Source organism: Barbatula barbatula (genome assembly GCF_947034865.1).
Source record: "Barbatula barbatula genome assembly, chromosome: 1".
NCBI lineage: Eukaryota > Metazoa > Chordata > Actinopteri > Cypriniformes > Nemacheilidae > Barbatula > Barbatula barbatula.
In genome coordinates this window covers 4297011-4434930 of record NC_136766.1, presented here as the reverse complement: position 1 = coordinate 4434930, position 137920 = coordinate 4297011, and the positions used below count along the sequence as shown (strand labels likewise).

Genomic DNA, 137920 nt, shown 5'->3' with positions numbered 1-137920 from the left:
TTTATTCCTTTTAGCAATTTGTATGTATTTGCTTATTAAATGTTTTTTGTATATTCTGTTTATATCACACATGTCTATGGTTTATAGTGTCTATGTGTTAAATGTAGATGTTAGATACAGTTCAAAGGGATTTCACAAATCTCTCTAAACGATACTTTATTACATCTTTTCCCAGGCTCTCAATCTATCTTATGCAATGGCTTGCGATTTGTGTTGGTAAGCATACAGTGAGAGAATATCAGCTCCCTAACTTCTTTTCACAAAGCTAAATCTGTATTTTGTCTCATTTGACCGTCCCACAGGGTCCTCACCCCTCTCATCGGTTATCCACACATCATCTAAAGTGGGTCACCAGGCTATCCTGCCATGTACCATGACATCACAGCTGGAGCGCACTCAAACACCCCACATCCAATGGCAAACCGTCCAGGACTTAGTGTTTGAGAGGATGGGAGAGGAGCTGTTTCAAGGAGAGGCTTTTAGGGAGCGTGCCGATGTCCCTGAGGCGATGCTCTTAAGGGGAAACTGCTCGCTCTTCCTGCAGGACGTCCGATTCAGTGACGAAGGGATTTATGAGAGTTATCTGGTGGTCGGTGAATCGAGTATACAGAATCGAGTATATATTCAGAGCGTCCATCTCAAAGTTATTGGTAAGACATTAAATACGCAAACACAACAAATCCAATCATAACGGCTGCTACTGTCATTTGTTTTCGTGTGTTTTTATCAAGCCCAGAAAACATGACTTACATATGCAAAGTACAAAAACTGTGGAGAGGCGCCTAGCTCCCAATCAGCATCGCCATGGAAACGGGCACAATCAGCGCACAATCCTGCCGGTTGTCAGCATCTGCACCGCGTTACCAAACGGGATAAAAGCACAAAGCAGAGCTGGGTGAGCTACGACTCCGATTGAGATGTGTATACCGGCTCTGTCAGCTACCAGGGATATGGGAGATAGAGTGGCGATCCTGACACGTTCCTGTGTGGGGACGTCCGGAGGGTACCTCTCGACCAGTAGACAGACCAGTTAGGTGACACCGGTACAGCTGTTTGCCAGAGGCGGTGGAGGAAACGCGGCTACTGGTAGTCCCAAAGACCAAGACCTCCACTGTTTTGGAGCTGGCCCACTCCCATGAACTAGCCGGACATCTGAGTGTGGCGAACACGATCCAGCGCATTCCGGACCGAATTCACTGGGCTGGGTTGGATGGGGACGTCAAACAATTTTGCCAGAGCTGTCCGAGGTGCCAGAAGATATCAGCAAACTGCCCTCCCCCAGCCCTCTCATTCCTTTAGCCATCATAGAGGTACCGTTCGAGAGGATTGGGATGGACCTGATAGGGCCGCTTCCAAAGTCCACCTGTGGCCACGAACACATCATGGTCATAATGGACTATGCCATGAGGTATCCAAAAAGCTCTGCCCCTACGAAAGGCAATGCCGAATGCAATTGCAAAATAACTTCCTGTTCTTCAGTCGGGTGGTCATCCATTGCAGATCCTGACGGACCAGTGTACCCAGTTTATGTCTTGGCTGAAGGCTGACCTATGCCACCTCCTCAAAGTCAAACAACTGAGGGTGGCAGAGGATGGACGCGACTGGGATCTGATGCTGCCCTACATGCTCTTTGGGGATCGTGAAGTGCACCAGGCCTCTATCAGTTTTACCCCGTTCAAGCTATTCTTCAGGCGGGAACCCAGGGGGCTACTGGATGTTTCCCGGGCAGCCTGGGAGCACCAGCCAGCACCCCATTGCAGCGTCATCGAGCATGTGCAGCAGATGAGGCATCGATCGGGTAATGCCCCTGGTGAGGGAGCACCCGGCCAAGGCCCAGCTCGCCCAACAAAGCTTATATGACCGGGGCGCCCAGCCCAGAGAGTTTCAGCCTTGAGCCAAACTTCTCTTCCAGCCCCCTGACCGACCTGACCAGAAGGGGGCAGCCGGAGAGAACAATGTGGAACCCGGGAAAGCTGAGGTGGCGTTTCAGAAGTTAAAGGAGGATTTGTTATCATACCCTGTACTACACGCCCCCGACTTCGGTTGCCCCTTTTTTCCTACAGATGGATTCTTCCAAGGAGGGAGAGCTTGCGTTATAATCTCCTGGGACGGAGCTTCACTCTGGTTACTGACCATGCACCGCTTCAGTGGATGTCCCGGGCCAAGGAGAACAATGCACGAATCACCCGATGGTTCCTCGCACTCCAGGACTTCCACTTTCAGGTAGGACATCGGGCTGGGGCCTTCCATGGTAATGCGGACAGTCTGTCTAGGTTATCGTCAGTTGGACAACGCGGTCAAGGACACAACTCAGCCCCCACCCCTGACGTATGCCCAACGGTTGGATGCAGATTGGCCCTTGTCCCGGGACGACGTTTGGGGGGGATGTCGCCATGGAAACTGGCATAACCAGAGCACACACCTGCCGGTCGTCAGCACTGCATTACCAAACGGGATAAAAGCACACTACAGAGAAAGATGCGTGAGCTACGACTTCGTTTGAGATGTGTATACTGACTCCTGACGACCGGTATACAGGACTTCACAGCCGCCACAAATCCTCACCAGCCTCACCGTGCACTTGGAAGGACACCTCACAAGACCAAATCTACCAGATTGTGAGTGAATGTTCTGGGGGTAATTCTTTGAATAAATCACCTTCCGGGTTGTTTTGCACTGCAACCGGGTTCGTCTCGTGTCTGCTTTGCCACAAAACGCAAACGCTTATAGCTATACAAGCTCGGTTTTGTGCGTCGTGGTGTTCTGAAATATCCTCAGATGTCAGGTGCAAATAAAAACGCAAATACAGATACAAACATTTAAAGGTTTGCAGTCTTCAGAACTGTGGTTTGTTCCACACACGTCACATCTAAATGAAGACTGCATTAGATTAGATTAGATTAGATTAGATTAGATTAGATTAGATTAGATTAGATTAGATTAGATTAGATTAGATTAGATTAGATTAGATTAGATTAGATTAGATTAGAATCGACTTTATTGTCATTACACAAATACAAGTACAGTGTAACGAAAATGCATGCAAATCATATTTATATCATGGTGTCTTCTCTCTTCACGCTTTAGATCACAAGAGCATCAAGTCCATAGAGGTTGGAAGAGACCTGATCCTGGACCTGTACACACATCAAGCACAGCTGGTGATTTTTCAGAACAGTAGGCCCGAAGGCACACCATGGACAGTCGTGTGGAATAGACACGGAGGCAAAAACAACACGGGTCATCTATATGACAACAGGCTGATTTTCAGGAACGTTACGGCCCGCAGCGCCGGCATGTATAAGGTGTTGGACTCACAGGGATTGGCACTCAGTACAGTCAAGGTCTCAGTCACAGGTAGGCATCGGTGGTTGAACAGAGTAGCCCCTACAAATGTCATTTAAAGAAGCATTAAACTGGATGGCAAAGACGAATCATACAAAATATTGTTGATTTAAATAACAAACGATACAGATACAACTATACATTTAATGTATATATTGTAAGAATCAATTATAAACAAAAGTTCTCATCTGTTTGGGACATGACTGAATTCTTTGCAAGTGGCTTTGGATAAAAGCGTCTTCTAAATGACTAAATGTAAATGACTTCAAACGTCCAACTATATACACGTTTACCACAAACCAGTACTGTATATATGACTAAATGTATCATTTTCTCAATTATAGAACGTGTGATACCCAGAGAATCAATAGTTTTGGAAAGTAAAGCAGCATTTGGTAAGGTGTATACACAAATAAAGCTCTCAATAATATTATTATAAATAATAATAAAAAACTGAGTAGAATCTATTGTTCTATAAAGCACCTTTTGACTGTTTTCTCTCTTTCTCTCTCTCCCACTAGGTAAAGGTATAATGAGTATTCCTCTTCCATCGATCATTATTCTTTCCCTTGCTTTTCATCTTGTCCTGCCACTGAATTGAGCGGTTTTTCTTTTGTGGTTTATCTATGCAATCATTGTCTGTATCTATTTATCCCACAACTTAAAAAAGTAATTGTGAATTTGTATGGTTTAAACAAGGCTGTCTGTTTAGATTTATAACGTTTCATTCAACTCTGAGTGGCTGTATTTAAGAATGTATTAAAGACGTGTATGTGTATCTTACTTGCTCATATTTTATGATTACACAATTTCTTACTGTACTTTTTTTTTTCAACAAACTAAGCACTTGCACTTCTCTAACATCATTTACTAATCGATGATATCAAGTCAAAAATAAACTCCATCAAGATAAATCTAGTTTTGCACGCTCAAATTTACAGAGAAGTAACGGTTTTGTTACTTCTTACATTTGTAATGTTTTATTTCATATTTAAATGTTTCATTGTAAAGCAATAGTTCACCTTTAAAATGATAATCTGCCTCCTGTCATTTCAAACCTGTATGACTTGATAGTTTGAAAAATGTTGGTATCAGATGATCGAAGGTGAACTATTCCTTTAAATCTGATGTGGTTTTATGCTCTTTTATGCTCGCAGCATATTTCTTTATTTGTTGTAAATATGAATAATTTAGTCCAGTTGATTTGTGCTGTTGACAGAATATTGTATCAATCTCAGAGTTTTCAGGGTTCTCCACAGAGGTCATGTCAGGCTCTGTAGCCAAATCTAAAAAAGTGAAATCTGGCTATGTTTATGGGTGTTTCTTTGAACCTTACACTTTGTACAGAATATGGATCGGGGCATCTTAATCTTTTTTGTGGCAGTACACATACATTATTGATGACAATACATTACTCCTTGAATTGTTAAAATATATTTTACACATAAGCACAAAATATATGTTACGTCTTTAAATTGAGATTATCCGCAACAAGCAGGGTTTGCAAATACCTTATACATGCGGACAAACGAATGATTTAGAGGCGCTATCTTGAGGCCACAGTATTAATAACTTTGTGTTCAATTATTGTTTATATTGCCAGTCAGAATTGGGTATAATAGTTTGTTTTTGTGTTGCTAAATGAACAATATAAATTTTTGGCAAACAGTTGTCTTGTTATTAATCCTTTAATTTGAAACGTTAAGTGGGTGGGATTTGGGTTGGGCGAGGGTACGTTCAGTCTTCCTTTTTTGTCCTTGGCTGATCACACGCCTTGAGTGAGCCTATTTATGTTATTTCCAGTTCACTGTAATATCTTGTTTTTATCAGAAAATCCCATATTTGCAAAATGTGAATGTAAATAGATGTGTCAGTACAAATTTTAAGAACCTACCCAACAAAAATAAATGCGTATTAGTTTATTAGAAATGTAAAAAAGACACAAGCCAATGGCTTATACAGTGCAGAAGGCACTTTTCTGATGACAAGATCATTTATGCAATTTTACATGAGTAAAGCGGAGATGTTAACGAAACATTTGGTGAAGAATAACACATTATTTCTTACTACAAAACACAGTGTATAAGCAGACACAGATTTACTCGCAAGACTGTATTTATTTAAACACATATTTTTTACATTGAGAGCATCTCTAAATTGGGCTGACAGCTCGTGGATCGTCCGGGTTTGACTCCGTTCACATCCGTGCGTCCTGTGCGTGGGTAAAATGGACCTACCAGCCAATTGAGCGGCGTATTGTTGATCAGATAGTCCATGACGTTATCCATTGAGTCTTGTATTCTGTTCATCTGAGATCTAGTGCTGGTGAGAACTGTATCAGACAGATCTCCCATGACGGCAGCTTTATTAAAACTGGTGTAGATATCCATGGCCGATTGACTGACGGAGAGGGCATGGACCTGGACGTGTTGAGGAAGACCTTTCAGATTGGACACCAGGACCAGACATGTGCTCTGAAGCTGCTGGCTGAGATTGTGGGCGATGGCCAAGGTGCGAGATTCAATTTGCTGGTTGAGAGATATGCAGAAGACACAATAAGGTCAATATACTATAATTATGTCGTTGAATTTCATGACAGATTTTGCAGTTGTCTTTTAAAGGAGATTCTTTATTATTATTCGAAACATGCAAGACGGAGACGTCATTGTGTTACCTCTGCTTCATTGACTGTGATCTTGTCGTTCTCTTCTTGACTCATATTATTCCATCCCATCAGTGAACGCATTTTCTCATTCACCTTCTGGTTAGCACCATTGATGTTCTTTCTGGTATATTCGATCTAACAATAAAGAAAAAAAACATTAGGAATCAAACACAGCAATTTATGTGCAAGCCTCATGTTTATCATCCTTATTGTACAATTATTATAAAAAAGTAAATGTAAGTAACTCAAATATTTCTATTAGAATTTTACCAAAGATATTAAGTGTATATTAAAAATATAATTTGTTAATGAAATACTTATTTTTTTATTCAATAAACTTAAAACAATATGTCAATTTCAGAGAAAGTAACTGTTGGACTTCTTTACTAAGGCCCACTGAAAAATGTGTTAAATTATTTTAAAAGATTTTATTATGTTAAGATAACTGTTTATTTTTGTGATACTTTTTTATTTTGTGATTTGCTAAGCCACATGAATAATTGTTTAGAGTGAAGATCTTTTGGTTGGTGAAGTGTTTTTGTGTCCATACAATGTAAGTCATTGACCCTAATCTTCAAAATATCTTCTTGTGTGTCTAGTATGTGTCATGCTAGTTTGGAATGACATGGGGCTGAATAAATGGTGACAGAATTTTCATTTTTGGGTGAACTATCACTATAACAGTGACAGCATTCATGCAAACCAAACCCGCATACACGATTCTAATCGATCCCTAAAGTTGATCATATGTCAACCTACCAGATCCATGTTGTGGTTCAGCTTGGATATGGACTCTTGGCTGTGCTGCACGGCATTACGAGCCTTGGCCACAGCTCTCTGGTAAGCCCTTTCTCTTACTTTGGTGGAGAGAGACCCCAGACGCACATAGTAACTGGGTGCATCGCTGTCGTTCTCAAATCCTATATTGTTTTTCTCTCCAGACGCTGAGAAAAAACGACAATCAGGAGGACAAAGAAGCAGTTGTTAGATTTTGGCATTTTCACAGGCGTAATCCAAGTACAAATTAGTTTGACTCTAGAACCAAGAATGAGATTGAGAATGAAAGGTCTCTTTGACATTTTCGTATGCATCTGGCGCCGCACATGAATCGTATTATTTTACAGGAAAACAGAATAATTCCCAGGATATTCCCACGAGTCTCGGTTGCGATTTTGTAAATATTACGCACATATAACAGAATATAGTATGCGGTGTTGTTTCAATGCAAGCATTTTAAAAACCACGAGACCATCACAAGATATATGGAGTCTTAAATATGCAGGCCTATACATTTCACTGACTTTTATAAATGATGAATCACACATAACATTACACTATTTTTACATCTTACAGTCACATCTCATCAAAGTCTCACCTTTCTCCTCCTCAGTTTCAGGTAGGTATTGCTCTAGCAGGGTCTCAGATGTACTCAGTGCCGTGTCCACTCCGCTGCTCACCATCTTGAGCACCTTGCTCTCCATCACTGTATGGACTCCACCACTGACCACCGTCTTGGTTTTTTCCACGCTGTCCTGCACAGCCTCACGGGTTCTGTCCATCACTCCACTCATAGTCCCAGTGACGGTTTCCTTGGCTCCCGTCACTGCCTCTCTAGCATTTGCAACAATCTGAAAAAAGAAGAGGTAATATTATAACAATAAAGATCGTTCTCTTCAAAGAAAGATCAAATAAAGAAATGTATACATCTTTGAGGCACCATCTAGGTTAAAGTCACTATATTATTAATGTTGAATACCTCATTTGAGGGTTTGTGTAGGATCGGCAAGGTCTGTTCTATCTTGTCCAGTCCTTTGCATGCCAGCGTGTTAGCCAAAGAAACTACACAGGGAAACAACCGCTTTGAAACCCTTGTTCACATTGCAATCTGCATTTCAACGCAAAGATTTGATCTCAGGATTAAAATCACACAAAACGTACTCTGTGGCTCGAGTCTTCCAATGTAAGGCAAAGCGGTGTTCAAAGCGGCCGAGGTTAAAGTCTTCACACTGTTCTCAGCTGCTTCGCACACAGACTTCAGATACGGATGATTGTCTTTGGCGTGGCCGTACACGTTCGACACAATATCGTATGTGGAAACGATCAAGGGAAGGTTAGCCACTCGGGCAACTACATTCTAGGAATAAACAGCAGAAAGATCATTAACACACAATTCAGCAATCGTCTTATGATCAATCATCAACACTTTTCATTTTCTTAAAACCTATAGGCTACCTGGTTTGTCATCACATCTACAGAAGCCATGTCACTGTGATGGAAAGAAGAATATAATACACAGTTAACAGTATCGGACACGCAGAAGTTCATTATTTTTAAACAGTACAGACAGCTCAAAATAAAAGAAGAAATCACTTTACCTGTTGCGGTGTTCTGACTGGGTGTGATTTACACCGAAATACTTTGCTGGGAAACGAGCTGTTCCTGCTTTTATAGCGACACTGTGAGCGATGACGTCACGCGGTGTGATGTAATGCAAAGGTCACGCGCGCGCTGACGGGGCTTCATCAGGACACTACAGTGGCTCAAGAATAACACACAAACTAATAAAGACACACTGCCGTGGATTTACAAATACGCATTTTAATATCTCGAAACTCGTTACTGGAGAAAGACTGACCAAAACCGAAACCTGGTGTGACTCGAATGTTCCTTTTTTGCTGACCTAATAAACGCGGTATTTGGGTGAAAGTTCACAGACAGACGTCAACATCCGTAACGCAGATATTGAGACATGCTGGACGGACTATGAGCGGAATATACACAGATTATTGCTTTGTTTATCACTTTATAAAGAAATGATGAGATGTAGACCAAAGTACACGGTATGTGACATGATGTCATCCTAAACGTGTGTTGGTCAATATTCAAATTAATTCACAACATTAACCAAATCCATTGCATGAATTTAATCAAATTTGTCAATATCTTTATAATTGTACTCAAATAAAAATATCTGAGGGACCCCCTAAGTCTATTTTTACTTGTTATGGGGGTTCCTAATGCCTAACGGGGAGTCCCGGATCCCCCCAGGCCCCCTTCAATTCGAGCACTGCCGGACACTGTACCTGAACTCACCTTATGTCGGACTGGAATACCCCTGATCTTGTCTGAGGGGATTTAAAGGGGTGTGGTCTCATTTGAATTTGTCATAAGTATGTTATAATATGTAAATGTTTGCTTTTTGGTGTAATGATAAGAGTCCATGCTTAAATAGCAAAGTATGTTTCAAGGACCTCGCGTATATCCCACAACGCTTAAATATAACATTCCCTAAATAGAAGGAAATTCTGTGGGGAACAATGCTAAGGAAACAGCGGTGATGCCTGGTCACATCCATGCACAATAAAAACTACAAAGATATCTAAATAAGTCCGCCCATCAAGGTGATAGAAACGTATTTTTCAACCAAAGAGAGTTTCTCTCATAGTATATGTGTATGAGACCGTATGGTGGAAGAACGCATCTATGCTTTTAGAAATTAATTTTATTTAAAAACGGTACAAAAGGTCCAAGATGCAAACATAAGGACAGATATAGTTTACATGTGGCCTTTTATCCTGACTGGTACCCTTGACTAACAAAAGAAAGCAAAGTTTTATACACATTCTTTTAACATGCCGTTTTAGACACCGAACTAAATCTGTTAACAAAAAATATAAACCTCACGCAAAACTAAAAAACAAAATACAGTTGATCTCTATTTCTGAAAGATCAGCAAAACTAATCAAGGTATAATAAAAATAGCAGTGAATAAGCCAAACATCTTAGCAATGTACAAAGCAAATTATTAATTAAATAACAGGTCTGATAAACAGACAGTTTTGCAAACAATTCATTTGTAAAAGTAATTTACTTTAAAGAGTTAATTGTTATCAAAGCGGATGTGCTTGCTTGCTTCCTTGGCCCGAGCGATGATAATTTTCTCCGCTTTGGAAATGAGCTATTAAAAGCAATGAGAGAATTATTATTTGATGTAGATCACACAAAACAAAACAATACTTTAGCTTCATTAAATCTCATTTCAAACAGTGAATGTCTTTATTCTGGTAAAAGGGAACAGTTAACTGACCTTTTCTGTCCCACGCTTCTTTTCTCTGGGTCTGTTCAGCTTTGCTTGTCGGTCGACCAAAATCTTCTGCCAGTACCTCTGCTCATGGTCACCTTTATATATTATAAAAACAGCTCGGTTATTTATCAATACTGCAATGCCGATCTAACTAACACTTTACAGAGCTATAAGAAAGAAAAGGTGTAAAAATAACCTGAGAGAAGATCAAGACTCCAGTTGTATTTTTTCTGCAGTTCTGATCGTGCCGTGATGATCGCCTGTGCATCTTCAGGGCACGTGAAGCGTACGTGACCCTCTGCATCTCCATCAAGAATATCCACATAGACCACAGCTGATACCTCAGACAATGAATCCTAATATTAAAACATAAAAACAAGATTCTATTAAAGCACATTGTGTTATCAATTTGACTGATGTTTTCCTAAGCTTATTGTTTCCACACTGTACCTTGATGTACTTCTTGCTTGGCAGAGGTTGATGACTGCTAATCTTGACAATGACTCCGCTCACAAATTCAGGGCCAGAAAGGGGCTCTTTCTTAACCATCTCTTTACAAGCTTTAGGGAAAAATCAAATAAACAGGAAAATAAATAAAATAAAGAATTCCCCCCCCAAAAAAGTTATCTTACAAGTCTACTTACAATCTTTCTTGTCATTCTCTTTAGTCTTCATGCTGTCACACACAATTGGCGTCTGATTGATCTGAGCAACAGATTTCTTTAGATGAGCCATGCAGCGCTTCTGCAGCATCAGATATTCCGTCTTTAGGTTTAACCACTCTTTCCTGACAGAACAATGGAAACAACTCATGATTCATGAAATAATTGATTCACAAATATATATTTTTATAATTATGATGAGGCTTGTTCTAAAATGAGAATGTTTTTACTTTGAGAGGACTCGTAGCGGGATCAACTCCTCGTCTATTTTCAATCTCTCTTTGTGCTTCTTCTTTCTCTTCCTCTTGGCCTTCAGAACAGAATCATCTTTCGCTTCAGAGCTCAACTGTTCATCGTTCTTGCCCTCTGATGATAAATATATAGAAGAATATGAACAAACGCAACTGAATTGACATCTATTAGTGTGAATTGATTTTCTTTATGCGTTAAGCCTTCTCCTTTTACTGTAGGTGTGACCAGACTTATATCTACCTTTCATCTCACTCGCCTCCATGTTGTCCTCCTCTTCTACCTTCCTCATTTTGGATGGCATCTCATCCCGACCTTCTCCAGCCGAAGCCTCAGCACTGTGGGATCGTCTTCTTTTCTTCTCTGCTTTCTTGGCTCTGCTTGTCTCACTTACTGGTTTTGATTCATCTGCTGATTGTTTCTTTGGCTCTTTGGTGACCTCCGCTTCTGTGGCTCCATCTTTGTCCTTCACCTTATCTTCCACCATGTCTTCGACAGCGTTGGTTTTAAGCTCGCTTCGAGTTCTTTTTTTCTTCTTCTTTTTCTTACTCTCGTCTTCCTCATCTAAAAGTAGAAGATACAGGAGAATTCTGAGAGGTAGCATGGCACAGACAAGTTGAGACCTCTTCTCTCTTATTTTTATTGGAAATGTTTTCAAAATAATTAAAATCACCTTGTGTATCCTGGACAGCATCGAAGGGGATTGTCTTCTTCTTACAGGTCTTCGGGAAGATGCCCGGCTTCCTTGAAGCGTCTTCTGGAGGATTGTTCAGCATCTATCATTTCAAGAGAAAAACAATTGGGTAAACATTTCTTCGCAGCACTCAGGGCACTTATATAAATTGGGGTATGCACTTTTTACTACAACACAAAATGGTCAATAGGCACTTTGATTTATGATTTATTAATCTCTAATATGCTTATTTTATTCAGTTTGCATTATTATATATTAATGCAATAAAATGGATAAATGTTTTTCACTATTTTCTGTAGTTGATATTCCAAATACAATTAGTTACCTCTATAGCTTTCTGTGCCTGTTCTTCCGTTTCAAACTCTACGAATCCAAAACCTTTGTGATGTCCTGTGGTCTTGTACCTGGGGATACTAACATATACCACATTTCCACACTTGCTGAATATTCGCTCTATCCACATATGTGTGACCGTCTTCGGCAAGAGCTCCTGAAAAGCAACAATGTCAATACATTATGATGGAGGATATTCACAACACACAAAAAACACACATAGAAAAGATGCAATCAGGTGAGACTCTTTTTCAATCAATTACCACATAAACTGTGCGGCTGTCCACATCTTTCGGACTCTCACCGAGCGGATACTTTCGCCTCACACGCGTTCCCTGTAGATTTACCTAAGGATACAAATGTCATCAGAAATCCTTGCCTATAAACTAGAAGAAAATCCCCTAGACACAACAAGGTTAAAAAAGGAAAATTAAGCAAATCACACCTCAATTAATGCAGAGCCCTTTAGAGCCCTTGCGATTAATTTGATATCTGTGGTCAACTTCTTCATTCGGTTGAATGATGTCAACACTGACATGTCAATATCTGCAAAGAACAACAAAAACGGTGTACAAATTATTCTAGAAATATGAGTATTAAACTGTGTAAGCAGCATACAGGTGAATCAGGCCAGGTAAGAGCACATACATCCGTCTCTAGACTGTTCAATGAGATTCTTCATGAATCTGTCCTTGTGAAGATTTACGTCACCGAACCAGAATTCCACCTGCTTCTTTATATCAGCCAGCAGATGTTTTACTCGAGATCTCTTCTTCTTCTTCTCATTCTCATTCTCTCGCTTCTTCTCAGACAGATTTGAAGATGCGGCATCCCCTCCTGTAGGAATCTTCTCCGTGTCAATCATATTCCGAGGCCTGTTAGAATTACAAGAAGCTGGAATTTTGTATTTAGTTATTTAAGTTACTCATGCAGCATACATGTAGAAAAACGTGGTTACATTACCAAAGGGAATACAGCACACCGAGTCGGGTGACTAAATCACCGCAAAACGTTTTCACTTACCGTCGACTTGTCACTGAAAGATGGATTTAGCTTCTTACATGACAATTAAACAAACACGTGGCGCTTAGAAAACAGCTAAAGGCGCCAATACTGCGTTAAAATACTCGCTTTACATTACCATGGAAACACTATCTGGCATTTACCTTTTCGTTATTACGATGAGCTTCTACGCTTTCAACGCAGATGAATACGTATAAACCTACATTGATGTTAGTCAAGCACGCACCTGACGTATAAAGTGTTTTTTGTGATTATTCACAGCAAATTCGTAAACACCGATAGCAACAAAGTTCCACAATAGTGGGTCGCACAATGATGACGTCAACGCGGCCGCCGGGAAATTTAAAGAGGGCGTACTTTTATATATACACCATGATTAGAAAACATTACCAGTTGTAATCTCTAGTTTGACTACAAATGCCATAATTAAACTGTACAACCATGGTTTTATTTTTGGTAGTTGATGGAGTGAATTAATTGCAAATGCAATATTTTGTTGCTATATGTTATGACGTTTCATTCATTCAAACTTCATGGATCCATTACTTAAAAATGCTACGGTAGAAATGTCAACATGTCTTTAAATGGGCATGTAACTAGCCAAGAGCACCATATGTAATCAATCACTAGTATATTGGTATATTATGTCATATGTTTATATAATATGATATGAATCAGATTTATTTGCCAACTGTGCAGAACGATAGGCTTGTTTGAGATGAGCAAAATCTGCGCAGAACCGATCACCGGTGATCACCGCGAGCTGCATGTCGGTTAGAAAAGTTTTTTTTTTTTTTTTTTTTTATAATGCTTTATTGAACCTTTTGCTATAACAAAACAATGTTACAACAGAAACTTAACAAAGAAACACTTAGATTAATGAAAAGACAGGAAAAAACATTTCCATGGCTCGAAACAGACAAGACAAAAATAAAGAATAACAATAAAACAGATCAAAAACAAATACATGAGAGGGAGTACACAAATAATATAAATTAAAAATTAAATAGGTTGAAAAGCTTATAATTAGTGCAAATTTTACAAGTCCCTTGTGCTTTCATATTGGAAGAAAACATAATTGTTTTTAAATACAGTTTTATCTCTTGTAGAAAAACTATAAAAATAGGTTCGCTATTAGAAAATGTACATTTATGTATATAAAATTTACACAGAGAAAGAAATAGGTTGATTATAAAACAAGCATTTTGGTCACCTTCAAAAAATCCCAAAATAACAGTTTTGGGGTTCATAACAAAGCCCTTCAAAATAGTATTTGAAATAAACAAACCAACATGTTTCCAAAGTAGTTGAGTACAGTTGCACGACCAAAACAAGTGAAGAAGAGATTCAGCTTCATTCTGACAGAAGATGCATTTGGTGTCAAAGTCAGATCTAAATTTTTTCTTTAGAAAAGTTTTGGAAGGGTAAATGTTATGGAGTATTTTAAAGGATATTTCTTTGACTTTACATTTACATTTAGTCATTTAGCAGACGCTTTTATCCAAAGCGACTTACAGATGAGGAAACATTGGAAGCAATTATAACAACATAGACAAACAAAATACATAAGTGCATCAAACTAGTCCATTAAAGCCTAGCACAGTATAAAAAGCTAAGAATAGTGAGGTTAGTAATTTTTTTTTATTTTATTTATTATTATTATTATTTATTTATTTTTTTTATAAAGAAGGAAAGGGAAAAGAATTAGGAAAAAGAATTAGGAAAACTTTGACTTTATTAGAAAGAAGATATTTTCATGCTGACGTGTGCCAAAAAACTCTCGCGACGGCGAGGCGGCTGTGTCGGATTGAGCAGTCGAGCGCAGTTGCTCTCCTCCGACTGCGCTATTCAAAAGCATGATGGGAAACGACTGACCGACGACACAGCTTCATGCTCATTGGCTGATAATGTCAACTGATACATTTTCTCTTTATTCTAAGAATTAAATTACCCATCTGTTTATTTATATTTACATGCAAACTAAACAAAACACGCCCAGTGAAGTTAATAATTAGGACATGCGTTTATTTTATATTTCTCTTCATTAGAATTCTTCCTTGTTGTAATTTTCACTTTAATCTATTGTATGTTTGTGTGAATTAATAAATGAATCCATTAAAATATACATGCACACATACATATCTAAATGGACTGTTTGGCCATATGCCTCATCTTTGTGTGGTTTCATCTGAGAAGTTTCAGGGTCCGGCTTAAAACATGGGAAGAAATTCTGAAGAAGGTTTGCTACAAAACAGCTTTTTGACTTGCTAGTATGGAAAAATACTATGGACTTTAAATGGTGGCAGAAACCTGCTTGTTTGCAAACATTCTTCAAATTTCCTCCTTTGTGTTCAGCAGAACAATTTATGCACATGATGACAAAACTTTCATCTTTGGGTGACCTACATCCATTAATAGGCTAACATTGGCTATCATTAGTTAAAGTAAGCCATTTCCAATTCTGAACTGTTTAATTAGGGATAACAGTGTCCATTTAGTGCATCATCTGTGTGCTCATTTACCATTTGCTAAAACAATCCTTGAAAATTTCACATGTTGTTGTGTAAGCTGTTTATTTGGACATTATTTGATTATTTTGTCTTTTTTGACCCCTCCCCTTACTGCTGCCACATACTCTCACCTGCATTACAGGCACATCTCAAACAAGCCTAATATCATAGGTAGTTTAGATCAGTGATTCTCAACCGGTGGGCCGCTGCCTTTTGGTGGGCTTGGGAGCGCCATCTTGTAGGCCGTATATGCAGTGGTAGACTACCTCCAAATTAATTTGTATTTGTTTTTAATTTGACACATTTTGTTGTTTTGTAATGATTTCATAAGTCTTATGAACTGACATGTTAAAGAAACACTAAACTCGAGTCAAGATGCATTAACTTAATGTGAATTTATATTTGAACGTCGCAACACCAAACACGTCACAACGTCAGATTGAAGTAACACGTTACGACATTCAAATATAAATTACGTTACAGTAAATGATGTTATTGTAAAAGGTCTCGTTTTCTGAAAAGAGAATCAGGTGTCGTAGACAGTCCTGTGCAAGCAAAAGCGTTGAAGTTTGCGGTGAGAATTAAGGCTGTGCCGGCTATGGTGGTAAAGTCCCATGACGGTGTTGAGCTTCCGCCGGCGGTAGTCCACGTCACTGTGACAAATATAAGTGTAATGAAAATTATAGTAGCGATCAGGATTGCTATGTGTAGGCTTTCAATTGTAGATTGTTTCATTTAAATATTTTACATTAACACAGAAATGATTGGCGTTTGTTTCCGTTGTCAACATGTAAGTTTTCCACCATCGAGTAGGAAAAAGTAACGTTTTTATGGCAATCTGACTAGGAAAGCCAAGGTTGGTTTAAACAGTTTCAAATGGAATTGTTAAGGACTGTAATAAAGTGTTCACACCAAATACGCGACTGACTGAAGTTGTCACTGCAACGAGAGCTTTTTTATTTAATATTTAACTTTAATAATTTAAGTATTTAAGTTCTCATTATTTACTGATGTTTAGTTAAATGTTTTATATGCCGTAGTGTGCGGTTTCACTGATGGATTTGCGCATTATATGGACTGATGTTTCATCCTCATTTATTTTATTTCAATTTCAAGTATTTAAATAGGGTCCATATAAGTCTCCCACTCGTCATGTGGTTGCTACACGCAAATATAATAATATAAATATTATTTGGAATTAATATATATTTCACAAACCACCGCGGGTGGAAGGTGGTCCGCAGAAATTTATTAAACAGTCCTTGGTGGGCCATGAGATGCACAGGGCTCTTGATGAAGTGTAGGAGGGTGTGAAAGTATGCCGGTGCAGATCCAGTGATAGTCCTGAAGGTGAGCATTAGCGGCTTGAATCTTATGACGGCTTCAACCGGTAGCCAGTGGAGAGAGATGAAAAGGGGTGTCACATGAGCCCTTCTGGGGCGCGGCGCTAGTGGAACGGCACCGTGGGGTGTGATGGAAATATGAGTTTTTGGACACAGCAGTACTGGCAGAAAAGGAAACAGGAAGTACCATATGGCTTTGCCAATACGTTGACCTCCCACACCTGTCTAATGAGTTAAAATGATTTCTACATGATTTTAAGAGGTGAAAAGTTGGTTACATTCTGTAACAGAGCGGGTTGTGTTTAATGTCCACTGCTTTTCCAATGGCAGTCCACCACTTGTAATATACACACCCAGACAGACTAGATAATGTCAACCGCTTCTTCCAGCAACCGCAGCTTTCCGAAACGAGACACATCTTATGTGTCCTCTGAATTCTCGTGAATGTAGGTCGCATTAGAAGGTTGCATGCGGTGTGTCCTACCTGCTTTTATGAAATGTGACAGCCTCGATGACGTAGCAGGCTTCAAATGAGACCTCAAATGAAACAGCGTATAAGAAGCTGTGTATTAAAAGCTGGATTCAGCCTCGTAAAAAAGAGTGAGCACATTTACATACCGTCACAAACCTTATTTTGTTCTTGTGTTAAATAAATGACTTATATTAATATATAGGCCACACATACACATATAGAGGTTTTTCGGACAGGGACTAGATCAAGGACTAGGTTTTAGGGCATTCAAGTAGTTTTTAAAACAGGCCCCACAAAATAAATCTTAAAACCATGAACTGTGCTGTTACATTTTAAGATTTAAGAAAGAACATTTAAGACACCTCAAACATGCTTTTTAGTCTGGGACTAGGTTCAAGCCGTGTCTGGGAAACATCTACACATATATTTTTTGTAAAGCAACGTCTACCATAACCACATTGGTTACTGCACTGTTATAATAATAAAACCACTGCACGTTTTTCTGAGGGACGACCGCCTTTAGAAAGTTTGTCAAATGAGGCAAATGATGAAGCGATTGTGTCAAAGTTTGCAGCAGTTTATACACTATGGGTTCTAAACATTTCATAAACATTATGCACAGGGATTTATTTATCAAAACCATTCGCAACGAAAATAATTTAGTAGCGCTTTGGTCCAATGTTTATTTGGATGACAGAAAATGACTGAACATTCAGCCCTTTTACAATGTGAATTACATTAAAGATGCATGACTAGATGTATGGAATGCATTCCACTTTATTCATTTAAAGACGATCTATTATTAACAATGAGAACCAGAGCATTAGATATGAACACTGCTGCATGCATTGATTCTTTTACAGTATAATAGAAACAAACCTAATGTTCATAAAAAACTACATCTGGATGGTTGTCATTTACAGAAGAAAATTGCACTTACAGAAATTAATAAATACTAAATGAAGACAGCTCATCACTGTTTTAAAATAAAATAAAATGTAAAGCATAAAACCTCCAAAAAGCATACAATCATATTTTCAAGACCTATTTTTATATTTGCTTAAATACATAAGTACTTGCAGGGGTTGTGTTGAATAAGCGACAGCACTTAATCATGTCCAAGCGTTTCCCATTGTTTTTCTTATTTTGGTTTTAAAAATGATAAAATGGTAGCTTTTGGGAAAAATTCATTTAAGAAAGTATATACAAAACCATGCACATCTGACAGTGGTTAAAGCTTCATTGACATGTTCCCAAAGACAGAAACCAATGGTCTGAGAATGTAAATCAAGCCTAATTTTGACCATGGACCTGGAAAATGTCAAGTGCAAAACTTTTTCCATTTTTCTCTCCAGTGAAATCGAATGACTACAGGGCAATGTGACAAATTTGCAACAAATATAAAACACAAGTATACACGTAACAGAAGACAAAACCACTTGGCACGTCTTTGGAGGGTTCCTTAAGATGCTGTCATGTCTATAATTATAAAACCTCACTTTAATCTCAGGAACTGTGTCTGTAAGCATTGATGGGATCATCTGCACAGAATATCTTCTTGAGCTCATTGTTATTGTTTGAAAGGAGTCATATTATGCTACTAATGTGGGCTTGGCGCATTCGGCAAATTTTGATTTGTACGGCTAAGGAACACTATGGATTTAAAGAGACAGGTCACCATATTTCATCATTAACTCACCCTCATGTCATTCCAAACCTGTAGGACTTGCTTTCTTCTGCAGAACACAGAAGAAGATATTTCAAAGAACGATGCTAAACCAAACAACACTGGGCCCAATTGACTTCCACTGTAATTTCTCAAAATATCTTTATATCCGCCTAGTGGTGTGGTTGAAGCATTTAAAATGCACAAAACTCCAGTTTCTAATCCATGATCTGACAGTGTCTTGGAGGGAATCTTCATCATCCAGTGAATACTAACACAACTCACATATCCGCAGACTATAAGAAATAGCCAACGTGTAACAAAAACAAACAACAACTTGTAGTTCAAAGCCTTCACTGAAGTCAAAATAAGGTAAAAGTCTGTTATTAACATCAAATATTTGTGCTCCGATGTGTCTTCTTTACAGGATGGCTTATCGGAGCTGATCTCTGAAATTCCCCAATCCCAGTGACCCTAACCAAGCACAAACCCCGTCCTCAAGGGCTCGTGTTGGGTTACTTGGAAGAACGCTCAGGTGATCTCGTCGTATTCTTAAAAGCTCTCGAGTACATTGAGATCTCAAGTGTCTCGGCATGATTGACAGCAGCGTGATTTAAACTGGGGCAGAGGGCAAAGCTCAAGCTGTCGAACCTTCTCACAGTACCTAGTGCTGTCCCGACATTCACCTATTCTCACAAAAACAAAAAGAAGAATCTCACAACTCATACAATATTCATACGATCATTTTCGTTACTTGCCTTTCTTCTTTTTGGCACTCACCTCTTCCACAGGACACGATGTTGCATCGCTGCCAGCTGGGCGGTCGGGGTTTCCAAGCGCAGTGGAACTCGCGAGCCGGCTTCCCGCTCCGCCGGTGAACGCAAGTGACGTGACGCGACTGGAATCCGTGACGACCACAAGTGGCGGTGCATTGAGTCCAGAGTCCGACCCGCCAGTGAAGAGCACACGCCTCCGTCGTGCAGTTACGCTGTGATGCAGGCCTGAGGAGGACAGATGTTATAAGAACCAAAACCCAGACCGATCTCTCTTGTACACCCATATTTTTCATTTCTTACAAAACTATTGCAATCTGGGGTCAAAAAGTGATTACCTTAGCTGACCGCTGCACATCTGATGTGCCAGTCTCGTGCTGTTCTGGTCTTGACAGAACACGAGTCTATATTGGAGGGCTTGACGTGATCCAACACAGTGACCTTGGCACTGATGCAAAAATACAAATCAGTAATTATTGATAAAAAGTCTCATTTGGAAACGGACATAAAACTGCAAAAACAAAAATCAGTTATTGAGCAAGCACACAAAAAAGTCTCCTTACTTTACTCCGATTCACGAAGGTAAACATATAATAATAATTGATCATTTGAGCTGCCCGGTATGACTTTGTGGGAAACATCCGTTGCTTTCAACACCACAGTCAATATAGTTTTGAGTTTAGTGTTATTAATATTTTAAATTAGCTTTTAGATTTATAGATCTTTAGTTTTTATGTTTATTTTAGTCAAAGTTTTAGCAATTTTGGTATATGCTTTTGTCATGGTTAATGTGTTTTGTTTATTTTATGTTTCTATTTCCATGTTTAATTTATATTTTAGTTTTATTAGTTCATTTTTATTACATTTTAGTCTTTTAAAAAGGAAACAAAAACAACTTTAGTTTTATTTTAGTTTTTGTTTATTATTATAATTATATAATTATTATAAAAGCAACATTTCAAGTTTTTCCCATAATATATAGGTCAATATTTGATTAGATTTTTAATGAACAGAGACGTTTTCAAAGTTTTCATTTGAGTAAACTAAAATAACCCCAAAATTCTGTCATGATTTATTTACCCTCAGATACTTCCAAACATGTATACAATTATTTGTTCTGCTAAACACAAAGGAAGATATTTGAAAGAATGTCAGTAACTAAACAGATCTCATCCCCCATTTACTGGGAAAAATAAATAGAATGGGAGTCAATGGGGGATGAGAATGAATGGTGATAAGGAAGGACAGATGTGGGTGTTCTGATACATACAGGTCCCCATGGAGTGGTTGTCCAGCCAACACAGGGTTGAAGGTTACAGTGTCTTTTTACTGCCGGCTTCTTCCCTGTACAAGCCACCGGCCACTCGGGAGCTCTGTGACAGGTCACAGTGCGACTCTGAATCCCACCTCCACAACTTACAGAGCACGATGACCAGGTGGACACCTGCCAACTGTGAAGAAAAAAGATAAAACACAGAAAAGAACGTTTTTTAAAGATTTCTAAGAAAGTGTTGAGCTCATTCCTATGAGAAACTCTATATGGGATTTCCCAAACACAACACAATGGTGATGATTTAAATCAGGTTATTTGTTTAGTGTCAGAGGAAGGTAACAATTCAAATAACTAGACAAGAAGTGCGTCATTGATCTGAGAGGCCATATATGTTGTGATCTGTTTCATTGTGCTTTTGTGCAAGAAACTAGACTTGAATTTTATTAGAAACGTTTTAGGAATAAGTGTGCATATGCTTATGTGAATGCTTATTCTATAGAAGAGCCCAGTGCTGGATTATAGAGGAAATCACTGTCTGCAGTAACACACTTGTACCTGTCGGGGCACTGTTGTCCATGGCAAAAGTTGTGAAGATTGGTCTTGTTGGAACATGCAGAACGGTTCAACCCTTCACTAGCATCGCTCACACAGATACTGCCTATGAGACAAATGAATCAAAACATCAGTTTAAAGAAAGATGTTTACACTGCTGTTCAAGACCATGGAATAACACACATTAGGTTTTGACAAAAGAAATTACAATTAAAAGCAAAACAAAATTCACTCTTGGTGTAGCGTTTGCAGAAATGTTCACTTGTCATTTGATCCAGCAGCTTCTTGAGATTATCAGCTGATTTTTCTTCATTATTCAGTCCAAGTCATCCATTTCCAAAACATTGCATGCAATTTTTGTTTAGAAATGAAAATATGTTTGCACTATTATATTTGAATCCTGTAAGACTTTCTTCTGCAAAACACAAAATAAAATATTTTGAAGAATGCTGCTAACCAAGAATTGCTGGTCCCATTGACTTCTTTTGTATGGGCACAAAACAAAATCAATGTCAATGGGTCCCAACGGTTTTCTCTTATCAACTTTCTTCAAAATATCTTCTGTTTTCTGTAGAACAACAAAAATCATACACGTTTTAAATGACAAGAGGATTGAGTAAATGATGACAGAATTTTCATTTTTGGGTGAAACATCCCTTTACAGAAATAATCTGCCGCATAATAAAACAATATGTCATTATTTAGTCCTTATTTACACACCCTCGATCTGAATTGACCCAGAAAACAATCATTTTTGCATCATACTCAATTCTCAGAGGTCCCCGATACTGATACTACTGTTAGTAAACATACAAGTGAGGTCTAGTTGTCTTTATAAGCCCTCTTCATGTGTTGTAATGTAAAACCAACCACCACAGACTTGAACAAAAAGCAGTCCGTACCTGTAGTTTGCAGGCGAGATGACAAAGAGGCGGAACCCAGACTGTTAGTAGCGGTGCATGTGTAGAGTCCAGCGTCTGTCTCACCGGGAGCTTGAATTAGCACGGATCCGTTTGGCATTAGTCCTACCCTGTCATGACACAGACAACAACACCACTGATACTCCTGTTGAAAAAGGTAGGGTTCTGAAGCACGGTAGCTGGTTTGTGCTGGTTTAAGATGGTCATGCGCCAGCTCCCATGCTTCAAAACCTACCTAACCAGCATATCACTTCAAACACCCTCAAAGATTCCCAAACCAAAGATCTGGCTTACCTGGTGTTGTTTCTTAGCACCTTTCTACCCTTCGACCACGAGATCACAGGTTCAGGGTTACCCTGCGCTTGGCATTTGATTTCCACTTTCCTAGTCTGTCCGGCTACCAAAATAAGACCTCCAACGTGCTCCACGATTTCATTCGGGTTCCTAATGTGGTCTCTGGAAGACTTCCGCAAAATAACCGGGCTTTGGAGTTGTCCTCTCCATTGCCTGCTGGTGTTGGAAGACTGTCTGTGTTTGTTTTTCTGGGGATGCGCCGGACTTTCGCGTGGATGCAGAGTGGACTCATTATTCTCGTGGTGGCTTCTGGTAAGTTCGTCGAGCAGCTGAGCGATCAGCTCATTTTTTTGTAATCCCTGGACGGCTCCAGAAAGATTATGCCTGATCTCATCAAACCTCAACACATCTGTGACTAACAACCGAGGACTTGAAGAATCCAAAACCGCATCTTCCTCCAGGTTAGAGCTGTTTTTTTCAACAAAATCCAGTAATTCCTTGGAAGTCACATCCTTCAGCGACAGTTCCTTTACGTTAAGTAAATTCTGCACGATATCATCGTAACGGTCAAAAGACGACAGCTCTTTAGCTTTGACCTCTAATGCAGATGAGGTTTGTTTAACTTTTGGTGAGGTTTTTAATCCATCTGGGGTCCATACGTCTGTTTCTGGCATGGAGAGCTTCTGCTTGCTGCCAATAAGCTTCAAGACAAAGTTCTCCTGAGCTCGGCCGGCGGCGCATGTGTATGTCCCCGCATCGGAAGCATGGAGCTGTTGAATCTTGACATAACCCATATGAGATACCAACAGTTGAGGCGTGACTTCCAAAGGCTTACCATCTTTTAGCCAGCGGACGTGACTCTTGGGGAAATGCTGGGTGGGGCAGCGAAGCACCACAGACGTCCAAGGCAATAAGTAGGCAAAACCGCCAACTACGAAGTGTAGCTTCTTGCCTTTTCTCCACTGTATGTACACCTTGCGTTGAGCCAAGATGGTGGGATCTGGTTTCACAGCTACTGGCTTGAAAATCTCTGAAATAAACAACATCATATGGTACATGAAGGACTGAAATCCCAAACGTGCTACCAAAGAGAGGTGAGGAACCATGCTGGACGAGTTTCAAGCTTCTTCAAGCAAAACCCATTTGGCACGGTCTTCATACAGTCTATCGCTCTTTATACTGTCCTCAGATTACTTCAGTATTCAATCCCACAACACTTTGTATGTGTCTCTTCCCATTTCATGTCATGTACTCCCTCACTCTTAAAACCAAATGAACTGTGCAAGTATGTGCCTTGCGGAGTGTTTCTTGGCTTGTAACGTGTACGTCAAATGAATGATTTCGGACATACAAATCCGTTTAAAGGCATAGTTCACGCAAAAATGTAAATTATTTTATCATGTACTTCGCCCTCAAGTCAAACCTGTATGACTTTCTTTTTCTGCAGAACACAAAAGATATTGTAAAGAATCAAACAACCATTGAATTTCATTGTATGGCCACAAAACCATATCTCCAAAAAATCGTCTTTAGTGTTTCACGGATCAAATAGTCAAATAGCAACATGTACTGTATGGCTCAAAAACTCATAGTTGGGCTACAATATCCAAGTGTTGATTTTCTCGATTTTAAAATAGTTACAAACAGAGTCGTGTTTTGGTGTTTTTCTTTGCTTGTCTCTGTTCTTTTCTTGCTATCATATTTTCTCAGGTCCTGTGATTTGGCAGCCGTCACGTCCATCATCATCATCAACTCAGCTTTAGCATTGTTCACTTGTGTTCGGTTTGTACTTTTACTGGTAGTTGTATTTGTTAAACGGCTAACAAATGTCTAAACACCACTTGCCTAAAAATACACAAATTAGTGAAATTTCCGTCTGTTTCATGGTAGCACCTATTCACATTTACTAAAGAGGCTGGGCTTTTGGTAACAACAACTTTATTTTATCTTCCCGTCCCTAGACACCTCAAATGGAATGCAACAAAAATATATTTTTGGAATCAAGGCTATTGTGTCTTACTTTCACATGGTTGGAGGAAGCATGATCGGACCGTTGGTGGTTTGGGAACAGCGACACAGGCATCAGGAACCATCGGTTGGTACTGTCCTCTTTCTCCAAGCACTTTACACACCACCAACAACCTCTGGGTACCTTCTCCACAAGTAGCAGAACACTAGAAAGAACACGCATACGTGTTTTAAGCTTTTATTGCACAGATGTTGCTCTTTTAGGTCTTAGAAGATTTGATGGAGTTCTCTGTTGTGTTTTATTAATGCAATATCGCTCTCATAGTCGTGGGATAGTGCCGTTATATCAGCATGGCTGTGATGAGGCCAGAGGCAATCACATCCGCTGATATAAGGGCACTATCACATGACCACGAGAGTGATATTGCATTTATACAACAGCTCGACAGCAGAAGTTTACAGATATATCATACACTATTGTGATACTAGAGGAATATCGCATGGCTCTCAGCCAATCAGATTCAAGAAACCCGAAAGATTTGATGTATAATTAAGTATATCAATTTAGTCTCAGATTGTTGAGACAATTGTTCAAATCCACGAAGAGTATGGAGGTGTAAAATGAATCTCGATTGTAGATTTGGGTACATTTAATGAGAAATGTTTGAGTTCATATGGAGATCTTCAATAAAATTGACTTTTGAACGCAGACTTGACAAATCTCAGCTCAGTTTTGAGATCTCTTCTGAAACTCTAATACGAACTCATCTCAAAAGAGGCAGCAGGGAGGTAGCGTGCCTCCATGTCAACACACAAGATGAGAAAAACACCACAGGTGCTGTTGAGATACAGTGTAATGCTCCTCAGTAATGTTGTGCTGTCAGTAAAGGGCGATAGAAAACCGTGGGAGAGAAAAATATGACATGTTTAGACAGGCGAAAGCTTTTTATTGATGTTACTTAACCTCACTTGTAAGGTCAGCCTGAAGCCAGAACGAATTTTTCAACTACAGCCTTGTGGAGAGATTTAAGTGTGACAGAGTACACTAACAAACAATAAAACGCTGGATTTCTGTAGCTGCAGACAGTCAAAAATGAGCTGTAATCACAGAAAGATTGTTGAGATATACACAGGAGAGAAACCCTGTTTATAAGTGAGAACACGTGTCTGACCTGAGTCCAGTTTGCGGAGATCCATTGAGCGGGGCAGTCCACTGTGCCGCAGGGCTGAACGGAGGGTAAACTCGGTGTGGGGCAAAACGTTTCGGGTAATTCAAGAAGACTTCCATCCGCCATGCGCTGCTTACAGATGATCTCTCTCTTCTGAACACCACCGCCGCAGCTACGAGAGCACTGCAGGCAGACATTTAAAAGAAAGAAAAATCACAAATGAGATCTCTTTAATATCTCATTTGTCTCTCGTGACATCAATGAGATTTAAAAGTGAGAAAACGTAAACCTTTCACCCGAAAATGAAAATACATTTTGGGCAGATACAGCATCTTATACAACAATGTAACAATCCACAAAAATGAATTTCTATCTTCATTTACTCAACCTCGAGTTATATTTCTTTGTTGTGATGAACACAGAGAAAGATCCTTGGAAGAATGCTTGTAACCAAAAAGTTCTTGGCCAACATTGTCTATCATTGTTGAAAAAATACTTTATAAATGTCTTTGTTCTGTTGAACACAAAAAACATGTCAATGTAGGAAAGCAAACCGTTCTGAGGCACTTTTGACTAACGTTGTAATTGTTCCTACTATGATAGTCAATGGTGGCCAAGAACTGTTCTTCCCAATATCTTTCTCTGTGTTCATCAACAACTTTAGGGTGAGTAAATAATGACAGAATATTTATTTTTGGGTAAACTGTCTCTTTAAGCTTCACATATTTGACCTCTGAAAGAAACAAAACAGAAATATCACAAATGTGTCCATTAGAGTTACAGTAGAGATCTTAACACATGATCTTAGATTTGTCAGGTCTGCAATCAAAAGCAGATATCATTGAAGATCTCAATATTTCTTTCACATCAGATTGACCCATATCCAGATTATATGCAAGCATTAAACTAAACTTTTATTAATGGGATAAGCGAGTTCAGGGAACATGAACTGATTCCCACCTGCTGACAAACTTTATTCAGTGTTTTATTCTTACAGAAAGATGGATAGCGTCTCACCTGACTCCATTCCTGCACATCCCATGTGGGCGGACAGTCGAAGCGATTGCATGCTTGGAATGAGCTGGGTTTGGGCTGTCGACAGTTCTCGTCTTTAACTTTCTCTGTGTGGTTACCGTGTGATCCGGTTCTCAACACGCAGGTCACGGCACGTGTCTGGAGGCCGACTCCACATGTGGCCGAGCAGAAACTCCAAGCCTCCGTTTCCCACCTGGAGAAATAGAGATAAAAAACAGACATTAGAAAAATGTCAAATGGGTTCATTCAGAGGCTCGGGTTATCTCTGAAAGTAACAGATTTTATGTCTAAGTAATTCGCTTTTGAAGAAAAAAGCGCCCCAAATTTCAAATAACTATATTAAAAATTATATTTGAAAACAGGTCAAAATAACAGAAAAGATGGTCTGTATTTTTTCAGACTTCCAAAGCTGCAAAGAAAACATGTTCATATTCACTTTTAAGCAATACAACAGTAATATTTCTACATGTGAAATTCAACAGACACTAGACTAGATTTGCCTCAACACATCTAGAAATGCTGATTAAATGACAATTTGGAATGGTCTCTAATAATACACAATTTGTAAATCTTTGTAAAAAATTAAATAAATAAATCATATAAAATAAATCTTATAATAAATAAAGATAATTGTTGGTGCATTCTGCCACATTTTAAACCCTGAGCTGGGACCACCGGCTCAGTTAAAGCTCAGCTGGAAGACCCCACCGCTTGGCAGTCAGTCTGGGTCTCCCCCAGTGAAATGACACTTCAGACACGAAGGAAAAACTACAGATTCTCCTTCTAAGGGAAAAGAACCAAAAATAGGACGGGATATTACATCCCAGCAGAGTGCCGATGGCGGCCAAGGGAAACAGGGCAGCACAAAGTTTGTTGTGCTTGAAAATAAACGAAACGCTTGAAAAAACAGGCAGTGGAAAGACAGAACTCCGCTGCGTTTTTACGCCTGTGACGCGATGGGAAGGTGCAAATTTTCCAACGCCGGACAACCGCAATTATTACTTCACATTTTGCAAATGGTTTGGATATTTTAACACCAGGACCTTCGATGCCTCGTAAATCTTTCGGCAGGAAAACGGCGAAATCTATGCGACGTTATTTCAACTCCTGAAAAATGATATCCCATCCAATGGTATTCGGCTGTTAGCAAACACTGTTCGACTGTTATCTTTATATTCACAGAAGGCCCCTTCGACATCGTGAACGTTCCCATGAATCACTGCAGATGGTTATTTAGAATCGCAGAGTGAGCGGTGGATCCAGCGAACGTGTTTGACAGGTGAGTTTCCGAATCAGCTCCATGCGGAGTGAGTATTTCTTTGGAGAATGAATAGGTTTGACATCCCAGCAGGCTTTTTAATGCAGTGGGGATGACATCCAAATCTAGAAGCATCTGACCTTTATTTCCTGACCTTGGGATCTTCATTTATTTCCACAAACTAAATGTAATATGGGTCTTTTTGACATCACATTTCTCACTGGTGATGCTGCAGATGTGTGAAAGACAGCTTTCAGGTTTTCTTCTGTTATGTTGGCAAAAATGCCAAAGAACAGAGAAATACAGTGGCCTCAGCAGTGTTTGAGCCTTTTTAGACACACTTAACATGATATAAAAAAGAAAACATTACAAGGCTAGTAACCACGATTAGTTTTTAGCGGATGTATGAAGTCAGTTCCTCTCCAGTTGCTCTTCACACAGGCGTGTCCTAGCAGAATAAACACACATGTAGTTCATCATATTAACTATATACATGTTCCACTATGTTTGACAGGCAGAACATGTCAGATTCAAACTATGACTTAAAATTTAACAATACTTTGTATGTTAAGTTGAATCAAACTAGAAACTTCATTTCGTGGACATTAAAGGGACAGTTCACCCGAAAATGATTTTATTATTTATTTACCCTCATGTCATTTCAAACCTGAAGGACTTACTTTCTTCTGCAGAACACAAAAGAGGGATTTTGAAGAACATTGGGAACCAAACAACTCTGTCCCCCATTGACTTCCGTTGAATGGACACATTATGTATATGACAAAGAGTCACATACAACATTTGACCAACATGAGGGTAAATTTAACTTTCAGTAAAAACATAAACCACATTAGGCCCGATTCACATTTCGTGTGTCTAAATCCGCACGGAAAATGTGAGCTGGGACGAGTCTCGGCCGCCTCGCCCCCTATCTGCACGCACCTGCCGCGCGTCTACATTTAAAATAAAGAATATGCGCGCGGAAAAGACGCGAAACGTGAATCGGGCCTTAGACAAGCGAAATAAATAACAGTGAAAAATGAAGACACTTCAATTCCAAAACGTTGACGTAACGTTGAGTAAGTGACGTGAGTCACCTGGGAGGACAGGGTTCGGTGTTACAGCTCTGCAGGAGCTGCGGGGGTCTGCGTGTGCTAACACACATCTTCTCATCCACTGCCTCTCTGGTCTGTTTATTGAGACAAATCACAACGGCCTCCTGCATTCCTGAAAGGAAAGCCAAGAAAATATGAATTAGTGTGGATCAGGGATTTCAGCTCTTGAAAGTACAATCCACTGCACCGCATAAGACAAAGCTTTCTTAAAGGAACACTTCACCCAAAAGTGAAAATTCTGTCTTCATTTACTCACCCCTCATGTTGTTCCAAATCTGTATACATTTAAATTTGGGCATTTGGCAGACGCTTTTATCCAAAGCGACTTACATTGCATTATCCTATACATTTTATATAGGTATCTGCAATCCCCTGGGATCAAAGCCACAACATTGCGTTGTTAACCCAATGCTCCTACCACTGCTTGCATATAATGTTTTTGTACTGAAGAACACAAAGAAAGATATTTGGAAGAATGTTGGAAAGCAAACCTTTCTGGGGCACTTTTGACTCCCAATATTATTTGTCGTACTATGGTGGTCAATGGTGACCACGAACTGTTTGGTTACAAACATTCTTCCAAATCTTTCTCTGTGTTCATCAACAAAGAAATGTATACAGATGTGGAACAACTCCAGGGCGACAAAATGGTGACAGATTGTAATTCTTTGACAATGACTGCCTAAAGGGACAGTTCACCAACTTGTGCGGACATGTGCATTCTTATGTCCGAAATCGCCTACTTCCATACTATAAAATAGGCAAAAAAAAGAGTCGTACATCAGTACGTACTGTCATATGCGTTTTTGAACGCAGTGCATGTGTCCTTTGTATTAGCAGACAGTAACCATACAGATCCGGTGAGTTTACACTCAAAATGTCAAGAACACAGACGTCACACATTTCTGGTTCCCGTTGATCATTCGGCCACATTTTGTGACCAGATGACTGGCTTCAATACAAACGACGTGATGTCGACTTTCGAGATTTACCACTGAATAAACATCATTGTTATGATATGAAACTATTCAGAAGTGCAGATGATAGCTACACCTGAAACAGATTTACCCCCGACCACGTCGCAGGCCATCCAAAACACAGAATCTGTGTGACTGGATAATCATTTAAGGATTTAAAAACAGGGCGGGAGCACATAATGTGTGTAACGGTTAACCAAAACACAAATATAGAGGGGTCTCTTAATAAGCGTAGGACAGCGCGTGAGGGCTAATGATGAAACGACTCGGTCATAACATCAATTTGTAGGTCAACCCCGAAGGCTAATGCTCAACGTGAGTTTCAAATGGGATTTTAGAATTGCAGTTTTTGATTTATGAGTCAAATAAGACCTGCGGTTAACAAAACTAGAAGATATTTTCACGTTTTGCTCTTCTAAGTAATAAGTATTACAAAACTAATCAAATACAAAACATTTTATGAGCATGTGTGTTACTTGGACATCAACCCCGTGACCTTTGTGTGTAACACAATGATCTTCCAATTAAGCTTCAAAAAGTCACATTCGAGGTACGACTACGTGTAATTTATGCTGCAGAACAATACGTCAAAGTCTATTCGAGTGATGTTAAACATAAACCTTCGGATCACTGTTTTAAAACGGAACCCACAGCGTGAAAATCTCAATTCTCTTCTGGGTTGTAGGACTTTGTGCCAAACAGCTCTATTGAACCGAATTTAAATGACTTGAAAAAGGATTGTGCAATAAATTCATATTCGATAACTGGGATGTGTAAGAAAGATGGAAACAAGAAAAGTTTGACGTTTACAAGGCTCACGCAAGCAGAAATATATCTCCCCGTGTCAGGCGGAGAGGCTGAATATGGCAGCCATTGTCTTTTTTCAGCTTGAAGGACTGCAGATGTTTGTACGAGTGTGTGCTATAGTTTATGTCGAGCGCGCACACACACGTACACACCTGACGGAATGCAAACGCACGCGCACACGTCTCTAATGATTAAACCCACATTAAGCGATCACGGTTGGTCCAAACACACTGATTACATCCAATTAACATCAAGGATATTCCTGAGGAAATAAGTCTCTAAAAACTTCCTGGCCATCGTGACAGCGCTGGTTCTTCTGGCTTTCACCATGCACTAAATTCAGAAACGAGGCAGAAAACTGGTGCCCCCCTTCAAAGAGTTTGCTAGCGTGATGTTTATAATGTGTGACATTCAGAGGATGAGGGGTCATTGCCAACCATGAGAAACAAGCCACAAAAGAGACACAAACCATTGTTCCGCAAAGCCAAAAGTGCAGATTTCATGATTTTGACTTAGAAATTTGGATCTTAAAATCTTTTTGATTTCAAGGCATATGCTTAAAAGAATGGTTCACACAAAACAGAAATTCTGTCCATATTTATTTAACCTCGTGTCATTCAAAACCTCTATATGACTCTAGCTTCTGTGGAACACAGATTTTGAGAAATGTCTCAAGGGTTTTGCGGTCATACGATGGAAGTCAATGGGGTTCAATATTGTTTGGCTACCAACGTTCTATAAAATATCTTCTTTTGTGTTCTGTAGAAGAAAGAAAGTCATATAGGTTTCGAATGACATGAGGCTCAGTAAATGAGGAAAGAATTTACATTTTTGAGTGAACTGAAATCCTTTACATTAGTTTTCTAGGATCGTGCTATATATTTTATTAGAAGATTGCAGCATAAATGAAAGCCCCTTAAATACGATTTTAAAATCTCTGTTCGATCAAATCAAAATAAAAGGTAGTGGCTACATTGAAGAAACTAAAATGTAGATTTTTACAGAATTATAAATAAATGAATGAAGAGTGAGCAAGTGACCCTTAACTTTTCAACGGAAGTGTGCATATTTTACCGTCTCTTTTACAAAAAATACCATGGAATTTATCTATAGTAAAGGCATTCTGTCTCTTACCACCAGCACAAGTTGCTGAACATTCAGTGAAGCCCTCGTATTCCCAGTCATGCAGTTCTTCTCTCTCTGAAGTGGGGGTTATTTCTATCTCCTCCGCTCGACCTCCAGGGCACGGCGTCCGGTAACAGGGCTGACTCTCGGGGGGCTTCTGCCCCTCGCACTCGTCGTCCGGCAGGTCCTCGATGGTCTGCGAGAAGGACAGCAGCATCTGACACTTCATGGTTCTCCTCTGAGTGCCAGCACCACACGATCTGCTGCACGGACCCCACGCTCCTCTGATAAACCTGACACAAAACACATCAGAGAAAAGATTAACAAAGAGCATCTTTTTTGTGCAAATTCAGAATTTTGGTTATCCTGGAAAATGTTATTTCTTCTTTTGGAGAATGTCGCTGTTCGGTGGAAACCTTGCTAAAGTGCAACTTTTCAGGAAATGGAAATACTTTTTATTGATTTAATATTTGCAAATCCCAGTGAAATGTTTGCAGGGTGACTAATATTAATGATTTATGAAAAAATTAAAACCATGAAATATGGACATACAAGGTTTATGCCTGATAAAAAGGTCATCAGAAACTGTGCTCATATTTTGCCATGATACAGCAATCTAAAAAATAGGTTTATACTTTCTATAAAAAAATATATAAAACTTTAAATAAAATTATAGATTAATAGATTATATCCTTAGGTTAATGCAGAAATTCTGAAACAATACTTCATTTAGCTCTTCTTTCAACACAATGGTGCGTGCATGTGGCCATGTTTGTTTGCACACAAATCCTTGGAAATCAATGGAATGTCTCCATTTCGATTAATATATTTTGTTTTTATACATGGCAAGTTATAAGCCAAATACTGACGAGAAATTTGATGCATCTTCACAAAAGAGGACATCCCCAAAATCATTTTTTATTCCCTTCTGTGTGGAAATTTGTCCCCAGAAGACCCAAACATACACACAGAACTCATTCATAGATCACAAGAAGACTCATAATACACCGACCGCCTCTCTGAAAAAGTGATTCTGGCATTTGCTCCGTCCTCACACATTTAACTCATTTGCTGCTAAGTTCATAAACTGCACAAGTATTTCTGAAATCCGGCCGATCCCGGAGCTCGCTCAACAGCTGTGAGACATTAGAGCCCGCGACTCTTGAATAAATTGCTTTGATGCATCCATCCCCCTAGTTAAGATTGAAGCGAGAAAGGGAAAATTCTCAGAGATCAGTGGTTTCTACAGGTTATTTTCACGAGGACGGCTTTCCTACGGCCTGAAATAAAGAGGTGTGAAGAAGATTCACTTCATTATTAGGGAAAGATGGACACACTTAGTTTTCCACGTCTTTAGAAATGCTATCATGTGTGAAAGAAAATTACAAAGTTCATCCAGAATCGAACCATTTACAGAGCCACATCTGTGACGGAGGGTTCGGTTTCTGTCAGTCGTTCAATTTTTCCTTTCCTTTAGAAAACAACAACTGGCCAATGGTAAAACCACGTTTACTGGTTGGTAGTCATCTAGTCCATCTAAAAACGTTAAAAGACCACAACAGACCACCTAGTGGGCATAAAAAAATCAACCTTTGTGGAAAACCTCATAGACCGGGAGCTATCCGAGAGCGTTTCAGGTCAACGAGAAAAAAGATCTGTATTAGAAACGGAATGACATGACCATCATCTCCAACTTGAGACACACGGCGTTGACTTCCCATCTGTGAGAAACATGTGATCCCGTGGGATTAAATTAAAGCGAGGTGAGATGAGAGCTAAATCAGCTTTCTCTAATTGAAACCTTCAATCCATTACGTCTTCCAGACTCGCTCATAGTTTATATCTTAAATGTTACGTTGCACTGACTTTGTTGACTGAACTGTGAAACTACGTGCTTTGTACAATCCCACTTGGTTAGAAAGCAATAACCGGCTCGATTGGTCTTAAACAGGCCGTAGAGTCACGTAAAAGCTTCCCGAATTCGCAGCGACTCACCCATTTAACTGCGCCCATCGCATGTGCCGACCCAAACATGTGCAGTCATTTTAAATGGCCGTTAATGTAGGAAAGATGTTGATTTTCTTTGAATGCATCTCAGCTGTGGTGTCTTGGCGATGCTCGAGCCTGTTGTTGGGTCGTGACTCTGGAAGCAGAAGGTCAGATGTCGAAACGCGAGCGATATATTCCTCCCTTGAAATCTCCAGTATTTGTTTTAAGGTGGTGCTGTCAGCAGAAATGGCAAGTTTAAATCCTGGCCATGAAGGTGCAATAAGTCTAACGCAGGAATTTCCTCTCGCGCATCTCTTTTCTCGCCCGAAACCCTGGACTCGTGTGGCAGACAGATATTGTTGTTGGCTTTGTAATGACAGGACATTATACAGCATTGTTGAAGTGTATTGGGAAGACGTGCCTCTTACTAAGAATCATTTGTTTCGGTATCAGGTAGGTTAACAATCGCTGTCTCTTTCAAAACAACAATACAGCAATGAATGGAAGAAGTCGTATCACTTATACATTCTCATTTGTATACATTTCTCTTTGTTTTGGCCTCGTGTGCACGCTGAGGTGGTCAACAAACAAAACTTTTGAATGGACACATTTAAATAGCCACTTTGCGTTGTAATGTGAACTCTAAAATGGAGGTTGTCGGAAATGATGATGCATAGTCATGGGTCACAATTATGTGACGAATTTAGCGACATGGTGAATGATCAAAATAAATCCTTTACAAAATTGCCGTTGTAGACTGATAAAGTTTTAAATGAAAGCTATCAATAACATGATCTATATATACAAACATTTGATATTAATATAAAGCTTTCATCATTGTTTTACGAATATGTGAATATAAAAACATAATTGTAGACAAGTTTATTTATACAGTGCTTTTTACAGTTTTTCATTGTTGAAAAGCAGCTTTACGGAAAACATATTGTCGCTGTCCTTCTGAAACCTTGTATATCCAAATTTGCTGTTTTTCAAGAAATGGAAAAAACACTTTATTTTAATGATATACTGTGTTGTCCAAGTTGACAAGCACTTTTTAATACTTTTTGTTGTTATATATTGGTAAACCCCAGTGACATAAAAGGTGACTAATAATAATGATTCACGGCAAAAAAATCATGAAATATGGAGGTTTCAAAAGGACAGCAGCGAGTTTGTAGAACACTCAGCCGAGACAAAAAGTTGTAGAGAAGAAAGTGTAAAAAATAAGGAAATATAATTAAAGAGGCACTACACTCAAAAATAAAAGTTCTTTCATCATTTACTCAACCCTCATCTTAATCCAAACCTTGTATGACTTTCTTTCTTCTGCAGAACACAAAAGAAGATGCTTTGAGGAACGTTGGAAACCCAACAACACTGCCTCTATTGACTTCCATTGTCTGAGCACAAAACCATTTCTCAAAATATCTCCTTTTGTGTTCCGCAGAAGAAAGAGTCATTTATCCATGTGTATCAAATTTCCAATATTATGCTCTATACTCAATTCTTGTAAAGCATAAAGAAATAAATGCGATACAGTAGCTTGTTTCTACATCACTGCAGAATAATGTGATTTTCACATTTGACTTTGGATATAAATAGCAGGCACGTGCAGACATATAGATGACTGTTTAAATTATCCTTACCTTAAACTGTCATGAAATACCATTGTGGCTCATCAGATTCCACGCGCCGTGCCAGACTCAACAACGTCTGTGGTTTTCACATTTTACAACAACACCGCCAAGAAGTCAGTGCATCACTTTACAGTCTAGCTCTTTGTCATATCTGACCTACTGCAGGCTTGAACGTGTGGACAACCTAAAATATAAAGGCCACCTTTCGCCTCCAACAGCTTCATGTTAGATCTTAAAACCGGATATTTAACCCTATAAATCTCCACGTACGTGTGGTGCGTTTTCCAGCGCGTCACTTAGCTTCTGTATAAACCATCAAACTAGCCAAAAAGGCTGTGATGGTTTCAGCAGACCGTCTGCCACACTGTCCTTTCAATTCACACTGTTTGTACCAGTCTCGCCTTTCAAGAGCCCGTTTTTGCGTCAGATTTTCCAAAGCATTCATAAGATTCTACTTCGCTAAATCATCGCTAAGCAGGAAGAACTTGAGACCTACGTAAGTTAAGGTTGGATTCTTTAGGCGCACGAAGAGAAGATCTGGAAGGTTAACTCGTACACTTCGTTTTGATTTGGTGAGCCACGGGGAGCACAAACCAAACAAACACTTCACGATCCAGGCGGTGAGAAGTTCAGATACTCACATGGGTTCTTCAGACACGGCCGTTTCTTCTTCCAGCTCGATGGCTTGCTTGAACCACGGTGGCTTTGCTTCTACGGGAAGCTTCTCTGGAACATACACATTATACAGAAAGTCAATGCACATTCAGCAAAGTACACTTTTACTTATGAACTACTTTTAAATGATTCCCGAACAATTCCTGCATTTAATTTATTATTGTTTATACAAGAATGCACAACAGCAGTAGCCATTCACTTCTATTGTATGGAAGTCAATGGGTACCACGGTTGTTTGGTTGCCAACATTCTACATCATCTTTTGTGTTGTGTAGAAGAACGAAAGTCATACAGGTTCGAAATAACATGAGAGGGAGTAAATGATGATTTCATTTTCTTACCGATGGGTTTGTAGCAGGGCACTGTGACCAGGCATTCTTCTTTAATGTGCGGTTTAGTTGTGGGATTGCAGCCTCCGGCATGAAGACCTCTGTGATCGATACACAAGACCACTCTGTAGCGCAGACCCTGTCCACATGTTACTGTGCACTAAATAGAAAAATTATGCATTAATACATGTACTCTAAAAAACGCTGGGTTGCTTAAACTCATGGTTGGCTAAAATCTGAACAAACTAAATTAACCAAGTGTGTGAGTACACTCTTTAAAAATAAAGGTGCTTCAAAAGGTACTTTGATGCCAAAGAAGAACTGATATGGTTCCATAAAAAACCTTTAACATCCGAAGAATCTTTCTGTTTCACAAAAGGTTCTTTGTGGCGAAAAAAGGTTCTTAAGATTATGAAAAGGTCAGAGCCGTTGAGAGAGAGAGTTGCGTCAACTAAAGTTCAATGGAGCCTTCAGATATTTCCAGAAAGTCATGTTTTTTTCTTAATAATGAAATTACTTACTACTTTAAATGTATTAAAAGTTGTTCAATTGGTCTGTTTTGTGCGTTACTAGTAACTTCCGGGAACTATTGAGAGGCTCCTTAAACCGCCATTGCTTTGAAAAAACTGCTCCATTGGAGTCAACAGAGTTGACGCAACTCTCTCTCTCTCTGAATGGCTCTGGTAAATGTAAGAAAGAGATGGTTTGACTGAATGGTTCTTTGTGGCACGAGAAATGGTTCTTCTATGGCATCGCTGTGAAAAACCTTTTTTAAGAGTGTAGTTGATGACTCACATGTTCAAGGACTTAAAGACGTTTATAAAGAAAAGTGTATATTTGAGTTTCTGTGATTTGGTCACTGTTTTCTCTTTCAGACTTCGTAATTTGTAGAAATATTCCATGCTGCTCAACTAATACCAGCTCATTTAAAGCCCACGTATATTGATTTTACAGGAATTAGAAATAATTGTACGTGTCACATCTAGACGTGTCAGGTCAACAAACCACACTCATTTTCAGAAAACTAAAATCATGGTGGGCAAACTGAGAAAGTTCATTTATTTATAACGGGATGTGTGGTCTCATATCTAACATAACAAGTCACTGCTGACCGAAGCGCTTTTCAAAGTTAAGATTAACAAAGCACTTACAGACAATGTTTTACCGAACGCCTTTACTCCCACATAAAAAAGTGCCAAAAATCCTCCGGTACCCCGAGAGGAGGTTTTTGGTGTTTCACAAAACTTAACTTCAGACATTGTGGTCCCAAACACACATCTATTACAGTCACAAATGTACCCTCCCCAAATTCATGTTTTTTTTTAAGAAAAAAGATTTCCTTGGAAAAACAAAACATTAGATTTTTCTTGTCTTGATTACAGCGTTCATACATAATAAGTAAGCATATCATTTAGTTTTACAGTATATGTTCGGTCATTGCATGATTTTGTATGTGCTACTCAAAGCAAGTAATGTTTCTGCGGACCACTACTCATTTCAAACTTTGTTCAAGCATGTTTTCAAGTCCATACACGCAGAAATGAGGGGGTCTGCCGTGCTACTGTTAGCAACACAGAAGCGTGAGGTTTAGATATTTGTTTTTTTAAGCTTTGGCCTCAACGCCGCTATGCCGGGAACGCCAGTTATGCTAAAGTGCTCTGTTTGAAAAGAGCTCACGCCGGACCTCCAGAAAATAAATGGCTATATTTTTCACCTCTTTTTAGCAATTATCACATCATTAGAAAGATAAAGCTGTGAGGGATCTGAAACGGCAGAGACGAACGAGCCAATCACTTTTGCATTATTACGGGGTTAAAGGGGAACCGCCAGGGCGTGGTGGACAAATCAGAGAACATTAGACTAAAGATCTAGACTAAAGTTTCTCCATCGCCGTCAGGTCTACAGCGGTTATGGGAATTCAACAGGCGACTATCAAATGCCCAAGGGTAAGCAATTATGTTTAAAGTACAGATTGGTTTATAATAAGGGGGGTGCCGACTTTATTTTCACTGAAGACAAGAAGCTGGGCCCAGAGATGTGAAATGCATCCTTAGAGATGAATACTTCTAACATTAGGACACAAAGACGGGACGGGACTCGATGACTGGAGCGCTTTATTATGTATATAATGCATGTGTGTTTGACAGGGTTCACACACGGTTCGTCTGTAATTGTGCTAATTGCCTTAAACGAGAGTTCAGATAATGTTAAAGCGGGAGAGACACCATGTGGGACTTCATTTAGTTTCTGCTTAAGACGACGTCCAACAATAACATACTGAGGATGACTGTAAGACTCACGTCCAACCATTTAAACAAAACCACAAAAACAGACAAATTAATCATCATTTTCTTGGATATGAAAGGAAAATGATGCAGAATATGTATAAACGTCTCAACGACGAGACGCAATAAAAGAAAAAAACATTTAATAGAGCTCATTATTTTTTATATTTGGAAAAAATGCACAAATCAAGATACATGTACTTGTGATGCAAAACAGAGATATAAGTCATGTTTTCTGAAAAACCAATCATAATGAAGTGCCTTTATGCTTAAAATAAGAACAATTTTTCCAGTGGGGTAAGCCAATTAATCTTGTTTTTCCTCATTCGAATAAAGCTTATTTTTCTTACCCCATTATGTTTACTACTCCATTTGGCTTCTAAAGTAAATGTATCTTGATTTAAGAATATTAAAACATTTCTTCAAGAAAACAAAACTAAAACACTATGTTAGAAATTCATGCTTGAGTAGAGACGAACGCCACTTTAAAGCGTTTATTGAAAACATGAATTCTTAAGTATTTTGTCTCGTTTTAAAGTCCAAATATCTCAACATTCTCAAAACAAGACGTTTATTTAAAAAGCGAAAAGTCTTGTTTTCTGATACAAATGATCAAAAGTATGTGTGTGATAAAAACATCAGTCAGAGAAATGATCTGGAATAGGTTTATTGCATTTAAAAAGGTCAAATTTATTTGATTTGAAACTTAAATGGAATATTGTTCTCGCCCCATTGGCATATTATTTTGTTTCATCCATATAAACTTTTTCTTTATGAAACAAGACCTAGAGCCAGATTTACTAACAGCTTGCGGCAGTGCAAACGCCTTTTTTGGCGTAATAAAAAACATCTGACGGTATTTACTAAAGACTTGGAAACTGTTTTTGCGTCTGTCTTTATGCATATGCATTTGTAGGAGTTTCCTCTTCGGACGCAAACTTTATGGAAGGAGGTTTATTTAAATGAATTTACTAAGGTTTGTGCTTATCATTGTACTGCTATCTGGGTTTTTTAATGTGTGCCTTGTTAGTACTGTAAATCACACGCAGATATGTTATACTCCCATTGGCACTCTCGAGCAATTTTACCCTGTTTAGTAAATCTGGCCCCAAATATCTTTTGTCATTTTTGGTCTTCGGTCAATTTGCTTCTCAAGTTATCTTGATTTAAGAACATTTCGAAATCTGTACTGATAAACAATACAAGAAATGAAGAATAAAGACAAGAATGAAGTACCGGAGACCACTCCTGTGCGAGCCATGTTGGACAGTCGAAGGTGTTGCATGGCTGTAGAATTGGTGTCTTTGAGGCATACAGACATTTCCACTCATCTGTGGGGTCGACGTTGCCCTGCATGTCCTCCTCTACACAAGAAACCAAGCGGCTTTGCACTCCACCACCGCAGGAAGAGGAACAGGCTGTCCACGGGCTGCTCTCCCATCTGCAACATACACCGTAAACAACACAGACTTTATACTGATTCATGCAGCGTACGATCCGTGTTGTGTGGTCACACGTTCTGAGAATTAGTCTCACAGGTAATATTCACAAAGTGAAATGACAACAAAATGCATTTTTACAGCACTGCATTACCATATACCCATCACGACTTTATTGTTCTGTCCGTGAGGCTCTTAAAGGAGACAGATGAATCCCCAGTTTCGCTCCAAGGCTTTATTCTCTCTCAGTCTGGCGTTAATCCCATACGTTACTTCAATGCAACAGAATCTTGATGTGTTATGAGTAAGAATGCTTGATAAGTTAGGCTACTTTGCAAACTCAGTCTCGGGTGGACTGGAAAACGGTTAAGATTGGCCGCGAGGGACGAGGGGAATGATATGGGATGAAGGTTGAAATACATACCGTGGTAATGGGTGATAGAGGTCATACGGCATGATCTGCTTGTAGCCATCACTGAAATAATAGAAGAGGTATGTAGGGATCAGAGGAATGTCATTTTGGATGCAATATGAGATACAAGGTTATTTTAGTTTACTAAAATTAAAAAATTGAAAACGTTTCTGTTCACTGAAACCAAATCAAATATTGAGCCAAGAGACATTGGTGGTGGTTTAGGAGACTCCATCCTTTGGGTGTAAAGCGTTTAGAGTACCCAGAAAAGCGCAATATAAATGTAATAAAATATTATTATTATTATATATCAACATTAAAATAAACAAATAAATTATAAAGTGACAAAAGCCTTTACCAAAATTGGTTAAACTTGAACAAAAATTATCAAAAAAACGAAATAATATAAAAATATGAATAAAACTAAAATCAAAACTATAGTAATAACAATGATGAGATACGGATATCCATCACTTGAGGACGTAACATTTTTTAAATAGTTTTTTCATCTGACAATCAGTGAATTCTTCATTTAAGAGGCTTTGATGACGTAAACAAACATTTACATATTCAAGTCATACATTTCATCAATGTGTATCAGCATGGAACTGAACCATAGAAAAATATGGCCAAAGTGTCCGTGAGGTCACTCGTAGGTTTCTGAGAAGCTGTTTTGAAGCTTAAAGTGGTCGAAGCCGGCCGTCGCCATTTTAGCTGCGCGTCACTCCTGGATAATCGAAAATGGGCAAAGAGGCTGGACGAGGTTGGAGCTGAGGTGCCTGTTTTGCTGAAACCACTTGTCACTCAAGTGGCCACGCACCGATTTGCTGAATTGTATGGTTTAATATAAGTTAAACGGGTAAGTAATGAAAAAATTCACCCTCCTCAATGTTTTGTACAAGGCTGTAAACATGTTTTTTTCTGCTGTAAAGTTGTGCATTTTAACATGAGGCTCAATAAGATTCTGCTCTCTTTTGGAGCCGGTCTCTAGCGGGCCAGTCGATAAATTGCAGTTTAAGGCTGTGTTCACACTTGACTTCTTTCTTGAAGCTGCTAGCGTCTGTTTTACATTATAATCCTACGGAGTAAACTGAGTTTTCCAAAAAAAGTCTTTTTTTAAACACCAGCACACTTGTCTTTTTCTGAAGCTCAGAGGGTCTTTTGAGGTTGGAAAAAGTTAATCTTTTCTGAAAAAAATATGCTACCTCAAGTACCTTTTTCTATTTGTAACCACAACGCTGCAAGCTCTTTTATTTTTACTAAAGAGCGCCATTGTCAACTTTTTCTAAGCCAAGTGTGAACACGGCCTAAGTCACTTCCGTGTTGGCTTCGCGAGAGAAATCAGACGGTTGCCACTTGAACTGAACCCATAATCTTTGTAGCAACATGAACTATTTGTACACCCACCCTTACAAAAAATGTGTTTTTTAAGGATGCTGTTACTTCTATACTTATAACAGTATATCTATAGTTTTAGTGTAAACAAAAAACCAAAAAGTACTAGATCTGTACTGTAAAACTTAAAAGTACACTTTCATAAACTAAAAGTAAGCCAGTTTAGTCCCGCATAATATTAAAACAGTTGAAAGTATATTATCGGTACATTAATATAAGTATACTTCCTAAATAAAATATACTTAAAATATACCTGAATTAATAAAATTAACTTGAAGTGTATTTATTTTCTATAAGGTCTATAAAGTATTTTTTTTCCATTTATTTTTCACTTTCCATCTCCAGGTTGTTATAGTGACTATAATCTTGGCTAAAGTTGTTGCAGTGTTTTTTTATTCAGAAGCTCATTAGACTCACATGGCAGGACACGGGTCCATATTGCACTCCTGTAGTTTGGGTTTTGGTTTGATGTTTTCAGGGTAATAGTGGCAGTACTGATCCACTACCACACGGTTACTGCGAAGATCATAACATTCTGCTGACGTCAGCTGATACCCTGGGACAAAAAAAAAAGAGTTAGCGATGTTGACGCTGGCAGTGAAAATGATTTAATGGGACAGTCCACCCCGAAAGAAAGAGTTCTCGCATTCTTCACTCTTCATGTTGTGTCAAACCCACATGACTTTCTTTCCAAGTGACTCTGTCCTCTTTTCCTTTCATTGTATGGTAAAACAATATTTACATTTTAACAGTAAGGAGAAAATGATACAGTTGTGGAACAATGTGAAGTTAAATAAATGACCCTTTAACCAAACCTGATATAAACTATGCTCAACATAAACACACTTAAAATTACCCCCTAAAGATAACATGGTCACAGCTTGTGACACAGTTGTATTGAATGTTACGAGTTATTGTGAGGTCATTGTCTCACCGCCTCCGCAGGTGACCGAACATGGAAAGAAGTCTGTCTCTCTCCAGCGGTGCATAATGGGCTGATAAAAGATGAACTGGACCACGCTGTCCGCTCCGTTTGTGTATTTAATCTAAAGCAGCAGAAACAGAGAGCAAATCTATCAAAACGAGCTCATGGTGTCCCATTTTCACTTCCTTAAATATACAAGCTTTTTGGTAGACAAAAATATGAATAAATCAGCCAAGATATGTAAATGGCATGCATGGGGTGGGATGTAGAAAAGGTGTTAATGGAGGCCATTTAAATGTAATATACTGTAACAAAGATATTTATATTGACAAGATGAGCCGCTGGCGTTATGCAATGCATAATATGGCCGCTCTAGCGAAGGAAGTCCCGCCTTCCAGTGAAACGAGCCAATCGTCTATCAATATTTATTTTGATGATTCTCTGGGGCGGGGCTCTCGTGAGATGCTTGCCAGCCTTTGCGGAGTAGATGAAGCGTCCTCGTAAAAGGTGATTTTTGGGACAGTTTATTTAAGCTTAACAGTTTATTTAAGCTTAGCAAACCAAAGTTATGGTACAGTTCATGTCGGATTTAATGATTGATCAGAAAAACGCTGTTTAATTGTGATTTTTGCCAGCAATTTAAAAAACACCAGCCTTTCCCCATTCAAGTAGATAAGACTGTGGACTTGATGTAAATAGCTGACCAGAGGGGCTGCAAACATGGCCAACGAGTGGCACGACTTCCGTAAACGGACTTTGTCTGTAACTAGGAGACGACCAACAATAATTTTTCTTAACAAATGATAAGGACATTTTATATTATTATAATCTTTGAGCAGCTCAGTTGAAACACACATTCTGATAAAGAAACTGTGGCTTATACCTTTCCTCTTTAGCTGAAAACTTGCATTCTGCTCAAATGTTGCTTTTAAAATGTTTTTGTTATCAGTTACAGGTTGCATTAAGGGGGAGTTTTCACTCTCAACATTTGATGGTTCATCAATATTCCTGGAAGAGAGAAACAGCAATCTGCAACTTTTGCCTTTATATTGCCATCTCTTTAATACATCAAATTACAGGTGATTTTGCGTACGTATCTTAAAAAAAAATGACGTCAAACTGACATTATTCCACATCATAATGACAAGCTTATCGTTGAAAATCAGGGTGAGGTTATATTCTATTTTAACCGGACTGCAGTTTAAATGTGTCATTGTTTAGGAGTAAACCACCACACAGATGGCCTTAAAGTTTCTGGAAACAACCAGTCCAACCTTCAAATGATTACTCTGATATGAATACATTCAGCACAGATGTAGAATATCTGCACATGAAGTGAAGTCATGTAAATGATCCCTGCCCGTGCCTGGCGTGAAAATGTTTACATCTGAAAGCTGTATACGCACACGTCTATCCAATGTGTTAGAAATTGCCACGAAAAGCCTTTAAAACCGAGCTCGAGCTGATGTAAGATCTGCTATCACGAAACCAAACAATCTGGAGATCAGTTGTTATTCCTCACAGGGGTCAGCTATTCCAGCGGTCTGTGAGCGGGATTATGGACACGCACGTGCTTTGACAGAGTAATGCCTCATGAAGAAAGAGACGTGGCAACCAAGAGCTCTGCAATTTAATGCACTTGAAGAAACCGTATTCTTTCCTCTCCGTAGACTAATGACGGCGGTTATGATGACCTCCTGCTTGCTAATGAAATACAGACCTACACAAAAAAAAACTTGATGTCCTCAAAAGACCATCGGTGAACTGAATTTGACCTCTTCTGTCTTCAGGATCATAAAGCACGAATGATTTCTCTTCTGCTCATTGTCAAAAAGTAAAACGTCACAGGTTTTAATCTCCATCCAGAGAGAGAAAGTGCACAGAAGGCGTTCCTACACAAATAAACCTGTGGAGCCGGTCACATTCCTTGGCTGTGACAAAAGTGTTTCATAGTACGCTGCGATAACGCTCCCTTTGCATCCCACCGAGCCAAACCCGGATCGAGCGAAACACCCGCCACCTCCAGGCTTTCATCTCTTAATAAAGCCATCTATTGAAAACATACCTCGAGCACGAGAACATACGTTTCCTCTCCGACTCCCTGTTAATCCCAAATGGGTTGCGCGACAAAGCGCCGGAGGCCATTTTTTGGATCCTAATCATTCATCGCGCTCAATGAGTGAAACTCAACCCATCTGAGGGATTTTCAAAGCACTTCCAATACGAGGTTAAATTACATAGCACGCTTCGACACAGATGTTCTGTGCCTGTCAGAAAATAAAGTTTTTTTCTAAACAGCATTTCTACCATACAATTAGCTGAAACAGTAAAGTGTCAATATTTTGAGGGGATACACACAAAAATGACTTACCCGTCATGAATAAGCCATCTTCAAGTTGTTCCAAACCTGTATACATTTCTTTGTTTGGTTGAACGCAGCGAAAGATATTTGGAAGAATGTTAGCAACTGAGATTTCTGGGTCACCATTGACTACCATAGTAGGAAGAAATTGAAGTTTTTTTGTTGTTCTGTTTAACACAAAAGAAAAATCTTGAAGGATTTAGGAATAAAACAGAAATCTCCGTTGCTAGCCTTTTTCCAAATATCTTTCTTTGTGTGATTTCATACAAAGAATTTATACAGGTTTGGAACAACTTGAGGTTGGGTAATTCATGACAGAACTTCATTTTTTGGGTGAATACTCCCTTTAACTAGCTAGATGTTGTCACTTTTGCAGGTTGTAATTCGGCACACTAATAGAAACGGTTAAAAGAGACCGAAATGTAACATCCGTTCACACATTTATTTACAATGGAACGACTGTCTTGCCATTTTTAATGAGTTTTCCACTATGCGGAGCCTCTCCGAGAACCATAAACTGGCTCTCGTCCTGGTGTCAGATTAGAAAATTAGGCACTTATTACGTCTCAGATTTCTGTCTCCTGCATTCCTATTTACTGTGTTATTTGGACGTGTTTCGGAGATGTGGGAGGACTTGTTTTCACTGGCATTTTCCAAACGTGGACGGTTTCAGTTTGAACGTCTATCCTCTCTTTTGTGCTTCTATATATCTAAGATGGCCAGCACATGAATATAGGGTGTCACACACAATGGGTGAAACTGTAAACCAATCGGTGGGACAAAGGATACGAGCCAGGAATACAGTATAAGTATCTATTAGGTTTTGGGGGATGAGAAGTATGTGAAGATGCCAGGGGATTCCAGAGAGCTAGTGCCAAATTATCCATTGGGTTTTCCATGTGCGCAGCATTGAGAGTATATGTCCAAAAGTAGGTGTGATCTGCTTGAAAATATTATATGAAAAGATTTAAATCCGGTTAAAAGTGCAGATGTCTGTGTTTTAATTGTACGCTCAAAAGAAAGCCTGGGTTGTTTCAACCTTTGGTTGGTTAAAATAAGGACAAATGCAACGGTTGGGTCAAATATAGATATTTTCTAAGTTAAAGGGATGGTAAAAAATAAGGCAACATTTATTCACCTTCATGTATACTTTCCTCTGAGGAACACAAAAGAAGATATTTTGAGAAATGTCTCGGTGGTTTTGTGTCCATACAATGGAAGTCAATGGGAACCAATGTTGCTTGGTTATCAAAATTCTTCAAAATATCCCCTTTTGTGTTCTGCAGAAGAAAGAAAGGAATGAAATGAGGGTGAGTAAAGGGTTTTTAAATTTTTGGGTGATTTTTGCCTTTATTTAAAACCAATTGTTAGATTTGTCGATTTGTCCACTTGCACTCTCTCAACAATACATTGGAAAAAAAACTGCATCCATTGTCACCAGGTAATCTGGAAAACTAGCTCGTTAAAATCTACGAAATATGTCAAATACAAAGGTGAAACAGATTTCCCAAAGCTTCATAAGCTAGCAATGAACTCGACCAAGCGGGAAGGTAAAATTGTAATCTTTCCCACAGAGCGGCAGATGCATCAGAACGCACTGCCGCCAGTGTTTCATCCTCCTTTAAAAGACCACAAAAAGAGAAACAAGCAGCATTCCAAGTCAAAGAGGTCTGAGTCTACTTTAACATGGTCGAAAAATAAACAATCAACAGAAGATCTGGGGAATGTGCATGATCAGAGCGGATTTCAATCCAGAGGAAAGTCAACCTGATCCAGATTGACTGGCATATGGTATTGGGCGAAATTACTCCCGTATGCTTCGAACAATTGCTTCTCTGAAACTCTAGGAATGAGCCCACAATGTTTCCACCACTCTGACTATACCCCAATTCGGACTGTAATTGTTTCTCATTGGGACGTATGATATTTTCACCATTCACAGGGGTACATTGGTGGTTTTAATGCCGTCCGAAAAATCCTGGCCGGATTACCTACTGCTTTCTGACCATCATCAAGGTCGTGCGGTAATTGCCATCCGAATCGAAGTCTTTGAGTTTATAACAGGTGATAAGTCCAAAGAACGTTTTGCACGTCCGTTCTGACCCGTTAAAAGCACCGCAGAGTGTTGCTCTTTATGAGGTTTGGGGATTATAGTGTCTGATGCATTTAAAATCCTGTAAATGGCAGCATAAACAGCAGAGCTCCTTTTGGGGCTGAATTCTACCTATACATGATCCACGCGGGTATGCTTATTAGGCCACGTCTTACTTTGACAATGAAGTCGGCTCCGAGTGGTCCGGTTATCCTCAAGACCTCCTTATCCAAAAGCTTTTGAAAGTCCACCGTGGTATTTTCCAACACGTACTGCTTGGTTTCATCCAGATCGAGTTCATCCTTCACGCCTTGCAAGGTCTTACTCTCCAGATCTAGGAGAAAGAGGTCAATTTATCGGATTAAACTTTGGTCAGGGTAGATGCCATGTTTCATTTTACTGTAATAAATAAGATAGTAGATAATAGAGATTTTTCAATAAGCTGCACTGTCAAAAAAGACCCCATGAACCCACTTAACGATTGCAGTTTGCTTTATTCCATTGACTTTATTCCATCAACTCAAAGCCGCAATGTTTTTTTATTTAAGTTTTAACATATTTTCTAAGTTTCATCAGCGGAATGATCGACACAGAGGTAAACAACATTACAACCCATTGAACAGTCTGTACGTACATCCATCACAGCCGCATTTTCATGGGATTAAAATGAAATAATCATGATTAACTCTTTCCCCACCAGCCTTTTCCCTATCAGCGTTAGCATTTTTGAACATTTTCACTAAAATGTGATGGCTCACAGTACATTTTCTGTAATGGATATATGGACGAATAATACATCAAACGAAAGTCTCTGCTTTTAAACAAAAGAAACCATTCTTCTATCTTCATTTGTTCTCCGTTATTGTTTATCACCTCTTAAATGTGGGTAGGTTTCTTCAAAAATCATTTTAATTAAACAGCTGAGATAATTTGCTTTTTTTGTCAAAGACTCCGCCCAGATGAGATTAAAAACTATTATTAAAAACAGATCAAATATTTACCCCAAAAACAGATCAAATATATACGTTCTTTCTAAAGATGTGTGACAGCTCCACCTGCTGTACAACAGTACAAACACTGATTTGCCGCAATAACTCGTCTTTGGCGGGGAACCGTTCGATTTTAAATGTCGAGATAACTTGTCAATGGTTGAGAAAGTGTTAAAGTCCATAACTCTGTTATGAGATCTTCTGCGTAAGAAATTGTGGAAACAAATACAGAAAATACAGAAAACAAGTGGATACAACTAGAGAAAATTCTAAGAAAATGTGTGCGATATTACCGTATGTCAGATCTTCATAGCTCCTCAAATCAGATATAAATCAGAGCTGTGCTTTTTCAAAACAATTGCGTACTCGAAAACAAAACAACTCCATAATGCGTTGTCATTGTGCATTTGCTAAAGGAATGTGAATTTAAAAGACGGATCTCATCTCATAATGGACTTTTCTTCCATATGACCGGAGATCTGTTTGGCTTAAAAGGCCTTGAACAAATCCTGTTTAAATGTTTTCAATAATATACAAAATATGTCCGTTGTTCCAAACAATAAACTCATTAGCATTTCATTGCTCTAAGCAAGCAAACTTCTAAATAATTTTATGCAAATTTGACGATGAAAAGGCTTTGTAACCACAACATACAAAATATTAGATGAGTGTTGTACAAATACAAAAGAGCATGAGACATTTGGCACATTGTGGACTTAAAAAGCCAAAGTCTTGACATTCCCAGTGACATCCCGGTAAATGTCTTGCTCTGTGTAGAACAGGGGGTCAAATCTACATTCCCCCCAAATACAATATCCATCTCCGGAGTATAATGTTTGGACGTCTGGTGCCACAACTGGCCAGCCACAATCAGGTGAACAAACTGAGCCTTACTGGTAATTGCTATAAGTGGCTTCTACTGGAAAGATCCATTGGAGAATTTGTTACTAATATAGCTTTTATTTAAAAAAAGAGCAATAAAAATCCTTTCTTCTCAGTTCTGAATGGAAGCCCCTGGACCTACCAAGACTTACACAAGTGATCCGGGCCTTTGAGAACCAGGCGTACGTGTCGACTTCCATACGGTATGCTGATCACCGTGTCTTCAGCTGTGGAAAGACAAGAGAGTCGAGAGGTTGGGAGCGGAACGACTGAAAATGATATTCAGTTTTTCTATTCGAAGTCTAGACTCGAAACCAACAAATGTCTTTGTGTCCATTTTAATTTCTCTTAAAGGAGCAATGTGTAGATTTTAGCGCCATATAGCGGTGAGGTTGTGAATTGCAAACAACGGCTCACTCCACCCCTCCCTTTGGAAGCTGTACAGTGGCTGACAAAGGACTAAGATTTGGCGAAAGAGATAACGTATTTACAAAACGCGCTTTGTAGAGCAGTTTGTCCGTTTAGGGCTACTGTAGAAACAACATGGCGACTTCTATGCGGCGTGTGTGTAGATAGGAATATAAAATTCTGAGGTAATAAAAACATAACGCTTCATTATGTTAGGTCTTTATACACCTCTGAAGACATACAGTATGTATATTATATTGCATTTCTGTCAATAGATCCTCCAAAAAAACCACACACTGGACCTTTAAGGAACTGTTGAAGAAACAGTGACAGTAGAGTACAGCGAGAAATCTAGGTCTCGTGAGCATAAACGAATCGCAAATGAGTCTTTGGTCCCGTCTTACCACAGCAGCCCATATACATCACTTCACGGACAATTAAACATTACTAACGGCCGTGTCAAACGTAGTGCACTCACATTAGAAGCAGCGAAATGCACCGCTCAATGACCAGAAATAACATAATGGCACGTGGAGTTATCAATTACAGCCGGCTCTTTCTAGACTACAGGGAAGAACTGAAACTCATTTCCTTTCCGTGAGGCCAGTACACTTAACAAAGTCTCTGTTTGAAGCATTAAACAGGTGTGTAGAGGCTTGATCAATCACACGCGACTGTTAAAACAACCGAATGAAGCACATCTGCGTGAGATTTGTTTGGATCATATAGGAGCGTGCGACCAATGTTTAGGAAGCTTGGCGGGGACATTAAAACGTGTTACAATAATATGAAATAGCAGTACAATAAACACTATCACATATTGAGGAATGAAAGATCAAAGAAGAACAAAAATCATACTCTTTCCTGTGGCATGCTGGGATTTGTAGTGTCCCCTCACTAGTCGGCATGTGGAGCCATCTCCATTGCACACTCCACAGTTGTCTTCTTTCGCCGTGCTTCCTAACTCATGATCACAGCCGACAATCTGAAAATGAGAGAAATAAACTATGTGATCATTTATTTTAAGGTTTTAAATGTAAAAAAAGTGTATTACTGCATGCACAATAATGATCAAATAAAATAACATAAATATTAATAAAAATAAACGAGTACATTATTTGTTATTACTGTTATCTATTATTTTATGCAATTATTTTATTATCAGAGTATTAGTGATTTTCTATTAAAACTACAATAGGTCAGTAGTGATTCATTTGAAAAACAACATGCTTAATTGATAAGAGAGAGAAAGTTGGAGAGACCTGACATGCGCCGCTGATGCACATATCTAGAGACTCCGTGTAGCATCGTGTCCCATCCAGCACCTTAGGTGCCAGCTCCACAACCTGTCCTGTGGCTTTAGCCCGGCACTTGAGGGCACAGGGGTTTTCAGGGTCATTATCCACAGGAAGCCACTCGTGATATCGACCTTGATAGCGGACGTCAGCGTGAGCAGAGCACTGCTGAGCACGGAAATCTTCTGAATCCGGCGGGCAGTCCTGAAAATGAATAAAACACAGTTCAATGTGAGGTTGGTGCGTGGAACGGTCACAGTCAGTGATTATGCAAAAGAATGACAGAATATTAAGATGCAACTCTATCTCTTTAAAGAAGTTGTCAGAAGTTGGCGATAAAATGTGTGTACTTATCTTTACATGGTTTAGGGGCAAATTACGTCAAACTCCAAAAATGATACAAGACATTGAAATGATTTCAATAAATAAAAATAAAATGCTTTGTTGGACTATTATATGCATGGTGCTATTGTAGAACCATACAGTTACATAGTATATATCAACATCTGTTACCATTGTACCCTCACAGTCTATAATATATTAAACAGGGGGAATGCAGGTGTGTTCACTTACCACATTGCTACACGTGCGGTATTTGATATTCTGTCCCTCACAGGTTCTGAGAAGAAAGAAGAATTCTTCATGAAATTCGACAATTAAAAAGCTTTATTAAAACCTCAGTGTTTCTTATTTTTTTGGAGGATCTATTGTCCAAAATGCAATATGCAATACATAACTATGTGTTCAGAGGTGTATGAAGAGCTTACGTAATGAAGCGTTGTGTTTTTATTACCTCAGAATGAGCTATTTCTATCTACATACACCGCGGGTCCCTTGCATGGAATTCGCCATGTTGTTTCTACAGTAGCCCTAAACGGACGAACTGCTCTACTGATCGCATTTCGTAAATACGTTATCTCCTTTAGCAAATATGCAAAAACGCGTAGTTATGTGCAGCCACCGTAGTGCTTCGTTGAGGGCAGTTTGCAACCACGCCGCTAGATGCCGCTAAAATGTCCACATTGCTCTTTTAAGGCTGATAACATTACACCATCCAATAAACAAAACTCACATTTTCTACTAATCTATTCCCTCAGTGGGAGACATTATTCTTATTTTTAAATGAAGTGTTTTCAGGATTACTTTGAGCTTGAAGGCGAAAAGAGATGGATGACAAGGGCTGCCTTCTTATTGTACTGCATCAAAGACTTCGACTTCAGTCACATCCTTAAAATTCCTATGTTTTAATTAATCCCAAACCTTGTCGAATATCTAATCCCACGAGATGCTTTCCCTCAGGACAAAATGGAGGAAGCTATTCGAGTTATGCAGCAAGGTAAGGACATTATATCTGTGACACATCTAGACACCTCTTCGTGCCAAGACAAACAATACGACGCAGCGCCCCGGCTAAAGACAGGTAGAGAAGATGGAGACCGGTACAACCCCCAAACAACAAATGTGGCGTTAACTACAGTCAAATGTGATGGAAATACCATGACACTGCTTTGGTTTCCAAAGACTAAACGGACACGTAACTTCTGAATGAAGACCAACATACACAGACGCTTTGATACTTCCGGGACTCACATTGCACAACTCCAAATAGTATTACTTGCACAGATCCAATTCACAGAGACAAACTAGAATGCACAATATCAATAAGAGTAAAAAAACATGGTTCAAATATGCATGCCGGTCGAGTTTTATACCTTAGATAAATCCTCATAATGCCTGTTTGCTTGTTATTGAAATAATGAATGTTCCAAATGATAGATCAAATGTAACGGCAACGTTCCCATAACGCACGCTTTTGCATGAATGCATGTAAAATGTGCGAGCTCTGTGAAACGTGGCCACGATGAATGAATTGTGTTTATATTAGTGGTTTCGAATGCATGAAATATCTTCCTCTCAGGAGCTGGCACACTTCAGCACATGTTTAACCAGCATGTGATGAACATGGGACATCTGAGTGATTGCTTTGACAGTGTGACATTTTCGGGAGAAATAACTTATGACAAGCTACGGCATTACAGGGATGTTTTTACTCATAGGGGTTTTTAGTATGACAAATGAAATGGCTTCGATTCACCAACCACTGGGTTAGATTAACATAGAAATGTCCACATTTGAGCCAACCATGGAGGTGGTACAACATCCGGAGAACATCCCAAAATGTAAACACTGACTGAGAAGCACTTCCGAATGCACTTTGTTTTATTTTATATCAAAATCCTACACATATCATTATCTTACATAACTGTGTCTTCAGAGGTGTATGAAGACCTTACATAATGCACTAGAATGAGCTATTTAATCTATATACACCGAAGGTCCCGTGCATAGAATGCGCCATGTTGTTTCTACAGTAGCCCTAAACTGCTCTACAGAGCGCGTTTTGTAAACACGTTATCTCCTTCGGTAAGGAACCACATCTTGGTCCTGTGTCAGCCACAGTAGTGCTTCGCCGTTGGTTGCAACTCAAAACCTCACCCCTAGATGCCACCACACTTTTTTACGCATTTGGCAGATGCTTTTATCCAAAGCGACTTACATTGCATCTGAGTATTTGCAATCCCCTGGATCAAACTCATGACCTTGGCGTTGCTAGCGCAATGCTCTAACCACTGAGCCACAGGAAAACCACTACGATCTCCACATTGCTCCTTTAAAGATATTCGTAACATTTTGATTTAAATGTTCTGTTGGTTGTATTTTGTTCAAAGGTTTGTGTTCACTTGGGTTCGATCTCTCCTTGAAAGTCGTGACACCTACTGTGCCCGAGAGCATCGTTTGTGCTGTGTATTAGAACACCATGTACTGTGCTGTGTTTTACCTTTTTTTGCGTTTTTCGTTTTTACTTATTTTCACCCGTAAAGCTGCTTTGGAACAATGCACATTGTGAAAAGTGGCATATAAATAAACTTGTTCTCGTCTCATGTAAACATGTTATGTTTAATATGTCACGATTGAGCATCTTCATTTAAATTAAACTTTAATATATTTTGATTAATAAGTGAGAAAGATGTGAGTCCTTAAAAGAACATTAACGCCCTACTAGTCCTATTGGCAATTGTAGCCAGTTTTCCTCACATTGTATGTAAGGAACCCTTTCCTATCCAAACAATGCCCCCCGCGCTCAGACATCAAACCACAAACCTCGGAGAATGAATCTCAAACAGCTCATAACACGGATAAGCAGGGGTCAGTTTCACAGCGCCCTCCTCGCCCGATTATTCAACACGAAGCTCTCGCACACAGCTAGGCCAAAATGTAAAATCTCTCTGCATAATCAACCACAAAACAACAATGTTCTCTCTTTATCAGCCGAACTGTATCAAACATGTACAGTTTGCGGAGAACGCCTGCTGACAAGACCCCAACAATATGAGACGCTTCGCAAAGGTCACGATTTAATGAGGGCCAAAGATAAACGATTGTTCAAGATTTCTCATTTCCTTCGGCGAGAGATTTTGTTGCAACCTCGCCAAACCGTGACACGGTGACGCACATATGACCTCTTTCTTTAGAGACCTATTTAGTGCAAGTGTGGCACGTATGAGATCACTGAATAGGAATTCAAGTCAATAAACGTGACAGCATTTCTATGGAAAATATGCTCTCGCGTGCCACGGCAATCCCCTTATATTTGCTTTCCCCGTTTATTTGAACCACCTCTTTCCACCAATCCGACTTAAGTGGACATTCAAAATCTCAACTGGGCAAAAGTGGCCAGAGATTTATTGGACATGCTTTATGCACTGTTGATAATCAAGCTTTACCAGCCACGTTGTCTGCTAAAATACGAGACTGGAGCCATTTTTAGGGGGAACACAATAGATCTCTCTGTTGACCCTAAAGGAGTATTAAACAGTCTTATAAAAATATATTTGAGGTATTTCTATTACAATGCAAGAGAGACTTGGAAGATTTCCACGTCATTTTGCCGGGGGTGAGCTATGGAGAAACAGCGACATGTAGACTTTTATCATGCAGAGATGGATGGTTAGCAATCGAACACCGATCACAGCTGAAGAAAAAAGTATTACAGCTCACCAGTATTGATAGTTTGTCCATGGATGTTTTCACGATGCTTTAATTTGAGTTTTGCGAGGTTTGAGTGCAACGTGGACTGAAATAATGGCAAAGTTTGTACGGTCAAAATCACTCTTTTCAATGATACATACACCATTACTTTGATAGCTTATCTTCTGCTTAGCTGAGTCTAAAGGTGAACACATGTTTACCAGATCCCTGAAGATCATTCACTTATGGAGTGTATTTGTGGAGTGTTGACCGTATTCTATGAACTTCCTGATATATTAAACACTGTCGCACGGTGAATTATAATATAGAAGATGCTAAAGCGGCATACTTGGAGCTGAGGCAGCGTCTGAGTGAATAAGAAGCTCCGCCTCCGCAGGTACGAGAACATTCGCTCCATGTTCCCCAGGCATCCCAAAGCGTATCCCTGTCTTCTTCTGAACGTGCTGTCCGAGAACTCTAAGGAGGGAAAGAACAAGAGGAGAAGGGAATCGATGAATCAACAAATAAACACATAATGTACACTGTATACATTATCTTTGTGTAAAGAATAGATTGCATAAAAGTGATTTATTTAAATTTTTGGGGCTATTGTGCAATGATCTAGTCCAGATGTGTCCCTATCTTTTTCACTTCACATAGACAGGTGTAATTTATCTCAATATATTTTACGTGAATTTATGGAGAAACAATACGGTATACATTCATTCTCTTTTAATAGATATTATTTTTTTATTTTGTCATTGTACAAATGAAATATAAGTTTCATTTCAATACTAAAAAGTGATTTACTGGACTAAACTGTTGTTCTTACATTGTATGTATGTATGCGTGTATAGTTTGTGTATGTGTGTGTATAGCTGTCTTTGCATTCATTGTGGACAGCAAAGTAAGATTTTCATTGCTCAGGAAAACTTGTTTCCTCACTGGGCGTATGACAATAAACACTTTAAATGGATTTATAATCACATTTATTGGTATAGTAATTTTAAAAATACAAACATTTCAAAGTTACCTTATAGAAAATACATGTTTGTACTTAAAGGTTATTAAAGTTAACCAAAACTATTTATTTCAATGTTATTTATTATTTAATATGACTATTTCTAAATGTAACTTTATTTACATATATTATTAAACCAGTATTTCCGATTATTTCTGTAAAGTCGAGGCACTAAAGTAAATACCTCAAAACAAATAAAAACTAAACTTAGCAACATACAAATAAACAAAATAAATAATACGATTACGATGACATAACGTAATTACTAAAAGGTATACTAAAAGTACTATACAAATAAAACTTAATTGAAAATAAAAAATAAAATTATAATAAAACAAAAATAGAACATTTAAAAACCAATATCGTAGCAATAGAAGCAATGATAACATGTTCATTCCAGAGCTGCCGTCTCTCCTTATCCCTTCCATCAGGACTAATGCACCAATCTGAAACTGCATTATAAAGTAATATATCAAAAAGCACCAACACAACTGTTGGATGCATTATTATCTGGAAGCCATGGGCGTATTCAATTGATCTGAATACAAAATGCTGTTGTTTATGCCTCCCAGAGCCACCACAGACACACATAACAGTATATAAAGAATTAGTTATGGATAAAAAAGGATGATGAAGCAATCATGGCTGTTTACTCTAACCCAAAATTGAGAGCTACAGCGGAAAACATTTAGGGGAGACTATCAGTCACTGTCCAAAACAACATAAAAACAGCAATAAAAGAGAAGTTGACACAGCTGCATCACTAAACTTTAAAATGCAGGTACATTACATGCAATATAAGCTGATGCCAAGCTCCTCACAGATGCCAATGCAAAACTGATACTGACAGGAACAATGAGCACAAATAACCTCAATGCCTTTCCGTCCAGACTATTCTGTAATAATGCATGTGGTTAAATGCTTAATGCTACAAATTCGGTTTACAAAAACAAAAGAGTCAACCACATCTAAATGACCAGAAAGATTATGCCAAAGCTTAAACACGAACAGCAATAACAAGTTATTTTTTGTTCTGAAAAGAAAAACAACGCATCTCAACTGTTTCTTTCAGAGAGCAGTGAGAATAAATGGAGATCCATCGGAGACTCCTGCTGGAGACTGTCTCCACTTAACATTTCAGAAGAGATTTCAAACCGTGTTCACATCTGCAAAGTCTTCGATCAAAAGACTTCAATCAATATGAAGCGTTTCTCAACCAATTCCTCCCAGACCGAATCATCCGAGCTTTGCTACGCTCTCTCTTCCTCTATATCAATAATAGACTCATTCATAGCCATTTTTTGTTTAACCTCTGAGAATTTGAGGAAAAATACCCATCAGAGAATTGACAAAGCGTGCATGAGATCCCAAGTAAAAGACCAACCTTCATCTTAACACAACTTTAACTGCCATTTTAATGTAATCTACTATATGAAAGTTTAAGAACAAAATGCAAAAGTAAACCGATAATTCACAATTGCAAGTGTATTCGGAACCAAAAAGCAGCAGCTTGGTGCGTGCACAAATGTGAATGGAAATGAAAAAGGTCTGTGAGGAAATGGCGGAAGCTCTCATGTTTCATTCGGCATATTTCTGTCAGATGTCAGAGTCATCCTTCTCGTAGAGAAATGTTTTGCCTTTCTTAAAAAGCTCCAGCCAAGTTCCTTCTCCGCTATAATTGCTCAGCAAAGTATTTGGCAGAGAGAAGATATAAGTATCGAATCTGCTTCCAAGATCAATATTATGAGAAGATAAATTCAGAACTCGCAAGGACGACGTGCATCTCAGGCATGTCTCGACAACCAACGGGGCAGCAGGAGTGCTTTTGGAGAGAGTCCAGAAAGCCCAGATCCAAACCCAATGCGGGACTTATCACTCTTTTACCGTTTCAAGCCGTTCGTGGTCAGGTGTCTAAATGGACAAAATGTGGTGTTGGGTTGTCAATGGGTCAATGGGTTCGATAAGGACATGAATCGACCCCGTTGGCAAACCTTTGTTTTTGTGACCATCTTCTATAAAAAAGAAAAAAAGAAACTAAAGAGTCTTGTATGATGAATTCGGGGGTGCCAACTATTTTTGGTCGTCCTGCAACCCGAAAAACACCCCAACACAGCCATTGCGTCTAGTTCTTGCAAACATAATGGATATTTCAGCATACGCCAACATCACAGATGGGGACCATGCGAGTGTGTGAAAGACCAAATAGGAATGCATTTAAAGCACCTGTTTTTCTGTATTCATGCGAGCCACATGCGGGCAGCGAGACTGGAGGGGTCCCGTCGAATTCCCTGACACTTTCACGAAACCTTGAAAGGACTCTGTAATGCAGAACTCCTGTGACCAACACCTGCTCTGGATATAAAAACTTTCCGGGTGCAAATATTTGCTTCGGAGAACTTTTTTTCGCTAAGGTTTTCAGACATTTTCCCAACAGCATGGCATATTGTTTAGTTAGGGATGAAAAATGGTGAAGAAAGGAGATGCAAGGTAACGTTGCGTGTCGGATTATTTTTCTTGGGCCTGGTAGCAAAACGCCTCATTATTCATACAAATTATCAAGAAGGAAAGGTATAAACAGACTAAATGTCTGCAATTCTTAAATATCATTCTAGGAATGAAACATTGTTGACGGACTATATAGACAAAATCATACTAAACAAAGAATCACCAACCAAATATAGCTCACATAAATAAACCTTGCTTCGGATTTGAAGCTTCCTTTCCAACGGTTACCAAGCTCCCTATAAAAAGGTTTTCACTCGATTACAGAGCGCTCGCTGAAAAATGTACCCACGGGCACTCTGAGACTGTGCTGAGGTCTCTCTAGAGTACTACACTCTTACAAATAAAGCTGCTGAAAAGGTAATTCACAGCGATGCCATAGAAGAACCGTTTTGGGTTCCACAGAGAACCATTGAGTCAAAGGTTCTTTAAAGAACCACCTCCTCCTTGCCTTTGTATAATCTGAAGAACCTTTTTTGAACACACAAAGATTATTTTGTGAAACAAACGGTTCTTCTGATGTTAGATGCTCTTTATAGTACCATTTAGACAAAAAAAGTTTATTTTAAGGCATCGTGAAGCACCTTTGTTTTTAAGAGTGTAGTGACACCTTCGAGGTAAGGAAAGCAAGAAACCAATGATTACAATTGGTTAATACAATAAAGAAGACAGACATAGATCTAAAATAAAAATGATTTCATTATTTATTAACCCTCATGTCATTCCAAGCCTGTGTTACTTTCTTTCTTTTGCACACCACAATAGAAGATATTTATAAAAATGTTCATAACCAAACATTGGCCCCCATTGATTCCATTGTATGAACACAAATCAACTTAGACATTTCGCGAAATATCTACTTTTGTGTTTTGCATAAGAAAGAGTCATATACAGGCTTGGCATGACATGAGGGTGAATAAATGATGCCTGATTCTGGTGAATGTCCCTTTAACTCTTACATGCCAAATTAACCCTCACATGAACCAACAACCCTCCCTTTCCTCTCCTCTGCCTCCCGAGTTTTCTATACCAGCATGTGTCAAATTTTCCATTTCAAAGCCCCTGTATCCTACACTCAAGTGATATAAAAGATAATTTTGAGAAAGATGAAATCCCACATGGTGGAAGGAACCACGCTGGAAAAGGAAGAACTCAACAGGACTTGTGAAATCGATTTAGGATATTTGCTTGCTCAAGGAGCACCCAATGACGGGCTACAGAGCCCAGCACAATGCTCACTTTCACAGACCCAGGGTTACATCAATATACACGGTATGTACTTTATTTAATTGGGAAGTCATATGATTAGCTCACATCTGTTTAAGCTCTTGCCTGCCTCTCAACTCCTCACGCTGTATTTAGTCATCACACAGAGACAGTGGCTTCTTAAAGCGATAGTTCACCAGAAAATAAGAAATCTGGCAGGATCTATTCACCCCATATTGTTCAAAAGCTTTATGTGACTCTTTGTTCTCTGGAGCACGAAAGAAGATATTTGGAGATGTGTATCAGTGGTTTTGTGTTCATACGATGGAAGTCAATGTTCTTTGGTTGCCATTGATCTTAAAAAAATCGTCTTTTGAGGAAACAAATTCATTCAGGTTTGAAAGGACATGAGGGTTCCATAAATAATGAAAGAATTTTCATTTTGTGTGTGAACTGTCCCTTTAAGTGAACTACTGAACTAGTAGTTGGCAAATCAGATTTCAGATTTTATAAACAAGAGAAAAAAGTCAAATGAAATATTAACTTGACTTTCATAGTTTATACTGTATAAAACGCAGAAAAAGTCTTAAAATGCATACAAATATTTCTGCTTTTGTGCCAAAGATTAAATTTAAAGCTATAATCTAAACCCACTGTAAAGTGGCGAATCGAACTCAAATAAACAATACCAAACTAGTCTAAAATCCTTCATATCTTAAACATCAAAGTTACCCATATAAACGATTGATCACAGATGTGATCTCTTTAATATCTCAATTCTTTCTCCTAGACATCAATGAGACCAAATGGAAACTCAAGTCTCCTTTATCTCAGATATTTCCCCAGAAAAAGAGCCAAATGTCACATAAATGTCTCCATTAGAGTTTCAGAAGAGATCTCAACAATGTCAGAAACTGAGCTCAGATTTCTCAAGTCTGCAGTTAAAAGTCAATAGGTTTAAAGATCTCAACATGAACCTAAACATTTCTCTTCAAATTGACCCACATCCAGATATTAGGAGAAATAAGACTGACACTTAAATGAAACACAACTTTGCCCGAGAGAGATTTGGAGGAGTTCTGAAAGATCAATCTCTGAGTAAAACATCTTGTTTCTGGGTGGACAAATCAACTTGCTTAATTTAAGAAAAAACTAAAAAGAAAAGAAATTGAACCATTTCACTATACCTGGAGAATGAGAAAAGTGAGGAATACAGCAGCAGCAGTGACAGTGGGTTGGTCCATGACCCCTGCGGGGATGCGAGGAGACCGGTCCCAGCGTGCGGTTATCAGAGAGCGTGTGTGAGTGTTAGCATGTCGCGTGGTCTCCTACTTCTGCTGTCCGCAAGTCTGTGCCGGCTCTCTCTCTCTTCTCATCTTTGTTCGTCCCTCAACCAAAGCAATCAGAGGGGGTATGGAGCCCCAAGAGCCCCCAATCCAACCTGCCAACCAATCAGAGGGGCCCCGGTCGAGCACGCTAAAGCAAACACCAACCTCACTCCAACTGCACTTTCACACATTCACACACGCTCGCTGCTGTTTTTCCTTCAAATCCCTCCAGTATTTTATGCTCTTCTCGGTCTCAACCTGACTGGACTTCTCTCCCTGCCCCTCAGTTTTTTTGGTGAAAATCACCCCAAAATATCTCTGCTTCCAGTTAATGTAAGTTCTGGCCCGTCTTCCAGACATCTAACAGCACAACTAGTCACCTTTGAAAAAAAACGGTAGATGACAAAATCATTGAAAATGTCCACATGCTAATCCACTGCCCCTCTCTCTCTCTCTCTCTCTCTCTCTCTCTCGCTCGCTCGCCGTGCTGCTATTTAAGTCGGTCATATTGCATGACCCATTCGAATGAAATGAAACAGCCTCATCAAGCCAGGGCTATATATCTGCTGCCTAAATTAGAGCACTTCGCTTTTCGTTTTTTTCAGCACAAAGAAAAAATATCTGGGAACTTCAATGAAGTTCTTTCATAACATCTGCTTGCTTAGGTTAAGGACATTTTGTTGGGGGTGGGCGGTATGGGAAGATATTGCCATATGTTTCTCCACGGGACAGTTTTCAGGTCTTTAAACTGGGATTCATTGGAAAAGGTTAGGCTAAAAATACATCGACGGGATGGGAAAAGAGCAGCGATTTCAGTGAAGAACTCAAAGTATGTATTTCGTATAGTTCCTCATTTGTTGGAGATGTGCAGAAATGGGATGGAGTAATAGTATTTCTAGGTTGAAAGTTTTTGGTCCAGATCGACATTCATTGCATGAATGGATCAGTTCACTTTAACTATGGGAATTTGGTATTTACTGGACATTTCGTCACCTTGGAATTATAAGGTTTGATTTGCACTCTGAGCAGTTTTGAGATATTGAGCTTCAAAGTTTTCGCATTCCATTTGACTTTCTAGATAAAAAAAAATTGTTTTCTAAGAAAGTCACAAAATATTATCACATAATGCAAATAAATTGTCACAGAAAAAGAATGTCGACAAAAATGTTGATGAATATCTTGAGGTGCTGTCTCTAAAAACCATTATTAACTTAAATTTATGCATTTGGTCGACGTGTTTGTCTAAAGCAATTTACATTGTATTATACTAAACATTATATGTAAGTATGTGCAATCCCCTGGGGATCAAACCCATGACCTTGGCAATTGCTAACACCATGCTCTAACCCCTGGACCACTGAGCCCCAGGAAAGCCTGTGTTTTAGTTTTTTTTTATTTCCTTAATGGTTTCAGCAAAAAAAACAATAGAGAGAAAAACAATAGAAAGCATTAAATGAGTATATGGGTTTAAAGAGTAATGGTTGTAATGGAAACTGTTTTGCTGCCTGCTTGTTTGTAATGGATTCTATTGGTGGATGTTAATCCTATTGGTATAATGCCAAAAACATTATGTAATGGTTTAAATGGTTAAAGCTTTTGGGTTGTAATGGTATTCTAAATGAAAGCATTCAAATTTCTGTGATGTTTCTATTTGTTTTCTTATGTTTGTTCCCCTGCTGACAAAACAATAAAAAACATTAAAGTTATAATGGTTTTAAAGGGATTTGTACTGGCTTTAATGGAAACTTGAATGGTTCTTCAGGTATGTGATGGATTCTATTGGTGGGATGTTAAATCCTTTTGGAATCATGCCCAAAACACACTACAAAAAGGTATTTTATATTGGTTTCTGTTGGGTTTCTATAGTCAGCAGAGACAATAAGAAAACCAATAGAAACATCACAGAATTTCAAGTGGTTTTCATTAAAAAATATTCTGAACCATAAGTATTTTCCATTAAGACCATTATAAAATTGTCTTTGTAGTGTGTTATGGTTCCCATCTGCTAGATAACATCCAAAAAAACCCAACACATGCCAGCAGACACCATTATACTTCCCATTAAAAACAATGTGAATTTCCATTATAACGATTAAAACCATTACTTTTTCTATTTTGTCTCGGACAGGGTTCTATTGTTTTCTTTATGCTATGTACACTACGTTAGCCGGTCACATTATGAAGACACATTATTTAGCCATTAGTTAACTATTGCCCACATTTGGTGGATGAGTTAAAAGTTCTGGAAATATAAAGGAATGCTTTCCTACATTCACAGAAAATTACCCCAGAAAAATCACCCCGTGGCACGTTACCACCTACATCTCAAATGAAAACCTTTCCCAAATAAAACGGCGAATCAGAAGCTACATAATTACGATTGAATTAAAGCTCAAACAACTGTGACCAGATCCAAAACGAACAGTCGGCGACTCTAATCACAATACAGAGACGGATAACAAACATATTCATTCCAGGCGTATACATACTCCTTTCAGAGTCCAAAGGGCATTCGCATACTTGTGGATTTGCCAAATTAAAATAAACGCTCGGATGCCTAAAGAGCGAAATGAAGGAAATGAGCTCTGTGATTGACACCTCTTGTAGACTAATCTTCCTGCCTAAAAGCCTGAAAAAAGGCCACCAACACTTCTTCATATTATCAATGCTATTGCTTTTATTTTTATATTAAATACATATAAATGTATTGTGCATAATGTGTCATGTGCTTCGGTATTTGATATTGATTACTGATAACATGCAATGCCTAGCTCAACAAACTCCGAGAAACAACAAAATTAAATAATTGTCGGGTGTTTTTGGACCAGTACTGTTAGTCAGCCCTGTTGTTGCAAGTCGGATCAGTGTGAACCAGCCCTAAAAATACCTATTTATGTTGTCGCCAAGTCTCTGTTTAGCATTTTAGGGTGAGTATGGAGTTCCTCAATATCAATATAATACTCATATACACATGCACCACTTGGTGAACATCAGCGCAGAAGAAGAAACAGAGTTCAGCATTCTGCGATCTGAGGTTTCGCCTCGCCTTCATCCAACGCTCCACTCCCACGAGAAAAGTAAAACAATTCGGGTGGGATAGACCGCGTTCCAATAAACGGCACATGTGCTCAGGTTGCGATTCACACCAAAGTCATAATTTAAAAGCTTTCCGGGGCTTCAACATAAAATGTTTTACCAGGAAAGAAACTTTACAGCCTGCTGCAGAAGTCAACCGCAAACCTCCAAAACCGAGGATTAAAATAAAAACTTCATTTGGGTGACACCCTATCCCATTCATTTCATTGGGGCGGTTTAAAGAGAGAGCGTACAAATAAAGAATGACAGAACATGGAATATTAATTCTGTAACAGATATCTTTCTTCTGTATATTTACAGAGAGATGGTGCCATAAATAGATTTTATAGAAATACGAAGGTACTTTGACGAACCACAACTAAAGGTTTGGACGAGTAATTCTTGAACCTTTTTCAAGCATTTATTACCGTGACGTTCTTTGTACCTCACACCCTATGTTTTAACTTTAACTACATGAGCATGTATAACAAACCGAACCCAATTTTTTGGAGTATCTATCGACAGAAATGCAATATAATATACATAACTTCGTTTTCAGAGGTTATAAAGACCTTACATAATAAAGCATTTTGTTATCTTCGAATGCGTGTTGTGTAAAGACGTCATCTCCTTCGGCAAAGAAGCGAAAACGTGGCAACATTTTGGTTCTGTGTCAACCACCGTAGTGCTTCGAAAGGGAGGGGGCGGAGTGAGCCGTTGGTTGCAATGTGCAACCTCACTACTAGATGCCGCTAAATTTCATACACTGGACCTTACAATATTTGTCCAAGACATCAATGAGATTTAATGGAGAGCAAATGGAAAAAGATGCTTAAGACTCCTGACAGTCTTTCTTGACAAAAGAAGTCAGAAAACCAATATCTCAAGAATGTCTCAAACTGAGCTCAGATTTGTCAAGTCTGCAATCAAAAGACAATATTATTGAAAATTCTCAACATGAACTCAAACATTTCCTATTAAATGTACCCAAATCCAGATTATTTGACCTTTACAAACTACATTCATTTACACCTCCATATTCTTCATGTATTTTAACTTGTTATGCTTAAATGAAGCACAGTTGAGAACTCCACTCTGGGAAACTGAGGACTTTTTAAATGGTCACCACCAAAAAAAAGCATTTTCCCACAGCGGGACCTTATTGGTATTCCAAAGATGACAGATTTACACACTCATAAACAACTCAACAGAAAACACATTCCAGGCCTGTATTCCACGTAGGACGAACAAACACCACGGTAAGTGACCGGCACCTCCAGGCAAGAATCCACAAACACAGCACATTCCCTCTCTTGACATCACACCCCTCAAGATGGGTCAATTTGTTTCTGACGTCCACTTCTACAGTGTAAACGGCGAAAGTAAATAAAATCTAGCGAGAACACATGACCTCAATTTCCTGAAACATGTTTGTGAGGTAAATTCAAAGGCTTCCTCAAACCTCTGACCCTACACCAGTCATGAAAGCAACAGCAGGGGAGGAGCGGCACGCCGCCTGAATGTGATGCTGAACAGATTCCTAACTCAGCTGCTTATCACACCCATCAGATGTTTACACATGCGTGTGTTCAATTTTTTTACAATGCGCGCGTTTGTAAAGTTTGCAAACGCTCATCGAGACATTGTCAGGTGCAGTCTGTATGATAGATGCCGTGAGCATTGTGCAGGCGTGACTGTATATTCAAAACAAACAAACAAGAAATGATGGATTAGTCCCCTCTGGATTCAGGGCTGGGGTACATACAAACACAATCCGTTCTGTATATACAGCTCTGGAAAGAATTAAGACACCACTCCCAAATTATTGTTCTGATACTGTCGGTATGCGTTTAGGTAAATATTTTGGAACTACTGACAACATTTGTGCCAAATTCCAGATAAAGATATTGTGTTTTTATGTGCATTTAATAATAAAAATAATTTATAGAAAATGAAAACGGAACAAACTAGGAACAAATGCAATGCAACATTTTCGACCTTAAATACTGCAATGAAAACATGCGTATTTGTATTTTTAACACAATACTAATGTTTCACATCATTTCTTCTTAATTCTTCCCAAATACATATTTATATTATATAATATTTGGCATAGTAAATCACAGTTGAGATCTCTTAAATGTTTCTGCAAAAACAATGACATTAAATAGAGAACTTATTGAAAGTTTCGCATAAATCTTCTGCATCTCAGATTTTTAACCTAAATCTTTCAACAAAAATCTCACAAATGTCTCCATTAGAGGTTCCGAATGAGAAAAATGATTTTATTTCATAGCTTTTATGCATACTTTCAGTCTTTCTTTGCTTTTTTTATCTACTTCTCAATATCTATTCCTTAATATCTAAATCTCTGTTGAATTGTATTTTATAACTCTTAAAGGTAAAGTCTTGACAACATTCCAAGGCTTTCAGACACAAGATCTAAGACGTATTTCAAATGTGTGTATGACAGTATGACCCCTATACCTCATTTACCAACCATCTTGTGAATTTGCATTGGATCACATTGATTTAGTCTTTAAGTAAGAGGTTAAGTTAAGGGCAAGGTTTCCAGAACGGTTTCTTTCTCATCAGGCCGAGCATGAAAGCGTTCTCGTGGGAGACGTGCGGTCGTGAATGCCTGCTGCCCTCTAGTCAATGAGCCAAACTGATGGCCATCGAGAGAATATGAGGGTATATTATCTTATTGCCTAAAACACGAAACCATGGAGGAAGAGGACAGAATGGAGTATGTTTAGTGTACACACAAAGCCCCTTCAGTCCTGAGACCTTTGGGATCAGAATGGTTGGAGTGAATTAAGGTAAGTGCAGGGCGATAGCAGCAGCTCATTTCTGAGTTGATGAAACAAAGCTGAAATGATCCCAGCGCAGAGCCCACCATCGTTTGTTTGTGAATGGCAGGCACAGAAATCCCGTGCACCGGAGGGAGTATCCTTCTGAGTAAGGCCTCCCGTAATGTAAACGTTGTGTATTTCCTTGAGAAAGCTATCAAGTAAAAGGGCTTTGTAAACTGCATTGTGACTGGACGCTTTTACTATATACTAGTAAATACAAAACTACCCAAATTGAAAAGTAAACAAACAAGAAGAAAAAAGCTTGTACAGAACAGAAAATAAATGAACATAACACCCTACGAAGGAAATTGCAGCGGCCCGAGCGCATAATTTTCCCCAAAAATGTTTTTAAGGACCCTAATATTCATATTGTGAAAACCAAACAACACTGGCCCCCATTGATTTCCATTGTATGGACACAAAACCACTGAGACGTTTCTCCGAATATCTTCTTTTGTGTTCCACAGAAGTAAAAGGTCAGAAAGGTTTGGAATGACGTGAGGGTGAATAAATGACGTTTTGTTTTTGGGTGATCCACATCTTCAAGACACGAGTCAGGAATTGTTAAAAACAATCATCATGTAAAATTTAATTCATTTTACCACATTGGCTGAGGAAAACTAGCAAGTTTAGGGAAAATGTTGAATGCTCTTTGATTTGTAAGTTGCTATTGATAAAAGCATCTGGTAAAAAACTAAAATTAATAAACATTAATTATAAAAGATAAACTATTAAATAAATTTGTAAAACAAACTTATAGTTAAACTTATATGATACTAAATAATATGTTTGTTTTTTTGCAATTTTAACTTACACATCAGCAAGCAATGGCTTTTGTACTAATGCAAGTCTCATTTTCTCACGAAATAATAATATCTTACTACTGTTAAAAAAGAAGAGACTTTTCCACAAAGCATAACTCACCTGACCTCATTCTGTTCACAGTCAAATGTTTAATGAAATTACGGCGAGAAAAAACAACATATTGTCCTGCTGTAATTGAAACAACATACCGTATCTGCATGAGCTGCTATGACATGAGACAGTTTGGCAATTAAGTGACATCAAAGCTAACATTTAGGTACATAAACCAACTGAAGAATGCAACAATGATGCCGTCACCTGGATGAGTTGTGCTCCAAAGCTACACGACTGTGGGAATAAAGAATGGACAGCTTGTGAAGAAACCTATGGAGGCTATCCAGTTACCAAGTGGGTTTTCTCAAATGCACTGCTTACACCAGTTTTGACATCACTGAAAAGCCGTGGAAAATGAGGCTGAAACAACTAAACAGCTTATAAATGTAAACAGACATCTGTGACATTAAAGAGACATAAATCCAACACACTACTCAGGAAAAAGCGCTTCTGAATGGAAAATACATGGCAACAATAGGTGGAAATTTGGAAACCTGTGGCATCCAATTCTGTACCTGGAAAATATACTTCTGTGGACACACAAGAGTTATGCACCATTCTGTCAACCCATTACAGCAAACAAATGTGTGACCTGCCAAAAGGAAAATGCTGGAAGACACAACAATTGGCACTTTTTCCACACATGACATTTTATTCCAAGTGCATCACAGAAATTGTGATTGTTGACAAGTTTTAAAGGGAAATATTCTGTCAGGAATTACTCACCTTCAAGTTGTTCCAAATCTGTATACATTTCTTTGATCTGATGAAAACAGAGAAATATATTTGGATGAATGCCTGTAACCAAACAGCTCTTGGACCTCATTGACTACCATAGTAGGAAAATTACAATTGTAATCAAAAGTGCGTCAGAACTGTTTGCTTTCATACATTCTTCAAAATATCTTCTTTCGTGTTCAACAGAACAAAGACATTTAAGTAAATAATGAATTCTTTTGGGGTGAACTGTCCCTTAAAGGTGGGTGGAAGCCATTCAAACATCTAAAAACCTCACCGACTTCTACACACACCCAAGACATCTCACGATGCATCTTTACGAGACTGATAATGTCAAAAACACTGTTCAGACTTTTCAAGCCACTTCGAATAAATATGACAAAGAGAATCAATGCTTGATATTTAAAAAGTTGGGTGGTTTCATGCCATGGTTGTGCACAAACCCTTATTGTTGGTTTTGGCCCAACCTTCAAATCAATGATGTCATTAGCTATCGTCAATAGCCAACAACCTTCCTTATTACCCACATGTTTATAAATAAATGTGGGATAAACCTGTCGCGGTGATTTGGAAGTATGTTTCATATATTTCTCTTTGACTCTTTGACACTCTTAGATCAATGACAATGTTAGGACGTTGCTGTCTTTCTACCGACATCAAATAATTGTTCCAGTGATATTCATTGTAATCCAGCAAGAAGCACATTTTCCTGTCAGTGTCACAAGGACCCGCTACTACAAAACAGATGTTGAGTTTTGTGGTGTAATATGGGAATATGTTAATGCTGATTTTACATTATTTCAGTCGAATGTCAAAGCTTTACTGGAAACCAATCTCTGGATGGAAGCCCGGGCCAACGCTAACACGTCCCACAAGGTCTATAATGTGTTAAAAGTAATGGTACTGTTCTCTGAGTCTGATGTGACTGTTTGTCATGACTTTTCTTTAATGGAATTCGGTTGTTACTGTTGTTACCTCAAATGACACCGATGCGTTTATTACCTCGTTTTGGGATTACGTCACGAAATCATCTGCAACTGCTAATCTCCATATGTGGGGAAAAAGACTTTCTAAATACAATTATAAAAAATGAAGGTGCCTAAAAGGTTCTTCACAGAGATACCAAAGAAGAACCCTCTTTGGTTCCACAAAGAACCATTCAGTTAAAGGTCTCTGTTTTACCTTTTTCATAATCTGAAGATCATTTTTTCAGTATTTTCTATTTGGCAGATGCTCTTATGCAGAGTGATTTACATTGCATTTAAGGTACTGTAGACATGCAACCCCCAGGGGATTGCAGATACCTATGTAAAATGTATAGGATAATGCTATGTAACTCGCTTTGGATACAAGTGTCTGCCAAATGCCTAAATGTAAATGTAAATATATATATATATATATATATATATATATATATATATATATATCGCTGCTGTTCTTCGGAAACCTTGAATCTCCATATTTCGTGATTTTTATTTTTCATTTATTCATAAAATCATTAAAGTTATGTTTGTCACTAGGTTTGCAAATATTTAAACTATAAAAAGTATTAAAAATTAAAGTATTTTTCCATTTCCTGAAAAAAAGCGCATTTGGACATCCAATGTTTCAGAAGCACAGTGACGAAATAAAAATTGACAGGTTACCCCATTTAGTTTTTTTGTGCATTGAACTGAACTGTTTTAAGAAAATTCTTGACTCGATCAAGAAAATGTATTAAAAAGGGACGACACTTTACAATAAGATTTGTTAACATCACTACATTGATAACATGAACTTACGAAAAACAAGTACACAATGTGCATTACTGTACTTTCTTGTGTTGTCCTTTTTTTATTTAATACAAAATCAACACAAATTGTGTTAAATAGCATTACATAAACAATGTGTTAATATTTAACAGCATTTAATTCATCTTCATTTTAAAATCAAAAGTTTTTTATTTGTATCTGCATCACCTGACATGAACAACACTGTTGAAAAGAATTGACAGAAATATACCGTAAAATAAAATGAAAGGTTTTCCTGTAAAATAACATGATACAAGGATATATACATACTGTGTGTGTGTGTGTATATATATATATATATATATATATATATATATATATATAAATTGTTTTTCCAGTTTTCTTGTAAATTTTGCAGTCTTTTTCTGTAAAACATAACTGTAATTCTGTAAAATTTCAGGGTTTCTCTGTTTTAAATGTTTTAAAACGATGTGACTTATTGTAAGTTTATGGTATGTACAATATAAAGTAACGAATGGAACCTTATTGTAAAGTGACCCTAAACACATATTAAAAAGTAATGTGGTAATGTACTGGGTATCGGAAACCACTTTGTTTTGAAATGATAAAAAAATTTGGAGAAATTGTGCCGCTATAGAGAGCGAATATTGTATTTGGTACAAAGGTTAAGGAGCTCTACTGTGAAATCATGTTTGATCTTGTATGTATGTTACACCCTGTCAGGTTTCAGGCTTTAAACCGTACAGAGATTCAGCAAGGAGCACATGTTTTTCATTTTCTGAACGGTGCTTGTGTGTTGATTTTGGCCCATTAGGTTCATGAGGGAGCGGAGCGCTGGCATGAAGGGAAACGGTCAATGTAATGGTCAAGTCACGGAGAAAAGACACGAAAAGGAACAGCAACGAAGAAGGAAAATCCTCAAACAGTGACGGTGAGAAAAGTCCAAAATATAATAAATCTAAAGAACTAAGTCAACAAATACAAATATATATATTGTCCTTTGGCTGTCCTGTGCATACAATAGATGCATCTGTTGTGTGGTTCCTTTAAAGACTCACTCCTTATGATGTTACAAACCTAAAACTGTCAACATAAAGCTGCCTTCCATCAAACTGAAGGCAAAATCATTTGCAAAGTAAAATAAGAGCTCAGACAAGCCCATTTACTTTCCCAAATTTAACAAACGCAGAAATGTGGCAACAGATACCGCAGCATCAGGTAATAAAGTTCAAACTGCATGCGTTTGCTTGTGATCAGAGCACACGGGAATGGCGAGAGGAAATGGTATATCAAGTCCAGCAAAATTCTGCTCGGATGGATTTTTTGGAAGCTGAATCTCCATATGCTTTTGCAATCGTGCGGGCGAGCCAATTGGGAACTTCGAGTAGAGACCGACATTAAGCAAGCTGCTGAAATCTCTAATCTCATTTGTTAAAGCCATGCTGCTCACCTTCCATTACACATTCATAATGTTCAAAATGTACTTTTCGTATTTTTTCCACATTATAGAATAAATGTAAATTCATGTAAATTCTTAAACTGAAAATAATAACCCTTGCCTAGAATGAAATATTGTCTTGGCATTTTATCAACCGTGGCCTTAAAGGGACATTTTCCATTTAATTTATTCGCCCTGATGTCATTCCAACCTTTATGACTTTCTTTCTTCCGCAGAACACAAAAGAAGATATTTTGAAGGATGTTGGTCACCGGACAACATTGGACCCCATTGACTTCCATTGTATGGACACAAAACCACTGAGACATTTCTCAAAATATCTCCTTTTGTGTTTGACAGAAGAAAGAGTCACATACAGGTACATATGGAACCATCTCCCTAATAATCATCTCCCTAATATTATAATGTGTGCATGTAAAATATATGTATTGTGTTTATAAAACACTATTAGGTATGAACCTACAGACGTGTGTATGTAACAGAGGCTAATGGCACATCTCTTTCTGCCCAGCAGTGCATCACAAAGATCAGCAGAGGGGGAAAATGAGCTCACCCTTCAAGTGGTAGTCCATTCCTCAAACCACATGGATCTAAGCTAAACACCACTAAATAACAGGTCAAGAGGGATACATCTCCCACGGGAACCATAAGAACGCTTTTCACCGAAAGCCTCAAGATAAACAGAGCGCAACACATGCCCATCTAACTTTCCCCAAAACCTCCTGCACAAGCCTGGCCGGCAGCAGAGTGCTCCGCTTTGGAAAAGAAAAAGAGAGTCAATCTATCTAATGCCAGATTCAGTGAGAATACATCCAAAAATGATGACATATGAGAGGGACGCTTTAAGAGCAAAAGAAAAGAGCTGACATCATGCTTCAGAAAGGTGAAACGAAACCTCTGCTGTATCTCAGACACGAGTCGAAGGGGCGTTTCTCGGTGGGAAGCCGTGAATGGGACCATCGACATGTGAGGTGTAGACATGTCACAAGCGAGTGTAAATAAACAGCAGCGTATGTGAATCCAGTGTACGTGGGATGTACATTCTCTTTCACCTTAGATGAAAAATTGTCAACCTTACAGTCGGAGCTTATCACAACTGAGAGAACGGTCCGGCTCGCACAATAACCTTAACAGAGACTGAAACCTGTTTATTTTACACTGTAAAGACACACCTTCATTTGAACATTATGAACAAAAAAATATAAAGTTAGAAATAAAATAAAATCTCTTTAATATCTCAATTATTTCTCCTAGACAATACATGAAATGAGTCAGAATTCTCACAAATGTCTACATTAGAGATTTAGAAGAGATGTCAACAACGACCATGTTAACATGCACCCTCATAAAAACACGCGACTATGATACGATTTTGTCAATATTGCGATTTCACTTTAGCTCATGTAAACGCAATCATTCGATTTTAATAATGTGATTAAGCTCATAATCGGAGTAAGATATGTGACGTACGCCGGTTTTAGTCGCAATATGAAGGCATGTAAACACATTTATCGCATTAAGGCTTATGTCACGCACCTAAACCTTCATACAGAAACAGCGATGACAGCGTACACCACCGTTGCGGAGACATTTTCCACCATATTTCTAAAAACATAACTATAACTATTATCACGATGTGGGTACATTTGGCTAATTCGTACGAGTTCGATAATAATATTTAGGGGCGGGGCTTCGATATTGCTTTTTCTAGTAATCGTACGTTTTTCACAATGTACAAATTCACTCGAATAAGTCACCTAAATAGTCACGAATTCCTGTGAGATCAGGTTGGATTATTCATACCAACTGAATCGTAAGTCAGGCATCAGCGCTGAAAAAGTTGTACATTATATACATAAAATACATTATATTATAATATATTGAATTCTGATTGGATAAGGGACAAACGGCAATATACGTCAGCCATTAAATGCACAGGAACTCAATTCTATATTAGGCTGCAGATACAACATGGTGAATTCCATGCAAGGCGGCCCGCAGTGTGTGTAGATAGAAAGAGCTCATTCTAAGGTAAAAAGACCCATCATGTTTCATTATATAAGGTCTGTATACACGTCTGAACACATAGTTATGTATATTATATTGCATTTCTGTCAATAGATCCTCCAGAAATTACACACTGGACTTAAAAAAGATCAATGCCCCATTATTTTCTTATAAACAATAAAAAGTTAATACGCTCCACTTTCTTTCTTTCTTTCTCCAGATACAATGATACTGACATCACTCATTTTTGCTTCATCCCTGACCAGGAGCATCTTATAAAAAGCTGTTGTGAGTCATGCTCAGCGTCCTGCACATTCAGTGACACGTTAGAAGAAGCATACAGAGAACCCTCTAGCTGAGGTCGCAAACAGTTCTTCAACTTCTCCAGGTTCCAATCCAATTTCGCTAAGACTTACATAACGTAAGTTCACATCCTGGCTGGTTCACAAAGTTGGAAAACCAAGCAGGCTTAAGAGAGAGCACCGGAGCCAGAAGCAAAGTGAAATGGTCATGGGACCGAACAAAACCGAGGGAGAAAAGTCCAGGAGATGGAGAACGGCCAGAGCTTTCAAGGCTGTAGGTAATGAATGATCAGACATGTGATGAAGAACTGCCCGATTGCAAAATATCCAGTACAAATAAGACACGTTTACTTGGCTTTTCTTCAGAGACTTTACCTTCATTTAAGATTTATTGCTGTTTTATTGCCCTGGTCTTTTTGAAGCATAAATCTAACAACGTTTTGAGTAATTTATGCTTAAACCAAGAAAATACGAAAAAACGGATGTGAGTGGGGATAACAAAGTTGTAAAAAATATTCATCTTGTTTAAGAGAGATTTACATATTAGGAAAGGTTTATACATGAATTTTAACACAGACCACTGATCATAATGCACAGCAAAAATGAATATGAACCTCAATATGTTTGTCTTGTTTTCCATTACAAATATCTACAGAACATTAAAATATTTACTTGCCAAGCAAAATGACTTTTTGTTTTAAATCCTGTTTTCTGAAAAATGCTAATTCAATCAATTTAAGTGAGTTTCTACTTAAAGGAAAATATATATCTGGGTAGAAAACATTACACTACTTGATTTTTTCATAAACACAAGCATAAGTGCTATATTTAGGAGAATGTTGGCATACTGTCTTCAGGTTAAGCATACTGTAAGCATCATTTGGATACATTCTTCAGAAAACGAAACGTAACAGGCTTTAATCTTAAGTCATCCTGCTTTCGCAAATAAATGCATACTGATTTAAAAACTGTAAATACTTTTATACTGGAAAACAAGACCAAAACAGTGAGTAAGTGTTGCGGGCACGGCATCGTCCCAGCATCCTGATGCACCGTGAGCTGTTAAACAAATCACACGAGTAATGCACATCCAACTCTTTAGTCTTCATTTCTAAGACAGCGAGACCACCCCTGAGCTACACGCATACAGAGAGAAGCTTTACAGAGCCAAAGCTGAAACTAGATACAAGTCAGCCACTGCCTCAAACAAAAGAGCATTCACACTTAAACAACCTGAGCAAGACTGCATGCCAACATCCCGCTAAATACAGCACATCTGACTTCCTACCTCACATCATCAACATAAACAGAGTGTGTAATGATGCTAGAATATCAGGCCAGGCTGTAAAGTTCACTATTATAAAACCACGCGAGCCATATCTGAAAAATACAATTAATACTGTAAACTGATCTTAAATGAACAGTTCAGCCAAATATAAAAACACTCTCACCCATCCAAGATGCCTGGCTTACTTTCTTTAGTCAAATACAAAGATTTGTTTAATTCTGTCACTTGAAGCTCCAAATAACTTTTCCAATGTCTTCTGAAGCAAAACAACACATTGGTTAGAGAAAACTATTCATATTTTAAGCTTACTTAGCAATGCAGAAACCAAAACAAACACATACAAGAACTAATTTCATTGTACATAAAGTGACATATTTTGAAGTGATATTTTGTGACACACACAGCCGGGATGTCACTATTTTCTGGAAATTGTTGAACTAGGTCATAATGTGTGACCACTAACCTTGAAACTAAGTACAAAATATCTGTTTTTATAAATGTCATGTGATTTAAATGGATCTCCACACGATCTAGCGGAAAGACTTCACTGCGGTGGTAACTTTTGTGTGGCTTATGCTTGGTTGCTTTAAGAAACAGCTCCATCTTGTGTTTGTCCTGAAGAGCCACAGGTTGATGACCGAGTCAAACATTCTCAGTCAGTGCGTCACGATGTCATATTGCTCAGACTGAGATAAACATTTGATTTAGACTGGAATTCAGACCATCCAGACTGTTGTCGTTTTGAGCCTTATTTAAAGGGATAGTTCACCCAAAAATAAGAATTCTGTCATCATTTACTCACCTTCGAGTTGTTTCAAATCTGTATAAATTTCGTTGTTCTGATAAATACAGAGAAATAGATTTGGAAGAACAGTTCTTGGACCCCATTGACAACCATACTTTCTGTTGATCGCAAAAGAAGATATTTTGAAGATGTTGGACAGCAAACAGTTCTGGGGCACTTTTGACTGCCATTGTCATTTTTAGTAGTCAATGGGGTCCAAGAACTGGGGACCAAACAAATACATTTAGATTGAAAGCCGTGCTGGGTGTGACACGAAAAAGAGTTGTGCTGAGCGACACGAAAGAAAGGGTTTCTATGATGCTTTGCTTTTCTCGCAGCATCCAAATATCGACGAAGAGATCTTGCATTCGTGAAACATTCAAGTCAGCGTGTCCCACAAAAAAGTCATCAGAATCAAAGTCTAAAGATTATTGAAACTGACACTAACCTTTCTTTCTCTAGATAAGCAGTTCTCAGTTTTGAAGACGACAGGAAGTTAACTCAATGTCTGAACGCAGAATGATCAAAAACACATGACCAGCGAGCGTGAGATGTGCATAAAGTCTATTTAGAGCTGAGCAATGAGATATAAATGAAACACAGAGGAGTTATTTTAAACCCAAGGCCACACGTTCCTCGTCATCGTCTGAACTTCAGCCTGAAGAACAAGAAGTAACATCTTGAGTTATACAGACTACTCCTTTAGCACGCTCGCACAACACACAGAGACAAATAAATTCACTCCTTAACTCCCACTGCCCATCATCAGAGGAGTGATGCCAGAAGGCAAGATATCATAGATAGTGTTCAGTGCTGTTTCTGGCACCATTTACACTCAGTTCTCATTACAGCTCTTGAAGAACAAAGCCGACTGTGCATTAACATTCCATTTATATTCATCATTTTATAAATAAATATGATGTACGATTCTCCAAACAACAACCGAAACTCATTCGGCTTAGTATAGCAAACTGTAGTATATTCAATCTCTTACTATAGTACAGACCACTTCAGAAGATGGCGGTCCAACAACAGCTAACGCTACAAAAACCTTTGAACGAAATACAACCAACAGGACATTTATAACCCAATCAAAAAGACGAAATTAAATACGTTAGATTTAAAAATAAAATGAAATGCCATGAAATAAACTGAAAGCAGACGTGCTTCTGGATCAGCGAAGTATTATACAGTACAGAACAGTATAAAGCAGTGTACAAAGTCCAGTAACTACTATAATAAACTAAAGTACACAAATACTTACTAAAGTACATAATAAAGTATACAGCATTGTTTTTTTGGCATTTTTGGGGAGCAAAAAAGTCAAATACATTGAAAAAAATTATGATAAAACTGAAAAACTACAGAACTGCAATTTCATGAATCACTAAACAATGTAAGACAGTTTGAAGCATGTCAGTCAGTACACATACTTTACTAAAGTATATGGGGCCTTTAAGTGCTAATTGAAGTTCAGAGTCAGATCGCATGCTTATCCCGAGCCAAACCCTCCTGGCTCAAAAACGTCCTTTACTGTATTTTTTGTATTTCGTGGTCGAGAGACAAGATCATTTACAGAGCGAGATCTCTGTCGGCGGCGCTGGGTGATCCATTCCTAGCCGAATTCCCAATGTTCTGCCATGTGAATTTGTGTGGGCCGATTGCACACCCTCTGTACGGACCTCATTTGTCTCTGTTTATTCTCTGTGTAGACACACTGCAGTTCCAGCGAGGAGCTTTCCACGAAAGGGCCCGAAAGAATGAACTACCTTTCCAAAAGGGCGCAACACGACTCCAGGCACATTCGGCAACTGCAAAAAGACAGAGTCTGTCCATCCAACTCTCCTAACAGAAATGAGACTTTGTGTTTAACTCTGAGCGTTCGGTGGGAAACAGAAACCAAGAGAACAGGGAACGGTATCCAACACCTCTTTCTGTTTTGACGAAAAACAACACAGTTACTTAATCTTCAGCCTTTAAACCCTAAAACGTTGGGTACCCATTGTGAAGATCATGGGTTTTATCACATACTGATAAAACACACAGCTTGTATGTTTGAAAAGTTGCTTTGGATAAAAGCATCTGTCAAGAGTGTTAATGTAAATGACTCAGGTTGCACTCAGAGGTACAGAATATACAGCAGAGGAGAAAATGAACAGATCAAATCCAAATGTCCATGTAATCAGCATTTCTCGGGGTATTGTGGTCATTCCCTTCCAGTGTCTGTTGAATTTCGACTACATCAAATCTCAGGAGTGACATCGAGTGAAAACCGCGGTCAAAATCCAGGTTATCCCATTAAAAAAGAATTTATAACGTTTCTACATGTAGAAATATTACTGTTGTTTTGCTTAAAAGTGAATATGAACTTGTTTTCTTCACAGCATTTGAGGTGTGAAACAACACAGAGCATCTTTTTTATTACGTTCATCTGTTTCTCCGGTTTTCATTTTCTGCAAATAAATGCAAATAGAAACAATACCTTTATTGGAAATTTGGGAGAAATATTGTTAGTGGTACACAGAATGAAACAAACTTGAACTTGAACATCCAGTACCACCTACCCTTCATAAAAGCTTGCTTTTTAGCAAACTTAAATAAGAAATAAACTTTAATTTTTATGTAATACCGGAAATATATTGAAAATGAAATTGTTTTTGGCCTATACTTTTACTTTTACATATATCTTAACTATTATAAGAAGTTGTGATAACCATTTTGATTAAAGTGATACTTCACCCAAAAAGGAAAATTCAGTTGTCATCCCCCCACGGAAAAAAACTTTGTTTACACGGTTCACATAAATTAAATAAAAAAAAACGTCTAGTTTGCAGGTATGTATACATGTAAGTTCAAGTGTGGTATTGGCAGTAGTATGAACAAAAACCTGTCAACTAGCCGTGTGCTCAATGTTTACTATTGTTACCCTTAAAGCATTCTTAAAAGTATACTTTTATGAACTAGAAATTGGACCAATTTAGATCTCAGTAGTACTAAAATAGCACATAGATTTTTTGGTATGCTTTCTACATAAAGTATATAATACTTCAAATATACATAGACTTAAAGTACACTTCATAAAATGATTTTAAAGTACACTTATTTTTTGTAACGGTGACAAAAGCAGAGATATCAAATCACGGTCCATTTCTGTGACATAATCTAAAAGTGATCTGATCTATAAAATTAAAGATTAAGCCTCAGCATCTTGTTTCAATACACACAGGAAAGCTATTGAATACAGTATTTAAAGGCTGTTTAATAGTGTGGGAATGCAGTTGTAAGGAGTAACGTAATAAACAACTTATCTCTGTCCTCAGCGCATGGCAGACGTGCACACATCCACATCTATTTACTGGTTTGTGGTGGGCGACCCTTATGAGGGTCTTCTCCAGCAAACCCACAGCCAGCGGCCACAGAATGATGGCGTACGACCACATGAAGGCTACAGCTGCTGTCTGAAACCTGGGTTCTTTCCCAAACGCACACCACGAATGAAACAAACATGGTAGAACACCACGCTCATTCCAGAAACAAAGGCCAGCACATCTCATCCTCAGCACTTTTACTCAGCTGCCTTCAGTATGAGCCGAGAACCACACACAGTGTGACCAGACACAATTTATGTCCTTATTAAACCGAGAAGTGACGAGCGGATAAAAGACAGAGTTGATAAAAAGAGGCTATTTTACACAGCAAATTTGTCAATGCATTAAACAAGGCTGCACTATCAAGGCCATTCACTGGGTCTTCAAAAGGTCCAATAGTGTCAATCAGCAAATATTTTTTAAATACCACAAAATTATACATGCACAATGTTTTTTTATTTTTGGTCAAGATTGGTCAACCGCTAAAACATAATAAAGTACATATATAATATAAAGTATAATACAGCATTTACTACAGTAAACTACTATTCACTTTCTAGATACTATATAGATATGACCAGGACTTCACATGGCTGTAAAGTGCGACATTTAGTACGTTTCTCATATATGTCAATAAATAAGTCAGTGCAGCAAGCGTGCGATACAGTTTGGCAAGTGCATTTGACAGAGCTGCGTGTTTGTGTGAAGTGCGTTTGTCGTTGGGCTTGTTTGTGTAAGACATTAATCAATATAAACAATTTTAAAAGTATTCTAAATCATTTACTACAATTAGCTGTCATAAAATTCCTAGATACCACGGTATATACAGTTTATATTGTTTATGAAACTTTCCATGGTAAATATTAAACCATACTATTCATTTACTACAGTAATCTGTCATACAATTCCTAGATACTACTGTTATGATCGTGGAAGGAGAACTCAATTGCAGGCAGCGAAACGAGATGAAGGGGTTAACAAGGGATTTATTCAAAAAACAGGAACAAAACCAAAGCCCACAATGGGGTAAAAGAACATACAAGACTTGAAGGAGGACTTAACAAAAAACCACTAAGACTGACATGAACTCTCACAAAGACTAGCAAAACCTTTCTCAGACAAAGACTCCAAGACATGACATGGCAAAAAGCATGAAACATGTACAACGAACGAGCACAAGACAATAGACAAGAGGGCATTAAATAGGGAGACTAACAAAGGAGATAACAATGGGCAGGTGTGGGTAATGAGACACAGGAGGAAAGCAATACTAGGAACGAGAGGGGCGGGGCCAATGACGAGACTGGAGAGAACACATATTATGTCCTGATTGACAATAATATGTTTCTCTCCACATAAAACACGTGGGTCTGTCATGATTCTGCCCCTAGACCAGAAAACCAAGACAAGATTAGGCAGAATCATGACAGAACCCCCCCCTTAATGAACGCCCCCTGGCGTTCACCAAGGGAGAACACTAACAAGACAAGACCGACTGGGAAACAGACAACAACCAACAAAACATGGTAAACAAAACTAAGGGCAGACAAGCAAGAATTACAAAGGGGTTGGGGTGACATAATAAAAATAACAAACTAGGGAGGGGGGGAGGGGGAACAACTGAGTTCATGGGGGGAACAAAAGAGTCCATGGGAGGAAGTCCAAAGGGTGTGGGACATGGGGGAACAGTTTTTTTCCCTGGCGCTCGGAAGCGCGGAGTCCCAGGGGACTTAGGGAACACCCTGGGGGGCGGCGCTCGAGAGTGCGAAGTCGCCGGCAGGGCAGGACTTGACGCCGGCTGGAAGGCCGGCAGGGCAGGACTTGACGCCGGCTGGAAGGCCGGCAGGGCTGGACTTGACGCCGGCTGGAAGGCCGGCAGGGCTGGACTTGACGCCGGCTGGAAGGCCGGCAGGGCTGGACTTGACGCCGGCTGGAAGGCCGGCAGGGCTGGACTTGACGCAGGCTGGAAGGCCGGCAGGGCTGGACTTGACGCCGGCTGGAAGGCCGGCAGGGCTGGACTTGACGCCGGCTGGAAGGCCGGCAGGGCTGGACTTGACGGGACCACCGGACTTGACGGGACCACCGGACTTGACGGGACCACCGGACTTGACGGGACCACCGGACTTGACGGGACCACCGGACTTGACGGGACCACCGGGACCACCGGACTCCGAGCCGCCCTCCGTTGCCTCTTCTTCTTCAGCCGAGCCACCCGCCTGGTGGTCGGCTGCAGGAATGATGTGAATGGGACGGGCGGCTCGGGATTGGAGGCCTCGGACGAGGACCCCCAGGATTCCCGTCTCCCCCGCTTGCCAGTGAGACTGGGCGGTTGTGGAGAGACTGCAGAGGTTGGAGAGTGGTGCGTGGCGATGCCCACAACCCCGATCTGCAGAGGACCACTCTCGGGTATCGCAACCAGCGGAGATGAGTAAGACGGGTTCGATGAGGTCGCGGACTCCGAACGCGCTGCGGCAGTTACCCACACGGCGTCGAAATCCAACGGCCTCATCGCCCTCATCTCCGAGCGAGAGAGTGGCTCTCTGAGACCGGTGTTGAATAGCACCGCCAGCTCCCTCTCCCCGAAGACACCCTGTTCCGCAATGTCCAGGAATCTCTCCACATACTCGTCCACAGTCTCACTTCCCTGGCGAAGACTGCAGAGGCGACGGGCCACGCTGGACCGGTCAGTGTCCATGCTGCCTGCTGGGTTCAGATCTGGCTCGTTCGTTCTGTTATGATCGTGGAAGGAGAACCCAATTGCAGGCAGCGAAACGATGAAGGGGTTAACAAGGGATTTATTCAAAAAACAGGAACAAAACCAAAGCCCACAATGGGGTAAAAGAACATACAAGACTTGAAGGAGGACTTAACAAAAAACCACTAAGACTGACATGAACTCTCACAAAGACTAGCAAAACCTTTCTCAGACAAAGACTCCAAGACATGACATGGCAAAAAGCATGAAACATGTACAACGAACGAGCACAAGACAATAGACAAGAGGGCATTAAATAGGGAGACTAACAAAGGAGATAACAATGGGCAGGTGTGGGTAATGAGACACAGGAGGAAAGCAATACTAGGAACGAGAGGGGCGGGGCCAATGACGAGACTGGAGAGAACACATATTATGTCCTGATTGACAATAATATGTTTCTCTCCACATAAAACACGTGGGTCTGTCATGATTCTGCCCCTAGACCAGAAAACCAAGACAAGATTAGGCAGAATCATGACACTACAGTATATATATAGTGTTTTTAAACATACCATAGTAAATATTAAAGCATACTATTCATTTACTACAGTATTCTGCCACAAACTTCCTAGATACTACAGTATATATATAGTGTTATTTAAACTTACCATAGTAAATATTTAAGCATACTAATCATTTACTACAATGAACACTCATAAAAATCTTTACCATGGTAAATATTAAAGCATACTATTCATTTACTACAGTAATCTGTCATACAATTCCTAGATACTACAGTATATATATAGTGTTTTTAAAACATACCATAGTAAACATTAAAGCATACTATTCATTTACTACAGTATTCTGCCACAAACTTCCTAGATTCTACAGTATATATATAGTGTTTTTTAAACTTAACATAGTAAATATTTAAGCATACTAATCATTTACTACAGTAAACACTCATAAAAATCCTAGATACTTAATACAGCATGTATACAGTGTTTTAGCAACGTACCATAGTAAATATTAAAGTACACTAAAATATTTACTACAATTAGCTGTCATAAAATTCCTAGATACTACAGTATATACAGCATGTATTGTTTATGAAAATCTTCATAGTAAATATTAAAGCATACTAATCATTTACTTCAGTAAATACTCATAAAATCTTTCCATAGTAAATATTAAAGTATACGAAAACATTTACATTAAACTCATAACATTCCTACACACCATATAGATAGCGTTTAGAAACATTTACTATAGTTTAACAATTTACTATAGTTAATTCTGATGAATACTACAGAATTCTACAGTATACTACAATTTACTATAGTAAAACATATAGTTTACTGCAACCAAAAGTAGGCTTACTCATGCGCGGAGTTTGCGGGGGGCAGGGGGAGCATTGCCCCCCCTGGCGGCTGAAACGGGTAATTGCATTGTTTCAACAAAAAAAATAATTGCATTCTTTAAAAAAATTATATATTATAAATATCTTAAATAAAACAACTAAATGGTGGTAGGTAATACATCTGATTTCATATACTCCTTTAGTAAAAAAAATTCAGGGCTCTGGGTCATGTGACAAGTAACGTAAGTCCAACGATTCTCAGCTAGCTAGCATGTAATACCGTTGTAGTTACCTGGTCGGACTCGTTACACAAAAATATGGACACAAGGAGATTTTTAAAACGTCGAGCTCCAAATGACACAGATATTCAGTCTTCTGGATCTAACAAAGATACAACACAAACAACAGTAGCCGATGATGATGACGACAGGCAAACAGACACCGCTGTGAACTTGGAGGATACACCGAGCAGCTCTGGATCAGCAGCAACCGCTAGCAGTTCTGACGTTCACCCCACGGCCACAGATGCACTAGCTGCACTAGGTAACACCAACACAGATGATCTTGGAGAAAAACACGGCTGTCCCAAGCAACCTGCTCTGCCCCAATTCCCCTCAAAATGTTTTGGAAGTACAAAACGATCGTTTTTCACTTCTACAAGAATTACCCTTGGCTTGAGTATTCCGTTAGAAATGATTCAGTCTACTGTTTTGCTTGTCGCCATTTCCAGACGTTTTTTTTTGCCCCCCCTGGCTCGAATGTCAAACTCCGCCTATGGGCTTACTCTACAAAATGTCTAGCGTGAAAGCATCCTTAAACAGAGGTGAGTAACTTCAGATGTAGCCCATGAGATGGCACTTAACCCAACATCCAACTCCCTTTATTTCAAGACTCAATTAGACATTTCATTGTGCAGCGTTTCAGTGTCGCCGCGTCACCCATAACACAGCTGGTGTTTTGAGGATGGGTACCAAACAGCTGTTGTCTCTTAAGTGATGACCTCTGAGTCGTGCAGGGCAGTACAGAGACATCTCTTCGACCCAGAATAACTTCTGCTCTCCGCACTTCTGTTGTTAACATCGTGATCCGTCTGAAAGCTGGAATCACTGATTGGTACGTCTGGGAGCCCGAAATATGCTTTGAGTGCCAAACAAGCGAGCAAAAGCTGGATCTAGCCAAGAGTCTGCTCATTACATCGCTGAGAAAGACAATCAGGATAATGATGTAGCATACCACAGTCATCTGTGCTTCCTGTACACAAAAACAACAACTAAATCTCTTCCGATGAAATCATCTTAATGCCACCTGTATTCTGTTAATCCAGCAGCTAACCATTATACGACTGATACAACCACTGCCATTTACTCTGAAAATAAAAATGCAGCCATCATTTATTCACTCCCATTTCATTCAAATTTATTACTTTTCTGTGGAACAAAAAATAAGATAGTTCGAGAAATGTCTCAGTGGTCTTGTGTTTCATGGAAGTCAAAGGAGGCTAATGTTGTTTGGTTACCAATCTTCCTCAAAGTTTTAGGCAGTTCTTGAAATTTTTAGGCAGAGAAGACCACAAAAAAGACAGACAACACAAACTGAGGAGCAGATTTGGACATCTCTTGGGAGCAACCTCTCCCATCATAAACCTGCCGTCACTGGAGCGGGAGGATGTCCTCTTTGTGCCAGTTATAAAGTACCACCCATTTCCACCGACCAGTGATTTACAGTTTACACTTATCCACACTCATCTTTCTTTATCCAAATACTGACCTTAAAGGGTCATCATCTACTCGGACTCTCGATCTTATTCAGAACACAAAAGAATACATTTGGAAAAAACGACATCGAACCCCATTTACTTTCATCGCCACTGAGACATCATTATTATTGGTTCATCTTCACAAAACACAAACACAGATACGTATCAGCTCCACTAATGCTACCTGACTTTTGAAATTCAATGCTTTTGGCAGAAATGTGTCCATTGATACCACAGCTCTTATTACTTCGACTGAATGGTTGCTAAATATACAAAATCAACAGAAGAAAGCCAAGACAATCATTTACTGCCAGGATTGCTTCCTAAATGTCACGCTAGGGTGTTTAACCGTGGTCACACCAGTTGCTTAGGCACCACAAACACAAAAACACAAGTTGATCATCAATCAAACAGCTGAAAAATAACATCAAATTATTTTTGGCTTTGCTGCAAAACTAATCTCGAATCTTGATCTGAGATGGCTACAGTAAGAAAATACACATTTTATAAACCTTTTCATGAAGTTTATAAATAACACATGCAGTACCAAAACAAAGTATGGAATAAGTTTGATGTAGCAGCACTATATTATATATATAAATATACAGTATATAAGTATGCACTATATATTTTGGCCAAAATCTGCAAAGAACAGCAATGATACAGTCAATATCTTCATAAAAAGCCAAGCTTTATGGGGACTGACACGTGGGATATGATCACAAGCTGTATAATATGTATCGCTGCCTTCAATTTTTTGGTATAATCTGTCATGATTCTGCTGCATCATGTCAGGTTTCTCTTAGTATAGTGGCAGGATCATGACAGAACCTCATGTTTAATGTGGAGAGAGGCAATTATTGTTGTAATTGCCTTCCATACGCTCTCTTCCATACGGTCTCTGTTCCCATCCTCTCGTTATTGATTAATGCCCTACACCTGTTTCCCTCTTGATTTGCGCCCTTACTTAATGCCCTTGTGTCTTCTGTCTTGTGCTGGTTCGTTGTGATTTGTTTGGTGAGTTCATGTCTTGTCAGTTTAGTTATTTGTAGTGCATGTCAAAAGTTAATTTAAGTGTAGTTAGTTTTAGTCCTGTCTTGTTATGTTACCCCCACGTGGGTCTTTGTTTTATTATTTATTAAATTATCTGTTAACCCCTTACCTGCTGTCTGCGCTTGGGTCCTCTGTCGGTGTCTCACCACGAGAATCATGACAATAATCAATTTAGTTGTATTACTTTATAGTGAAAATTGTTGTAGCTTACAAATAAAATTTCGATTAGTTAAACCAAAATCATTCTGATGAGTTGATGTAGAAATATCAAATAAACAATGATGGTTGGATGATATCTAATAGTGCTGCATTGATGATTCAAGTCAGCCGAACACTAAGGTCCTGTCATAATATCAGTCCCGAGCGATCGTGGGTCTCCTATGCGGACAGGGACAGTTAAATCGCTATACACAACTATATATACACAAACTACACACAAAGCCTTGCCACCATATCAAATTTGAGTCAAATCACAGGCTTCACTTATCCCGTGCGAATGCGCCACATGAAATACCGACGTGGGGAAGTCCCCAGATAATACCAATCCTGTGCGAATAGGGCTATTGTAATCTATCAAAATGACGGATGGCATTTATATTTTTCAGATACTAGTAAAAAAATCAGTCAATGATGGAAAACTTTCAGTTAAAGCGACCTCAGGTTCTGATTGGTCACCTACGTTTGGCGCCCTCTGTCCTCAAATTAAAGCTACACTACGTATTTTCTTAAAAACAGATCATTTATAAATTCATTTATTATAAATTCTAATTTATAAAAATCCTTCAAAGGGTTGTACACTCTCAACAACGATGTGTTATATTATAATACCTATTTGCGTCATGATAATTGGCTTATCGCTTATTGCTCCCGAACTCTTTGTAAGTCGCTTTGGATAAAACCATCTGCTAAATGACTAAATGTAAATGATATTTGACACATTATGTCACTTTTGGTTGATAGTGTGTTAAATAAAAGGCACAACACAAGTTGATTTAAGTGTTGTCCTATAACGCACATTGTGTTGTTATTAACACCAAGCTTTTTAGAATGTAGCATCATCTCAGCCGTTTGAAAAATATCGAGTCAAAAGCAAGCGAGCATACGCCCAATCCTTACAACAAACGTGTCCATACTGAGATCCTTACAGCCATTTGCTTAGCAACATAAATATTACTGTACATCACAAACACTCTGTCCATTGGAATTGATCCCATTCTCCGTAATTTGTGATAAATGAATACAACATGTTTACCATTTCCACCCCCGGCATGTTTGAACCACATGGTGAGATTATTAATTGTTTCCTAGCTTTTCTAAAACTGTCAAGAGGAACTTCAGTGACCCGTTGTCCATATTTTCTCAGACGAAATCGCTCGTTGAATGCTTGACCATGTAAATGCCATGATGCAATACAACTGGAATTTACATAAACTGTAATATCAGAAGTACAATGAGGGTCACAGCTGGTAATCATTGAATCTTAGTAGGTGGCATTGGATTTCATTCCAGTACCCCTCGAAAGGTCCACTTTGGTGGACCTGTCGCTTTACGTTCTCCCTTTTATGTCCTGCAAACATATGAGAACCTGCTGGGGCCCTTATGGGCCACATATGACCTCAATCCAGTTTTCAACTTAAACACTACATCATTCAACTTTCTACATCAATTTGATCGTTAAAGTTCCCAAATGAGCTAACTGGAGATGCTTGCCTTCAACAGTGCAATAGTGAAACAGTGAACGCAAAGAACCTTAAATAGGGAAGATAAATAAAAGTGGATGCATACTACCAAAAATTCCATCTCAATGATGCATTTCTCACAACTGTGGCTTTAACCGACGTCAACATTGTGGCATGCGAGTATAGTATGGGGTTTTTATTGTCATAAGCTACATGCAGTTTAGCGTTCCTCAAATTGCTACATCAAATTTGGTCGTCATAGAGAATGCAAGAATGCGTGGTCATTTCAGACATCAAACGAAGAACAGGTCATTGATAGAGGCAGCTTAAAGCATTTACAGTAAAGAGATTAAAGAGGGCTCTTTGTGTGTATATGAATCATACAGTAAAAGCATGTCTGAAGCCACTTATGGGATTCAGATTAACTTGAATTTCTGTTTGATTTAGCAGTGAGAATCTAAAGGAATCATTACTGAAGTGTTGAGGCCTGAAAGACACACAGCACAAGTGCGTAGCATGTAAACAGCTGTGGGGTATTAACTCAAGTATGAAGAACAGATTCCTCAAAATCATCCTCAAAAATGCAACGCTGGGGTAATAACGTTCCATTTAAAAGAATGCCAACCCTTGAAACTTACGTTACATTTTTAAAGCCTTGAATAAGTTATTGTTCAATCACCCTCGTGTTGTTCTCATGACTTTCTTTTGTGAAAAACAGAATGCAGTTCCCTAAAAAACAGTCACTTTAAGAACCATTTTTTCTCACTTTTGGCAATCTGAAGAACCTTTTTCTACTATAAAGAACATTGTGAAACAGAAAGGTTCTTTGGGCTTAAATGGCTCTTTCTGGAACCATTTAGCCCAAAATGGTTTTTTCTTGCACCTTTTCTTAAAAATAAATGTCCCTTTCTGTTTTCATGTATCAAAAAAGAATGATGACTGGGGTTATTCAGCTTCAACATGACAAACGTCAGAATGAAAGTGTAGTGGGGTAGGCGGGACGAGAGCCGGGATTCGAGGCCGGTATCACGGAGGAGATCGGGAGTATAAGAGGATGAGCGACCGGACCCTCAGTGAGAGGACCAGGCCTGGAGTAGAGGGCATTCTCTCTGAGGGGTGATGGGGTGCGCAGGGCGGGACGAGAGCCATGAGGGAAAGGCGCGAGGCCGGTCACGTGAGTGATGACGAGCTTCAGCTGTGTGTGCACCGGTCTCGCATCTCTCAAGGAGGAGCTCCGGAAGCATAAGAGAGGAGCGACAGCAGGGCAGTGCGAGAGAGGACCAGGCCTGGACTTTATGTTGTGTTTTATTATGTTTGTATGGCCGGCAGTCAACCTTGAGGGAGCTGCCGGCATTTTAAGTTTGTTTTATTGTTTGTTTATTTAATTAAAAGTTGTTTTACATTCACCGCTTCCCGCCTCCTTCCTTCCTTTTATTGAACTTCGTTACAGAAAGTATCATAAATACGGTCTGTGTTACGAAATGGACCAAAACTGAATTCCACTGCCGTCTTTCTGAAACCTTGTTACAGTATATCTCCATATTTTGTGATTAGGGCTGAATAACAAAGGACAATAAAGAGCATTATTGCAGTAAAACTGGTCTCATATAGCCTACCACAGTATGCAGAGCAAATTTGTTTCTTCTTTTTGATAGAAAGAGTAGAAAAGAAACAGTAGTCTGATCGGTCAGGTGCTGCCGGAAGAGATGTGTTTTCAGACGATTCTTAAAGACGGCTACAGAATCTGCTGATCTTGTAGCAGCGGGCAGATCATTCCACGAATGTGGAACCGGACCAGAGAAGGTCCGTGAGGAGAGAGAATGTTTACCTTTTTGGGATGGCACCACAAGACGTCGTTCGTATGCAGAGCATAGGGAACATAAGTCTGCATTAGCGAATGAAGATAAGGGGTGCCGAACCAGTGTTGCTCTTGTGGGCCAGGAGCAGTGCCTTGAGTACATTTAATATTTATAAATTATATATAAATATAAAAATGTATATGCACATGTAAATATTTATTGCACAGCAGTGGTATGTTGAATTGGCGTTCCACCGTATTTTGATGTTATAACGAAGTGTTAACTTATGAAAGTATCATTACAAATACAGTAAAACAGCGCTTCTATATAGCCCTGATGTGTGCCGCAATGTACAGCATCTGATAAATTTAATAACTTTTTTCACATTTTTCCATTTCTCTTGAAGAAAGTCTCACAGGTTTGGAACAACAAGACGTTAAGCTGCTCATGACGAAACGTTTCTGCTGAACTTTTCCTTTTAATATTGCACATGAAATTAAAGCGGTGGCCAAGTTCAAACCTACAACCCCATCTCCGATCACTTTGAATTAAATTACAAAAAAAAGTTGAGTTAAAAAAAAAACTCACGTATGAAGTCACTCAAAATGACTGTGAGAAGTTAAACGGATGGAAACAAAGATGCCGTTATGACTTAAGGATGAAAACATTTTTTCGTCATTTTTCATTACAGTGTACCACAGAGACAACAAATCTGCATCAAACTAACAAAAGCAAACTGATGGTTATCGCAAGCCCGTTCCCGTGGCCAGCATTGTGACGCCATCGGGTGGTGGTGAGCCAAACGCTAAGGTTCGAAAGAAATATTCCCATCCATCACAGCGCAGTGTGACCGTGCCCTTATTAGATAAAACAGCCAAGTGAGTGATGGCATTAGGAAGCAGCTGGGCCGAGCGCAGAAGAGCCGGGTCACAGAGATGTCATCCACCCCGCTACTGCGTCATGCTGTTTCCATGCCATACTGTAACACGGGCTACAATCCAACTGACATGATGCCTGTTGTCACTGCATTCTCACAAGCCTGCCATATACTGTATATACTGAACAAAACACCATGAGGTATGAGATGCATTCGGTCATGATGGATTGCATTATATTAGTATAAAAATATACACTCGGGCCTATGCAGGGACGACAAGCATGTAAGCACAGAGGAATATCAATGTGGCTGATACCATAGTATATCAGACTTGACTTTTGCAAGTAGAACCAAATACTCTGAAAGCGCTTACTTCTGCCTTGTGGACCCCCGGTGCTTCATGAGGCGTCTCGTCCAGGAGATCATCGTGGCGAACAAGTGTGAATTCCCGGATGAAGACAGCATCGCTGTTACTGCTGACCTGGAAAAAAGTCAAATAGAGTCTCATTGTAGTAGTTAAAAAAAGAAGAAAAAAGAAAATGATGTTGTTACTTAAAATAACGTCAATTAAAATAAAAAATACATTTCATTTTGATCTGTATCATTTACCATACAGGTTGGGTCTTGTCCAACTATCGTTTCCGATTCCCCGTTTCAATTTCAAAGTATGATAAAAGAAATCATCTTCAAAAGTGCTGCAAAACTAGTGGTGAAACGGATTACGGATGATCCGTATGGATCGTGCTCTACGGTTCGGAACGCATGTGACCCACAGATTTTCTGGAAGTTTATTCATCAGAGTTTTAGCACGCACACGCTCTCCATTATCTGGACGAGTGCAATATTAAAGCGCATTCTTGCGTATATCTTAACTTAAACTGCTGCATAAGCAGCAATGTTCTGTTGAGTCAAAGCACAAATGACATGATTCATGGGCAAACGCGCACCACTTCATATATATTTGTTATACATATTATCATTTTTGTATGCGTGCATTCTGTATGACAATGAAAAGCCTAGAATATACATAATAATGTTAAATAATCTGTTAAATTAATCTGTTGATATTCTTTAACCCCATATAAGTGGTGCTATTTTTGAGCATTTTACTGATTGCAAAAGCAAGTTATTATAGTTATAATTATAATATTATATAGTAATAAACTACCATGAGCATTTACATAAGCCGATACAAAAAAATGATCCGATCCGAGACTCAAAATCCTTAAAATGATCCGAACTGTGAGTTTTGCGTTCCCTTGCACCACTACCCAGAACTGTTTGCTTTACTATATTCGTAAAAATATCTTCTTTCGTGTCCAACAGAACAACGATTTTCCAACGCAATTTTTCCAACTAGCTTTCCTGTAGCTCAGCGCTACCGTAGTCAATGGTGGCCAAGAACTGTTTGGTTACAAATATCTTTCTCTGTACAAAAAAATGTATACAGGCTTGGAACAATTTGAGAGCGAGTAAATGAAGACAGAGTTTTCATTTCTGGGTGAACTGTTGCTTTAAGGAATGTAATGCAATATTACTGAATAAACTTACACATAAGATAAAACTACTTTGAAGAGCTGCCATTGTATAAGTGGCCGATCGTTATTAAAAGAGGAAACAAATGTCTATTTAACAAAGCTTGAGCCGGTCACAGCCTGCCAAACTGATAACAAGCGATTCAATAAAATAAAAGAGGCTGCCAATTCGGTTTCAAAGCCACATTTTTGAAGCAACCGAGCAGTGCCTGATTCTGGACAGCGTATATAAGATAACAATGAAATGTATAGCGTTTCTTAACATGTTCTGACAGCGCGCTAAGTTACGGAATCAGGAAATTATTAGTGAGTCTTTGAACATTATCTGACATCAAAGAACGGCATTAAAAACCACCAATAAATTCTCAATACATATGCATCTCATAACAAAAGCTCTGTGGGGAAGATAATGTGTTTGATGTGGGACATCGCCTCTGTCGAGCTGTAGGGTCGGGTGTGTGTTATTTTGGTGAACGACCGCATTTCAACACCATATAATGCACACACATCATAGATGTTACGCACCGCTCTTGAGCAGATTCTTGGCTCGAGATCCATTGCGACTTCCAAAAGCTTCTTTACTTTCTGTACATACATTCCATATGGCCAATAAGAGGCTATTACATGAAGCATGCATTCATATACATTACAGAGGTTCCTCTTTCACAGCTCAGGAGATTTGATTGAGTTCTCAGTATTGTGAGGATCAACTTAGATGTTTCTTCAAAAATCGAGAAGTACGAGAAATACAAACCGAACCACCGGAGACAACTGTTCAAATGTACAAAGAGCATCAAGGGGTACAATGAATGTAGATTGAAGAGGCAAAATGGATTTGAGTAAAAATTGACGAGAAAGGTTGGAGATATTGAGATCTTCAATAGTATAAACTTTTGACTGCGGAATTGATCAATCCGAGATCAGTTGGAGACATTGTTGAGATCTTTTGTGAAACTCTAATAGAGACATTTGTGAGATTTCTGACCCCTTATTCTCAGGAGAAATATCTGAGATGCAAGACCAAGATCAAAATGATATTAATTAGATCTCTGTTGACTTTTCTTTTTCATGGGTAATGATGCGGCCAAACTAGACTTTTTGTTCCATTGACTTCAATTGATACGCATGCAAATGTGCGCTTGGAAACTCAAGCTCCTGAAAAAAACCAAGGTCAAGTTTGGTGAACTCTGACACGTGGAATCATATCACGAGACAATCGTTTGACTAATAGAAGAATCATACACCACAGTGTTATCTTTGTCAGTTAGATAAAATGCTAATAATAATAATGTCACACAATCCCGTTTTGTACAATATAGCTATAAAATAATGAAAACAACAATATCAGTAGCAATAAGTTGGTTGCTATGGTTGCTACAGGGTAACCGTGTAGAAGCTTTATATTCTAATAGCCTAGTGTGAACTCGGCATACGTCTGATATTGAAGACTTGTCAGCAAAATGTACTTTTTTAAAGTATCTAAGACAGGCAGGGTGTGGAGCCAAAACAAAAATAGACCAGTTGGGCAAAAATGACTCGTGCTAAAAAAACAAAGACTGTTTTTTAATTTATCAAGAGAGGCTTTTGAATCTTAGACACAGTTTTCAGTCTGTTCGCTGTGTTGGTTCACAGTCAATCCTGAAATGATTTCCTGTTGGCTACATATTAAAAGCCTTGAAAATTCTTGAGCAAATATTTTTACGAACAAGCATTGCAGTGACACAGACACAATATCCCCAGCTGATTGGAAAGTGTCTGCCTGGTTCTGTATCAATCCATCATTAGGACTTTATCTGAATTGAGGCGGGTGTGGAGTGAATTCTGGCTGAACTGAAGCCTAATGATGCATGTAGCCAAGCGTTCTTCTGAGTGTTTAATACAAATCAATCTCCTGCTAAAGAAACAAGACGTTAAAAAAGAGTGACTCAAGTTCAAATGAGATCGGGCTTGCGCTCCCTCCAGACCCAGACACTGACCCGGACGTCCTCTTGACAATATTATAACTGGACCACCATGTACACCGTCACATTTGAATATAATTTCAATTTCGAAAACACTAAGACATTTAAAATGATATGGTATCTTAAAACTAAAATAATCTGGAAAGCCACTTGTTTACCTGAGTGAAAATGTTATACTGCTCAAATGTTGCTCTTTCATTGCTCAGCAGATTTGATGGAGTTCTCTGTTTTGTTTCATTTAAAGCCCAAACATGAAAATTCTGTCATCAGACCTTCACGTTGTTCCAAACCTCCAAAATTATTTGTTAATGTCGGTCCAAACAGATCTCGTTCCAAATTGACTCCCATAGTATTTATTTTCCCTACTATGGCAGTAAATGGTGGGAGAGATCAGTTACTGACATTCTTCCAATGATCTTTTTCTGCATTCATCAGAACAAATAATTTTGTACAGGTTTGTAACAACAGGGTGAGTAGATGATGATCCATTGTTTTGGTGAACTGTCCCTTTAAGTATCAAGATGTTTCTCCTTAAACTGCTTGAATGAGACAATTCGTAGCCTTGGCATTATAAGGTTCCATCTGACATTTCTTTTCAAAATTGAGATAAAACAAAAATGTTTTATCTCCAAAAAACCTTTACAGCTCAGTAGGCCTACCTAAAAACTCCTCAGAATACACATACAAACGTATTTAATATGTCAGTTCGTAGATCTGCATTTTTAAGTATGGGGTGTAAAATGAATGAGATGGTAGAGGTATACAAATCTGAATTTGGGAAAATTTGAGTGTTTGAAATCAAATTGAGGCACTCATCTCCATATTATGTGATATTTGGTCACTCTTTACGTTTGTCACTGGGTATTGCAAATATCTAACCAATAAAAAGTGTTTGTCAACTTCGACAACACAGTATTGTTATTAATATTTCCATCTCCTGAAAAACAGCGACTTTGGACAACGGCTTTAGATAGTCTAATAGTACCTGTACATGTATTAGACTCAAAGCCGTAATTAAGCGAGGTCTATTTGCCAGCGGCATAAATTCATTCTTCTCCAGTCGTATTGCATTTCAAAGCACAAGACGGGTACACGGAGAGAGAAGAGGAAGTGAACCCGGGTCAGATCGGGGCCTTCAAAAGAACATAATCAACTATAATAACACCAATCTGATATTATAATTGCTCTATCCCGCTGAGAGGTGCCAGCTCACTGGCCAGGGGGAGAGAAAAGTCAAGACTACACAAGATGCACATGCCCACTCTGGGATTCTGTTTCATGCGTGGCCACCTAATAAGATCTACTTTGTTGTTTTGATAACAACACCCTCTTTTCCACACCACTTCTGGGGTTATAAAAAAGGATATTTTCATGGGGATCAGAGGCCGCTTTCATTGGAACGGTGGGAGGGAGAGGAAACCTCGAGTGACATTTACTGACCTCTCGTTCCTCGTGCTTTTCTTATATAAGTTTTTCCTGAAGGGAAGAAGGTAAAACAATACACATTTTCGTGCCACGATCGCTCTTAGCGGTGTTTGATCTAATTTAAAAAGGGAAAACCAACTTTTCAAAACTGTGTCTGCAATGTCTGTTGACACATGCTTCCCCGTGGTGGAATCTATAGGAAGAGTTTCCACATGTATAGTTATGGAAATATATCATGATTGGGCACAAAGGCTTATCCTTGAAGTATGTTTGTTAGTGCAGACAGGTCAGGGACGATGGTAATTATTGCACTGATAGGGTTTACTTCTCTTTCATTTGACAGGTTTTTGGCTGCCCAGAGGCAACATTACACCCTTTGGTGTGAAAGCTCTCCTGGTTGCAATTTGCACTTCAAGTATCACGCATGAAAGACCGAGGTGCCGCTCCTTCAAGAATGACCACGGCAAAATAATAAAAGTGTTTCCATCAGCTTCTCCTGTTCCTGACAGGTTGTTTGATTATTTTCTCATTCGTCTGGAGTGTTTAAAGATATACTGCTCGCTTCTACACATGCTTCTTTAAATATCTTTCAGAACTTTTCAAATTAAAAGCTCTCAATTCATTTCAAAATAAAACATTGCTGCAAAAACGTTCTCTTACTTTTATTTTGAAGGCACATTCATTAAAGACGTGATTGTGACGGATCTATTTCAGGGAAAAATAATAAAAATAATATATAGATATTATTGCTGGCGGGACAGTTTTGGCCTGTGGCCGTCCCCTGGCATATGTTAAAGTACCATAGCAACCAGGCGCTATTACAATCTCATAACATCTCTCTACCATAGTACCACCAGAGTACTGTTTTTAGGGAAACTAGTATTAGAACCACTAGTATAATGCGATTTTGTGACTGATATTTCCAGATTTTGTCTGCTTCCTCAGACAAACAGTCTCGGTTAAGAGACGTTAATATTTCCTCTGCATACCATTTATAGCAATGGCATCTCCTTCGAGTGATCCAGTGGTGTAAATCAAAGAAGTGTGTTACCCGCAGATACCTCATTGGTGCCAGTCTGCCTCGTGACGAGATCATTCAAGGACGTCCTGAATTGTTCACCTCTCAGGAACAGATTACAAGATCCTCATCTGGAAATGAGCTGTGGAAGGAGGGAGGAACCTCTGGTCCTCCCTGTGTCCACAAGTCCTTTCAGCTCATCTGTCTTCTTCTGTTTATCCAATAAAATTCCTAAAGGGCTTCTGTCCTGTGAAATATGTCCGCTATGCACCTCTTGACTGTCTGTGCCTCTTCAAGATGGCATTTTTATTTACCGTAGAGTAGGTGCCCAAATAGGTCAATAGCAAAAGTAATATCTAAAGTCTATTCAAGTGATAAAAAATGTAAGTTCTGTTCTCATTTATTCACCCTCTTGTATGTTTTTCCTTCAGTGGTTTTGTGTTCATACAATGGAAGTCAATGGAGGGGTCAATACCGTTTGAATATAAATAACCTCTATGGGTTCTGAATAAGAAAGAAAGTCATACAGGTTTGAAATGACCGAGAAAATGATGACAGTCTTTGGGCCAACCATTCATTTAATGGCCTGTGTTGATGTGTATGACATTCACGAGGAAGCAGAACACAATACTGATCACAATTGATCAACAAAATGAACAAAAAACATTGTTCACATAAAGACCAGGAACATTAAGAAGACCATGATGACCCAAAAGATCAAATAGGATCAATTACCTTGACTATAATACGAACGTTGTTTATACATTGTGCTAAAAACTCATATTTATTAGCTTTTGTCAGGTACTGTATGAAGTTTACTGAAACCTAAATAAGCAGTAGCATCATGGACACTTCTGTCAAAAAAGGAATGAATGTGATCTAAGTAAGCCTTAGTAAGACTATCCCAATATTCCTGCAAAAATGTTTAACTTCTGTTCTACCACAACTTGTATTTCTTCATTTCTGTAATGCACCCAATTATCTGAATCCTTTGCAAGTAGTCATTTAAAAGTCATTTATTTCTGAACTTTCGGCTCGTCTCAGATTGCACCGGTAGTTTTAAAACACTCGATTTTCTACGCTAAATACATACACACACACACACGACCGCAACATTGGTTCATCAAGTGATTCCAGAACCGTCATACGGCTCTGTGATGGAGGTTCATGCGTCAGGTTTGTGTCACCAGCTACCACACACAACCACAGGCTTCCTGTTTTTGGTATACGTGATGAAGTCCAGAGCACTGAATGACAGGACCTCAACACATCACTAACAGAAACTGAGGCCGTCACATCAGCCTGTGTTACTGACTAACACAAAGGTCTGTATGTCCGATTATTAGTATCACAATAAGAAAGCAAATAACTCTTTATTTCTGTATTATTAGGGCTGGCAAGCGCCTAAAATCTTTGATCAAAGTAATGACATAATATTGGCGATTAATCCACGTAATTATGATTTATTCACGCATCAAGTTTGTCTAAGAAATGACCCTTGAAAGAAACAGTTTATGTGTTTATTATCTAAAGAGCATTACAAAAAGTAGCTACAGAAAGAAATATTTTGATTCAACATTTATGACACAAACATGTGGACCATGAAGATAGGTAAATGATATATGATTATTTTTGGGTAAATCATACTAAATGTTTTTTATTAAAATGGAAATATGAAATTATTATTCTTTTATAAAATGACACCCTAAATAAGAAACTAACGCCGTGTCTACACCGGACGAAACTGGCGCAACGCAACACGACAAACAGCTTGTTCTTAATAGGTTTGTCAGCACGCAGCATCCAGTGTGGACAAAAGTTTCAATTAGAAAAAGACAATAGAACGCATTAGAACACATTATAATTGAAAATTTTGTCGCATGTCCGGTGTAGACACGGCGTATAACGGCCAGTAGGTGGCGGTAAATGTCCTTTGATGAAGTCATTCATTCGTTCGTTTGATTTGTTCACACTGCTTTTTCATTCAGAAGTCCAGATTTGTTTAAAACCGGATTCAAAACAGAAACGTCACTGTGACATGTTGCTCAGAGACGAACAGTTTTGCTCTGTCTTCAAAACTGAGCAAAAACAAGATAATATTATCTAAAATAATGCAAAATTAACTTATTATTGAGGTCTTTTATAAAATCAAAATCACATTTACATTCGTTAGATTTGGAACAAACACAGCACTCGTGATATTGTGCTCTTTACTCGTGTGATATAGATAGTACAAGATGTAAATACTCAAAAGAGGCATTTTGCCCCATATCTTCAATTTTAGGGACATTCTGGCTGCATTCTATAGATCATCAGCTACAACGTACTGGTGAATCTCTACATTTAAGCTATTTACTACTTTTTATAGTTTGGTTGTATTAGTTACATTAAAAGTAATTAAGTGTTATTTAATAGGTTTCATAAACCACAATTCAACAATTCACAAAAAACTATTTCTATGTCAAACTCATGAAACAGTCTGTTCCTGTGCTCAGGTAACGATCTCATATAGATTAAATGGTCAATTGCACAGGACGTCTTATATTTCTCTGAAACACATTGACTGCTAACTGAGCCGAGTCAAAAACGTATAACTTTGCCAGACAGGATGAACATGTGTGAACTGAAGCGGCCTATCTGCATGGAGCAAAGATGTGGAACCCAAGGCTCCAGGTTTTCCTCTAACTGCTCACGCGGGACACATAAAGAGTGCAAATGAGAGTCAAATCCAGTCAAGTCTCTGTTCGAACTAACCATCTTGCTCCAAACCTGAACCTCAATTTCCAGACCATGCCACACTAAAGTGAAGGTGCTGAGAGGTTGCAAAGCTCCTGAGGGCTTGAGGGGATTCGGTGTGACTGCGCTGAACCCTGTAAGATCTAATAAAACCAAACACACAAACATCTTCAGACAGACGTCATGGAAATGAGTGATTTGTGCTTTTCCACATCCTCAGAGAGGAGAAAAGCCCACGTGGAGCCCACGACTGTGTGTTGTTTTCTAACTGCACGTAATAAAAGATAATCATTTTCAGACAGTTAGATGTCGACTGTACCTGTCATAAAGGGACACTGGGTCATTAGAGAATTCCTTTATGAAAATTACCCATGGTTTTATTATAGTAAGTCTAGTATTCTTTACTGCGCAAGTGACTGACAAAATTTAAGCAACAGACACAGATATATATATAATTTAAAATGTGTCTGTGCTTTGTTTATTATTAATTATAATTTTATTGCATTACTTATCATTTAATTATTGTACACTCTGGGTTATTTTCAACCCGGCACTGGGTCAAAAAGAGACGTACCCAACTGTTGGGTTGAAAAATAAGCCAATTTTATCAAGTATGAACATTTTCTGGGTTTCTTTGACCCAGTGGTTGGTTGTGTTAGTTTCTTTTTGAGTGTCAGGGGTGGCACCACTGCTCCAAAAGTGATGGGGCAAATTTTGATTCTTGAAAATGTAATAAATCAATAATACGTTATACTAAATTTAATGTGGCACAACAAATGCAAGCAGAACGCAAATTAAATCAATATTATTGAAATTAATAAGTTAATCATCTATTGTCTAAAATGCTGGGGCACTGCCCAGTTTGCAAAGTGTGGGGTCAAATGCCAGATCTTTGCTCCAACGGCCTTGTTGAGAGTGTTTTATTTTAAGGTGTTTTGGTAAACTAAAAGAGAAGTTTCTACTCTGGTGGACAGTAAAGATCTATTAGATCACTTTATTCTATTCTATTCTATTCTATTCTATTCTATTCTATTCTATTATTCTATTCTGCTGTATTGTATTGTATTCTGCTCTATTCTATTCTATTCTATTCTATTCCGATTAACCTATTACCATATGTTTTTTTAACAAATATCATTGTTAACTTATGTATTTGTGGTAACCAGGATTAACTTAACTTTTGTGTGAGTGTTATATTTATAGTAAAATAAGAAAGGGCTGACGGAAGGACGGGATTATGAAAATGTGCAGCTAAAGAACTAAAAATGCAAAACTTCTCAAATAAGGTCAGATAAGCAATTTTAGAAATTTGAATTTTATTTAGTCACACAGCAAATCTGCCAGTCTTCGTTTACCCATTCAAGGTTTAATCCTATCTTATTTACAGCATATGGAAGTGATAACATCTGTGAAAACTTTTATATGTTCATTATAAAAAGGTTCAACAAGTTTGTGACATCTAAGGTCGAGTCACAAAGAAACTGCACTATCATGCCATTAGGTTTAACATGTTCTTGCCAATATTGTCCAATGGCCACACAAGAGGAATGAGATGAGACACTGCACTGACATAACCGCTCTGTTTCTGATTATCCGCCTAGTTTCAATCTTCAATCACACCCACATACCACAAAAAATACCACTGGTTTCCATGACTACGGCCACGACCAATGATGAGTGACTTGTAGATATGACAAATGATTAATGATTTACAGTACAAAGTGTTCTGAGGTTCCACATACTGAGCCTCTTCGAGGGAATCCAAACTCTTCATCGTTCCAAACCTGGGCTCTAACAACGTTATAGATGAGTCTACGGCACGGCTGTCCAGGCTCAACACCATGCCAATGTGTGCCAAGAACGCTGTGTGCGAGACAAAATCGAATTAGTTTTTTTTTTGTTGAGGTGGGGTTGAAGGGTTGGGTGGCGTCTCTCGAGCAGCAGATGTGGGTGTGTTATGTAAAAAGTTACCCGACTTAATGCTTAAGAATCTGGAGAAGCAGAAATAAGAAGCCTGACATAATGCTGAGGACATACACTGTTTGATTCCATCTCAGCTTGACATTTATAGAGCTTCTGAAAAAATACTCCTCTGTTTAAAGCTGTTTACTGTACATACAAATCAAGATCTCATGAACAAAGATTGACAAACATTATAAGTATTTGAGCAAAGTATGAGGCCTGCTGGGAAAGTTACTCTTTTCTTTCTGCAGAGGCATTCAATGCTACAACCCTGTCATGTTGACTTCAATGTTAATTATATTCTTTAAGTTAATAAACTACAGATAACCGATCGCACAAAACATCGCCCACCAGCTATTACTCTTGACAACTTGAGGTGTGCCACAGACTTAAAAGTCACAAGCAAACAAAGACTTCAAAAATTTCTAATTGAAAGATTATGTGTACAAAACATTCCTCATATTTAAAACTGTGACATTACAACAAAGGAACACTGGGGAATGTAAAACACACATCCAGAGAAACAATTCCACACATTAACTTGTGCGTAAAGCCACACAAATAGTTGTCGGCATGGCAAATACAAATACACTTATGCCATTCCAAACTCATATGAGTCTCATTTCTCTGCGGAACGCAACTGCATTCTGATACAATGAAAATCCACAGTATAGGAACTATAGGGACTTCTGATCACCAGAAGGACCAAAGCAACAGTCGTCCATATGACTCATGAACACATTCTAGTGTAGAGTCATTTAGAGCCGTATTATAGATATTTTGTTTAAATAATGGTAGATTATGTAAATTTAATTATTTAAGTTAAACTTTAGGTACAAAGCAGCTTTGAGATTCTTGGATGGAGAAGTCACATCACTTTGAATGCCGTGAGGGTTAGAAAATGGCTCCGTTCTTATTTTTGCGGGTACAAATATCACACCCGAGCAATACCATACATAATTACTTCTGCTGTTCGTTCTTACGCTACTGGTGGGTTTTACCTTAGAAATGAACAACTGCCCTTTTATTATTTCTCAAATGCTGCACATTTCTTTGTCAAATAAAATAACAAAACTAAACTGCAAATTTTAAACAAATTCCAAATAATTTGTTTTTGTTCATTTCTTTAAAATAAGCAAATTAAGTTTTCTTAAATTAAATTTTACGTTTAAGAAATATCAGCATGTCCATGTTTTATAAGTTTGCAGTACTTACGGTGATTCGTTTCATCCCTAATATTCGAGTATTCTGTAGTATTAACACAATAGAAAAAGTATAAACTATTGTAAAAAGTATTCTTTAATATTTACCACAGTATGGTTCCAAAACAAGAGTAAATACTAAAGTATACTACAGTATAAACTAATGTTGGTATGGACTATATATACTTGGATAGAGTAAAAAGGAAAGGGAGAGAGAAAGAGAAAAACAATTTCAAGCTGATCATGCCATTAGAATGACTTATTAAGCTTTAAAATATGCGTATGAGAGTAATACTGTCATAATTTGTGCAATATCCACAGGCCTGTGACAATCACAGCTCCAGGCATTCAGACACACATAGTTCTGTAATAGGTTGGATCAGGTCAACACCGAAGACGTTGAGCTCCTCTCGACACAGTGCATGTCTCTACTGATCTCACATTACTGGACTGAAATCTGCCAAATCTGAAGTACAAACTTGAATGCATGCACATGCCAAAGTGCTTGTGGATAAGCAGTGTTTGTATCATATGTTGAAATCCGAATTGAGCTAACTGTCTTGAGAAAGTTAATGGGCTTGACATACATCTGTCAGTGGATTTGGCTCATATTGCTGAGAGTAATTGCCTTTCTGAGGGAAGGTTGAACCGGGTAACACGGCATAAACTAACACAGCTGCTCTTATGTGTTTATGGTGTGTGTGTGTAGGGTGTGGATGGGGGGATTTGAAGAAAGCGAGTAGGTTTATCAAACTGTTGAATACAGTTAGAAAGCGGAACTTTTCCACCCTATCCGTGGCACAAGTAAGACCCCCCAGATGCTTCATCCCATAATCCCCATAATTAAACCAATCTGGCAACACACAGTATAATGCAGTCTCTCTCTTTAAAGGGTAATGTTCAGAAGAAGATTGTAATTCGGTCATAAAGCAAGAGAACCATGAGGGTAAGTAGCATGTCCCATAAGAAAAGCAAATGACATGCGAGACTGCACTTGTTTCTATTACAAAACTGTCAAGCAAAGCGACACGTTTACGTACAAATTTAATTCTGTATGTTAAAACCGTGACTTTCTTCCTTCTGCAGAACACAAAACAAGATATTTTGAGCAACGTTGGTAACCACCACTGACACCCATTGACTTTCATTGTATGGATGCGAAATCCTTATTTTCTGTTCAAATTAAGCCAGAGACGTCCCTCAGAGTCAAGTTAGTCCTTAAATTCAACAGAACATTTAGTTAGTAAAACGATGATTCCACGAGGGACACATACACGCTCAGTATAAAGGTCAAATACCTCCATCCATCAAAAACCTCAATGTCAGCCATCACATGCCTGTTAATCTCCAGCCAATACGAGCTGCATATCGGCCACAAACAGCGTATTACATTTTCCAAGATGAACATCCCAGAGACCGGACTGTCTATGATTTGTGTAATGCGAAAACCATGGAAAGAGTGGGAAAGCAGACGTTAAAACAGAAACCAGACATAAACATTGAAAACCGCAGAGTTTAGATGTTTCGATCACAGTTAGTGTTCGCAAAATTAGTGTGAGTATTAGCGTAGAAAATGTATTTTTGATGGTGTGTGAAATGTTAAGGCAGTTTGACAGCGACTGCTGTGAAGTAGCGGGGCAAATCCACATGTTGGGGATATTTGGGAAGTTGTTGTTGGACAGAACATTGCTTTGTCTCTTCTGATGTGATTTTGTTGAAATTCAACAGACACTGGACTGGAATGGTCACAATATTTCTACTAATTGAATGCTGATTTTACATCAATAAATCAAGTGTATCATTCTCTAGATAATATACATTGTACACCACATGTATTTTTTTTAATGTGCTCGCTATGAAGACGCCTCGCAAGAACAGAAGATACACATTATTTGCCGAACTATTTCTTGAATTTAGAATCTCAGGAAAGTACAAATTAGGAAAATGGCCCAAAAAGCATGAATAAAAAGGATACGGTATTGAAAGCATCGAGACTTTGATAATACAAGCAGCAAAAGGTTCGATATCCATAAACCCTCATTATATAACCATAACACTTTCATTTCAGAATTGGTGCCATGTATTTTCAGCTTGACCTCGCTGGAATTTGTCACTATTTTACAGGGTGACTCTTTGTATGTGAATTGTACAAAGACATATGGGACGGCATCCGATCATTCAAAAACTATAAGAGAGATTTTCTAATTAATAGGAATAAACCACCTCATGAAAAGTTGGTAACTGCCATGAGATTCTGCTTGTATATTAATGATGGCGGTCCGACCAAAGCTTCAGAAGTGCATGATAAAGTATGAACGATGGTGATTAAACGTTTGGCACGGCCGTCTATCCGCATCCCCCTCATCCTAAATAGACAGCTCCCCGGCACCATTTAAAATCTTTAACACAACACAGGAGATTTATTGGACACCATATGTGCGATGGCTGCACGGAACGCTTCATAATTTGCTTCAGGCCGCGTTCAGTACCCCTTGTGTGCTCTCAAGCCTCTCGGTAGCTGTGTTTGTTCAGTACATTTTCAGAGTTGTTGGTGTTTTCAAACACTGGGGTGCTGCTGAGAGACTATTGCTGTTTGTTTTTATTGTTACCAAGATCCCAGAAGAAAGACTTTATCTTCATCACTCAGAAGAAATTGGGGTCAAGAGTGACCCGCTGGGATTAAGTCTGCACTTCTCTCTGTCTAAAATGTATTTCTAATCATTAAATCAAATCATTCTCTTTTCTTAAATACCTCCTTTATTATTTATACAGTGTGTCCTAACAACACCTTGGTTCTTTATTTTGATTTCAACATTTTTTATAATTTCATATTTTTACATTAACGAATGACTACTTTATTACTTACATAGTAATCGAAAGTTTAACAACTATGAAAGAAAGTGTGTAAGTATAAAACATCAAGCCAAATAATAATTTGACGAATTACAACTTGGATTTCATCTTTAACTAAGTTGATAGCAGCACGAAGAGTTTTTTTGTAGTTTAATTTGAGAGTCTTTCAAAATCAAGGTGGCTTTACATCCTTGCAAGGCGATGGAAGGTAAAAAATAATCCAGACTTGATACACGTAAAAAAAAAACACGGTTCGGATCTCTTTAATATTTCAGTTATTTATCATAGACCTCAATGAGATTAAATGGAGAGCAGCATATCAGATATTTCTCTCAAGACAAATAAAAGAGCCACAAACCTCAGAAAAGATCTCAAACTGAGCACCATATTTACCCAAATCTAGATCATTTTTCCTCTACAATCTACATTCATTTTTCTCCTCCGAAAGTCTTCACGTATATGTCTGTTTTTATTTCTTTCAAGCAATGCTGGGAGAAAAATTTAGGCAAAACTGAGAACGGTGTAAAAGAGCAACATCTGAGCAATTCAATTTACCTTTGGGAAAGGCTGGTAAACAAAGTTTATGCTGAAGTTGTGCTACAATATGTACATTTTCCATTATTACGAAATATATAAATATGAATAGTGTGTATAGATATTGCTTAAATTCATCAATATATCACCATTCCCTCAACCGAGCCTAAACGATTCTAATGAAACGGCTACCATTCGATTTATAAAGAAGCCACTGTCAGATGAAGGCAAACAATGATTCCTTTGAAACATAATCTTGCCGAATTTGGCTCTCTTGAGTCGAAAGTAATTGCTTCTCTTTTATGGGAGTGAGACCGCCACAGCCAGAACAAAGCAGACGGAAAGAACTCCAAACGTAACATAGCGCTTCCATTCTGCATCCCGTTCCCAGGATGTAATTTTCATAAAATATGTTTACCACTAAAATTCATAACTTCACAGCCGCTTAGCCTGTGTTTATGTAAAAGTCAAACTGAGAAATTAAACTAGCTGTGGAGAAGTGTGCCAGGCTGCCGTGAGATGACAGCTTAAATGTGAAGTTCAAACAGGTGTTCCTATTACCACATGGTTTACCGTCTCACTTCAGTGCCCAGAGATTCTCGCTCGTGGTGCCGACACAGGGCACTTGGAACACGCACAGGTACTGCAACTTGTTTTGGAGGCTTTTGTTTGGATTGGAATCAGGACATTGCCAGACTGGTGCCACCTGCCCTAACATCTATACCTCAGGCAGTATCCTGTCGACAAAAGAGCTTTCAGGTGAATCCACTGGGCACTGGCTGATGGACTGATACATGGCCCTCTGCAAACAACTTTCATCTAGCTATGAATCCTGGGTAAAGATCAACAAACACAGAGGAACATTTAATTGCTCTTTCATGGCTCAGGAGATTTACTGTTCTCAGTTGTGTTTAAGTATCAACTTTGTTTCGGGTTTCTCTTAAAATTGCTTAGGAGAAATACAAATAGAAACAAATTGGTTAAATACATGAAGAGTATGGAGGTGTCAAATTTTATGTCGGTTGTAGAGGTAAAATAATCTGCATTTGGGTACATTTTATGAAAAATTTTGAGTTTGTTCTGAGTTTTTGAATAATATCAAGAGTGATTGCAGACTTGACAGATGTATACGTTAACAGAGGTTTAAAATTTTGTAGCACAGACCAAACAGTTGTAGCACAAGTATAAAACATCTGTTGTCATGATTAAACAAATAGAGTATACAAGTGCAGTTCAACACTAGAGTAGGCAGGTGACTGATAAATTACATTAATGTTACATACAGATTGATAAATTGGGTCATATCATATTTTGTTTACATTTTTTGAAAAGTTCTGTGTTTTGTTTTCTTTTTACTATACAATAGTGGTATATTTTGTTCACATTAAATATTGTAGTATATTTGTATATATTCACTATTAAATATGCCGGAAAATTCCTACATACTTACTAGAGTATACTACAGTTTATCAATTTACTACCAGGGCACTGCACTTATCTATAGCAAACACTATAGTACACTACAGCATTTTTTTCATCTGAGTGTTCAGATGAACGGGACATTTATTTTGACGGGTCGTTACTGTTTTATTCAAACAGTAAAATGCTCGTGAAATAAATCTCTCAACGCAACTAAGAAGATGAATTGCATGTGTTTATATCCTCATACAGTGCAGATGCAGACAAATCCACAAGCATCATCACACTTGTAGCACGTTAAACTGTGTAGTTCATTCACTCAGACACGCAGAACAGACAGATTACATATTTTTATATCAGGCTTTTTCGTAGCATGTCATATATGTCGCACTGTACAGCCCTACCTTGATGTCTAGGATAAATGATTTAAATGTTAAAGTGGTCTAAAAGTACAATAACAAAACCAGATTTTCACTTTTTCAAGAAATGCAAGTGGCGAAAATGTTGTTCATGGTGGTGCCACATTGCAAAAAAAAATCTAAATTTCTTACTTTTTTGCAGTTTAACATTTATAGTAAAAACTTTCCTTGTCAAGTGAATTTATCTTGATTTAGGATATTAACTCATGTTTTCTAAAATCTTTAAAAGTAAGAACATATCTGCTAGTGGGGTAAGAAAAATAAACTAAAGAATTTAATAAATTAGATATTTGTAATTTTGCCAAAAAGAAATTTTTTGGCAATGTAGGACACTGCCAGGTATAAATCTTTCAGTTTCATGATGCAATATTGTGCTTCAAATGTCTAATGAAACTTGATATGGAAAACATTGAAAATTAAATAATCATAAACAAGAATACTGTCCTGCTTTACTGGGCCAACATTATTCCAAATGCATCATGACCTAAACTTAAACCCTGAACCACAAAACAAATAAAACTATTCCAAACATTCCTCTCCTAACATGCTTTTATCGAATTGCTTTCTTTCCTTCTCTGCCTTGTTTCCTGTCTGTAGAACACAGAGGTAAGAGGAGCATTTCTCTCATCGCGGCAAACAGAAATCCCGATGGCACGAAACCCGAGCGTGTACAGTCTCGGTAGGTAGTGCCAAGCAGATGGAAGTCATCTTTCATCAGGGTGAAATTTACACGAGGTCAAGGTCTTTGCGAGCAGCCGATGGCATGAAGACTGGAATTAACTACAACAGCGATAGTGATGCATCAACACACACGACTGTGATGATAGAAAACTCTTGTGCAGAATGTTCTGTCCATCTTCTCCAATCAATGAAACAATACACCGGTAGCTACTGCTGGAATGCGATATCAGAATCCTGATTCACTATAGAAATTTAAACAGGCATAACTTTGGACGGCTTCGTGTTGCTAGGTATAATGGACAATAAACTGTAGGCAGTGCATTACAGAAATGTGGAATTCTGCTCTGATATAAAACACTTTTAAGCGTGGTGATAAGAGCTTTGGACTGAAATTTAGTAAGACTTTTCACTCCGTCAAATAAAACAGCTTCAAATACCAAAAAGCCATTGCAACAGATTACCTGTGATCACTGAAGAGACAGAAAACCATCTAAAGATGCCATGTCGTGATGCAAAGATCGAAAAGAGTCTACATTTCACATGGTAAGCCCTGAGTTACCCTTTTAACCGTAACTCAGTACAATCACGAAGATAGCACAGTTCCTCATGATTGACACATCAGAGAGATCCGTCACCGTTTCAGTGTCCGTCAGCCCATGAGAGGGTTAAATTACTGATGACTGACAGTGAAGGCGGTTGAAGGATAAAGAGAAAAATGTGTCTGTGTATGAGATACATTGAGTAAAGAATCCCTGTCAGAAATTACAGCCTAAAACGTCTTCGATTTCCAACTGATATTTTAGAGATTATGGCGAACTCGTTGCTCAAATGTCAGTTTGGATGGATGGGGGTGTTTTGTAGTGAGGTAACATGACGTCAACTTGTTCCTGCAGTGTAGAGAAAATCACTTGAATCACGAGTTTACCCAAAATATGTAGCTCTATTGTATTGTATTGTATTGTATTGTATTGTATTGTATTGTATTGTATTGTATTGTATTGTATTGTATTGTATTGTATTGTATTGTATTGTATTGTATTGTATTGTATTGTATTGTATTATATTATATTAAATTATATTCTTCTCATCTGTTTTCTACTCTACTCTACTCTACTCTACTCTACTCTACTCTACTCTACTCTACTCTACTCTACTCTACTCTACTCTACTCTACTCTACTCTACTCTACTCTACTCTACTCTACTCTCTACTCTACTCTACTCTACTCTACTCTACTCTCTACTCTACTCTACTCTACTCTACTCTACTCTACTCTACTCTACTCTCTACTCTACTCTACTCTACTCTACTCTACTCTACTCTACTCTACTCTACGCTACTCTCTACGCTACGCTACGCTACGCTACTCTACTCTACTCTACTCTACTCTACTCTACTCTACTCTACTCTACTCTACTCTACTCTACTCTACTCTACTCTACTCTACTCTACTCTACTCTCTACGCTACGCTACTCTACTCTACTCTACTCTACTCTACTCTACTCTACTCTACTCTACTCTACTCTACTCTACTCTCTACTCTCTACTCTACTCTACTCTACTCTACTCTCTACGCTACTCTACTCTCTACGCTACGCTACGCTACGCTACTCTACTCTACTCTACTCTCTACGCTACGCTACGCTACTCTACTCTACTCTACTCTACTCTACTCTACTCTACTCTACTCTACTCTACTCTACTCTACTCTACTCTACTCTACTCTACTCTACTCTACTCTACTCTACTCTACTCTACTCTACTCTACTCTACTCTACTCTACTCTACACTCTACTCTACTCTACTCTACTCTACTCTACTCTACACTCTACTCTACACTCTACTCTCTACGCTACGCTACGCTACGCTACGCTACGCTACTCTACTCTACTCTCTACGCTACGCTACGCTACGCTACGCTACGCTACGTTACGCTACTCTACTCTACTCTACTCTACACTCTACTCTACACTCTACTCTACTCTACTCTACTCTACTCTACTCTACACTTTACACTCTACTCTACTCTACACTCTACTCTACTCTCTACTCTCTACTCTACTCTACTCTACACTCTACTCTACTCTACTCTCTACTCTACTCTACTCTACTCTACTCTCTACGCTACTCTACTCTCTACGCTACGCTACGCTACTCTACTCTACTCTACTCTCTACGCTACGCTACGCTACGCTACGCTACTCTACTCTACTCTACTCTACTCTACTCTACTCTACTCTACTCTACTCTACACTCTACTCTACACTCTACTCTACTCTACTCTACTCTACTCTACTCTACTCTACTCTACACTTTACACTCTACTCTACTCTACACTCTACTCTACTCTCTACTCTCTACTCTCTACGCTACGCTACGCTACTCTACTCTACTCTCTACTCTACTCTACTCTACTCTACTCTACTCTACTCTACTCTACTCTACTCTACTCTACTCTACTCTACTCTACTCTACTCTACTCTACTCTACTCTCTACTCTACTCTCTACTCTACTCTACTCTCGTCTACTCTACTCTCGTCTACTCTACTCTACTCTACTCTACTCTACTCTCGTCTACTCTACTCGACTCGACTCGACTCGACTCTACTCTACTCTACTCTACTCTACTCTACTCTACTCTTCTCTATTCTATTCTATTCTATTCTACTCTACTCTACTCTACTCTACTCTACTCTACTCTACTCTACTCTACTCTACACTACACTCTACACTCTACACTCTACACTCTACACTCTACTCTACTCTACTCTACTCTACTCTACTCTACTCTCTACTCTACTCTACTCTAGAGTTCCATTACATTCCATCCCTTCTCATTCCTTAAACTTAAATTAACAACTTTAAATATAAAAGTCAACACTAAAGCTTTCCGCCATCATCACTATAAATAAAGTATGTGGTTTTAAAAGAAAAAGACAAGGACACAAAGAATCTTAAGGACACAGAATGGCTCGTTCAAAGAAACTAATCTCCAGAGCATTTTCCCTTAAGCCAGCCCAACCTCTGCTCTGTGGGATGAAGATATTTCAGCCACCCAGCCTGTAAAAGTAATTCCTCTAGCAGGTGTTCAGGTAGTGAGCGCTCGGTTAATCTTAAAGAGTGAAGTGGACAGGAAATGGAATTATGGGTCACTGGGAGGGGAAGTCTCTCACATCAGGCAGGTGTATGGAGCTGAGGATTGTGGGGGATATTGAGAACAGCATCCCTTGGTTTGAGCAAAAGGATCGCTGTCACCCCCTTCTCTCAGGAGATTCTGTTACCTGGTCAGACCACCTCCAGGACCTCTGGTGCATTTAGTGAGTCAGAGCGAAAATCTTTCCCAATGTGTCTCATGGTGGAGCTCTTTTGATTTATTGGTGTGAAATATCTGATATTTACTGTGATTCAAACTTGATTTACAGTATGGTACTTGTACGCAGCAGAGCTACAATAAGTAAATGACTGCACTACAATGATGACATGCTGTTCATCTTTTTATAAGAATAGATTCAAATGTGTAATTTAAAACAAAACACACTACAGAAATAATGGATTACTTTCAACCGAGAATTCAGTCAAAAAGAGATGAACCCAACCATTGGGTTATAAAGCTGGGTAGTTTCAAACTTATATGCTGGGTTGTTTTATCCCACTGTTGGGTCACATATAAACATTTTCTGGGTTAATGGAACCCAATGCTGGGTTAAAAATAAGTATCCTATGGAGCAAGAGAATATACAGAATTTTGCATCTAAAAAAACTCCTACTAAACATTATATTAGAAATGTAATCAATGGTTGACCAATACAGTATTTAGATTTTTTATTAATTAACAGCATCCAATATTTTGGATACCATAGAGCAAATTAGACAACAATTTATTAGAGGATATTGTAACTAGAGGAATCTGAACTATCTGAAGTAGCTACTTCAAGACAATCCCACGGCAAAAACTTAACTATTTTACAATGGGGCTAATTCATATGAATTTGTACAATCTCATTCATAAAAAAGTGACGTTAGGGCTTAGTATTTCATTTGTGTACAATTCACAATGTACGAATTCGTTCGAATAAGCCACCTCGTGAAATAGTTCAAAATTCTTGTGAGATCAGGTTGGCTACCTCAGACAATATTGCTTAAATATTGTGCACAATAAATATAGGTATAGTTACATTTTCTGTATGTCTCTCATTACTTTTGTGTTATATCAACATCAATATTAGCATCAGCCATTAAATAAACATATCGGTCAACCACTAGTTTAAATATAAAAAACAACTTGTATACTGTTTTATATCACATTTAGATTAATTGTGAAGTTTGAAATAAAGGCGAAACTACCTGTCTAAGAGTTCCCACCCCATCCACACCTGGATGAGTGATGTAAGATTAGTCTAGGGGGTACAGTTAGTGGTGTTGTAATGGAAGCAAGAGTTTCTTGCCTCTGTAAAGTATGCAGATGTATTAGATCTTAGTTTTGAGTTGGCCTTCAGTTTGCTTTACCAATGCAACTGACAACCACTATACATTAAATTCAAATTTTTGTGTTTCACATTTTTTCAAAGCAGTTAACAGAAAATACATTATTCACAACAATGCCTTATATTTATATAAGCATTATAAACTCTTAACTGCAACTGGACTGTTGTATTCAGAGTATATCTTATATTTCTACTATAGCGATAGTGATATGACAACTTTTTGTCTGGTGACTTGGGAAAATCTACCTGCCAACTACTACACCTCAACGTATTTAGGTAACACTTTACAATATGTGACCCTGGACAACAAAACCAGGAAGCACAGGAATATTTGTGGCAAAAGCCAACAAAATATTGTATGGGACAACATTTAAATATTTTGCCAAAAATCGTAAGGATATTAAGTTAAGATCATGTTCTATGAAGATATTTTGTTGATTTCCTACCGTAAAGATATCAACTTTATTTTACACACCTACAAACATTGCTTGCTGCTGTCCGCTCTTTGGGAATTACAGCTTTCGGGGGTTCTTTACTTTCCACCACGTCTTTACAGCGGTAAGCCCATAGAGAGCGATAAAACAAACCTGGTTCTTCTTAGCAACGGCCTGCTACAGCACCTATGATGGACAACTTAAAAGGTTTTCAGTAGAAGGAAATAGTTATACCTCAGCCAAATATTGTCCAATCCTACCAAACCTTACATCAATGGAAAGCTTATTTATTCAGCTTTCAGATGATGTATAAATCTCAATAATGAAAAATGTACACATAAAACCGGTTCTGTGTTCCAGGGTCACACATGATTCTATTTTTCATAACTAATGAGAGCTGTGTCTGCTACAGTTGATGCAAAATGAGTAATGAACACACACAAAAACAACTGTATTTCTATCAACATTAAAAAGTAATGCTGTAAGTTGCCCATATCATATAACTTGTCCATTTAAGATATTTTTCAGTTTATCTTCAAACAGTGACTTCATCAGCCTTTGTCAGTTTTTTCCTATCAGATGGGCCCATGTACAGTATCAAATACAAACCAGTTTTCATACGACTCATTGTCGCTGAAATACCTTTTGCAAAAACAGCAAGTACTGAGTTTGTGATGTCTGCACATGTTTCTCTTCTGGCAGCGTAACATTGAGTTTGTTAGAAAGTCAGATGAACGTCAAGATGTGTAATGAAACAGGGCCCTACCATGTAAACGTTGTGTTAAAGCAACATTAGAGAACTTTTGCACATGGTTCCCCCATGTGGTTGAAAAGCACAATTGTCTGTTGTCAGTGTTGTAAATATAAGCTTTATAAGCTTCCCTGCGGGCAGGGCAATACAGGTAAATTTGTTGACTAAGCAGAAACCGCTGTTACATCATGTTACTTCATAAACTGCATGTACTAAAGCTCTATTTTGGCTCCCGCGGAGTTTATTACTGGCTCAAACTAGATTCTGAGGTAGCTGGTTGTTAGCCGTTAGCGCATAGAGTGCTAGCTACATAGCAGCTAAAGTGCTAACAATCTTTTCGGAAACCATCGCAACCAGGCGTTGTGCTTTGTGTAATAGGTGCAATCATTAAATTACACTCAACTGGCTATGGGTATAGTGCCTACTTTAAGATTATAAATTGTGAACCAGTAACGTTAGTGCACCAATAAATAACCTGAACACAGCCTAATAACTAATAAGCTCAAACGTACAGAACAGTATGAAAAAATTCAAATCCAGTAGCAGGAAGGCTAGGTCTCCATCCGTTTTGCAACCTGTTGCCTCTTGCAGCTTGCGCCACCAAGTGTAAGTCCAAAGCAGGTGATGGGCGGGGCTTGTGAACCGACCCGTGCACCAAAGTTACAAGTGTAATTTCAGCTGATAGAGGGCTGCTTAGGTAGCAGCGGCAGCAAAATCTGTCCAGTTAAGAGTTGTCCTATCACTAAAATAATTTTAGAGAGATTATGTGAAGGTAGAAAAACTCTCTAGTGTAGCTTTAAAATGCAGATTTGTTACTCTTTGTTGTACTGAAAAGAAAAACAGGATAAATATAAATTCTGGCTGTGTTTCATGAAGAACACATTTTTTTTACTTGGAGAACATGTTTGTGTTCTACTTTGCAAATGTATATGTGAACCATCTATTTCTATTTTATGACTAAGATTCTCCAGTGTTTTTATAACTAAATAACTTTCTTTAGTTCCTTTATTTTTTAACTTCATCGGTTGTCTTGTGCCATTGGTATTGTTTGTTTGCACTTACTAGGTTGAATTCAAGGTGAGTGACATTGCCTGAATTCATAAAAAGTACAAGAAACACAAAAACAATTGCAGCAAATATTTACGGTTGGTTGTGTTTTAACTTGACAGGTTTAATTAAAATATGCACTACTATAGCTCTTAATACGAGAACACACATCCTGATTTCCATCAGCGTAATAAATGTCCAACAACATCCACCTGTTGCAGGTGGTTAGGTAAATGAACATGTCTAGAGAAGCATTACGCTAATCACTACACAGGCGGAGACATTCGGATTTCCAGATGTATAAATTTTGATGCTGGGTTCTTAATCCTTCATGGAAACACAAGTTTAGTAATCATGGGGATGTGGAAAGTTGCATTTGGTTTGGTGCTTGTTCTGGCGTTCGGCTTGTCTGATGCACAATGGCGAGGAAGATCAGCGCAAATGACGAAACCTCATACATTTGGGCAGCAGTCACAAATGCAAGTTCCTCTGCAGAGTGAAACCAGGACGCCCTTGTTTCCCCAAACAAACAACCCCATGCTTGTGCCACAGAGATTTCCTTCTCAGTTTTCAATGCAGACCCCTGGTATGGCTGGTGGAGGGCCCGGGCAAGATCCTGTTGGTGTTCAGTCTAAACAGCTTTTCCAGGGCCCGATGGAAAAACTGACGTGGACCTTTCCGAGACTGCCAGAAGAACCGGTACAGCCAGAGATTCCTTTTGAGCTGCGGCAACCTATTTCACCCAATAGTGTAGGGGCTCAGTGCGGTGAGAACTTTGTGTATGTGGAAGTGATGGAGGACTTCTTTGGGACTGGAAATCTACTCTTGGCTTCTGATTTTGCACTGGGAGGCTGTGGACCAACAGGGCAGGACGATAATGCTCGAGTGCTCATCTTTGAATCAGAACTGCATGGATGTGGGAGCGTGTTAACGGTAATAAGACTGATCCTCTTACCAAAAGTGTTTCAGTTCTGAATAAAGTAACATTCCTGTTTCTTTAGGTGACTGAAGAGGAGCTTGTTTATGCCTTTACCCTGGCCTACTCTCCCCAAGAGGTTTCAAATGGTGTTCCTATTGCCAGGAGTAGTGCTGCTGTGGTCAGTATTGAGTGTCACTATCCAAGGTAAGGTTCGGAGTTCAAGATGGCTGTATATTCATGCGTGTAGTAAAGGATTTGGCAGTTTGTGGTGAACAACTTTTTCTACAATCTACAGAATCCTTAATGTGAGCAGCAATGCACTTGTGCCCACTTGGGTACCATATGCAGCTACTATGGTTGCAGAAGAGCGGTTGGTCTTCTCTCTAAAGCTAATGACTGGTTTGTATTAAACAGCTTTAGCTTTAATTGTCGTTTCAACTTTGTAGACCTTGTCTATTTTTTTCCCTCTAAACAGATGAGTGGCAGTTTGAGAGACCTTCAAACCAGTACTTCCTGGGTGACATTGTTAATATTGAGGCCTCTGTGAAGACATACAACCATGTACCTGTCCGTGTGTTTGTGGACAGTTGCATAGCCACTGCGTCCCCTGATGTGAACACCACCCCCAGATACTCCTTCATTGAGAATAATGGGTAAGACATGCCCATTCATGCAGCCTATCCTAGAAGTATTGCAGGTTGTTTAACTTGTCGTTTGACCAGGTGCCTGGTTGATGCAAAGTTCACCGGCTCAAGCTCTCGCTACCTGCCTCGGACTCAAATTGATAAGCTGCAGTTCCAGCTGGAGGCTTTTAGGTTCCAGCAAGTAAACAGTGGGCTGGTATGTATTTGCCTTAGATTTGAGTACATTGTGCACTTTTTTTTAAACCTGAACCCTGTTGTCTTTGCAGGTCTACATCACATGCATTTTGAAGGCGGTTCCTGTAGCCACTCCAACAAATACGGAGCAGAAAGCTTGCTCATTCTCCCCTAATGGGTATGTTGCCACAAATTTCCTTTGAGTCCGTACGGTGATGTTTATCATTGGATATGTGTCTTTGTTTGACAGGTGGATGTCTGCAGATGAATCTGATCAGGTGTGTGGCTGCTGTGACTCAACCTGTAGCACCAGTACTGCAAGCGATCAGGTTCTTAAAGGTATGATTTAACACATGGACTAACTAGTGATTCTGATCATGGTCTTGGAAGTTTCTCACTACTTGTCTGTTCTCCATAGATCTACGGTGGGAGCAAGCATCTGTTGGTCCCCTCAATGTGAAAGTGTCGTCCAAAGCCAAATTCTAACTTGAAATGGCTATGATGTCAAGTGATGAATAAACTTGTTATTTATACAAGGTTTAAGTGGTCGTCCTTCAAGAGGTCTTGCAAATCTTATTTACATGTTTGCCATTTATGATTCTGATGTCACTCCATGTCCTACCTTGAGTAGTAATTTAGAAGAGTACTTGTTATAGGACTTGTGCAGATTTTTGCTTTGTGTATGGGAGGTACAACATTAGACATCCCTATACACAAAGGGGTAAATGTGTAAACAATATACAAGCGCTTTACTTCAAACAAACTGCAAATTGTTCCTTCAATCCTAAGCAGAAACCGCTGTTACTTCATAAACTGCATGTACTAAAGCTCTATTTTGGCTTCCGCGGAGTATATTACTGGCTCAAACTAGATTCTGAGGTAGCTGGTTGTTAGCGCATAGTGTGCTAGCTACATAGCAGCTAAAGTGCTAACAATATTTTCGGAAACCATCGCAACCAGGCGTTGTGCTTTGTGTAATAAGTGCAATCATTAAATTACACTCAACTGGCTATGGGTATAGTGCCTACTTTAAGATTATAAATTGTGAACCAGTAACGTTAGTGCACCAATAAATAACCTGATCACAGCCTAATAACTAATAAGCTCAAAGTACAGAACAGTATGAAAAAATTCAAATCCAGTAGCAGGAAGGCTAGGTCTCCATCCGTTTTGCAACCTGTTGCCTCTTGCAGCTTGCGCCACCAAGTGTAAGTCCATCACTCTCTCTCTTTTCCACTGTTTTTTTTTTGCTGGCTCTGCCATGGTGATGGTTTGGAGACTTGAACTAGATCGTTTCGTCTTATCATTAGCTGTTCGCTAACGTCACCCAGGCTACGAGTAAAATGTATGCCGTAAAGCAGGTGATGGGCGGGGCTTGTGAACCGACCCGTACACAAGTTACAAGTGTAATTTCAGCTGATAGAGGGCTGCTTAGGTAGCAGCGGCAGCAAAATCTGTCCAGTTAAGAGTTGTCCTATCACTAAAATAATTTTAGAGAGATTATTTGAAGGTAGAAAAACACTCTTGTGTAGCTTTAAAATGCAGATTTGTTACTCTTTGTTGTACTGAAAAGAAAAACAGGATAAATATAAATTCTGGCTGTGTTTCATGAAGAACACATTTTTTTTACTTTGAGAACGTGTTTGTGTTCTACTTTGCAAATGTATATGTGAACCATCTATTTCTATTTTATGACTAAGATTCTCCAGTGTTTTTATAACTAAATAACTTTCTTTAGTTCCTTTATTTTTTAACTTCATCTGTTGTCTTGTGCCATTGGTATTGTTTGTTTGCACTTACTAGGTTGAATTCAAGGTGAGTGACATTGCCTGAATACATAAAAAGTACAAGAAACACAAAAACAAGTGCAGCAAATATTTACGGTTGGTTGTGTTTTATCTTGACAGGTTTAATTAAAATATGCACTACTATAGCTCTTAATACGAGAACACACATCCTGATTTCCATCAGCGTAATAAATGTCCAACAACATCCACCTGTTGCAAGGTGGTTAGGTAAATGAACATGTCTAGAGAAGCATTACGCTAATCACTACACATGCGGAGAAATTTGGATTTCCAGATGTATAAATTGTGATGCTGGGTTCTTAGTCCTTCATGGAAACACAAGTTTAGTAATCATGGGGATGTGGAAAGTTGCATTTGGTTTGGTGCTTGTTCTGGCGTTCGGCTTGTCTGATGCACAATGGCGAGGAAGATCAGCGCAAATGACGAAACCTCATACATTTGGGCAGCAGTCACAAATGCAAGTTCCTCTGCAGAGTGAAACCAGGACGCCCTTGTTTCCCCAAACAAACAACCCCATGCTTGTGCCACAGAGATTTCCTTCTCAGTTTTCAATGCAGACCCCTGGTATGGCTGGTGGAGGGCCCGGGCAAGATCCTGTTGGTGTTCAGTCTAAACAGCTTTTCCAGGGCCCGATGGAAAAACTGACGTGGACCTTTCCGAGACTGCCAGAAGAACCGGTACAGCCAGAGATTCCTTTTGAGCTGCGGCAACCTATTTCACCCAATAGTGTAGGGGCTCAGTGCGGTGAGAACTTTGTGTATGTGGAAGTGATGGAGGACTTCTTTGGGACTGGAAATCTACTCTTGGCTTCTGATTTTGCACTGGGAGGCTGTGGACCAACAGGGCAGGACGATAATGCTCGAGTGCTCATCTTTGAATCAGAACTGCATGGATGTGGGAGCGTGTTAACGGTAATAAGACTGATCCTCTTACCAAAAGTGTTTCAGTTCTGAATAAAGTAACATTCCTGTTTCTTTAGGTGACTGAAGAGGAGCTTGTTTATGCCTTTACCCTGGCCTACTCTCCCCAAGAGGTTTCAAATGGTGTTCCTATTGCCAGGAGTAGTGCTGCTGTGGTCAGTATTGAGTGTCACTATCCAAGGTAAGGTTCGGAGTTCAAGATGGCTGTATATTCATGCGTGTAGTAAAGGATTTGGCAGTTTGTGGTGACCAACTTTTTCTACAATGTACAGAATCCATAATGTGAGCAGCAATGCACTTGTGCCCACTTGGGTACCATATGCAGCTACTATGGTTGCAGAAGAGCGGTTGGTCTTCTCTCTCAAGCTAATGACTGGTTTGTATTAAACAGCTTTAGCTTTAAATGTAGTTTCATCTTTGTAGACCTTGTCTATTTTTTTCCCTCTAAACAGATGAGTGGCAGTTTGAGAGACCTTCAAACCAGTACTTCCTTGGAGACATTGTTAATATTGAGGCCTCTGTGAAGACATACAACCATGTACCTGTCCGTGTGTTTGTGGACAGTTGCATAGCCACTGCGTCCCCTGATGTGAACGCCACCCCCAGATACTCCTTCATTGAGAATAATGGGTAAGACATGCCCATTTATGCAGCCTATCCTAGAAGTATTGCAGGTTGTTTAACTTGTCGTTTGACCAGCTGCCTGGTTGATGCAAAGTTCACCGGCTCAAGCTCTCGCTACCTGCCTCGGACTCAAATTGATAAGCTGCAGTTCCAGCTGGAGGCTTTTAGGTTCCAGCAAGTAAACAGTGGGCTGGTATGTATTTGCCTTAGATTTGAGTACATTGTGCACTTTTTTTTAAACCTGAACCCTGTTGTCTTTGCAGGTCTACATCACATGCATTTTGAAGGCGGTTCCTGTAGCCACTCCAACAAATACGGAGCAGAAAGCTTGCTCATTCTCCCCTAATGGGTATGTTGCCACAAATTTCCTTTGAGTCCGTACGGTGATGTTTATCATTGGCTATGTGTCTTTGTTTGGCAGGTGGATGTCTGCAGATGAATCTGATCAGGTGTGTGGCTGCTGTGACTCAACCTGTAGCACCAGTACTGCAAGCGATCAGGTTCTTAAAGGTATGATTTAACACATGGACTAACTAGTGATTCTGATCATGGTCTTGGAAGTTTCTCACTACTTGTCTGTTCTCCATAGATCTACGGTGGGAGCAAGCATCTGTTGGTCCCCTCAATGTGAAAGTGTCGTCCAAAGCCAAATTCTAACTTGAAATGGCTATGATGTCAAGTGATGAATAAACTTGTTATTTATACAAGGTTTAAGTGGTCGTCCTTCAAGAGGTCTTGCAAATCTCATTTACATGTTTGCCATTTATGATTCTGATGTCACTCCATTTCCTACCTTGAGTGGTAATTTAGAAGAGTACTTGTTATAGGACTTGTGCATATTTTTTCTATGTGTATGGGAGGTAAAACATTAGACATCCCTATACACTGAGGGGTAAATGTGTAAACAATATACAAGTGCTTTACTTCAAACAAACTGCAAATTGTTCCTTCAATCCGTCAGTATATCTTAAAGGGTAGTGATGTGACAACTTTTTGCTGCACCTGCCAATGTCCAGTGACTTAAATGTCTAACTGCCAACAGTTTGCAAAAACGGGTAGTTATTACTACACTTAAACATTTAGGTAACGCGTTACAATATTACTCTGGACCACAAAACCAGTTTAGCAGGGGACTGTTTCTGACAAAAGCCAAAAATATTGTACAGGACAACATTATGCCAATTAGGATATTAAAGCTCATGTTCTCTGAAGATATTTTGTTACTTTCCTACAGTAAATGTATCAACCGTTTTGAGTGGCATTAGCAAAATGGGCTGGAAACACGCATATAAACATTGCTTGTTGCAGCTCGCTCTTTGGGAGTTGAAAACTGGTTGCAGTACTGTATTACGTGTTGTAATTTTTGTGGCGGTTTAGGTGATTCGTTTGTTTTTGCATTCAAGTCCGTTAACTTTCTTAAAAGGGTTCTTAAATTAACGTGGCATACATTGTAATGTTTTGAGCTGTGCAGCTGGTTCATTGATTCAGTGTTTTACTTTACACAGTGAGTGCGTCAGTATTTAGAATGACTCCGAACCTATTCTTTTAAACTGTTGAAACTTTTCAATCACTAGCAAATCTAAAAGATCATTGAATCATTCAGGGCTCTGTGAACCACAAGAGAACGCATTGCTCATTTAGTAAAACTGGTTTGTTTAATTGGCTATTGTGGGCTGAAAACTTGTTTGAAATGCATAAAAAGCTTTGGTTTAAAAACATTTCTGTTTGGTTGAATCAAATATTTTACATAACTTGTCATGTTCATCTAGGTTTTAGAATGTAAAATATGTAAAGTGTTTGTTTTAGCCACTTAAAGGTACAGTAGGCCTCCATGTGCGTGTTTGTGTGTACAAGATCAGGTTGGCACCACCTCCGCCTCATTTTGAGCCAAGAAAACCCCTCGTACAGTATCAAATACAAACCAGTTTTCATACGACTCAGTCACTGAAAAACCTTTTGCAAAAACAGCAAGAACCATCTTGAGTTTGTGAAGTCTGCATATGTTTCTCTTCTGGCAGTGTAACATTGAGTGTGTTAGAAAGTCAGATGAACGTCAAGATTTGTAATGAAACAGGGCCCTACCATGTAAACCTTGTGTTAAAGCAACATTAGAGAACTTTTGCTTATGGTTCCCCTATGTGGTTGAAAAGCGTCTTGTCTGTTATCAGTGTTGTAAATATAAGCTTTATAAGCTTCCCTGTGGGCAGGGCAATACAGGTAAATTTGTTGACTTAGCAGAAACCGCTGTTACATCATGTTACTTCATAAACTGTGCATGTACTAAAGCTCTATTTTGGCTCCGCGGAGTATGTTACTGGGCTATACTAATAGCTCAAACTAGATTCTGGGGTAGCAGCTGGTTGTTGGTTGGTAGCCCATAGCACTCTAGCTACATAGCAGCTAAAGTGCTAACACATTTTTGGAAACCATCGCGATCAGGCGTTGTGCTTTGTGTAATAGGTGCAATCACTAAACTTACACTCACTCGCTATGGGTATAGTGCCTAGCATAATAACTATAGATACCAACACATAAGTCTACGTGCAAGAACTAAAAAAACAACTTTTGACTGTACATCATTTATTGTGGTTTGTAGTCATTGTTGACAAGAATAACACTGAATTTGTGACGAGGCTTGATCATGCTACGTAACCTATTGAGAACCGGCAACATTAGATTATCTCTAGACTACTTTAAGATTATAAATCGTGAACCAGCAATATTAGTGCACCAATAAATAACCTGAACACAGCCTAATAACTAGTAATCTCAAAAGTACAGAACAGTAAGAACAAATTGACATTTAAAACTTTCAAATCCAGTAGCAGGCAGGCTAGGTCTCTATCTGTTTTGTAACCCATTGCCTCTTGCAGCTTGCGCCACCAAGTGTAAGTCCGTCAGATATTGATTTGTGTTCAGGCTCATGTTTGATCACTCTCTCTCTTTTCCTCTTTGGTTTTATTGCTGGCTCTGCTATGGTGATGGTTTGGAGACTTGAACTAGATTGTTTCGTCTTATTGTTAGCTTTTCGCTAACGTCCCCCAGGCTACAAGTAAAACGTATGCCATAAAGCAGGTAGTGGGCGGGGCTTGTGAACCTACACGCACACCAAAGTTACAAGTGTAATTTCAGCCGATAGAGGGCTGCTTAGGTAACAAAACTTATCCATTTATTGAATCTCCTTTATATTATTGTGTTATTTGTACTGTTTATTAGCACTGACTAGGTTGAATTCAATCTTTTTAGAAGGTGAGTGACATTGCTTGTTATAAGAATTTTACATTTATTCATTTGGCAGAGGCTTTTATCCAAAACGACTTACAAGTAGTTTTTTTTACAATAGCACATTACTGCAGAGCAATCAGGGGTAAGATGCCTTGCTCAAGGGCACTTCAGGCATTACCTGCTGGCACTGAGATTTGAACCGGCAACCTTCTGATAACAAGCCCAACAGGCAACCTTAAAATATGCAATACTATACGAAGAACCCACATCCTGATTTCCATCAGCATAATAAATGTCCAACAACATCCACCTGTTGCAAGGTGGTTAGGTAAATGAACAAGTCTAGAGAAGCATTACGCTAATCACTACGCGGGCGGAGCCATCCGGATTTCCAGATGTATAAATTTTGATGCTGGGTTCTTAATCCTTAAAGGAAATACAAGTTTAGCAATCATGGGGATGAGGAAAGTTGCATTTGGTTTGGTGCTTGTTCTGGCGTTTGGCTTGTCTGATGCACAATGGCGAGGAAGATCAGCGCAAATGACGAAACCTCATACATTTAAGCAGCAGTCACAAATGCAAGTTCCTCTGCAGAGTGAAACCAGGATTCCCCTGTTTCCCCAAACAAACAACCCCATGCTTGTGCCACAGAGATTTCCTTCTCAGTTTTCGATGCAGACCCCTGGTATGGCTGGTGGAGGGCCCGGGCAAGATCCTGTTGGTGTTCAGTCTAAACAGCTTTTGCAGGGCCCGATGGAAAAACTGACGTGGACCTTTCCGAGACTGCCAGAAGAACCGGTACAGCCAGAGATTCCTTTTGAGCTGCGGCGCCCTATTTCACCCAATAGTGTAGGGGCTCAGTGCGGTGAGAACTTTGTGTATGTGGAAGTGATGGAGGACTTCTTTGGGACTGGAAATCTACTCTTGGCTTCTGATTTTGCACTGGGAGGCTGTGGACCAACAGGGCAGGACGATAATGCTCGAGTGCTCATCTTTGAATCAGAACTGCATGGATGTGGGAGCGTGTTAACGGTAATAAGACTGATCATCTTACCAAAAGTGTTTCAGTTCTGAATAAAGTAACATTCCTGTTTCTTTAGGTGACTGAAGAGGAGCTTGTTTATGCCTTTACCCTGGCCTACTCTCCCCAAGAGGTTTCAAATGGTGTTCCTATTGCCAGGAGTAGTGCTGCTGTGGTCAGTATTGAGTGTCACTATCCAAGGTAAGGTTCGGAGTTCAAGATGGCTGTATATTCATGCGTGTAGTAAAGGATTTGGCAGTTTGTGGTGACCAACTTTTTCTACAATGTACAGAATCCATAATGTGAGCAGCAATGCACTTGTGCCCACTTGGGTACCATATGCAGCTACTATGGTTGCAGAAGAGCATTTGGTCTTCTCTCTCAAGCTAATGACTGGTTTGTATTAAACAGCTTTAGCTTTAAATGTAGTTTCAACTTTGTAGACCTTGTCTTTTTTTTCCCTCTAAACAGATGAATGGCAGTTTGAGAGACCTTCAAACCAGTACTTCCTGGGAGACATTGTTAATATTGAGGCCTCTGTGAAGACATACAACCATGTACCTGTCCGTGTGTTTGTGGACAGTTGCATAGCCACTGCGTCCCCTGATGTGAACGCCACCCCCAGATACTCCTTCATTGAGAATAATGGGTAAGACATGCCCATTCATGCAGCCTATCCTAGAAGTATTGCAGGTTGTTTAACTTGTCGTTTGACCAGGTGCTTGGTTGATGCAAAGTTCACCGGCTCAAGCTCTCGCTACCTGCCTAGGACTCTATTTGATAAGCTGCAGTTCCAGCTGGAGGCTTTTAGGTTCCAGCAAGTAAACAGTGGGCTGGTATGTATTTGCGTACATTAAAGTGCACGTTTTGGAAACCTGAACCCTGTTGATTTTGCAGGTCTACATCACATGCATATTGAAGGCGGTCCCTGTAGCCACTCCGACAAATCCTGAACAGAAGGCTTGCTCGTTCTCCCCGAATGGGTATGTTGCCCCCAAATAGCCTTCACGGGGTCAGTACAGTGACGTTTATCATTGAGGATGTCTTTGTATGGTAGGTGGATGTCTGCAGATGAATCTGATCAGGTGTGTGGCTGCTGTGACTCAACCTGTAGCAGCAGTAGTGCAAGCGATCAGGTTCTTAAAGGTATGGTTTAACACATGGACTAACTACAAATGATTCTGTTCATGGTCTTGGAAGTTTCTCACTACTTGTCTGTTCTCCATAGATCTACGGTGGGAGCAAGCATCTGTTGGGCCCCTCAATGTGAAAGAATTTGGCTTTGGACAACTAACTTGAAATGGCTATGAAGTCAAGTGATGAATAAACAATGTTATTTATACAAGGTTTAAGTGGTCGTCCTTCTAGAGGTCTTGCAAATCTCATTTACATGTTTGCCATTTTATGTTTCTGATGTCACTCCATACATTTCTACCTTGTTGAGTGCTAATTTGGATAATCTTGTTACAATAATTTTACAGCTTTTTGCTAAGTAGTGCATGGTAGGTCCAAAAAAGCCTGTACCTGCCCAAAATGACACTTTCCTGTGGGTGAACTGTAGAAGCACTAAACTTTGGTTGTAATCTTAAAGCGGCTGTTCTTTTTGGGTGTTTACTAATGGCTGTCTAACTAGTTTACAACGCTATAAATTTCAAGTCTATTGTTCACCTGTCTCTTCTAATAAAGACTTGTATCTAGAAAGTCCATCTTCCCGAAGCGCTCAAGTTGACCTAGTCTGTCATAATTTATTCCTGGCTTAGGCTTTGGCTTTTAGTTGTAAACCGTAACAATGGTGTTAACTTCAGTTCAAAAAATGTGACTGGTCAACGTGTTACAGCTTGATGTTTGCCCATGCACCAGCAGATCTGTTAGAGATTGTGAGTTTTCTTCCAGCAAGGGAAATGATACCGTGTCCGACTGGTTATATTCACACTAATAACACTCGTTAATATGTGGAACTTCTAGTTTCTTGAAGGGTTGGTGCTCAATGATACTGGTTATGAGGGAGCTACTTGATCGGCTGTAACTTTTGAAAACCTCTCCGAGTGCTTGAATCTGAGGCTGTGAGTGTGCCGTAGTTGCCGCACCTATGCCAAAGGAATGGCTGGAAATGTTGTTTGAGGGTAGGCTGGGTCAGAGCAAAACGGCTCTTTGGTGTTTTTGAAACAAGAAACGTGTGGCAGGGTGAGTGAGCATAGATTGATATCCTTTGCGGAGGGTGGAAATGCATTTTGTCAATAATTCTAGTTATGGGTTGCCTTGCGTCTGGGCGGGCAGGTTGGGCTCTCTGAATACCTTTGAGCTTGGGAGCTGGCTATGGCAGAGGAGGGTGCATTGAAAATGACCTTGTGAAAAATTTGAACTCCACTCAGATAGCCTTTAATTCAGCTAGCTTGAAGATTCTTGGCAATATTGAGATAAGATATGAATGAGGTCATGGTGAGAAGAGAAAATCGGGGGAAGGGGATATTCTAAACGAGGTGAAAAGTTTTAAAGTTCCTGCATGCTGTCTGGTTTGGAGGGTCCTGGGTGAGATGGCTTGGTTGATGGAGTTGAGAGAGGTGTATAGCAGGGTTTTAAGAAGGTGGTTTAGTAAAAGATCAGCTCAGAATAAGGAGGGACAGGTGTTGGCAAGGGGTCTGCTTCCAGCGCAAATAGCCTAAACTTCTCCCAAAATCTGTGTCCTGGTGCTGACGGACAAGGGTGATGGTTCCAGGACCGAGGCGTTGTTCGGGACCGACATGGCTGCTGCTGTGGCCAGTTAAAATTGGGGACGGGCCAGAGTCAGCGTGCAGATGGGGAGGACCACGGCCGCCTGAGCTGCTGCCGGATGCAGTGTAATGCTAAACCCGCCGTTAGGGGCGGGGGCCAAGGGGAAGGGAAAAATCCATGAGTTTGTGGGAAGGGAGCTTGACCGTGAGTTTGCAGGAGAGAAGGGAAGCTGTAAGCCGGGCCATGGCTTATTTGCTGAAATGACCTCTCGTCGGTGGCTGATGATGGCGCCGCTAGCCATGAACTTGTGGAGGGGAAAGAATACATGTGGGCTGGGACGGCTGGTGGAGGCATGCTTGCACTGTAGGGGTGGCTGAGAGGGACTGCTGTTGAGGTGGCACCGCTGTGATCTCTGCACTGAAAAGCTGTTGGAAGGGGCAGCTGCTGGGTGCCTGTGGCTTATTTGTTGGGGGCGTACCCATGACTTACAGAAAGCCTGTGGCGTCGACCTGCCGGTGAAGTGCCTAGCCTCTTGCCGTTGGTTGTCGACCCACTTCGGGCGTAGGAAGAAGAACTGGTAGCTGAGGCAGGTTTGTCGTCAGCTTTTTGCTGCATGGAGGATCTTGGTGATGGAGCTTTGGTGTGCATGAAGGCAAAGAGTCTGTACAGTTCTGCCTTGTTCAAGCATCTTTGGAAGCGGATGTCCTGCTCAGTTAGAGTTTGTTGTGTTTGTTTGCACTTATTTCTATCTTTTTAGAATGTGAGTGACATTACTTGTTATAAGAATTCATAAAGTGTCTCATGAGATGCAAACAGTGCCATTTTGTCTCTGTGCTGTCCAGCATATAATATAGGTTATGCTGACTGAAGTTCAACACAGAAGCACACATTCTAGATTTGTACACGCATTCTAATCACAATACAATTGAAATGGGAAGAAAAAGGATAAAATCACAATAAACTGAAGAAATCTGTTTGTTTATTAGGCTTTATTATTTTAGATCATTTGTACAGTATAAATCTGTGTTTGGCTATGTGTCTGAATCCATAAAAAGTACAAAAAAACAAGTGCAGCAATTCTTTACGGTTGGTTGTGTTTTAACTTGACAGGTTTAATTAAAATATGCACTACTATAGCTTTTAATACGAGAACACACATCCTGATTTCCATCTGCGTAATAATTGTCCAACAACATCCACCTGTTGCAAGGTGGTTAGGTAAATCAACATGTCTAGAGAAGCATTACGCTAATCACTAAACAGGCGGAGCAATTCAGATTTTCAGATGTATAAATTTTGATGCTGGGTTCTAAATCTTTCATGGAAACACAAGTTTAGCAATCATGGGGATGTGGAAAGTTGCATTTGGTTTGGTGCTTGTTCTGGCGTTCGGCTTGTCTGATGCACAATGGCGAGGAAGATCAGCTCAAACGCAGAACCCTCATACATTTAGGCAGCAGTCACAAATGCAAGTTCCTCTGCAGAGTGAAACCAGGACGCCCTTGTTTCCCCAAACAAACAACCCCATGCTTGTGCCACAGAGATTTCCTTCTCAGTTTTCAATGCAGACCCCTGGTATGGCTGGTGGAGGGCCCGGTCAAGATCCTGTTGGTGTTCAGTCTAAACAGCTTTTGCAGGGCCCGATGGAAAAACTGACGTGGACCTTTCCGAGACTGCCAGAAGAACCGGTACAGCCAGAGATTCCTTTTGAGCTGCGGCAACCTATTTCACCCAATAGTGTAGGGGCTCAGTGCGGTGAGAACTTTGTGTATGTGGAAGTGATGGAGGACTTCTTTGGGACTGGAAATCTACTCTTGGCTTCTGATTTTGCACTGGGAGGCTGTGGACCAACAGGGCAGGACGATAATGCTCGAGTGCTCATCTTTGAATCAGAACTGCATGGATGTGGGAGCGTGTTAACGGTAATAAGACTAATCCTCTTACCAAAAGTGTTTCAGTTCTGAATAAAGTAACATTCCTGTTTCTTTAGGTGACTGAAGATGAGCTTGTTTATGCCTTTACCCTGGCCTACTCTCCCCAAGTGGTTTCAAATGGTGTTCCTATTGCCAGGAGTAGTGCTGCTGTGGTCAGTATTGAGTGTCACTATCCAAGGTAAGGTTCGGAGTTCAAGATGGCTGTATATTCATGCGTGTAGTAAAGGATTTGGCAGTTTGTGGTGACCAACTTTTTCTACAATCTACAGAATCCATAATGTGAGCAGCAATGCACTTGTGCCCACTTGGGTACCATATGCAGCTACTATGGTTGCAGAAGAGCAGTTGGTCTTCTCTCTAAAGCTAATGACTGGTTTGTATTATATACAGCTTTAGCTTTTAAAGTAGTGTCAACTTGATTTTGTAGACCTTGTCTAGTTTTTCCTTCAAACAGATGAGTGGCAGTTTGAGAGACCTTCAAACCAGTACTTCCTGGGTGACATTGTTAATATTGAGGCCTCTGTGAAGACATACAACCATGTACCTGTCCGTGTGTTCGTGGACAGTTGCATAGCCACTGCGTCCTCTGATGTAAACTCCGCCCCCAAATACTCCTTCATTGAGAATAATGGGTAAGACATGCCCATTTATGCAGCCTATCCTAGAAGTATTGCAGGTTGTTTAACTTGTTGTTTGACCAGGTGCCTGGTTGATGCAAAGTTTACCGGCTCAAGCTCTCGCTACCTGCCTCGGACTCAAATTGATAAGCTACAGTTCCAGCTGGAGGCTTTTAGGTTCCAGCAAGTAAACAGTGGGCTGGTATGTATTTGCGTACATTATAGTGCACGTTTTGGAAACCTGAACCCTGTTGTCTTTGCAGGTCTACATCACATGCATCTTGAAGGCGATTCCTGTAGCCACTCCAACAAATCCTGAGCAGAAGGCTTGCTCGTTCTCCCCTAATGGGTATGTTCCCCCAAATAGCTGTCACTGGTTGAGTACGGTGATGTTTATCATTGGATATGTGTCTTTGTTTGGCAGGTGGATGTCTGCAGATGAATCTGATCAGGTGTGTGGCTGCTGTGACTCAACCTGTAGCAGCAGTAGGGCAAGCGATCAGGTTCTTAAAGGTATGGTTTAACACATGAACGAACTACAAATGATTCTGATCATGGTCTTTGAAGTTTCTCACTACTTGTCTGTTCTTAGATCTACAGTGGGAGCAAGCATCTGTTGGGCCCCTCAATGTGAAAGAATTTGGCTTCGGACGACTGTAACTTGAAAAGGCTATGACGTCAAGTGATGAATAAACTCCTGTTATTTATACAAGGTCTAAGTGGTCGTCCTTCAAGAGGTCTTGCACATCTCATTTACATGGTTGCCATTTTATGATTCTGATGTCACTCTACCTTGAGTGGTAATTTGGATAATCTTGTTAGTAAATATCTCTAAAATTATTGTTAGTGCATGGTAGGTCAAAAAATGCCTGTACCTGCCCAACATAACACTTTCCTATGTACTGAGGGTGACTATACTCACTTAACTTTGCTTGTAATCTTAAAGCAGCTGTTCTTTTTGGGTGTTTAATAGATGTTCACAATGCTTTCAATTTCAAGTATTCACTGCTGTCCCTCTCACAAAGGCTTTTTCTGGTTTCCAGAAAACGCTCCGCTTGGTAAAGTTGACCTAGTCTGTCATGATTTATTCCCCACTTGGGGTATAGGTAGCAGCAGAAAAAAGGCGGTTGTGACTGGTCTGTCCTCATTTCAGTGACCGTGTATTCATAGACTGTTACAGTTAAATGGCTAAAAGGCAATGGCGTTAACTTCAAAACATGTGCAAATCAAAGTGTAACACACTCTGCTAGTTCATGTGCAAACGTCAATCTTTGTTAGGAATTGTAACTTTTTTTGGACCGTTTGTTCATACTACTAATCGACGTGTTGTTATGCAGGTCCTAACCAGTATAATTTATGTGGGCTTCTCTGAGGGAGCAGTCTGACCGGATGTAACTTTTGAAAGCCTCTGCAGACCATCAGCCAAGCGCTTAAATCTGAGGCTGTGATGGGCCCTTCCATCTATGTGGAAGAAATGGCTAGAAAAGCGGTCTGAGGGGATACCGGATCAGAGAGAAAAACTGCTTCTAGCTGTTTTTAGAACCAGAAACGTGGCAGGGTGGTTAGTCATTGACGAAGATGGGGTCAGATGACGATTTGGCCTGCGGTCTTTAAGGTTGAATTGGGGTCTGGATATTTAAAAAAAACAGATGAAGTGGCCTCTCTTGGCCTGATCAGTCTTTGTAAAATTGTTTGTTTCTGAATAGAGTACTGATAGGTCTGCTGGATTGTGGGCTCGAATTTGGATGTGGGGCTTGATATCTGAACTTCTGAGAAAGCCGAAGAATGTCAGGATGAACATTGCATCGTGTGTAGTGATTTCCTTTGCGGAGGGTGGAAACGCATTTGGTCAATAATTCTAGAGTTATGGGTTGCCTTGCGTATGGCCAGGCAGATTGGGCTCTCTGAATAACTGAGCTTGGAAGCTGGCTATGACTGGGAAGGGTGCATTGAAAATGAGCTTGCGGAATAATTTAACTCCATTCAGCCTTTAATTGAGCTAGCTATTATTCATGGTGAGAAGAGAAAATAGACTTTCCTGTAGCTCAGTGGTAAGAGCATTGCGCTTACAATGCAAGGTTGTGGGTTCGATCCCAGGGGATTGCAGTTACGTATGTCCTATTTGGATAAAAGCGTCTGCCATATGCCTAAATGTAAAAATCGGGGAAGGGGATATCGTAAACGAGGTGAAGTTTTAAAGTTCCTCCATGCTGTCAGGTAGGATTCGAGGGCACTGGGGAGACAGCTTGGATAATGGAGTTGAGAGGGTTTTTTAGTTGAAGATCAGCTCAGAATAAGGAGGGACAGATACGGGCAAGGGGTCTGCTTCCGGCTCAAACAGCCTGAAAGTCATCAGATGACGCAGATGATATTTATAGGATAGCTCGCTTGAGCTGATAGGGTAGAAGCCATGTTTGCTAATTCAGATCAGCTGGGCTTGATTATATGCTCTGTCTCCTCCCGAACTTTGTTAATAAAACATTATTTCGTATACGTTTTTTAGAGGTATTGGCGCGCACACACAATATCAGTGTATTACACAGAACAGGCCCGTGATAAAAGTGAAAGAAATTAAGCACGTAGCTCAGTTAAATGTTTACAATCTCTGATAACCAAACACCACTCCAGCTGCCCTTCCTCTTCTCTAAGGAAGGCCTCGCCCCTTTTTTGCATCTTCCATTGGGCGGAGGTTATTCAAAAACTCGGGGTCTGTAGTCCGAATCCAACTGTTTGCTGTAGTCCTTAAAGTGAATTCTGTTAAAGACAATCTCTTGGTTGACATTGAATTTTGAGCTTTGTAATTTTGCAGATAAAATGAGGAAAGCCTAGATGTGGAGCTCCCGAGACTCATGTAGCTCATGAAGAGCTAAATGTGTTAACTAGTGTTCTTGTTCTTTATTTATAACATCTGATGTGATATTGATTTTGTATAAATATTTAACATTAAAAGGTGACTTAAATTTTAGACACAAACAATTTTTAGTATTTTGGCTAGTCCCAAACTAATCTAGAACAAATCTGAACTTTTGTGCATTTCTGCGCAACACAAGCTATGTTGTTATTGATTAGATAAACCAATTAATTAATCAAGTCACGTACTTAAATTTATCTTTGCTATTTACCGTTTTTTATGTTTAGTTGGTGGAATTTGTACCTGCACAAAAATGTTAATGTTACATTACAGTGGGTGGGTGATAAAACATGGAAAATAAAACATCCTACAAATGTCTGCACAGTAAATCACCCGAGTTACTTCTAGTATTATTTTATTATGTCTTTATAGTGTTTTGTGGATCTTTTGGATGAATTTTGGGAGTGCTGGTCTTGGTCTCGACTCGGTCTTGGCCTGCCTTGATCTTGCCCCTTAAAGTCTTGGTCTTGTCTTGGTTTCGACAACCTCTGGTCTCGGTTTTGGTGGTCTTGACTACAACACTAGTACATACAGTGTGACTAAGGAGCTTGTCTTGCGCTGGATAAAAATATACACTCAAACACATGTTATATTACGTCCAAGGGATACTAGACAAATAGCAGCAATGTCAACAGATTAGACAGTAAGCCAAGGTGCTAACGAACAGCTTTGTATGCCCACGTGTACTGTGGTCTCAAATCTTTAAGCATGCACAAAAAAAGCGATTTCTAAATAACAAAGAGGTTTAATGTGTATATGTCAAATACACATGATATTATAACATTAAGTGATTGTAGCTATTATAAACATTTGTATTCTGCAACTATTGCTTTTCTTACCAATGCAACAGGATATAACAAACATATGGAGGTAGGACGAGATTCATCGTACAGCGTCACGGAAGCATGGGAAGGTCAAAGATCAATAACAGAGCGAGGAAAAGCTGTAGTAGGGCAAGGACAGGAAAAGGGAACGGCAAAGGGAAGTGTGTGTTTGACCAAACCCTGTGACTGATGCTCATTTACAACGAGAGCACATGAATGATGATGTCATAGGAGGCAGTGTTGTAAAACGGACAGTGGAACAAATGCTAATTTAGTGTCGAAAATCTGTGTTCAAGTTCCCAAAGAGACAAATACAAAATAACTTGATCTGTTATGCATGCACAAACTTTGTCTAACAACTGTGGTATCCTTATGATTCAAAAATGCCACCATTGAAAATCACTTTTAAATATCAAAATGTTTCATCTCCAAAAACATTAATTTGCTAATTTTCTTATTTCAAATGAGACCAACCGTAGGTCTGTATTCCAAAGGATTCATGAGATACAGCCGTTTTAGTTCCAACATTTAGATTTCATGTGTAGGCTCAAAAAGTGCTTTGACAGTTAAGGGGTTAAATTGTGGTAGTACAGACATTATTTTCAAAAATATGCTTGAGAAAATGTCCCTGTTTAGTCTAAGAAAACTCTTTGAAGGGAAAATGTCAGGTTTATGACTGTCTCTTACACCAGAAACATCCAATGGTTTGCATTAAACAAGATCATTTCCTAAATCCCTTCATAATCTCGTTTTACTAACGGCCAGGTATTTCAGAACAGTGGTGTCTTACAGTATTGGATATGAACGTTTTATGCGTTAAAGATGATATTAAGTTTTTAAAATGATAACAACATGCAATTTTACATTTCAAACAGAGTTGGCAATAGAGAGGCAAAAGCAAATGCCAGCTTTAAGTCTTGAATATTTTTCATCTTAAAATCATATTAAATCATATTCTACACTTAACACATTTAACTAAAAGTTTGTAAAATGTCATTTTCAATGTACTAACTGTATTAAAGTTGTTATTTCTAACATAATAAAGTATTTTAGTGCATCACTAAAGCGCCAAAATGTCTTGACTTCATCATCTCAGACATTTCTATTTCTTATGGACCAATCCACAAAACACAATCTCCACCCGGTACTGAAAACCTTTGAGACTATTTGAGCAGCATGCACTGAAATATTCCCATAGAAAAACCACTGACCAATTCTGAAACAATAGAATCACTTTGAAGCAGTAAAAACACATGACACTGGGGGCTGAAAAAAGTCCTGCTGTATAGAACCTGTCAGCAGACACGAGTGTTAAGATGACAGGCTCAAACAGGTAATGAACTAGACTGATAAAGGTTAATGGAAAGATAATTGCTTTTCCACACCCCAAAGAAAACTGTTTTTGTTTGCTCACTCTATGTGTAGACATGACCGTACGTGTGTGAGACAACATCTCTGTGATCAACGTCTTCAAAACGTGCACGATAGATAATGCGCCTGAGATGGTAAAGAAGATGACATCAGTCTCTGAGGTATGTCTGGCATGAAAGGGATGGTGATAAAAGCATGACAATATAGAAGACAAAATCCAGTTGAAGAAGCCTTAAAATATTTGGGGTTTTGATGATGCCAAGAAAAAGCATTACAAAGTCCATCATGCCAATATTAAGGGGATAGTTCACCCAAAAATGTAAATCCTGTCGTTGTTTACTCACCCTCTTCTCATTCCAAAACTGATTATTTCTTCTGCAGAAGAAAGTTGGTAACCTAACAACGCCGGCACCCGTTCACTATATTGTATGGACAAGAAACCAGTGTAAATGAATGGATACCGGTTAACAACATTCTTCAAAATATCTTATTTTGAGTTCTTGCTTCCAACACCCCTTGCATATACGAATCACCACAACACCCTTTTACTGCTTTTAGCTCTTAAAACCTTTTTTTTATTTCACTGTAGGCCTTCAAAACCCTTTACAAGGCACAATAAGTTAATAGACGAGCTTCACAAAGTGCAAATGAGTACGTTTTAGCCGGACCCCTATAGACACGAACGCTAAACCATCACAATAACTCAATATCACACGTCAAAACACACACCATAACCCATACGCCGCTAAAACAACCAACCGCACTTAAACACAGCAAATTTTTCAATCCGTGGGATGCGTTTGACCTGAACGCTTCCCTTTAAAACCGTCTCTAGAGACGCAGGAGTCAAAGCCTTCATGAAATCTCTGCTCTGGTTCCCACGGCCCTACTACCTGGCTGCAGGACCACACAAAAACTGCGGCTTTCTCAGAGACAGAGCAGGCCCTGAGTAAATCGAAAGTTCAGGTTCTGTGCTACCACATATGTATTGAAAGGGTGGGAGGTTCAGCTTGTAATCCTCAAGATTTGTCTGGGAACTGAGGTGCACAAAGCAGACGGTCATGAGACGCATCAAGTCACACACTCGTACCGAAGAAAGCGACGACGCGTCAAAACACACGGCCATGTGAAAATTCAACAAACGTAAGCTGATTAAATCCTTGCAAAGCTCGACGCACAACACGCCTTCACAATGGACTGTTTTGGATCCAGATTCAAACGCACCATCTGTACAAGCGTTGGCTCTCTGCAACAGTCTGCGGGTTTCATGTTCGAACTCATAAACGCAGAGATTTCAAAAAGCCGGCGTGCAAATCATATTTCAAAGTGTGGGTCAAAGGACAGGCATGATGTAGGATAGTGATGAGTGCTCTATAATGTGCTGTGATAACGTTATAGGAGTGAATTCATCTTTATTTATTCAGTTTCATGCGTTCTGAGCTGCGATCAGTTTTCTCGAAAAATGGGTCAAAAACGTCTGTTACAGTATATCAGTTATAAACATATTTGCTTTTAAACTGTGGGCTTCACTACACTGGGATACAAAAGTCTCAGATGACAATAAATCAATACCATTTTTATTATACATTCACATTTTTTATCAGCAACGTTAACCAGATAACTCCGTTTTTGCTGTGTTAGTTAGATGTTTGTTTTTATTATTATTACTCAAAGTGATAGTTCACCTAAAAATCTCAATTCTGTCATCATTTACTCACCCTCTTGTCATTTCAAACCTGTATGACAAATGAAGATTTTGTTAACTGGACCCCATTCACTTGCATTGGTTTTGTGACCTTGCTATAGAAGTGAATGGGTGCCAGTACTCTTCGCTTTCCAACTTTCTTCAAAATATCTTCTTGTGTTCTGCGGAAGAAAGATAGTCATAAAGGTTTAAAATGACAAAAGGGTGAGTAAATGATTACAGAATTTTCATTTTTGGGGGAACTATAACGTCAATCAAAACAACCCAACTGAATTATATTCATTGAAATGTACAATAAAGAAAAAAGATTTTTGAAACATTTAAAAAGTTCTGTTTGTGCAAATGTTATTATTTGGTATGTTTTGTCTTTGCATTAAAAACTACATGGAAACCTGATGATTTATGAATCCATGATTTCTAATTCATGCATTATCTGACCTAAACATTTCTTTATTTAATATCATAATTGTTTTTGTCTTAAATTGATCAAAATGCTCAAACCTTGTTTATTTCAATATTTAAATTAGATACCAGATTTTCAATTTGGTCTCAGACGTTTGCATATCAATTGATCCTTTGTGTTGAGTTTGATTGACAGGCGACCGGACCAATCATGACACCGATATACTGCTTTGGCTGATGTCGGACATAGCAAAAGGACGAAAAACATATCGAAGGGTCAATTGTATACTTTGTTTATTTTTGCTATTTGATTTTCTTCTTGTCGTGTTTAGCTAGTTTAGTCACGTTGGCTGCTCAAAGACTG

At 39.1% G+C, this 137920-nt stretch overlaps 8 protein-coding genes across 12 annotated transcripts in view; 5 read left to right on the top strand and 3 right to left on the bottom strand.

Annotated features, from left to right (window-relative positions):
* igldcp (Ig-like domain-containing protein) overlaps positions 1-5008 on the top strand; it is a 5794-nt gene extending 786 nt beyond the window's left edge. The window contains exons 2-6 of one of the 2 annotated variants that reach the window (XM_079462628.1): positions 176-216; positions 303-650; positions 3088-3357; positions 3690-3740; positions 3867-5008. In XM_079462628.1, coding sequence (XP_079318754.1) covers positions 176-216; positions 303-650; positions 3088-3357; positions 3690-3740; positions 3867-3946 — 790 coding nt within the window. In that variant the 3' untranslated portion in view covers positions 3947-5008. The remainder of the gene's footprint in view (positions 1-175; positions 217-302; positions 651-3087; positions 3358-3689; positions 3741-3866) is intronic. The other variant, XM_079462629.1, reaches the window with a different exon arrangement.
* Positions 5009-5250: 242 nt separating this feature from the next.
* plin2 (perilipin 2) lies at positions 5251-9121 on the bottom strand. The gene is made up of 9 exons (XM_079462365.1): positions 9104-9121; positions 8386-8549; positions 8243-8276; positions 7949-8144; positions 7767-7849; positions 7386-7638; positions 6770-6954; positions 6020-6145; positions 5251-5873 (listed from the first exon to the last, which is right to left on the bottom strand). Exons 3-9 carry the CDS (start codon positions 8270-8272, stop codon positions 5481-5483), a joined length of 1266 nt encoding a protein of 421 aa, XP_079318491.1. The 5' UTR covers positions 8273-8276; positions 8386-8549; positions 9104-9121; the 3' UTR covers positions 5251-5480.
* A 309-nt stretch (positions 9122-9430) lies between these two features.
* larp7 (La ribonucleoprotein 7, transcriptional regulator) lies at positions 9431-13393 on the bottom strand. Of its 4 annotated transcripts, none has more exons than XM_079462328.1 (13): positions 13199-13393; positions 12681-12907; positions 12478-12578; positions 12296-12379; positions 12025-12189; positions 11679-11781; positions 11249-11569; positions 10987-11122; positions 10739-10881; positions 10545-10654; positions 10291-10450; positions 10098-10189; positions 9431-9968 (listed from the first exon to the last, which is right to left on the bottom strand). In XM_079462328.1, the coding sequence occupies exons 2-13, from the start codon at positions 12895-12897 to the stop codon at positions 9891-9893; spliced, it is 1710 nt and encodes a 569-aa protein (XP_079318454.1). In that variant the 5' UTR covers positions 12898-12907; positions 13199-13393; the 3' UTR covers positions 9431-9890. The 4 variants fall into 4 exon arrangements, with proteins under 4 accessions (XP_079318454.1, XP_079318457.1, XP_079318455.1 ...); XM_079462331.1 differs by having other exon boundaries at positions 9502-9968; positions 12681-12926; positions 13056-13393; XM_079462329.1 differs by having other exon boundaries at positions 9502-9968; positions 13056-13393.
* Positions 13394-18041: 4648 nt separating this feature from the next.
* Positions 18042-101800, bottom strand: LOC306898014 (ADAMTS-like protein 1; the record flags this gene model as incomplete). The annotated part of the gene is made up of 28 exons (XM_079463216.1): positions 18042-19732; positions 19827-20047; positions 20158-20267; positions 21090-21270; positions 21648-21750; positions 22547-22674; positions 22859-23888; positions 24879-25032; positions 25999-26178; positions 27013-27223; positions 29386-29515; positions 32322-32605; positions 36580-36664; positions 36955-37102; positions 40464-40668; positions 41091-41141; positions 42891-43029; positions 43408-43519; positions 48029-48186; positions 49876-49950; positions 50990-51116; positions 51394-51630; positions 52000-52045; positions 55805-55932; positions 91656-91763; positions 99817-99906; positions 99976-100100; positions 101671-101800. The coding sequence occupies 28 exons, from the start codon at positions 101798-101800 to the stop codon at positions 19626-19628; spliced, it is 4803 nt and encodes a 1600-aa protein (XP_079319342.1). The 3' UTR covers positions 18042-19625.
* Positions 101801-115964: 14164 nt separating this feature from the next.
* LOC306889434 (zona pellucida sperm-binding protein 3-like) lies at positions 115965-118325 on the top strand. Its single transcript, XM_079448377.1, has 8 exons — positions 115965-116678; positions 116747-116868; positions 116960-117063; positions 117140-117317; positions 117387-117504; positions 117575-117660; positions 117733-117821; positions 117901-118325. The coding sequence occupies exons 1-8, from the start codon at positions 116100-116102 to the stop codon at positions 117966-117968; spliced, it is 1344 nt and encodes a 447-aa protein (XP_079304503.1). The 5' UTR covers positions 115965-116099; the 3' UTR covers positions 117969-118325.
* A 1202-nt stretch (positions 118326-119527) lies between these two features.
* LOC306897014 (zona pellucida sperm-binding protein 3-like) lies at positions 119528-121792 on the top strand. The gene is made up of 8 exons (XM_079461461.1): positions 119528-120201; positions 120270-120391; positions 120483-120586; positions 120663-120840; positions 120910-121027; positions 121098-121183; positions 121256-121344; positions 121424-121792. Exons 1-8 carry the CDS (start codon positions 119623-119625, stop codon positions 121489-121491), a joined length of 1344 nt encoding a protein of 447 aa, XP_079317587.1. The 5' UTR covers positions 119528-119622; the 3' UTR covers positions 121492-121792.
* A 2534-nt stretch (positions 121793-124326) lies between these two features.
* On the top strand, positions 124327-126829 carry LOC306896875 (zona pellucida sperm-binding protein 3-like). The gene is made up of 8 exons (XM_079461202.1): positions 124327-125091; positions 125160-125281; positions 125373-125476; positions 125552-125729; positions 125799-125916; positions 125978-126063; positions 126138-126226; positions 126309-126829. The coding sequence occupies exons 1-8, from the start codon at positions 124513-124515 to the stop codon at positions 126377-126379; spliced, it is 1347 nt and encodes a 448-aa protein (XP_079317328.1). The 5' UTR covers positions 124327-124512; the 3' UTR covers positions 126380-126829.
* A 2208-nt stretch (positions 126830-129037) lies between these two features.
* LOC306896938 (zona pellucida sperm-binding protein 3-like) lies at positions 129038-131364 on the top strand. The gene is made up of 8 exons (XM_079461341.1): positions 129038-129714; positions 129783-129904; positions 129996-130099; positions 130181-130358; positions 130428-130545; positions 130607-130692; positions 130768-130856; positions 130936-131364. The coding sequence occupies exons 1-8, from the start codon at positions 129136-129138 to the stop codon at positions 131001-131003; spliced, it is 1344 nt and encodes a 447-aa protein (XP_079317467.1). The 5' UTR covers positions 129038-129135; the 3' UTR covers positions 131004-131364.
* The last annotated feature ends 6556 nt before the right edge of the window (positions 131365-137920 follow it).

Excerpts from the sequence above, each read along its gene's own strand:
- plin2 (XM_079462365.1), bottom strand. The coding sequence starts at position 8,272 with ATGGCTTCTGTAGATGTGATGACAAACCAG. Across the intron at positions 7,850-7,948 it reads TGGAAGACTCGAGCCACAGA|TTTCTTTGGCTAACACGCTG; the intron begins GTACGTTTTGTG and ends TTCCCTGTGTAG. Across the intron at positions 6,146-6,769 it reads TGAACCACAACATGGATCTG|ATCGAATATACCAGAAAGAA; the intron begins GTAGGTTGACAT and ends CTTTATTGTTAG.
- larp7 (XM_079462328.1), bottom strand. The coding sequence starts at position 12,897 with ATGATTGACACGGAGAAGATTCCTACAGGAGGGGATGCCGCATCTTCA. Across the intron at positions 11,570-11,678 it reads TGCTGTCCAGGATACACAAG|ATGAGGAAGACGAGAGTAAG; the intron begins GTGATTTTAATT and ends TTCTACTTTTAG. Across the intron at positions 10,882-10,986 it reads CCGCTACGAGTCCTCTCAAA|GAAAGAGTGGTTAAACCTAA; the intron begins GTAAAAACATTC and ends TTGTTCTGTCAG.
- LOC306889434 (XM_079448377.1), top strand. The coding sequence starts at position 116,100 with ATGGGGATGTGGAAAGTTGCATTTGGTTTGGTGCTTGTTCTGGCGTTC. Across the intron at positions 117,064-117,139 it reads CTCTCTAAAGCTAATGACTG|ATGAGTGGCAGTTTGAGAGA; the intron begins GTTTGTATTAAA and ends CCCTCTAAACAG. Across the intron at positions 117,505-117,574 it reads AGCAAGTAAACAGTGGGCTG|GTCTACATCACATGCATTTT; the intron begins GTATGTATTTGC and ends TTGTCTTTGCAG.
- LOC306897014 (XM_079461461.1), top strand. The coding sequence starts at position 119,623 with ATGGGGATGTGGAAAGTTGCATTTGGTTTGGTGCTTGTTCTGGCGTTC. Across the intron at positions 120,392-120,482 it reads ATTGAGTGTCACTATCCAAG|AATCCATAATGTGAGCAGCA; the intron begins GTAAGGTTCGGA and ends TACAATGTACAG. Across the intron at positions 121,345-121,423 it reads AAGCGATCAGGTTCTTAAAG|ATCTACGGTGGGAGCAAGCA; the intron begins GTATGATTTAAC and ends TGTTCTCCATAG.
- LOC306896875 (XM_079461202.1), top strand. The coding sequence starts at position 124,513 with ATGGGGATGAGGAAAGTTGCATTTGGTTTGGTGCTTGTTCTGGCGTTT. Across the intron at positions 125,092-125,159 it reads GATGTGGGAGCGTGTTAACG|GTGACTGAAGAGGAGCTTGT; the intron begins GTAATAAGACTG and ends CTGTTTCTTTAG. Across the intron at positions 126,227-126,308 it reads AAGCGATCAGGTTCTTAAAG|ATCTACGGTGGGAGCAAGCA; the intron begins GTATGGTTTAAC and ends TGTTCTCCATAG.
- LOC306896938 (XM_079461341.1), top strand. The coding sequence starts at position 129,136 with ATGGGGATGTGGAAAGTTGCATTTGGTTTGGTGCTTGTTCTGGCGTTC. Across the intron at positions 130,100-130,180 it reads CTCTCTAAAGCTAATGACTG|ATGAGTGGCAGTTTGAGAGA; the intron begins GTTTGTATTATA and ends TCCTTCAAACAG. Across the intron at positions 130,546-130,606 it reads AGCAAGTAAACAGTGGGCTG|GTCTACATCACATGCATCTT; the intron begins GTATGTATTTGC and ends TTGTCTTTGCAG.